Source organism: Pinus tabuliformis, chromosome 4_1 (assembly GCF_031772625.1).
Source record: "Pinus tabuliformis cultivar Carrire ecotype Pingquan chromosome 4_1, CPIR1, whole genome shotgun sequence".
In the NCBI taxonomy this organism is placed as follows: Eukaryota; Viridiplantae; Streptophyta; class Pinopsida; order Pinales; family Pinaceae; genus Pinus; species Pinus tabuliformis.
The window spans coordinates 645,881,060-646,025,238 of NC_142303.1; positions in this window are offsets into that span (position 1 = coordinate 645,881,060).

A 144,179-nucleotide genomic window follows, 5' to 3' on the forward strand; every position below is an offset into this window, starting at 1 on the left:
AGTCTCCTTCATGTTGGAGCCTGAGAATACTTCAAGGTGGTAGGGTGGTGCTAGGGAAAGTTGGTAGGGTGGTGCTAGGGAAAGTTGGAGCTTGCAAGGTGTTGGAGCATCCTTTCAGTTCGAGTTGATAAAACCCAGTGGTTGGAACTCCTTCCAGTTGGGGTTGGTAAATAAGGGTGTTGGAGCATCCTTTTAGTTGGAGTTGATAAGACCAAGGGGTTGTAACCTCCTTCCAATTTGAGCTGGTAAATCACGGTTTCGGAGCATCCTTTCAATTGGAGTTGATAAATCAGGGGGTTGGAGCCTCCTTTTAGTGGTTGCTAGAGAATTTTGGAAGTTGGAGCGTCCTATTGATGTAATCTTTATTGACCATAGCGTAAACTCCACAAGAACACATGCACCCAAAAATGTCCAACCATTGTCACCTCTTCCTTGTCACACAATCTTCCCTCTGGTCCTGCTCATTATGAGATTGAGCAAGTTACAGTGAGTTCATCTCCTTCTTGAGCTTCAAAAAGATGGTAGTGTGGGGAAGTCATACGACTTCCCTTTCCACATCACAAGGCCATTTATCCTCGTCTCTGAGAAGAATCCACTCTTTACACTCTTCAATAGTAGAAATATGGGCATCAACAACCTCGCACTCTCCAATGCAAGTCCCTACATCCCTCATCTCTAGCCTATTTGATAAAATCATAATAGCATCTGACAATGCTTTTATTAATTTCAAGTGTTGCATGAGCATGAACTCTAATCGATCCAACCTCTCATGAACCTCATATTCCAGTTGTCCTACCTCCACACAAATGGTTGTCATCCTGCATTCTCCTGCCATAGCTCCCATAGTAGGAACGGTCGTTGCCTCCCTCATTGTTGCATGAATGAACAGTTTCCCCAAGTGTGGTACTAGCACGCCGTCCTTCTTCATCATAAACTCTATGCCAAGCACAACTTCATAGTGTTAAGTTATGGTATGTTCTATGCTTAGAGCAGTTTACTTCTTTTTATTATTATTATCCACATATTAGCAATCACATGTACATTAAGTAAAGTGCAGATAGAACATTAAACGATCGACAAAAAACAAGCCAAGACAAGAGACACAAGATGTGGCGGCTAGCCAGGGACAAACCCCAATATGGGGAAACCTTTTGATCAAATCTTCCTTTATCTTCAATAATTCAGCAGAGAGAAATAGTACATAAATCTGATTTTACATCAGCAACATCAAACCCTAGATCAGTGCTAAACTAGGGTAGACAATATCTTGCAAACCGACCGTCGGATCAGCTTGATTCCTTCACCAAAAAATGCGGCCTTCTGAGGAGAGTCAGTTCCACCTACAACGCAGTTCTGAGAGAGAGTCTGATGGTCAATGCTGGTCAAACTTCCAATCTGCAGTTGTAGCCCTAAATTCTGCGTCCTTCCTTCCACATGTGTGAGAGAAGAGTCCCTTTCTGCGCAGTAGGAGAAGAGCCTCTTTTCTGCGCAGGAGAGAGAGAGAGATGTGATGAGATGTGAGTGTCCAAATGAGGAAAAGACCTCCTGTATTTATATACAAATGTTGATGATGAATAGATGCGTCTGTTGGGCTTCTAAGCCTACATGAGTTGCTGGTCAACTTGATAATTATTCCATAATCAAAATAAATTCATATCTCCATAAATACTTATCGGAATCGGATGATCTTTAGATCAATCCTACACCTCTCGACAAGAGGAATCTAGGAAAAATATTATCAGCCATGAATAAGGTGACCCACATGGAGTTTGGCCCTAGTTGCCAATTTTAACACTCCCTCTCAACTAGGGAGAACTTCATCAGCAATTCGTCTGTTTGTCACTACTATTCATCCATCAAATGCACTGCCCTGTACAGCTTGACCCCTGCTCTACTTTGCTCTGTTCTGCCTTGTGCTGATCTGCTATGTTCTGCTCTACTCAGAAGAAGAAGTGATCGAGGATGTATCATACCATCCTCCACTGACTCAAAGTCAGTCTCAGAGTGTGTACCACTGGTCTGAGACCAATTCTCAACCGACCCGAAGTCAGTGTCATAGTGGGTACAACTCCTACCACTGGTCCCAGACTGGTGTCATTGATCCCAGATCAATGAAGGTCATCCTAGTATAGGGAGTATGGTAGATACAGCGATGCATCCATCGGTACTACTATGGTCCCTATCCTCATTTCCCTGCTCATTGATCAAATGAGAAGTACTTCCCATGAGTCCCAGACTGCATGGGTAGGATGCCTCGACAGGTGAACTAATCATCCTATCCACAGGAGAGCGAATCATCCTGTCCAGTGGATGCCACAGAGAACTAATCATCCTGGCCCACAGGAGAGAGAATCATCTTGTTCCACAATCGCCATGGAGAACACATCATCCAGGCCTCACAGGAGAACTAATCATCTTGCTACACAATCATCATGGAGAACACATCATCCAGACCTCATAGGAGAACTAATCATCCTACTACATAGTCGCCACGGGGTGTCACAGGGAAAGTTTTGATTCTTTTACCCTGTACATGTGCACCACCAGGGGATGGTGAGTCACCCTGTGGTCATATGTCGCTCCAAGAAGTACCCCGCGCCCCCCGGAGCTCCAAGAGCTCCATACATCATACAGGACCCTCATCAAAGGGTTTTTGAACGACACCAAGTCATTCTCGGAAAGTCAAAAATTTGACCTTTCCTAGGGGCTTTGTTAGAATGTCAATTACCTGTTCATCTGTACCGATATGTTGGAGCCTTATAGCTCCCCGCTGCACCATATCTCAAATATAGTGGTACCTGATATCGATATGCTTGGAGCGATCATGAAATACAGGATTCTCTGATAAACGAATCCCACTCTGGTTATCACACGGGATCATGGTGGTATCCAATGTCAATCCAAACAGCGCACTGAAGAGCTTTCGTAGCCAGACTGCCTTAGCGGTGGCCATGCTAGCAGGAGTATACTTTGCCTCGGCAGTGCTCAAAGCCATCGACTTCTGCTTCCTGCTCATCCAGGATATCAAAGCAGATCCCAAGGAGAAACAGCACCGAAAGTGCTCTTACAGTCCACCACACTGCCTGCCCAATCAGCATCAGTGTATCCAAGTAGTCTCACATCTCCGGCAGTGTATCTTAACCCATAAGTAATTGTGCCACAGATATCTCAACAGATTCTTGGCACCAATCCAATGTATGTCGTGAGGTTCAACCTATGTTGACTCAACGTGTTGACTGCGAAGCATATATCTAGACGGGAGTTCACTAAGAACATTAATGCTCCGACAAGTTGACGATACTTGGTGGCATTTTGTAAAACAGATCCAGCAGCGCTACCACTTAACTTCTTAAAGGCAAGCTCCATCAGGGTAGGAACAGGCTTGCAGTCCACCATACCAAATCTTTCCAATATCTTCACGACATATTTTCCTTGAGATAGGAAAATTTCCCTTGGCTTCTGCCAGACTTCAAGTCCTAGGAAATACTGCATCAGTCCTAGGTCCTTCATTTCAAATTCAAAAGCCAACTCCCTCTTACATTTGTGAATGAGAGGCTCTGCACCTGTTAGAAAGAGGTCATCCACATACAGCACGGTATGAGAGGTTTGTCATCTTCAACCATAAAGTAAAGGTTAGGATCGGCTTCACTCCTAGTGAATCCCATCTTCATCAAGTAGCTATCGATCCTCTCATACCATGCTTGGGGTGCTTGCTTCAACCCATAGAGAGCCTTCTTCAACCTGCATACATGAGATTTTCGATCATAAATCTCAAATCCTTCAGGTTGCTCCACGTAGACCTCTTCTTTAACCGAACCATGCAAGAACACAGTCTTGACATCCATCTGATGTAGGTTCCATCCCTGTGAAGCCGCAAGGGCTATGATTGAGCAGATTGTTTGGTCAATTTAGTGTTGTCTAAATTGCTATCATAAATTGTCAACCCGGGGCTCGTAAGCTGATGAAGTGAAGTGTACAATATATACTTAAGCAGCCTTTCCTAGTTCTTTTTGTCGTTTTTAGTTCGTGTTTGACTTATCTTCCTAATGTGATGTGATGAAGTTATAAACAAGTGAGTGAATGTGTGTGTATGTGGCGATTTCTAAATGCTTCTTGAAATTTAAAGAGAAAACTTGAACAATAACTTAGAATGAAATTAAAGCTTCAAATGAAAGTAAAGCATCAAACAAAAGACCAATGGCACTAGTCCAATACCTTTACTGCTGATAAGAATGAAAATGACATCTACATTAACTCAATTGAAAGCAAGAACACTACTCTAACTCCTCTATTGAATCTAAAGCAATGCAAAGATTAACTGACAAATCACACTACTTAATTCTCCCTTAACATTCTGCCTTTAGCTAATTGATCATGTGAAAAAGAGTTAGGAGTGAATTAGCAATATGAGTCTAAAACTAAATAAACCAAGCTGCAATTAAATGATATTTTGGTCCCACGAAAGTTAGTGAATTATGATAAAAAGAACCATCAAGAGATTAGCAACTTGACAAAACCTGATAAAGTAAACTAAGCAATGAAACTAATGCAAGTCAAGGTAAAAATCAGCAGTGTAGATAAGACAACTTCAAATGCCACTAGTGATAAAAAGAAGGAAAAACACAATATCCCGGGCTCCTAACACACCTGCAAGAACAAACTGATCAGTTCTGAAAAATGTTGGGAATGTAAAGGCATAATTCAAACTGTACAATATTATACATGTCAAAAGAAATGAAAATTGCAGAAATCAAACTGTACATTAGTATACATGTGAAAATGAAAACAAAAAGAAGTGCAGGAAAATGAAATTAAAAACTACTGTACATAGGTTGTGGCAGACGGGGGCCCTCCATCTACTCAACCAGTTAAAAATCAGCTACACGGATAGGAGCAAAACAGTCTTCTTGATATTAAATCAGCATGTCACAAAATACAAAAGTGTAAACGCTGTATAAAACAGTCTTTAAAACAGAGTTTTATAAACAAAATGATTACAGCCAAAAACTAAACTTGAAGACTAACTACTAAGCGTATGCAAACGCTTTATTTATAGCAGTAGAGACAAACTGTCTTCTGCGTAAACTAAGCTAACAACCAGCTAACTAATTAACTGTGCAAAAGACACGCAGCAGCACCGTGCACTGTTTGAGGAAACGGTCATTGTGGATGATAAATCCACGGTTAGATTCTTGTCCCCTGCCGTCTTCGTGGCTCAAAGAAGATGCCAGCTGTGGTTACGTGCTTCACCTGCTCACGCAGAGCCGTGCCACCGCTTGAAACCTTGCTGTTTGACCGTGGTTACATCTGCGTTGACCGGGGGTATATATGAGCGAGTTGGCTTAGCTGATAGCACACGAACCATGTACACAGTCATACCAACTTGCCCATGTGGCCCTTTCCTTTGGAGGACACGTGGAACATAGCAAACAAGAAAATGGCTGCGGAATCTCTGATCGGCTGCGGAAACACTGTATTAGCTGCGGAATTGCAGCACTTGTACCAAAATTCTAAACCAACAGTCAATCATTAGCACAGTCAACAAATCATGTTAAAAAGACATATAATGCAATGAATTGAACAAGTTGATGGAGGAAATGATGACAAAAGAGAGAAGTGAGTAGGAAAAAGCTGTTGGGAGGATAGGTAAATGAGTGCAGGTTTGAGGCTCAACATACCCCCACTGTGAGGGTGTTGCATGTCCTCATGCAACCAAAACTTTGTCATAATCTTTCAGTCCACATGTTCAGATGCCTCTACCAAGACATCCAACCTTCTCCTTTTCCTCCTTGTTGCCAAATTTGCTCTTGGTTTCCTAACCAAGCACCTGAATTTCAAGTTAACCAAGGCCCTGCTCAATTTCTTGCATTTCCTCTTCAATTTCCTGTTCTTTCTCTGCCAAAGACCCAAATGAAGCATTGTGTTGTCGTGGACCATTTTGTCCACTTTGCTCTGTTCTCTCAATGCTTCGTTTTCCTGTTTGATATGGCGATTCAGGACTTCTAGCTCAAATACTTCTTGCTTCAGAGATTGAACCTGTTGTTCAAGGGGCAAGACAGTGCTAGGACCGGCAGCAGATTGCTCTAATGTTTCCAAATAATCATATGCCTCCTGCTGGTCAGGGTCAATGTCAGGTGTTTGTCTTGGCCTAAATTCAAATCCTTGAAAACTGCTTTCTCTCTCTTGCTGGAAAGGACTTTCCTCTCTTGGAGGACTTAGCTCAATATCTAGCCGAATTGGAGTCTTCTCAGGTGTGCCCAAATCAATGAAATGGGACTGTTTCTCTTTAGTCACACTCTTCTTCTTTATAAGTCTACTGCTTCTTCTCACTTGCATGCTAGTACTCTTTGGCTGACTGTTGTGTTTTTCTTTTTGTTTCTTTTTGGAGAGGGCAGTAGCATGGAGTTGAGCAAGTCTATCAGCTAGTGTTTGGGATTCTTCTTCAATTGAGGGCTCAGGTGAAGGGTATGACTCTTGCACAATGGCTTTCCCTTTATCCCTTTTTTGTCTTTTAGTTCTGCCTCCCTTTTTCTTTTCCTCTTGAACAATTTCTTGGACAGTTTCTTGAACAGTTTCTTCAGCAGTTTCTTGGGCAGTTTCCTCAAATTCTACATCAGTTTCTTGGGCAGTGACTTCTCTCCCTCCTCTCCTACTTCTCTTGGGTATCCTAGGAGAGCTGCTAGAGGCTTCGGCTATCTCTTGAAAATGGTTTCTAACTAGAAACTTCTCCCATGTATCATTTTTAGTTTTCAACTGCTCCTCAATTAAAATTCTAATGAGTCCATGATGAGACAAGTGGGGTTCAATGTTTCCCACGTGTTTCTGAACAGTTTCACTCATCTTCTTTAGACTAGCTAACAAGAAATAAGGTAGGTTGATAGCATGGTCATTCATAAAGTGCATCATGATTCTTGCATGGTATACATACATGACACCGAAGCGGCCTTCACATGTTAAAAATTTTTGAATAAGCAACAGTAATGAAGTCCACTCTTCCTTAATGACACGTACAGGGATTCCCTTAGTGAAAATGGAGGTATCCATACCTGGATTCTTGAGCATATTTTTCCATTCTTGATCTTCAACTTTTCTGTTTTTGAACCAGCGTTCTCCTTTTTGAGGCAAATCGGTTGCTGTGGCCAAGGTGCTCTCTGTTATGGTGAACTGCAGGTCTCCTACCTCCACGGTATTTCCATTAAATGACCGGGCAAATGCCTTTGTCACCTCTTTATTGTACCCTTTAAACTTCTAGATGAACTTCAACCATTTGGCTTTCTGCAGTGCTTCCTTTATCTGTGGGTAACCCTCTAAAAATTTCGAACCCTCCGGTTCTGCTCTTAACAATTTTCCCATTTCGGTTATCAGTTCACTTGCAGCTCTGACAGTGGTGTTTGAACGCTGGAGGAGAAAGCTTCACGGGAAAACAATGCTCAATAGTGAGAATTACGGCTATAAGAGAGTGGTCGTGATGCAATGAACTGTAAGGTCCAAGACTGGTGATCGGGGTTTTGAGTGGAGCGGTGAGGAAAATAAAACAGAGAGGTTTACGGTAAAACGAGAGTGGTGTATGGAAACGAGAGTGAAAACGGTGGAGTGAGGGAGTAGATAACAATACGAAGATGAGGTTATGCATGCGAGAAGTGGAGTTATGAGTAGAGGATACAACGGCCAAATCAATGTTTTAAGACTCTGACTCCGACTCCGACTCGGCCGAGGATCGACTCCGACTCCGACTCCGAAACGGTAATGACTCGGCCGGCTCGATTTCAATGGCTTGGTCGTTGTAAAAAATACATTAAATATTTATTTTTTTTATTAAAAAACATAAACTGCATTAAACAGGCTTGTACATCACATACATCACATTACATTACAGCATTGTACATTAGAAAAGCTTTTTACCTGAACTATTTATGTACTCTTCCAGTTCTACTAGATTGTAGATTGTGCAAACTAACTCACAACAGATCCCAGTTTCGCATCATGGAGCTACTTTTATCTCTTCAAAATTGATGCATATGGAATTCCAACGTACTGATTCTATGGGTACATCAAGATCAAGCATGATGATAGATTTTAATACATTCATCCAGACGTCATACAACTAACCATGAAAAATGTAACTGCAATCACAAACATGATACACCACCTGCATTTTACTTAAGTATTTAACTGTCAACCATTTATCTGGCAAAGGAAAGAAAAGCTGGCTCCATGTTTCCGTCCAAGTAAACTTCTTGGAGCTCTTTAGCAACTCTATTAATGGTGCTTAGTGCTATCATAAATGTGAGTAGAAGCTAGCTATCTAACGAAACATGGAACTTACAGGTGCTTTCTAATAAGAAACCAGTTTAATTTTCGTAGGATCAATGAAAAACTCTTGCTCAAAACGAGGTGGCCTAGGTATCAACTACGTTGTTGGAATGATGCAACATGTCCTTCAATTCACACATAAAAACCTCTCAACAAAACATACTCGTAGAAATAAACTGGGTTAAGACTCAAGAGCATAACATAGTAAAGAGAAGCCACAAGCTTCCCTGTCGATGACATAATTATATCAAACTCTGGGGGAGGAGTTGATGGGCCAACTCATTAAGATGCCCTCTAGAGAGGGACTCCTTTGGTAGCTTTCTTTTAAAATCCTGAATACATACTAAAGAACTATCGTTCTACACAAGTACAATCTTTGAAGTTTCTACCTTTCTCCTTTATGTCACCAACTGATCATAACACCTATCTCAATCATACGCCTAGTGCAATTGGTGGATCCACAACAACAGCTGCAGTTGTTTAACCTTAGAGACAGGCAACTTCTTATTGCAAGACAGGCAGTGTAGATATTTCAGATAAACAGAAATGAATTCAAGTAACAGCATGCACAATAGACAAGAGAAATTGGGCATAATATCAGCTCCAAATTCTCATGCAAGAAGCAAGCATGTATAACAATGATATGAACAGTGAATCCATAAACTGCAATAAACATTTGAAAAATTACCAAAAAAATGAATTTTTTTTAACTTTTTACGCTGCCCAGCCGTCCCAAGTGTGACTCGGCCGAGTCATAACGGACCCGGCCGGGTTGACCGAGTCACACATGACTCGGCCGAGTCATATGTGACTCGGTCAACCGGAACGGTTAGATGGCCGGGTCACTCCTCAGGCTAATGACTCGGTTCGACTCGACCGAGTCGATTTCGAATCGGCCGGCTTGTAAAACAGTGGGCCAAATCCCTGAACGTCGGGTGGCTGCGTACACTTGGCTGCGGAAATGATCATTTGGAGAGCCGTAGTACACCAGTACACGTCACTGAGGTACGAGTAGTTAATGGAAGAGCAGTTCGTATTAAGTTCGAATCAATAGTAATTAGGGACCATTAGGAAGGTGGTGAGGTGGATTACGCAGAATCATGGACGAGGAGTGGACGAGGATCTTGTCAATCATTACATTAAGTGCCTCCTACCATGATTTGAAAACTATACATAAATGATATCAAACTGTTGGTTAAAAATTTGGAACATACCTTCATGCATTTGCATTTGATCCCTTTGTTAATTATGGTGGCTAATCTTTGATTTGTTGCTGACTTTGTAGGTGTCCTTGCTCTTTGATGATGATACCTCTAACTGTAAATTTTCCTTTTTGAAAACAGAATTGCTTTGATTGCAGAGACAGAGTGTATGAGCTGCGGAAACTCTGTATCAGCTGCGGAAACTGCAATCAACACTTTTCTGCCTGCACAAAGATGATTAGAACAAACTTAACTGAATGGAATAGTCCTAAGAGGGACTTTATTGGTGGAAATGAGATGGAATGAATGATCTGGAAGAAAAATGAAGTGGAATGAAGATGATGAGATGGATGAAATGGCGGATGGGATGGACAAAATGGCGGATGAAATAGAAAGAGAGAGAGAGAGATTTTTTTTGGAAAATATAAAGTGTCAGATGACCCTGATTTTCACTTTATATTTTCTGCATAAGACCGCCAATCCAAGATTGGTTTTCGGGCTTATACAAGAGACCCCTTTTTTTTTTTTAATTGAAAGAAACAAAGACTAGGCTGATGGAGGAGAAGAATTCTTCTCCACCAGCCTCATTGCAGAATCTTCTTGGAACAATTTAACAAATTCCTCCTTTGAGAGTGGCTTGTGGTAGACTTTCAATCGGTGGCCATTCACAATGAGAGGAGTTTGAAACTCATCAATGGTCTTCACTCGAACTGCTCCATTGTTAAAGACTTCATCAATCTCATATGGCCCAAGCCAATGAGTTTGAAATTTTCCTTTGAAGTCCTTAAACTTGGAATCAAACAATAGTGCCCAATCTCCCTTCTGAAACTTTCTTTCTTTGATGTGTCGATCATGCCACTTAGTTCTTTGGTGCTGAACTAGATCGGTCCTTAGAATTGCATCTTGTCTTATTTCATCTAGCTCATTTAGCTGGTCCATTCTGTGTTTTTGGGCTTCTGATAGGCTCATCCCCAATTGAACTGCCATCTTGAAGGTCTTGATTTGGAACTCAATGGGGAGCAGGACTTCTTTCCCATAAACAAGTTCATAGGGAGAATGTCCTGTTGTGTTCCTCCATGTAGTTCTATAGGCTCATAAGGCTTCAGGAAGCCTTTTTGCCCAATCTCTTCTGTGAAGATGAACAGTCTTGGTGATGATGCTTTCAAGAACTTTATTTGTAGATTCCACTTGACCATTTGCTTGCGGATGGTATGGAGTAGATGTTTTGTGCTTGATTTTGTATTCCTCCATCAGCTTCTCCATCAATTTAGATGTAAATTGACTTCCCTGATCTATCACAATTTCTCTTGGGACACCAAAACGAGTAAAAATATCCTCAAAAAGAAATTGAACAACTGAATTTTCAGTGGCAGAAGGCAATGCCTTGGCTTCTACCCACTTAGTAACATAATCAGTGCAAACCAATATATACTTCTTTTGCTTAGATGGTGGATTATTAGGTCCAACGAAATCTAGAGCCCATTTCTCAAAGGGTTCGATGCATACCTGTGGCTGTAGTGGCATTTCATTTGAAGGAGTTGGTCTCCCAACTCTTTGGCAGCTGTCACACCTTCTAACATATTGCTTTGTATCTTTAAAGAGAGAAGGCCAATAATATCATAAAGAAAGGATTTTATAGGCCGTCCTCTTGTCAGCAAAGTGTCCGCCGCACGGTTCATCATGACATGCCTTAAGGATGTCAGGCATTTCATCTTCCCGAACACATCTTCTGATCATACAATCTGACCCTGTTTTGAACAATTCATTAGAAATCCAAGAATAATGTGAACTCTCCTGAATGATTTTCCTTTTCTCATTAGGAAATAAGTGTGGAGGTAGCTTCCCTGTAACTAAATAGTTAGCAATATCTGCATACCAAGGAGTTTTGGTAGTTACTGCAAACAAGTATTCATCTGGAAACTTATCCTCTACAGGAGAATCTTCGTTAGTGTTTTGGATTCTAGACAAGAAATCAGCTACTGTGTTTTGTTTCCCTGGTCTATCTAACACAGTAATGTTGAATTCTTGTAAAAGTAAAAGCCATCTTGTAACTCTGCCATTAGTAACAGGTTTGTTCATAAGATATCTAATTGCAGAATGATCAGTATGGACAAAAGTTTCATAGCCGGTTATATAATGTCTAAACTTGTTAATTGCATGAACAACGGCTAAGAATTCTTTTTCAGTCACAGTGTAATTTAACTCAGTGGGAGTCAAATTTTTACTGGTGTAGTAAATGGCATAAGGGACCAAATCCTTTTGTCCCAAGACAGCTCCTAGAGCTGTATCTGAAGCATCAGTAGAAATGTGGAAAGGGAGTTTCCAATTTGGCCCTCTCAGAATGGGTGCTTCAGATATTCTAGTCTTTAAAGTTTCAAATGCAGATTGACATTCAGGATCCCATTTGAATTCACAGTCTTTTGTAAGTAATTTGAAGAGCGAAGATGCTATTTTGGTGAAGTTTTCAATGAATCTTCTATAATATCCAGTAAACCCAAGAAAACTTCTAACATCTTTCTGACAATTTGGAATAGGTAACTTGGAGATGACTTCAACTTTTGATCTATCAACTTTAATTCCATCTCCTGAAATATGATGTCCTAAAACAATCCCTTCAGTAAACATCATAAAACATTTTTCATGACTTAATGAAAGATTTGTTTCTTTACATCTAATTAGGACTTTTTCCAAATTTTCTAATGCTTCTTCAAATGTATTACCATAAACTGTGAAATCATCCATGTAGACCTCTACACAATCATGAATTAGATCGGAAAAGATTCCTAATACTGCCCTTTGAAATGTTGCGGGTGCATTACATAATCCAAAAGGGAGTACTCGGTAAGTAAAAGTTCCCCATGGACAAGTAAATGTGGTTTTGTCCTGATCTTCAGGTGCTACCTGAATTTGATTGTAACCACTAAAACCATCCAAAAATGAGAAATACTTTTTGCCTGCTAAAGTATCTAATACTTGATCAATAAAGGGTAAAGGAAAGTGATCCTTCAAGGTTGCTTTGCTCAATTCCCTGTAATCAATGCAAACCCTCCATTTACCATTCTTTTTGGGTACTATAACCAAAGGAGAAACCCATCGGCTATCTGAAATGGGGTAAATGAAGTTTACATTAAGTAACTTTTGGAGCTCTTCTTTCACTATCTCCCTAAGATTTGGATTCATCCTTCTTTGAGGTTGTCTGATTGGTCTGCTATTTTCCTCGATGTAGATGTGATGAATACAAGTCTTAGGGTCAATACCTTTCATGTCAGTATACTCCCATGCAAATGCAGTAGAATGCTTTTGCAAGATTTTGGTTAGTTCCTCCTGTTGTGATTTTTCCAAGTTTTTATTGATATTCAACATTTTTCCTGGAAAGATCTCAATGGCAGAACTACCAAACTCTTCCATAGAGAAAAGAGACATTTGTCTAGATGATAGACACTCAATGTTAGAATCCAACTGAAATTGTGTGTGGTCATATTCTGAAGATGGTTCAAAGTTTTCTAATGTGTTCAGAATTTGACTATCTTCACTAATCTCAGAAATGGTAAAGACAAGTTGTATAGTATCTTCATCATCAACCCACTCATTATCTCCTATTTCTGTAATTGCTTTTGCTGGAGGATACAAATTGAACTTCTTTGTTGAATTACCATCAGAAATATACATATCCCCAGACCTACAACTTATGAAAGCAGCAGCTGTGGCCAGCCAAGGTCTTCCTAAAATAAGAGGATGTCCTCCTAGATTGTTCTTGGGAGTTAAAATCATAAAATCAACTGGATATTCCCAAGAGTCTAGGGAGACTGGAATGTCTTCCAATACACCATCAGGTTTAATGATTGATCGATCTGCAAGTTGCAGTAAAGTAGGTGTAAAGAGAAGGTTAGGAAGTTTTAGCTGGTCCATGGTCTGTCTACTCATAATGTTGATAGCAGCCCCTAAATCAATCAAAGTATTTGGTATTTCTACCCCATTGATATGTGTTTTGACAATTGGACTACCAGGGTCTACATATTTCTGCATAGTAATCTTTCCAATCATGATGTCTGCAATTTTCCCTACCAGGTGGATCCTTCTGGTATCTCTTGGTTTCCTTCCTGGTCTTTTAAGGCTCAACTCCTTTATTGTTTTTGCTAGAATGGGAATCTCTTTAATGGCTTGTAACAAAAGAATCTTGATACAGACATTCTTCAATTCATCTAGAAAATTATAGTCAGGCAACCAAATTTGTTTTTCCACGCCTTTGTCGATTTGTAACCTTTCAGGAAAAGGGGGTGTGGCCAAAGATGTAGGTTGTTCAACTATGGGAGTTGTGGGGGTTGATTCTTTTTCTTTTGCTTTTTGAGTGTTTGGGTTTTGAAGAGATGCTTCAGAACCCTTATTGTCTTTAAGAGACTCTTCCTCAGAAATGCTTGGCTGTTGAACATTTATAGAAGGTTGATCTAGGATTCTACCTGATCTGAGTTGTACTTCATTGAGAGGAATAATCATATAGGTAGGGAATGGTTGACCTTCCATCATGTAAGCATTTTGAGGGTTCCTATTATTGGGGTTTGGCAATGGCTGAGAAGGGAGTTGATTTGACTTCTGTTGGGATTGAAGCAAGAGTTGAGAATTTTGATTTGGTGGAGAAGGTTGTTGTTGTTGAGAGAATGGCAATGATAGTTGTTGACTTTGATTTGGAAGTTGTGGAGCTTGTTGGTTTTGAAAAGATGGAGGATATTGCTAGAATTGAGCAAATCTCCCATAAGGATTTTGCATGCTTTGCATCCATGATTGAAAAGGATTTTGAGGTTGGGACCAAGGTTGTTGCCAAGGATTCCAATTTGGTTGGGGTTGGAAATTCATAGAGTTGTTAAACCCTTGATTTTGTTGTCCTTGCCAAGGTCTCCTTGCAACAAAACAGAGAGATTCGAGTGTATTTGGATCTTCTTGAAAGACTGCTTTGAGCCCAGGGATTGAAGGACAATCCTTGGTCTCATGGTTTTCTGAGCAAATTACACATGTTTCCACAACTTGTGCTTCCAAGGGACATTCCCTTAAAGCATGTTTCTTCCTACATTTCGGGCAAAAGATGGCCAAGGCCTCGGCTTCTGCTTTCTGTTTATTGTGGATCTTAAGGGTGTCTAATTGTTCACTAAGACTCCCTAAGATGTCAGTTTTGAATTCATCAAGCATATTGCCGATCTCAGCCCTACTTACTGATCCAGTTGCAGAGTTATTTGCTCTAAGGAGAGAAGGATCTCTAGGCCCTTTTTGAGTTTTTGATTTGCCCCTTGAGAGATGGATACATAGCTCTGCTATATCATTGAGTGAAAGTTGAGATATATCTCCTTTCCCCATCATGTTCAGGATATCTATCCATTCATCTCTAATGGCTTTTAATAGGAGGGCTTTCAAGGTCTCCTCATCCAAGTTACTCATTTTTGCTCTTTTCAGGTTATATTGAAATCTTTCAAGTAAATCCTCTAGGTTCTCATCTTCTCTTTGTACCATTTTAAATACCTCATCCTTGTGATTGGTAGGCATACAATAGTCCAGGTACCTATCCAAAAATGTCTGTTTCATATCATTCCAAGACCTAATGGATTGAGTGAGTAACCCCATGAACCATTTCAAAGCTTGTCCTTTCAATGTGGAAGGGAACAATTTGAGTTTTTGAGTGTCATCCAAATAGTCATAAGTTCGACATACGACTTCAAACTCAAATAAAAATGTTTCAGGGTCCTCAGTTCTTAACCCATGGAAGTTTGGGAGGACAGATGGTGATATGTTTTTCATAGTGGCTCGGGAATCCTCATCGACGATAGGAAACCCAAATGAGTTATCCCCATCTCTATTTCCTCCAATGGGACCTCTACCTCCTCCATTGTTTCCTCCTCCTCCTCCTCTACCTCTACCTCTACCACCTCCTTCCTCTGTCATAATGGTTTCCCTAGAGACTTCAGAATCTTCCGGTTCTTCTACAAAGGGTGAATGAGAAGGAATTTCTCCCTCTTCTTCAGATGATTCTACTTCTTCAATTACAATTGGTCTTTCTGTAGAAGGAAGGAAAGGATCTCTTTCTGATTCAAATTCAATAGAAGGTGTGGGAGAGTCAATTCTTGCCTCTTGAATTCCAGGAATCCTAGGGCTAGGAGTGTCAGTTGGAGATGAGGGAGGTGTCTCTTGTCTATTCCTTGAAGTAGATGGACTTGTAAAAATTGAACTCTTGGCTCTAGCTAAAAACCTTCCCCTAGAATCTCTAGCTCTATGCATGTCATTTTTTTTTATTTTTCTTCAAGTCAGGCTAATAATTCTCTTTCTAATCTTCCAGGTCACTCTAGGTGCAAGAAGAGAGCATACTTAAGAAACTATTAAACCAATAACTTTCTCTTTTCTGATCCTCCAGATCACTCTAGGTGCAAGAGGAGAGCATACTTTGAGAGGTTATCAATTTCCCTTTCTTGAAATTTTCTTAATTTTTTTTTTTAGAAATTGGCTACCTAATTTCACTTCCCCGGCAACGGCGCCAAAATGTTTGGTCAATTTAGTGTTGTCTAAATTGCTATCATAAATTGTCAACCCGGGGCTCGTACGCTGATGAAGTGAAGTGTACAATATATACTTAAGCAGCCTTTCCTAGTTCTTTTTGTCGTTTTTAGTTCGTGTTTGACTTATCTTCCTAATGTGATGTGATGAAGTTATAAACAAGTGAGTGAATGTGTGTGTATGTGGCGATTTCTAAATGCTTCTTGAAATTTAAAGAGAAAACTTGAACAATAACTTAGAATGAAATTAAAGCTTCAAATGAAAGTAAAGCATCAAACAAAAGACCAATGGCCCTAGTCCAATACCTTTACTGCTGATAAGAATGAAAATGACATCTACATTAACTCAATTGAAAGCAAGAACACTACTCTAACTCCTCTATTGAATCTAAAGCAATGCAAAGATTAAGTGACAAATCACACTACTTAATTCTCCCTTAACATTCTGCCTTTAGCTAATTGATCATGTGAAAAAGAGTTAGGAGTGAATTAGCAATATGAGTCTAAAACTAAATAAACCAAGCTGCAATTAAATGATATTTTGGTCCCACGAAAGTTAGTGAATTATGATAAAAAGAACCATCAAGAGATTAGCAACTTGACAAAACCTGATAAAGTAAACTAAGCAATGAAACTAATGCAAGTCAAGGTAAAAATCAGCAGTTTAGATAAGACAACTTCAAATGCCACCAGTGATAAAAAGAAGGAAAAACACAATATCCCGGGCTCCTAACACACCTGCAAGAACAAACTGATCAGTTCTGAAAAATGCTGGGAATGTAAAGGCATAATTCAAACTGTACAATATTATACATGTCAAAAGAAATGAAAATTGCAGAAATCAAACTGTACATTAGTATACATGTGAAAATGAAAACAAAAAGAAGTGCAGGAAAATGAAATTAAAAACTATTGTACATAGGTTGTGGCAGACGGGGGCCCTCCATCTACTCAACCAGTTAAAAATCAGCTACACGGATAGGAGCAAAACAGTCTTCTTGATATTAAATCAGCATGTCACAAAATACAAAAGTGTAAACGCTGTATAAAACAGTCTTTAAAACAGAGTTTTATAAACAAAATGATTACAGCCAAAAACTAAACTTGAAGACTAACTACTAAGCGTATGCAAACGCTTTATTTATAGCAGCAGAGACAAACTGTCTTCTGCGTAAACTAAGCTAACAACCAGCTAACTAATTAACTGTGCAAAAGACACGCAGCAGCACCGTGCACTGTTTGAGGAAACGGTCATTGTGGATGATAAATCCATGGTTAGATTCTTGTCCCCTGCCGTCTTCGTGGCTCGAAGAAGATGCCAGCTGTGGTTACGTGCTTCACCTACTCACGCAGAGCCGTGCCACCGCTTGAAACCTTGTTGTTTGACCGTGGTTACATCTGCGTTGACCGGGGGTATATATGAGCGAGTTGGCTTAGCTGATAGCACACGAACCATGTACACAGTCATACCAACTTGCCCATGTGGCCCTTTCCTTTGGAGGACACGTGGAACATAGCAAACAAGAAAATGGCTGCGGAAACGCTGTATTAGCTGCGGAATTGCAGCACTTGTACCAAAATTCTAAACCAACAGTCAATCATTAGCACAGTCAACAAATCATGTTAAAAAGACATATAATGCAATGAATTGAACAAGTTGATGGAGGAAATGATGACAAAAGAGAGAAGTGAATAGGAAAAAGCTGTTGGGAGGATAGGTAAATGAGTGCAGGTTTGAGGCTCAACACAGATGGTGGTATATCTAGCAACATGTGCAAATATCTCGTCATAGTCTATACCTTCCTTTTGGGAGAAGCCACGAGCGACAAAACGAGCCTTATACTTTTCCATACTTCCATCTGTTGCATGCTTTATCTTCTAAAAACATTTAGAAGTGACAACTATCTTGTCCTGGGGCATTCTTCATAATAGACTCATATTCTTCGATCATAGCATCCTTCCATACTTGATGCTTGACAGCATCTGAGAATGATGAAGGCTCATTTTGTATGATCGTGCTCATGATGGTCACGTATCCCTGATACCTGTTAGGTTTCTTACTTTCACAGAAGGTTCCTCGGGGTGCAGTGTGTCCTTCAGCATCATCGAGTAGCCCCCTAAGCCAAGAGGGCCTCTTCATAGAAGAGGAAGGCTCAGGTGGATCAATAGGATCCATGGGTTCATCCACATCAGGCATTGTTACATCATCTTTTTCTTTTGGTTCCCTGGTGTCAGCTTCTTGAAAGCTCCTTAAAGTAGAAAGATTGTTCACCTTGCTGAGAGCCATATCTTCGTCAAAGGTGACATCATGACTAATCACGACTTCCCTTTGACCAGCCACATAGATTCTATAGCCCTTAGTATTTTCACCATAGCCCACAAAGATTCCTTTCTTTCCAGATGCACCCAATTTATTCCTTTTCTCTTTCGGCACATGAAAATATACAAGGCTTCCAAAAATTCTAAAATGAGATACATCGGATTTCTTACCGATGAACATTTCTTCAGGAGTCTTAGAACCCAATGCTTGATGAGGGCATCGGTTTTGTACATATACGGTGGTGCTTGCAGCTTCAGCCCATAGAAACTTCGGAAGTCTTTGATCATGGAGCATGGCACGGACAGCTTCCACAATCGTACAGTTCTTCCTTTCCACCACACCATTCTGTTCAGGAGTATATGGTGTAGTAGTCTCCCTCTTAATGCCAGCCTCTTTACAAAAGTCATGAAACTCGTTAGATTCATATTCAGTCCCATTATCAGTCCTTAAGATCTTGATCTTCTTTTCGGTTTGATTCTCGATTAAGGCTTTGAAGTGTCGAAACCAAGAGAACACTTCATCCTTCTTTTTCAAGAAGTATATCCAAGTCTTTTGAGAATAGTCATCTGTAAAAGTGAGGTAATATGAATATCCTCCCAAGGAGTTCACAGGCATCATACCAAATATGTCTGAGTGAACCAACTATAATATATCGGAGGTCTTGCTTTGGCTTGAGGGGAATGGTCCCCTTTTGAGCTTTCCTTCGGCACATCCCGGACATACACCTTCTTTCTCTACTCGAGATTCGGGCATCCTTGTCACCATTTGTCTTACATTGGGTAGAGCTTTATAATGAAGGTGGGCAAACCTCCGATGCCAAAGTTCGGACTGAAGAGATGTGTCACAAGACATGACACCTAGCGGACTTCCACGGACCTGATATAATGAATCAACTCAAAACACAAGAGTGAAGGCATCTTTAACTTTGTTTTTCCATATACGTACCTTGCCATCGCTAAAGGTCACCTTGTAGCCTTTGTCTTCCATTGCCGAGATGGACACCAGGTTCTTTTTGAGGTCAGGTACATATAATACATCCTGTAAGTGGATCGTATTACCTTGATTCAATTTAAGAGAGACATTGCCTACACCTTTCACGGGATATTTCATATTATCTCCAAGGACAATTTCCAAGTTAGTTTCTTTCTCTATCAGATTATGGAGAACTTCTTTGTAACCAGTGAAGTGCCTTGAGGCACCACTATCAATAAGCCAGATTCCCAGCGAGTCCGAAGGAGCAGAGGTAGATAGAGCAGCTGGTAGATAATATTCATCCTGCTTATTGTCAACAGTGTTAGATTCATACCTGGAATTTCTAGCCTTCTTGAATGGTTGTCCTCTTCCTTGATTTCCAGCACTCCTTTTACCTCTGCTATTAGATTTTCCATTCCTTTGATTGCCATGAGAGGGATTTTGATCATCGTCTTGGTGAGAGTTCCTTCTATCAGGGCATTCCCTTGCATAGTGACCTGCTTTATCGCAAATGTAACATTGTCCTTTTCTTCCACCCTTAGGTCCAGCCTTTCTTTTTGATTTAGGCATGGGTATTTCTTGCTCTTCTATCCTTGTTTCTTCTTGAATGCATCTTGCCATTAATTCCTCGAAACCAGGAATTACATTATTGTTGAGAAGAGTAGTCCTGAACACGTACCATTCGGATGGTAATCCTCCAAGGGTTGAGAGTGCCATTTGCCTATCAGTAATAATTTCTCCAATAGATAGGAGATCGTTCTTGATCTCGGTGATTCTTAAGAAATATGCTTGCATGCTTTCATCTTTGCCCTTCTTAATTTCTTTCAACTTATTTCTAAGAAACAAAACTTGATTTGCATCATTAACTTTAAATAAACTCACCAGTCTATCGCAGATTTCCTTGGAGGTGTTCAGATTGGAGATGTAGGCCACCAAACGTTTGTCGATAGAGTCCCAGATGATCTTCTTAGCTTTTACTTCCCCCTTGGTCCATTTGTTCCTAGCAACAGCAGATGCATTTGATGGAGGCTCAACAATTCCGCCTTTCACATGGTCCAACACTTCCTGTTCTTCTAATGTTAGATCGAGAGACATCTTCCATCCGTGGTAGTCAGACTTCTCACGGAGCTTGTCTTCAGCAGGGAAGTGTGTTGAGGACCCCATGAATTCTTTTTGGATAGCCTGCCAATCTTCTCTTCAATGATTGCTCTTGCTCTTGCTCTTGCTTGGGCTTTGTCTTCACCTCAGCTCTGATACCATGTTAAGTTATGGTATGTTCTATGCTTAGAGCAATTTACTTATTTTTATTATTATTATCCACAGATTAGCAATCACATGTACATTAAGTAAAGTGCAGATAGAACATTAAATGATCGACAAAAAACAAGCCAAGACAAGAGACACAAGATGTGGCGGCTAGCCAGGGACAAACCCCAATATGGGGAAACCTTTTGATCAAATCTTCCTTTATCTTCAATAATTCAGCAGAGAGAAATAGTACATAAATCTGATTTACATCAGCAGCAACAAACCCTAGATCAGCCCTAAACTAGGGTAGACAATATCTTGCAAACTGACCATCGGATCGGCTTGATTCCTTCACCAAAAATGCGACCTTCTGAGGAGAGTTAGTTCCACCTACAGCGCAGTTCTGAGAGAGACTCTGATGGTCAACACTGGTCAAACTTCTTATCTGCAGTTGCAACCCTAAATTCTGCGTCCTTCCTTCCACACGTGTGAGAGAGAGTCCCATTCTGCGCAGTAGGAGAAGAGCCTCTTTTTTGCGCAGGAGAGAGAGAGAGATGTGATGAGATGTGAGTGCCCAAATGAGGAAAAGACCTCTTGTATTTATATACAAATGTTGATGGTGAATAGATACATCTGCTGAGCTTCTGAGCCTACACGAGTTGTTGGTCAGCTCGATAATTATTCCATAATCAAAATAAATTCATATCTTCATAAATACTTATCGGAATCGGATGATCTTTAGATCAATCCTACACCTCTCGACGAGAGGAATCTAGGAAAAATATTATCAGCCATGAATAAGGTGACCCACATGGAGTTTGGCCCTAATTGCCAATTTTAACACATAGTCTTCAATCCTAATGATAATGAAATCTACCTTTCCTCACCAATTTCCAATCTTCACCAAAACATATTCCGCTATGCCAAGAAATTTGCTTCCTTCTGAATTCACCGCTTTAAAAGATGCATGGTTTGGAACGAACCTCAATCCCAATCTCCTAGCCACATCTTGCTTCATGAAGTTGTGAGATGCTCCACTATCCAATATATCCATCAACAAACTCCCAACTACATCCATCTTCGCGAAATTTAGCTTCTTATTTTCCAGATCATGTTTTGAGTTAGCATCCTTCATCGTAGTTGCTCCCAAAACCTGCATAACTCTTGATGCACGAGAACCTTGTTCTCTCTCTACATTTTCGACTTGCTTCAAAGCACAAGAGGTTTCTTCCCCTTTGGAAAGCCACCAAACTTCGTTACATCTTCCTTTGAAGGCTTCTTTTCACTTTATTTGCTTTCTTCCTCCTCTCACCCAGCTCCTTCCCTTTTGTCTTGCATTCACTATAATCTAGAAGCTTGTCTACAACAACGATGGCCCATGGTTGCAACCCAATCACAAAATAGAACAACCTATCCTTCTCATCCATATCTAGAAGCTTAAGCATCAGACTTGAATACTTCCTCACATGTGCTTGCAGGATACCTATTTGCTTAATGAACTTCTCCTTTGCTCTTGCACCCCAAGTCTCATCTTGTGCTCCAAAATTAGCTATCAAGGCATCCTTCATCTTTATCCCATGCGACGATGTCCTTTGTAATGTTACACAAAGCAATCTGTTTTGCTCGCCTTCTCCACCACATCTTCACATACTTTGTTAAAAATGATACAACAATTCTTCTTTATCCCCACTCCGAAGTCAACCCCAATTAGTCCAAGTACTACTCCATATCCCAAAAAAAGTTGCCTAATATCTTTTTGTTTCTCGCACCATTGTATGATTTGAATTCCCTTACTTTCACATGGACAAATTTTTTTAACAAACCCTTCCCGACAACCTTCTTCAAAACTACTAACTCATTTGTCACAGTAGTAGAGAGGTTTCCCACCAATTCCTCCAACCTACCCAATATTTCATACGCATCATGTCTCTCATCAACATCAACAACAACATCATCGAGGTCAGCACTTTTCTTATATGCTCTTAATGCTTTTGCCAATCATTCTAATCTCTCTTCTAAGGCCTCCATTCACTGACCTTGTGCTTCAAATATTCGGCTCTAGTGAGCACCATTCTCATAGAAATATCACTTCAAGCACTTCATTCAACTTTCAAATAGCTCTCAACAAGCTTTGATACCAACTATCATGCCCCCTAGGCACACCTCCGAGTATGAGCTTCTCAAGTCCCCTGAGGTGGCACCAGTGCGGTTTCTTAGTAGAATAGCCACTTCAAAACTTAACTCCAATAATAGTTTACATTAATTAACATAACTTCAACAATAATCACGTACATTCATAAAATACACAAATCATGTACAAAAATAGCATTAAATAAATGGGAGGGGGAACTCCCAAAATGATTTCCCAGCTCTTCAACTATAAAGCTTCAATACATAAAACTTCGGTTTAAAATGGACTTTGGTTCGGTTGGGCCGAACTCCAAAGAATTCACTACCACAACCCTTCACTAATACAAATATGAAATAACCAAGTTACATCCCTTTAGCTAGCAACCCACATCCAAACCCAATAAATAACCAAGTTGTGGCCCTTTGACCTGCACACAACCTCAATACAAAAATACCCCACAGCGTACAACTTGTAGCAATACTTCTTTCCACAAACTCGAACGAATTCATTCCGCGGCTTGCTTTAGAGAGTGAGCTCCTTCGTGAGACTAGGCCCACTTCCTCCATTGTGAGGCAGTTTACTTCAATTTATTTAAGTTCAACAATAATTGTATACATTCAGAAACAACACAAATCATGTAAAGAAATAATACTTCAATAAACAAGAGGGGGAGCACCCAAAACAATTTCCCAACTTCTCTTTGACTATAAAACTTCAATACCAAGTTGCAGCCCTTTGACCAACACACAACCTCAATATACAAATACCCCACGTTCTACCACCCTTAGCAATACTTCATTCCACAAGCTTGCAAAACTTCTTTTCGTAGCTTGCTTTAGAGAGCGAGCTCCTTTGTGAGACCCAACACTCTTCTTCCTTCATTGTCTCCTTTTCTTGCGATGACAGGTTGTTGATCTTCAGTCAATTGATGTTATAACTCCTCTCCTCTCATCTTATATATATGAGTCACCCTCCATGAGAAGTCGTGTCTCTTCCAAGGGGAATGTCAGTTGGGCATTTGAGTCGACCTTCCTTCGTTAGAGCCAACCATAAACTCCAAATTATGTCGCATCATTTGTCGCATACAAACTTTCCTTCAGTTCACCTTCGATCACTTCGCATCTCATCCTCAGTCGTGCACCTTCACAACTTGGGCGAGCGCGTCTCAGCCAGGGACGCTTTGTCATCAGTTTAGTGCATCTTGGTTGGTCGCGCCTTGTCTTCAATCAATTGCACATCGCCTAGGTACCCTCGTCATGCCAACTCTCCAATTTGTTCCAATCATTTCACTAAACTCATCTAAGGTGCATTCTGTGTGCACTTGTCTCACCAAGGTCTTTCCATCGAACTTGTCTCGGGTGTGCTCTTCATGCCAACCAATTAGTTCCATGGGACTCGACTCAACCTAACTTAGACATGCTCAGCTGCCTAGCCCAAGGGTTTGACATCCTCCCACACTTCAAAATGGTTGTCGTCCTCGACAACGCACCCCTCGGCAAACTTCTTAACCAAATCCTAAAGACTGTCTTCATCAAGAACAACTTTTACATCAATTGTCTTCATCAATATAGAAGAATCTCATCTCTGACATATATCCCATGTCTATGCATGTATCGCAAACTGTAAGAATGACGTGTCGGATCCCCCCGTGCAATCGACTAGTCAAGTAGCTAATCTGACCGTAACTTCAACTCCAGAAGAACACATGCACCCAAACAAGTGTAACCATTGTCACGTCTTCCTTGTCATACAATCTTTCCTCCAATTCTACTCATCATGAGGTGACATTCAATGTCATCTCAAGCTTTGAGGGGTCTCACCAACTTGAGAAAGTGACAATAAGCCCAACTCCTTAAGGAGCTTCAAAGAGATGGTGGTGTGGAGAAGTCATACGACTTCCCTTTCCACATCACAAGGCCATCTCTCCTTGTTTACGAGAAGAATACACCCATACTTGGTATAAACTCTCCATACTTCTTTGCAATATACTCCTCCTCTTCACGTTGATCCTCGGTCGTGTGCCTTCGCAAATCGAACGAGCGCGTCCCAGTTGGGCACACCATGTATTTGGCTGGGTGCAGCTTGTCTTTGATCGAGCATGCCTTGGATCGGTACCCTTGTCGTGCTGAGTCGCCAAGTTGTTCCAATTGTTCCATCGAACTCATATTGGACGCACTCTTCGTGTGCCTGTCTCACCAAAGTCGTTCTACAGAACTCATCTTAGGCACACTCTCTGTGTCATGCAAGTCGTCCCACCAAACTTGACTCAGCCTAACTCAAGCATGTTCGAGTGCCTAAGCCCGAGGGCTTGACGGTGGGAGGTCCACACGCATCAAGTGAAAAAGTTCAAATAGTTTGAAATCTCCTCCAAAATAGCTCATAAGTCCAAGGAGAGGTTTCAAAAGTAAGAATATATCCTAAAATCATTCAAGTGACCTCCAAAAATTATTAGATGACCCTCTCTGAGTCAAAAATTATGAAGCCACGTGTTTGCAAATAGCAAGTAGATGTGTCCGCAAAGGGTTTGGAGCTCAATTCCAATGCAGAATAGCTATAAAGATCATGAAATAGGATGGCGTTCAAGCATATTCAACATGGAATGTCAATAGGATGCCCATGCATGCAAAATTTAACTAAATGGGCCTTGAATGATGCGACGAATGTCGTGGCCTACGTGTACTACCATGTCAACTATGAAATTGCCCCATGAAATGTGACGCCACATGAAAAATCATGGAATCATCTCCCATTGTCCCAATATATAAAATGGAGCCATGCTTTACAAGCTAGATAAGAGTATTGTTAAGTAAGAAGCATAAATGAAATGCAAAAACCAAGGAAGAATAGTTACAATTACAATACCTATAATTCACTGAAAGAAAAAGAGAATTCTTGATGTTGTAGCTCGTTGAAGGATGTAAAAGATGTGAGCATGATAATCTCAATATCAAAATAAGTTACAATCCTACAGTGATCATGTTATAGTTTTACATCTAGGAGAGAAGGTGATACCAACTACTTAACAAGGACACGAGGTGAAAATCAAGAGGAAAAAACAAGGGAGGTATTGACCTACTTGAGCACTTGACATGTCAAGAGGAATCCCTTGCATGAAAGAGTTGCCCAAATGTGCCTTGAAAAATGTGTACAATGCCTTGGGATATGTGTACGACAACGAGAACTATGAAAAGTCCTTACAAAATGTGACACCACAAGAACAATCATAGTGTCATCCCCAAGAGCCCCTACCCAAAATGTGTTGAATACATAAGACGGGTGTCTACGCTTAACAAGATAGATATGAATGCCAACGCCTTGAGATATGTGTACTATCATGTCAATGATGAAATTTCCCCATGAAATGTGATTCCACGTGAACAATCATTGAATCATCTACAAGATTCTCAACAAAAAACATGTTGAATACATAAAAGGGGGTTCCATGTTGAACAAGCTAGATAAGAGTAGTGTTAAGCAAGAAGCATAAATGAAATGCAAAAATCCAAGGAAGAATAGTTATAATTGCAATAATTATAATTCACTGAACAAAACAAATGTCTTGATTTTGGAGCTTGTTGAAGGATGTGAAAGATGTGAACATAGTAATCTCAATACCAAAATAAGATACAATCCAGCAATGATTATGTTATACTTTTACCTCTAGGAAAGAAGGTGACATCAACTACTTAGATGGGACAAGAGATGAACAAAATCAAGACAAAAAACAAGGGAGGTATTGGCACTGGTTGAGCACTTGACATGTAAGGAGGATGCACATGCATGCAAAAGTTGCCAAATGTACCTCTAATAATGTGACCAATGCCTTGGGATATGTGTACTACCACCTATGAAATTGCCTTACAAAATGTGATACCACATGGACAATCATAGAGTCATCCCAAAGAGTCCTTGGCCAAAATGTGTTGAATCCATAAGAGGGGGTCCACGCTTAACAAAAGAGATAGGAATGGTGTTAAGAAGCAAGCATAGGTGAAATGCATAAAAACCAAAGAAGAATAGTTAGAAATATTATACTTATATTTAACAAAAGACGTGTCTTCATGCTTCAGCTTGTTGAAGGATGCGAAAGATGTGAGAATGGTAACATCATTACCAAAATATGTTATTAACCTACAATGGTCATGTTAGAGATATACCTTTAGGAGGGTAGAAGGTGACACTGTCTCTCTAGCTAGGACACAAGGTGAACAAAATCAAGACAATAAAACAAGGGACACATTGACATTATTTTAGCACCATAAAAAATAAAAGGCAAAAATTTCTATATTAAAAAATAAACAACATATAAAGGGGAAAAGTTATTGAAATAGCTATGAACCTAAGAGGTAGCTATCCCCACATGTAGCTACCTAGGGTGCAAAAGATACGAAGACTAGTGAAGCACCAAAGGCATGGTATAAGCCCCAAAACAAGGTAAGGTTGTTCTCGAAGGAATAAATACCCTCAACCAAGCCAATGTATGGCCCTAGAAGTTCAGATGTCCACATGTGTGAAGTGAAAAGGGGCTAAATAGGTGGACAACTCCTAAAGAAGTGTTCATAACTCCAAGAGGGGTTTCCAAGGTAATAATATATCCTCACAATCATCTGAGCGACCTCAAATGCAACCTACAAAAACTCATATTTATCCTAGAGCATCCATCCATATCTAGCCTAGGAAAATTACAAGAAAATGACTTGACATCCACAAGGTAAAGGAGACTAAGACAATATCCAAGGTATGCCAAATGTGTAAAAAAACATCAAAGATAGCAAGTCATTCCCAAAAATATGAAGTTGTTTAGAATCAAGAGGCTCAATGTCCCTATAGAAGGCACAACATATGCCTCAAAACATAGTGAGGTCACCCTCCTAAAAATAACGTAGCTCAAGAAAGCCAATGTCTAGCCTCAAAATGTGGGAGGTCCACACACGTCAAGTCAAAAGGGCCAAATAGGTTGAAATGTCCTCCAAAACAACTCATAAGTCCAAGGAGAGCTTTCGAACGTATGAATATATCCTCAAAATCATGCAAGTGACCACCACAAATGATGAAAGGATCCTATCCAAGTCAAAAATAATGAAGCCACATGTTCTTAAATAACAAGTAGATGTGTCCTCCAAAGGGTTTGGAGCTCTATTTCAATGCAAAAAAGTTAGAAAGATGGTGAAATTGGAAGGCGTTCAAGGATATTCAATCTGGAATGACAAGAGGATGTGCACACATGAAAAAGTTACCCAAATGGGCCTTGAATGATGTAACCAACGCCTTCAGAATGTGTACTATCATGTCAAATATGAAATTGCCCCATGAAATGTGATGCCCCGTGAACAATCATAGAACCATCTCCAAGATTCCCAAGACAAAATGTGTCGAATACATAAAAGGGGGTTCATTGTTGAACAAGCTACATAAAAGTTGTGTTAAGCAAGAAGCATAAATGAAATGCAAAATACTAATGAAGGATACTTATAATTAGGATACTTATAATTCACTGAACAAAACAGATGTCTTGATGTTAGAGCGTGTTGAAGGATATGAAATATGTGAACATGGTAATATCAATACCAAAAGAAGTTACAATCTTGAAATGACTATGTTATAGTTTGACCTCTAGGAGAGAAGGTGGCATGGGCTAATTACCAAGGATAGTAGGAGAACAAAATCAAGACGAAAAAACAAGGTATTGACACTAGTTGAGCACCTGGCATGTAAGGAGGATGCCCATGCATGCAAAAGTTTCCCAAATGTGCCTCGAATAATGTGACCAATGCCTTGGGATATGTGGACTACCACCTATGAAATTGCCTTATGAAATGTGACACCACATGAATTATCGTAGAGTCATCCCAAAGAGTCCTTGGCCAAAATGTGTTAAATCCATAAGAGGGGGTCTATGCTTAACAAAATAAATAGGAATTGCGTTAAAAATAAATCATAATTGAAATGCATAAAACCCAATAATGAATAGTTAGAAATATGATACTTATATTTAAGAAAAGATGTGTCTTTACGTTGCAGTTTGTTGAAGGATGTGAAAGATGTGAGAATGGTAACATCGCTACCAAAATAGGTTATAATCCTACAATGGTCATGTTAGAGTTTCACCTTTAGGAAAACTCTCCAAGGCGTTAGCCTCCCCATCCCCTCGTCCACACCTTGGGTCAAGCCTAAAATGATGCCCCAGAGGTTGATGCAGCTAAAAGAAAAATAAAAAGCATAATTTGGCCACTCTCAACAAGAAATGTAAAAGATGGCTAGGACATACACATTTAGCACATGGGCAAAAGCCAAACATGATATCTACCCATATCATTATGGCCATCACCCTTAGGGTCTCTCATATTGACCCCTTTCATTATTAAGGAACCAATTTTGTCCCAACCCCTAGTAGGCAATGAAATTCCCCACCTTAAAGGGGGTATCCACTGTCATATTTTACACATCATGATGTCATCCCCTGGAGCCCCGACCAGTTATGAAGAAAAATCAATCAAAAGCAGAAGGCATATGAAGAAGTGTGGAAAAAAAGGCCAAGGTAACTCATGTACCATGATTTCTCCCTCGTGCACTCATATATCCAAGTGTGGGCTTCCCCTATTATAGCTACCATTGTACTATGGCATGTTGCTTGGAGCCTTCCCCTGATTCCCACTCCATTCCATCATTATATCACATGCCACCTACCACTTAATGGATGTACCATGGACATGTCACCCCCTTTAGAGGTAGAAACCACTTATTAGGGTCCTTGGTTAACCCCCTTTTTGAGCTTGGAGACACCTGTAGATGCTAAAGCCCATTGTGGAAGGGCAAGCCACTATGAAGTGTCCACATGATTCCATGATTTGTAAGCTCTTTTACTCGATTACTCTAAGGATTTGTTGTACTGGAAGGTGAAGGGGTGCATTGGATCTTACATAGGATTGCAAGTGGGTCTCCATTTGGGGTTTGTTCTCCCTGTGTGGGATCCAAGCCTTCCATATGGTCATATTGGCACTTGTAGGGTCAGCGTTGAGAGCCATGGGCCTCCACCATAACAGAGAGCAGTTTGCCACTTCATGGATCCCTCAACACCATTCATTGATTGCTCGTGTTTCACCTTTTGGAAGAAGATGATGCACCTAGACCACCTTGCCCAGTCGGCTTCACACTTGCACCACACACTTGGTAGATGTTCCAATGCCCATAGGAGACAAAGGGAGGGCTTATGTCGTCATTCTAGGCCTTGCAGATTGTATACAAGCATTATCAATCCACTTGGAGACCCATTAGGATGTCATTGTGCCCCCTCACCACTTGGGGGCACCACATTTGATTTACTTGGATATCAAGGGGCCACCCTCTAAACCCCTATGTTTGGAGTCTATTCTCTCACCTTGGCACACTTTGGACTCCACTAGGCCTCTTCAATGTGTTGAAGCATGTAACTAGTGTCGATCTTCATAATTATATTTGAAATGTATTTGTTAAAAGAAAGAAAAATAAATTGCCTTATTAAATAAATTGGCTTATTAAAACATGGGTTTCATGCTTGGGTCAATTGTTTTTAGGTCAAAGTCTCCATTGAAGACTTCTAGGGTTTATGTCAAGTGTCCTTGTCCATGTCACAATGTAAAGAACCCTTCTTGGGAATTATTTGTCAAGAAAGAAAATTATTTTAATGTAAATTAGGTCAATTAGGCCTCCTCCACCAAGTCGGCCTCAAGGAAGGACAAGTCGGCCTCATTAGAAGAATTTGATCACCTAAGATGACTATATATAAGCAGCAACTCGACTCATTTGGAGGACATCTCACACAAGTTCGAATTGCAGTAGTTGGGAAGCAGAAAAAGTGTGAAGTTCAAGAAGGAAGCTGGAATTGAAGTTTTTGGGTCTCTCTCTCTCTCATGTGCAACGAAATTCTGAAATTGTTGCATCAAGGTCGAAGTTGTGAAGTTGTTGCATCAAGTTCTAAGTTGTGACGTTGTTGCATCAAGGTCGAAGCGGTGAAGCTGTTGCATCAAGGTCGAAGTTGTGAAGCTGTTGGAGAAGCCGAAATTCTGTAATTGTTGGGGAGGACAAAATTCTGAGGTTGCTATTGAAGTTGGGCTAAAATTTCTAGGTTGATGCTAGGTTGAAGTTGTTAGACAAGAAGAGACTATTAAAGGTTGTTATATCTCATTGAAAGGCTGCCTCGGTGGAGGAGAAAGGCCGATTGGTTAAGGTCTTGGTTGTCTCACTATCATATGAATCTACTGAAGGAAGAGTTATTGACTAGGTTTTTCCCCTATGTAGGGGTTTTGCCTTGGTTGTGCGCCTACATCTGGTATCCTTGATCTTCGTGTTTTGGTTTTGGTAATTGCTTGATGAACTAAGATCAAAGAAGAACATAAGAAAAACAATAATAACTCAAAGAAATCACAAGTAATTATCAACAAGAGAAAATCTTTTTGCCTTTCCAATTTTCCAACATGGTATCAGAGATAAGGTGAAGAAGAAGAAAAAGGCAGCCTGAAGATATATTGAAGGAAAAAGGAGATTGAAGAAAGATCAATAAATGGATCATATAAGGGGATAAACCTACTATCTAAAAGAACTGTCTAACTCAATGAAGGGAGAAAAACAAACTAGAAGGAGCCTCCAACTATAGGGCATGGAAAAAGAGGATAGATCTCATCCTCGAGAAGAATAAAGTTTTGGATTTAGTTCGAGGAAAATTCAACAAGCCTACAGATGAATCAAAGGAAGCAGAGAAAGCAAAGTTCGTAGAAACCGAAATATTGGCCATGACCCTGATAGTGGATAGAGTAAAGGACAACCTCATTCCATATATATCCAACATAGATTACGCTCAAGAAATGTACGAGGTTATATCCAAATTATTCACAATCAAGAATGTTGGTCAAATTGCAAGCCTCAAGAATGAATTAAGAACTATTAAGATGACGAAGGATGATATTGTGGCATCCTTCTTTCTAAGGATATCTAGAATCAAAGACAAACTTCAAGCAATAGATGAAATTGTACCAAAAAAAGAGCTCGTGATTACTGCCCTTCTAGGACTACCAACATCGTGGAGTGCCTTTGCATCAGGGATCAACAATTGGAATGATACTCCAACATTTGAATAAATGTGGAATCCATGTAGTCAAGAAGAAGCCAGAATATTCTTAGTAAGCAACAAAGAGAAGGATGAAGAAGAGAACATCTCAAATGCATATTCTGCTCATCACAAGAAAAAGGGAACCTTCAAGAAGTGCAAAGGACCAAAGAAGAAAGTAGATCTATCAAAGATCAAATGTTACAATTGTCACAAGATGGGTCACTACAAAAGTCATTGTCTAGAGAGTCCAAGTAATAAAAAGAGAGATAGGGATCAAGCAAATATTGTCGATGAAGTTCCACCAAAGATGAACAAGATGGAAGAATCTGAATGTCAAAGACTTATTGGCTAGGGACTCTTAGGGACCCTATCCCATACATATCCTTCTATTCTAAGTTTTGAATTGTTTTCATTTACATTTTGATTTCTATAACTTGTATGTCTAACATGTCTTGTTAGAACACCTTTTATTTTTAGTTGTAGGTTTCCCTCAAGATTGGATTAAGAGGGAGCCTCCACCAATTTACCAAAAGATAAGTATTATGTTCTTTGTTTCATCTTTTCATGTTTGGTTTCCTCCTCACATCAAGACTTGTTTGAATTATATGCTAATAATCTTTTATATTTTTTGTGTTAGGAAAGCTTGTTGAATACTCAAGGGTTATGGACAAGACTTCAAAGGATAGACTTGAAGCATGGAAGAAGTTCTGCCCTTCAAGAATTGATGCCATACAAGGTTTGTTGAGGAACAACTCGAGCTTACTGAATACTCAAGGGTTATGGAGGAGACTTCAAAGGATAGACTTGAAGCATGGAAGAATTTATGCCCTTCAAGAATTGATGTCATACAAGGTTTGTTAAGGAATAACTCGAGGTATGTCTTAAACTATAAGTTTCGTTATAAAGTTCTCTTCATGCAAAAGGTACGGTCATTCTTTCTTTTAAAATTTTACTTTGCATTACTAACATCATTATGTCTAGGGTTTTGAATCACAAAGATTCTTGTTAGGGTGATTAATCATTAGATTGAATCTACCCTCATTATATTATTATTCTTGAGTAACCCTAAAAGGGTTCACCGTAAAACCATAACCTAACGGTATGTCGATGCTAATATGGAAACCCTAGTCTACTTAGGGTTATTAATGAAATCTAGAATTCTTATTCATTTGATGTTTTGATGTTGTTATGATAAAATCCCTAGTCCTTTAGGGTTTTCTATCTAAATTTATGTATTGAATCCCTAGATCTTTAGTGTTTGATGAATAAGGGTTTATGAGTAAAACCCTTGTAATATCTATAGTAAGATCCCAGGAGTGAAGCCCTAGGTGTATGTTCATTTGTCTGATCGAAACCCTACCCTGATAAAAAATTGTTGTATGTCTAACTTTAATGTATTGATATTTTGATCTTGGCTTTACCTAGTAGATATTGTTGTATGTTTGTGCATGATTATGAGATTCTAGATATGTATATATGCTAACCTAATTGTTGATGCTCATTGTTTGTAAATTCTAGGGTTTGTAACAAAGCCCTAGTAGAAGTTTGATATTCTAGTATATGATGATAATGTTTTAGATATGATGATTAAATCTAGGGTTTGCAACAAACCCTAGTAGAGTCTAAAATGTATAGTAGAATTGTTATTTAATTGAATTGTTGATATCTAAGGATTTGTGTCTCTAATATGGAATCTAGGGTTTGTAATGGATCATATTAGAATCTGTCATATATCTCTGAAAATAATATTGAATCCCTAGATAGAACGAGACTGATTTAAGTTGCTTTAATTTGAAGTCTAGGGCTTGTAACAAAACCCTAGCAAGAAGTTGAATTTTAGAAGTATGTGTCTCTTGCTGATTATGAAACTAACTAGGTTTAGGTGTTTGATGTCTAAAGTATTTGATTGTTTTGATGCTTCCATTATATTGACATAACTTTGATATTGTTAACTTCATGCTTTGATATATATATTTGGTGGTACTTGCTATTAAACTTTTGCAGGTACACATGATGTTCGTATAAGCATGATGAAGAAAGCTACAAGATCAAGATGGCCTTGATGAAGTCATGAAAGGTTGAAGCTTCTTTGATGTTATATAAGAAGAAAGTAGTTGATCTCCTTAAGTTAAGAGGTAGCCTAGATAGAAAAAGGGTATATCTCCCCGATTGAGAGGGGGGGCACATTATGACAGTGAATACTTTGAATTAAAGAACTACAAATGAATGTTCAATAAAAATACCTGAGAAGTACTGAGAATGTGTTTGTTGTTGTTGAAGAAATGAAAGAAGAAGAAGAAAATTTCTGAATAGTTACATATGAATAACTTGATATAAGTGGCATCAGGATGATTGAAGACCCCGAAGGTTTGTATTTACTTGTATGTATATTTGAAATTTTATTACTAATTGGGGTTTGTGCTTGTCTCTCCATAAACAAGTTAATCACCCTTGGAGCATGCTTGGACAAATGGATATATCTAGCTTATTAGGGAGAGATGAAACATCTAATGGTGGATGCTTAGTACGACATCTAGTTGGCCTATGTGTGTTTGATGTCTAGATCCCGAAGAGGGAGGGTGGCGTTGGTCTTAGAGCTCTGACCTTGGATATGCACCTAGATACCTAGGTTGATGGTTAGTTAGTAAGTTCGATGGTACCTAGACTAGCTAAAAGCTTTAATCCATCTTAGTCCCCCCCGGATAGATTACCCTGGTCAAGAATCTAGTCTAAGGCATTCAGTGTGCCAGAACTCTTCGTAGTTCATTTTGAAGATCTTCCATGTACCTCTATAGATATAGGTAATTATGAATACCTCCCTAGTTAAGAGGGAGTGTTGAAGAATGTAGCTAGTGTCGATCTTCGTAATGAAATTTGAAATGTGTTTGTTAAAAGAAAGAAAGAAAAAAATATTATTATTAAATAAATTGACTAGCATGAGTCAATTGTTTTTACTTAAAAGTCTCGATTGAAGACTTTTAGGGTTTATGTCAAGTGTCCTTGTCCATGTCACAATGTCAAGAACCCTTCTTGGGAATTATTTGTCAAGAAAGAAAAAAAATTAATGTAAATTAGGTCAATTAAGCCTCCTCCACCAAGTCGTCCTCAAGGAAGGACAAGTCGACCTCATTAGAAGAATTCGATCACCTAAGATGACTATATATAAGCAACAACTTGACTCACTTGGAGGACATCTCACACAAGTTCAAATCGCAGTAGCTGGGAAGCAGAAAAAGTTCGAAGTTCAAGAAGGAAGTTGTAAACGAAGTTTTTGGGTCTCTCTCTCTTTCTCATGTGCAACAAAATTTCGAATTTGCTTCATCAAGGTCAAAGTTGTGAAGTTGTTGCATCAAGGTCGATTTGTGAAGTTGTTGCATCAAGGTCGAAGTTGTGAAGCTGCTAGAGGGGTCGAAATTCTGCAGTTGTTGGGGAGGCCGAATTCTAAAGTTGTTGGTGAAGTTGCACTAAAATTTTTGGGTTGATGCTAGGATGAAGTTGTTGGAAAAGAAGAGACTATTAAAGGTTATTGTATCTCATTGAAAGGCTGATTTGGTGGAGGAGGAAGGTTTGTTGGTTAAGGTCTTGGTTGTCTCACTGTCATATGAATCTACTGAAGGAAGAGTTTTTAACTGGGTTTTTGCCCTATATAGGGGTTTTGCCCTAGTTGTGAGCCTGCATCTGGTGTCTTTGATCTTCGTGTTTTGGTTTTGGTAATTGCTTGATGAACTAAGATAAAAGAAGAACATAACAAAAACAATAATAACTTAAAGCAATCACAAGTATTGGTTTGTAGATTTCTGTGGAGTGGTTTCTGAGAGACTGAATTCGGATATTCCATAGTGTTCATCTTTTCATTTGTCGAAAACACTGTGGAATATCCAAATTCAGTCTCTCAGAAATCACAAGTAATTATCAACAAGAGAATATCTTTCTGCCTTTCCGATTTTTCAACACAATGGCCCAACAACTCATTGTATCTATTATTTTTCCCTATTAAGAGGCTTATCTTTGTATTATGGAGCTATCTTGGTGGGCTTGTCACCAAGTTATGTCATTATTGTACATTATTTTATTATTAAGGGGCATTATTAGGCTAATAAGATATTCAAATCCCCTTATGGATTGTATAAATAGATGAGAGGCTCATTCATTTCTCTCATCACATTTTTGGATTGGACTATCTCTTCTTGAAAATTTCGGCTAGCCTCTTTAATGGATGAATTGGAAGTCTAATGCATTTCGATGTTTGAAAAAACTTATATATTGTATTGGAGCTTCGATATTTTTGCAAATTGGTGATTGGCGAATTTTTCTTATACTTGTAAGTGTCATTTTCATGCTTTACTTTACAGGTATTATCACTTGTGTAATGTATGAACGTTTTTGGTCATGAAATTGGTGTAGCTACCTTTAAGAAATGTGAATTTTTCAATACTTGTCTTTGTGAGGGATTTTTATATGTTTCATGTTCAAGTATGATGAATAAATGTCCTAGAGGTAAATGATTTTCATTATAACCTTGAAAATCCATCAATTGCAGCACCAACGAAGTATAAACTTTCCTAGTAACCTTAGTTGTTGCTTCTAGGCCATGCGAAGTTGCTAGGAGACTCCTTGATTGGGTATAAGTTATCTCTAAACATTGGATTACATTGACTCCATTCTCCCAATAGGTTAGGCACTCGTCTAGTCCGAAGTGATCACCAAATGAATATGTTTTACACCTCCTTTTCCTCTTTCCTAAGCCCTAACCTATAAGGCCATCTAGGGTATCACAAGAAATGGTGAATCTCGAGGTATCCCAAGCCCTAGCTAGGAAACCATTTCCCTAGTTTGCTTTTGGTAAGGGACTTTAAGTTAGGGGCTTCATTAAGGATCATTGCATTCACATTTCAAGATAAACCAATTCCTTTGATCCTCTTCTTCTCCCTTACTTGGTCAAGTCCATTAGTGTGTTGATCAACCCCAAACCCTTGACCTTGTTTGGGCCCACTAGGGCTTCTTTGTGGTCCTGCAACCTTGCAACTCCAATTCCATAGGGACCGCTTAGAAACGTTATCTTCCTAGGATTCTTGGGTTTAGAGCACCTCATATCAAGAAAATACCTCTCAACCCTAGATCTAGGCATCCTCTTAGCCTTTCTAAGAGAGCCAATCACCTTGCTTTCAAAGCAAATAAACCAATTATCTGAGCCTCTCTTGTGAATAGGATTTAGGAATCACTCCACATCCTATTATTGATCTATATATCCTCATGATTCCTCTCATATTGGGACTCCCCCCCCACTTCAAAATGGTTGTCGTTCTCCACAACACACCCCTCTGCGAACTTCTTAACCAAATCTGGGGGTCCATCCTCATCATGAACCCTAGGTCTAGGCATCCTCTTAGCCCTTCTAAGAGATCCAATCACCTTGCTTTCAAAGCAATTAAACCAATTATCTGAGCCTCTCTTGTGAATAGGATTTAGGAATCACTCCAAATCTTATTATTGATCTATATATCCTCGTGATTCCTCTCATATTGGGACTCCTCCCCCACCTCAAAATCCTTGTCGTCCTCCACAACACACCCCTCCGCAAACTTCTTAACCAAATTTGGCAATCCATCCTCATCATGAAAATCCTTCACATCGAATGTCTTCATCAATACAAAAGAATCTCGTCTCTGACATATATCCCATGTCTATTCATGTATCGCAACCTATAAGAATGACGTATTGGATCCACTCAGTGATGCGGGGGAGCGCCCCCCCCCCCTACGAACCCGCTCCCGAAGCGCGCTCCGGGCGGGAGCGGCTCGGGAGCGGGTCGGGAGCGCGCTCCCCAAATCGCTCCCGGACGGAAGCGATTTTCGGGAGCGCGCTCCCGTAAAAAAATTTGCGCTCCCTGGTCTGTGAGGGAGCGCTTCAGGGAGCGATCGCTCCCGCGCTCCCGGAGCGCTTTTTAATGCCCGGGAGCGATCGGGGAGCGATCGCTCCCGGGCATTAAAAAACGCTCCGGGAGCGAATTTTAAATTTCCGGGAGCGATTCGGCGGAAAAAAATTCCGCGGACCCGAAAAAAACAAAAAATTAAACTAATTTTTTTGGATTTATAAGCCCAATGGGCCAAAACAAAATCATTTCAATGAGATTGAGGTTGAGTTTGAGAGCAAAGGAGCAAGGAGCAAGAGCTGAGGAGCAAGGAGCCAGAGCTGAGGAGCGAGGAGCAAGTGCCAAGGAGCGAGGAGCAAGCTTGCAGAGGTAAGTAACTTAATCATTTAGTTAGTTTAGCTGGTTAGGTAGTTAATTTGGTTAGTTTCATTTACCTGTTTGAGTTTAAAGATCATTAATTTAAATTAAATTAATAAATTAAATGAATTAATCCCAATAAACTAAATTAATTTGCAGATTCAAGACTCAAACCCTACAAACATCAAACACGATGGACCTGAGCATTTTTATTGGCATTTTCCTCTTCCTGGTCCCCTTTCTGGTTATTATGGTGGTGGAGAGTAGGAAACGGAGGGGGCCTGAAACTGAAGAGGTGGATGAAGAAGCCGGAGGAAGTCAAATAGGTGAAAACCCCAGTGAGGAGGATGTGGAGGGTGAACATGAGGGTCAAAAAACTAAACAAGACCAAACTCCATTGTGGAAATATGTTCAGAGGCCTGAAACAAGGAGAGGGGGTGGAACCACTAAATTTCATTGCCCCCATTGCAACAGTGATTTCACAGGCTCATACACCCGTTTGAGAAGACACCTTTGCGGGAAAAGGGCATGGGATGGAGAGAAACAAATAGGAATCAGAACTTGCGACGCGGTGTCAATAGTTGATAGAGCCAAATACATAAAGGAAGAGGAGGACGCCCAATACAAAGCAAAAAGATCAAGGGGTTTCTTTGAACCAAGCTCACAAAGAACTCCTTCAGCATCCTCCCAAGGCAGTGGATATGGACATGGAGGCTCAGGGTCATCATCTTTACGCCGTAGAACCATATCAGATTTCCTTGATGAGGGGTGTAGGAATGATGTGGATTCAAAAATTTACAGGTTCCTCTATGCAAATGGGATACCATTCAATGTTCTACGCTCACCTTATTGGCACGAAATGGTTTCTGCCATAAATGATGCCCCTAAAGGATACAAGAGCCCTGGGTATGACAAGGCAAGAACAGTTGGCCTTGATCATGAAAAAGCAAAAATATCACATTCTTTGAATAAAATGACAAGTTCTTGGACTGACAATGGGGTGTCCATTGTATCTGATGGATGGACAAATGTAAAAGGCAAGCCATTGATAAGTGTTCTTGCTGTGTCCCGAAGTGGTCCCATTTTTCTAGCTGCACATGATTACTCAGACAAGTTCAAGACCGCTATCAACATTGCAGAAGCATTGCTTGAAACAATTGAGCGTATTGGCCCATACAATGTCATCCAAGTCATCACTGATAATGCTCCTAATTGTAAGGCAGCGGGAGCAATTATTGAGGATAGATACCCGAACATATTTTGGTCTGGATGTTTGGTTCACACATTGAACCTTCTGTTGCATGATATTGTCAAAAACAAAAATGAACAATACCAATGGATTGGGGATTTGTACAAGAGAGGAAAAAAAATGATAAAATTTATTACAAATCATAGCAATACCCATGGCCTTTTCCGCAGTCACTCGAGATTGGAGTTGCTGAAGATTGCGAGGACTAGATTTGGTAGCTATTACCTCACCTTCAGGCGCCTTTTGAAGGTAAGAGAGGGTTTAGCTAGCATGGTATCAAGTCCAAATTGGCAGGTGTTAAAGGAAAGGGCTACAAATGTAGCTGACATTGCAGGTTTTGAAACGGTGGAGGAGGCCGCTCTTGATGGGCAGTTTTGGACAGCTGTGAGACAGGTATTGGATTTCACCAAGCCAATTTATAACATGATTCGGTTTGCAGATACAGACAAACCAATGATTGGCGAGGTGTATGAGCAAATGGATACCATGTTGGGGGAAATAAAAGACATTGTTAATAACAGAGATCCCGACTTGTACAATCTGATTCACGATTGTGTGTGTGAACGGTGGAAAAAGCTTAACCTTCCACTACATTGCTTGGCGTATATCCTTACGCCAAAATACTACTCAGATTCTTGGTTGGGCAAACCTGCAGCAGGGGGTGGTGTTAGGACCAAACCCCATTTAGATCGAGAGGTAACTAAAGGATATCTGGATGCATTAGAAAAGTTGGTGCCTGACAGGGAGGAATGTGCAGCTGTGCGCCTTGAAATAGGCAGATACTTCACTGGCAGTGGTTTGTATGGTAACTTCCATGCAATGGACGACAAAGATAAATTTGATTCTCTCACATAGTGGGAAACATATGGCGGCGACGGACTTTTGCGAAAATTGGCATTGAAAGTTCTTGCACAGGTTGTAAATTCTTCTTCTGCAGAGAGGTGTTGGAGCACCTACAGTTATATACATAATGTGAAAAGAAACAGGCTCAACGAAAACCGAGCAGAAAGCTTGGTTTATGTGCACTACAATTTGAGGTTGTTGAGCCATTACTGTGATCGGGCTAATGAAGATCCCACATATAAAATTTGGGACAATCACCCTGAGGACGACAATTTAGAGGATGGCATTGTACATATGGAAGAACTAGAAGATGAGCTTGTACGGGATGAAGCTGAAGCAGCTGCAGCAGCCATGCCACCTCCACCTCCACCATCCAGTAGCAGTTCTCGGGGCCCGAGTCTTGTTCCATTGCTGTCGCCACCTCCATCGACACCCTCGCGTGGAGGCTCTAGTTCTGGTCGTCGGTCTGGGCGGGAGACTCCTAGAAGACCGCCAAGACCTACTTATACTCCTGGAGACTCTCGTGGCAAGGGCCACTTGTAGATTTACAGTTTACTTGTCTTTTTTAGTTTCTATTAGACTTGTCACTTTAGTTTTCATAACTGTTCAGTGTTGAGTTTTGAGTCCTTGACTCTTGACTCTTGACTCTTTCATATCATTATGACATTATGATATTTTTTGTAAACATTATATCACTGTGACAATGAAAATTTGAAGTTTGAAGTTGGGCCTTGGCAATTATAACTCATTGGTAATGATTGTGAATTATGAATATGATGCTTTGTGAAAGACTAAAGTTGTTTCATTTCATCTCATTATTCATGTTTCATTTTATAAATTTTTAACATTTCATATCATGTTAACAGTTACAAGTTAGGACTTAAAAATATCTTCGATATTACTTCTTGTAATGGTTAAACTTGGCTTACAAGTACAACTTGTTACTTTGGTGATCAATGATGATAAATGTTATTGAATTGAATGTTATTTTAATTTATTATTTTACTAAGGTTGATGACGATTATAATTTCTAGATGATTGATGTGATATGGTTCAATGATCAATTTATGTTTTTTTATGTTTTTTATGTCTATTTCATCATTCTACATGTTTTTGTTGACATATATGTATCAAAAATTAAAAAATATAAAAAATATATATATTTTTAAAAAATCGCTCCGGGATTCGCTCCCAAACCGGGAGCTTCTGAAAATGGTCGCTCCCGCTCCCGCTTCCGCTCCCGCTCCCCGCTCCCGCTCCCGCTCCCAAGTAACACTGGATCCACTTGTGCAATCGGATAGTCAAATAGCTAATCTGACCGTAGTGTCAACTACTCAAGAACACATGCACCTAAACATGTGCAACCATCGTCACCTCTTCCATGTCACACAATCTTTCCTCCAATTCTGCTCATCATGAGGCTCCATTCAATTGCATCTCAAGCTCCCAGGGGTTTCACCATCTCGAGCAAGTGACAGTAAGCTCATCTCCTTCATGAGCATAAAAAATATGGTGGTGTGGGGAAGTCATAAGACTTCCCTTTCCACATCACAAAGCCATCTCTGCTCATCTCCGAGAAGAATCCTTCCATAACTGGTATGAAGCCTACATACTTCTCAGCAATATACTCCTCTTCACGTTGATCCTCAATCCTATGCCTTTGCAAATCAAACGAGTGTGTCTCGACTGTGCGAACCTTGTCTTCAGTTGGGCGCGCCTCATCTTTGATCGAGCATGCCTCGGCTAGGTACCCTTGTCGTCTCGACTCACCAAGTAGTTCCAATTGTTCCACCGAACTCATTTTGGGCGCACTCTTCATGTGCTTGTCTCACCAAAGTCATTCCACCAAACTCGACTCGGGCGCACTCTTTGTGTCATCCAAGTCATTCGAACAAACTTGACTCGACCTAACTTGAGCATGTTCAATGGTGCGAGGTCCACACACATCAAGTAAAAATGGCCAAATAGGTTGAAAGCTCCTCCAAAATAGCTCAGAAGTCAAACGAGAGGTTTCGAACGTAAGAATATTTCCTAAAACAAATTCAAGCAACCTCCAAAAATTATGAAATAACTCTCTCCAAGTCGAATAATGAAGCCACATGTTTGCAAATAGCAAGTAGATGTGTCTGCAAAGGATTTGGAGCTCTATTCCAATGCAAAATAGCTAGAAAGATGATGAAATAGGACGGTGTTCAAAGATATTCAACATGGAATGTCAAAAGGAATCCCATGCGTGCAAAATTTGCCTAAATGGGCATTGAATGATGTGACCAATGCCGTAGAATATGTGTACTACCATGTCAATATGATGCCACATGAACAATCATAGAATCATCTCCCGTTGCCCCATGCCAAAACATGTTGAATACATAAAATGGGGTAAGAATAGTGTTAAGAAAGAAGCATAAAGGAAATGCAAAAAGCAAAGGAAGAATAGTTAGAATTACTTACTTATAATTCACTATAAAAAAAAGAGATGTCTTGATGTTGGAGCTTGTTGAAGGATGTAAAAGATATGAACATGATAATCTCAATACCAAAATAAGTTACAACCCTGCAATGATCATGTTATAGTTTCACATCTAGGAGAGAAGGCGATACCAACTATTTAACAAGGACACGAGTTGAACAAAATCAAGAGGAAAAAACATGGGAGGTATTGTCACTAATTGAAAACTTTACATGTCAAGAGGAAGCCCATGCATGAAAAAGTTGCCCAAATGTGCCTCGAAAAATCTGACCACTGCCTTGGGATGTGTGTACTACAACAAGAACTATGAAAGTGCCTTACGAAATGTGACACCACAGGAACAATCATAGTGTCATCCCCAAGAGTCCCTACCCAAAACATGTTGAATACATAAGAGGGGTGTCTACGCTTAACAAGATGGATAGGAATGCCAACGCCTTGGGATATGTGTACTATCATGTCAACTATGAAATTGCCCCATGAAATGTGATGCCACGTGAAAAATCATTGAATCCTCTACAAGATTCCCAAGAAAAAATGTGTTGAATAAATAAAAGGGGATTCCATAAGGCACAAGCTAGATAAGATTAGTGTTAAGCATGAAGGATAAATGAAATGCAAAAAGCCAAGGAAGAATAGTCATAACTATGATAATTATAATTCATTGAGCAAAATAGGTATCTTGATGTTGGAGCTTGTTTAAGGGTATGAAAGATGTGAACATGGTAATCTCAATACCAAAATAAGATACAATCCTGCAATGACTATGTTATAGTTTTACCTCTAGGAGAGAAGGTGACATCGGCTAATTAGCAATGACAGGGGGTGAACAAAATCAAGACAAAAAGACAACGGAGGTATTGACACTAATTGAACACATTTCATGTAAGGAGGATGCCAATACTTGCAAAAGTTGCCCGAATGTGCCTGGAATAATGTGACCAATGCCTTGGGATATGTGTACTACCTATGAAATTACTTTACAAACTGTGACACCAAATGAACAATCATAGTCATCCCAAAGAGTCCTTGGCAAAAACGTGTTGAATCCATAAGAGGGTCGTCCATGCATAACAAAATAGATATGAATGGTGTTAAGAAGCAAGCATAAGTGAAATGGATAAAAACCAAGGAAGAATAGTTAGAAATATTATACTTATATTTAAGAAAAAAGGTGTCTTCATGTTGCAGCTTGTTGAAGGATGTGACAGATGTGAGAATGGTAACATCACTACCAAAATAGGTTATTATCCTACTATGGTTATGTTAGAGTTTTACCTTTAGGAGGGTAGAAGGTCACACAAACTCCCTAGCAAGGTCACGAGGTGAACAAAATTGAGACGAGAAAACAAGGGACGTATTGACACTGCTTTAGCACCATCAAAAATAAAATGCAGAAATTTCCACATTAAAAAAAAGGGCATATAAAGTGGAAAAGTTGATGAAATAGCTATGACGCTAAGAGGTAGCTATGCCCACATGTAGCTAACTAGGGTGCAAGAGATACGAAGACTAGTGAAGTGCCAAAGGCAAGATGTAAGCCCCAAAACATTGCAAGGTTGTTCTCGTAGAAATCAATTCCCTCAACCAAGCCAATGTTTGACCTTGGAAGTTAAGACGTCCACATGTGTGAAGTGAAAAGGGGGTAAATAAGTGGACAACTCCAAAATTGTTCATAAGTCAAAGACAAGGTTTACAAGGTAAGAACATATCCTCACAATGATCCAAGCAACCTCATCAATTGCAAAGTCGATGGAACTGAAAGGCACCTATATTGGCAAAGTTCATGAAATAGCTACGAAACTACGAGATAGTTATGCCCACGTCTAGCTACCTAGGGTGTAAGAGATACGAAGACTGGTGGCGCACCAATGAAGGCAAGATTTGGAAATACAATCACCATGGTACCTCTATCATGAGAAGAAGTGACTTTCAAGAGGCAAAAGAAAAGGATACATGAGACAATGCTAGCACAAAACAAGCAAAGGTGTGCGTTGTGGTGAGATAGTGACATCTCAGTGAAGACAAAAATATCTAACATGAGTACGTAAATGTTGAGAGAATGAGAAAATGTGAATGAAAACAATAGAAAAATGTAGATATAGAACGAGAGAAAATGGGTTACGACACTAGGGTTGTACTAGCTAAGTTAAGGAGCAAAAGATTAAAGGATGTGTTGGATAAATAATTAAGCAATCGAATCGCTACAGTCTACATGATGCAACAACCAAAACCAACGTTCCAAGGAAGTAACAACGAAGGAGGAGCATGGTGACTAGAACCATCTAGGAAGAAGTATCTCAAGTTGGGCACTACTCATGACAATGACTTAGAGGGAATCAATCACTAATGAGGTGACCAAAAATAGATTCGACAAAATGAGAAAATATAGAAGAGAGACAAAACAAAAAAAATGGAAAAGACTAATTCTCACCATTACCATGAATGATTCAATAGTGGGAGACTACTATTACATGATAAAAATTCAAACATGGTAATCTCATTGTCCAAGCAAGCTATATAACTCCATTGATAAAAAATTTGGGTTGGCTCAAGTAGAGGCAACGGCAACACCAACTCCTTAGCCCAAAAAAATTACAAGAAAGTCACTTGTCATCCACAATGTAAAGGAGACTAAGACAACAAGAAAGGTACGCCAAATGTAAACAAAACCATCAAGGATAGAGGGTCGTCATCTAAAGAATGAAGTCTTTCAGGACCAAGAGGCTCAATATCCCTCCCAAAGGCATGGTATAAGCCTCAAAACATGGTGAGGTTTCCCAAGTCCCCTCAAAATGTCTAGCCTCAAAATGTGGGTGTCATGCCCGAGGGCACACCTCTGTGCTATGAGCTTCTGGAATCCCTTGAGGTGTGCGACACCAACGTACTTTCTCCTCAATGGAAAAACCAACTTGAGTTTACTAATGCTTGTACTATGCCTCTAGCCCATGTACCTTGTAGCGAGACCGATATATTATACTTGCAAACTTAGTGTTCAATCAAATCTAAGTACAATAATCACTTCAAAATTTAACTTCAAATATAGTTTACTTCAATTAACTTAACTTCAACAATAATCACATTCATTCATAAACAACATGAATCATGTACAGAAATAACACTTCAATAAACGGGAGGGGGAACTTCCAAAACAATTTTCCAACGACTCTTTGATTATCAAACTTCAATATACAAAACTTCGCTTTATAATGGACTTCGGTTTCATTGGGCCAAACTCTAAACAATTCCCTACCACAACCGTTCACTAATACAAATATACAATAAACGAGTTACAACATACAACCAAACCCAATAAATAACCATGTTGCACCCCTTCGACCTGCACACAACTGCAATACAGAAATACCTGATGGCATACCAACCTCAACAAGAATTCGCTCCACAAGTTCGCAAAATTTCCTTCCACAACTTGCTTTAGAGAGCGAGCTCCTTCGTGAGACCCAACTCTCTTCTTCCTTCACTGTCTCCTTGTCTTGCGATGAGAGGTTATTGATCTTCGGTTTATTGATGTTCTACCTCCTCTCCTCTCATCTTATATATATGAGTCACCCTCCATGAACAGTCGTGTCTCTTCCAAGGGACGTTTCGGTTGGGGATTAGAGTCAACCATAAGCCCCAATTATGTTCCATACAAAATTTCATTTGGTTCACCTTCAATCATGTGTCTTCACGTCTCATCCATCGTTGTGTACCTTTGCAACTCGACTAGCCGCATCTCAGTTCGGCACGCCTTAATGTCAGGCGAGCACATCCCGGTCGAGCGTGCCTTGTCTTCGGTCCGGTGCGCCTCTACTAGGCACCCTTGTTGTGTTGACTCTCCAATTTGTTCCAAGCCTTCCATCGAACTCATCTAAGATGTGTTCTTCATGCGCTCATCTTACAAAATTCCTTCGAAGGAACATGTCTCAAGTGTGCTCTTCATGTTGTCCAAGTCATTCCACTGAACTCGACTCGGCCTAACTCAAGCTTGATCGAGTGCCTAGCCTAAGGACTTGACATTTTGCCCCTTTTCAAAATGGTTATCATCCTCAACAACACACCGCTCAACAAACTTCTTAACCAATGCCTGAAGATTGTCCTCATCATGAACAAACATCGCATCAACTGTCTTCATCAATACAAAAGAATCTCGTCTTCGACATATATCCCACATCTATGCACATATCGCAACCTGTAAGAATGACATGTGTTGGATCCCCTCGTGCGATTGACTAGTCAGGTAGCTAATCATAGCGTCAACTCCACAAGAACACATGCACCCAAACATGTGCAACCATTATCACCTCTTCCCTCTCACACAATCTTTCCTCTGGTTCTACTCATCATTAGGTGCCATTTAATGTCATCTCAAGCGCCAGGGGTTTCACCATCTCGAGCAAGTTGCAGTGAGCTTGTCTCTTTCATGAGCTTAAAAAATATGGTGTTGTGGGGAAGCCATACAACTTCCCTTTCCACATCACAACGCCATCTCTCTTCTTCTTCGAGAAGTGTTGGCTCACTAAAATGTCTTTTTACAGGCAATCTTAATCCCTACATTAGTTTGTCAACCCGAGGTAAGTCTTTCTATTTCAAGAGTGCCAACACAGTATGTGCAATGAAGCTAGAGGTTATCTAATGATGAATCGTTGCAATCATTAAAGGCTAATTCTTCAGTTCAATTCACAGAACTCTACAAAAAACTATTTATGAAACGAATGCTCACAAAACACTATGTAATTCCATACAACTTGTTCTGAAACCAATTGGAACTGAATGCAAATGAGAATTACACTGAGAATCATTCAAATAAGCTTGAGACTAATCACACTTAATCAAGTAAAGCAACTACAATTATTGAACAACACTACCAACCTATAACAACCCAAATCAATCTGCATTACTCAATTGAACAGAAATAGTAAATGAACAACAATCAACAATCTGTTAATTGAACAGCGATCGATAAGTGAACAACAATAATGATAAACCTTCTCTAAAACAAAATTATGCATACAGAGCTCACAAAGGAGGCGTTGAACCTTCTCATCGTGTTCTCTGAAACACTTAATAAAATCAGGGGTGGTTTTAATTTCTGTTGGCTTACCAGCCTTAACTGCCTTAACTTTTAACAAGAGATATTTCTCCATAAGAAATAAAGCATAATTGGTGGCAGGAGCTCGACAAGATAGAGTGTCTGAATAGAGAGAACAGACAGTCTCCATTTGTTCTCTGGCTTTCTGCAATTGTCCCTCTAAATTTTCAACCTTCTTTTTCTCAGCCTTGTATTGAGAAAAAGTCTCGTCTTCCGTCCTGGTAAGTGCCTCGAACTTCTTCTTTAGCCCTTGGTGTTCATGAAAAGGGACCACCTTTTCCTTGTGCTGAGCTAGTTCTTGTTGAACTGTTAAAAGCTCATTCTTTAATTTTCTAATAACGGCTTCTCTAACCAAGGGGTGTAAAGAGGCGTTTCATCTATTTGGACTTCTGCATCTTGGGTCTCCTCAGGGTCAATCTGCATAACAGCTTTAGCTGCTTCCGAAATTACAATTTGAACATTTTCTTCAATATCAATCTAGACAGCAATGTCCACAGTGAGGTAGGCCATTTGAGTTCCCTGTGAAAAGATACAGGGCTCCTCAGTTTGTATGGCAGTATCTTCTCTGATAGCTGGCTCAGTCTGGGTTTCTTTTGGGCAAACCTCAAGAAACTTTGTCTGAGTCTCAGCATCCTTCGCAGAACATTGTTCTGTTTGTGTCCCTGCATTTTCCATTTCTGCTTTCAATTTCCTCGTTCTGGTTGCTTCTTTTAGCCAATATTTCAACTGCCTGATTACCTGCTTCTGTTTTCTGTATTTTCTAAGCACCTTTTTAAGCTTAGCTTTGTAGGGCTCTTCTACTCTAGGGTTGTGTTACCTTCTGCTACTTGTACAGGTTGCACTATGTCATCATCAGGAATGTTCCCAATTGGAACTGTGTTTTCTGGTGGGATTTCTCCTTCCAACTCATAATTATTATTCATTTCGTGTTCAGGAGATCCCAATGCAATGGTATCTCTTGAACAGTCATCATTCTCGTGGTCTTCTTCTTGGTAGGCCTCGTCCACAGGGGACTTTGAAAAGGGAATATCACTTGGTTGATTGGCATCCCTCAAGTTTTCACCTTCAGGGTTTCTTTCTGCTGGGGGGTCCACTAGACCGGTGCCTACGGCTTGAGTTTCCTTTCTGTTGGTCATTTCTTCGTGTTCCTTGGCTTCGAGGGGTGTTTCCATATCAGGAATTGACTCTCTCTGCTCCTCCATGGCATCAGTGCATGGCTGGGTTTGTTCATGACCGAAATTGTCAGCAGGGACCGACTGATCAGGGGTACAGTTCTGTTCTTCAGTGTTCCCTGGTTGTTCCCTGCCTTCAATAAACACTCCCATGCTTCCCAAAACCCTTGCCACTTCCTCCTCATAGTCTTGCAAAGGAGGGTCTTGAGGACTAAGAGGAGGTGTGCGGGATGGTCCGACTTCTTCTGCTTGGATTGGAATGCGCTGCTGGGATTTTACTCTCACCGAGCATCTATGCTTAGCTGATTCTAGGGGTGCAGTGGGGCTCTTTCGTTTTAATATTTTCTTTGGGCCTAGGGTTCTTGGCCCTTGTTGCTCTGTTTCCTCATTTTCCGAGGGTGGAGCCAAGGTAGGATTTATGATACTGTCCCATGTTAATTGTTGTTGTGCCAATCTATTTGTGATGATTAACTTAATTAACCCATGATGGCTGACTACACTATGTGGGTCCTTGGCTGTCCTTACCCGTCGGGCAACATCGTGTAACAGGGAATTTAGATAAAATGGTAAATTAACTGAAATTCTTTGCTTTAAAATGGCTAGGAGTTTCAGTTTTCGAGGCTTTACCACGTCATGCCGGCCGTCGCAAGTGATATATCTTTGGACAATGACCACCAGCTCTTGCCACGGTTGCTGCAACGCCGAAGGATGAATTCCTTTCCCCGTTCGTACCAACCGCTCGCCTGGGTCTTGGAAGGCTTCAATTGCGTTGTATAAAAGGACGCGTTTGTCTACCCATTTCACCCCTTCTGCCGGAAGTCAGGTGACTTCGACTAGGATTTCTTCTGAAACCACCATGCTTATGCCTTTGACCACTGTACTACCATTCTGCAGATTTTGCAGAAATTCCAGCGTTAGCTCTTCATGGAATCCCTGCAGTCTGTTTAAATACTGTAACCAGCCAGCGCGTTCAAGGATTTCGCGGGCTTGATCCGACACCATCAGTACTGGAGGCTCACTCCGAATTGCTCTTCCACCCATAGCTACTGCAATTGAGTCTGGTTCTTCTGTATACAACTGTGTTTTTCCCCTGTAATGCAACACAGCAGCAATGTATATCACAACAACTATAAAGGAAATGACGCTACTTGGATAATTATTATCGATTTTAGTTAAGTCATTCATCCTGTCAGCCATACTTAACGCAAAATCATATGTTCGCATGCCTGCCATAATGGTTTCCATTCTTCAACCAATCAAAATTTTCTGCTAATTATTACACATTCCTGCACATCATGCAATTCGTACTCCGGAGGTAATCCGAATGATTGTCACACAGTTATCCATAACTGGAATACATGTCATCCATATGCAGGCCATCCCCCCCTCTGACGAGAAAAGGGCGTCCACGTCCTTTCAACACGCGGAAAACAAGCAAATAAACCAATGCGAAATAAATGTTGGCAACCAATCTAAAAAATGCAGCACGCAAATCAGTAAAGCATTTAAGCGATATCCACCATCAAACATGAATTGGCCAAATCAAAATAAAAACAGCAATATTAAGTCATTATGTCAAAGATTGTACCATGAGCAGAATTAATCACATTAGCATAATCAGTGGTTTATGTTTAATGACTGTCATTTAATGCTCGGACGTATGGAATATGATAAATATAGATTAAAATTACCATGCTATGCGGCTTGTAAAAGTGCTCCCAAATGGAATTTTTTGTTAGAAATACAGTCATAGGTGATAAGAGGTAGATGTCATATGGAAATATAAGATAATACTTCAATACCATAGCAGAGCCACTGCTGCCAGCAAGCATTCATAGCCTCGACAGGGTTGCTTTTTAACCCTCCCAAATGAGCCAGAGTCCTTTCTACAGTTTAATTTTTCTTTCTTGCTGGCATGGTGACCAGATAACCATAGTGCCACTCACCAAAGTGTAACAAGGATGATCAGGCTGGCTCGTGATGAGACCCCTTGTTCTTCTGACAAATTAATTATCAAGAAGGTCATTACCTTGGTTTGGTAGCCAAATTGGAATGTCACCTATTACATTCTTATGAGCATGGTAGGTTGGCTCGTGATGAGACCCCCTATCCTCTTTGGACAATGTTTTAAGCATTTTGCTATTTTATTTTGCTTTTGAAATCTTTCTTGTAGAAAAAGGGAGGCTCATTTGCTCCTTAAGAGTCAGGGATGGTGTAAGAAGTAAGAAAATGCCAATGGAAGTATTATACTCTTATCCCCTTAACATTATATCAATGAGTTTTATCCATTGGGAAGTATAAACATAAGCCAACACGGATTAAAGGTAATGAATCATTTCATGATATGTCCAAAAGAAAAGATGTTCAGACAACCATTATAAAGATACACCGTATTAGCTTGATGAATAAAGATAACCAACAAAAGGGTTTTAGAAGTCATAATGACATTGTTATTACCATTTTTCTTTAAAAGAGGCACAAATGCAAATGATGCTTATTTGCAATACAAAAGAAGAAGAAAATGGCATAATGATCAAGAGAAAAATTCACAATTAAGCGCTTAAAATGTTGGCTCAATCGGAAAAATTAAAAAAAAATACAAGGTGTTATTCAATTGATTGAATGACAATTGTTCAATCATTTGCACAGCGAAATCAATCAAAAACAAAATTGTTGTTCAATCAATTGAACGGCAGTCGTCCAGTTGTTCGAACAGCGAAATCGAAATAAAAACGAAATGTGTTGTTCAATCAATTGAACGGCAGTCGTTCAATGGTTTGAACAGTGAAAAACATCAAGGAAAGTATGTTGTTCAATCAATTGAACGGCAATTGTTCAATAACTTGAACAACGAAAACCAATCAACGGAAAATGTGTTGTTCAATCAATTGAACGACAAACGTTCGATTGCTTGAACAACGAGAACGCAAAGGAAAATGTGTTGTTCAATCAATTGAACGGCAAGTGTTCAATTGTTTGAACAGTGAAAAATGAAAAGAAAAATGTGTTGTTCAATCAATTGAATGGAAAGAGTTTGCTTGTTTTGAACAGCGAAAACAACAAAGAAAAATGTGTTGTTCAACCGACTAAACAACAAACGTTCAATTGTTTGAACAGCGAAAAGAATAAAGAAAAATGTGTTGTTCAATCAATTGAACAGCAAATGTTCAATTGTTTGAACAGCGAAAAGAAAAATGTGTTGTTCAATCAATTGAACGGCAAACGTTCAATTGTTTGAACAACGAGAACAACAAATAAAAAATGTGTTGTTCAATCAATTGAACAGCAAACGTTCAATTGTTTGAACAGAGAAAAAAAAGTGTTGTTCAATCAATTGAACGACAAACATTCGCTTGTTTGAACAGTGAAAACAACAAAGAAAAAAATGTGATGTTCAATCAATTGAATAATAACTGTTCAGTTGCTTGAACAACAAAATACGACAAAATAAAACTACGTTGTTCAATCAATTGAACGACAGGCGTTCAATTGTTTGAACAACAAAAACAAAGAAGAGAAAAAAAATATCCATATTTACATGGTAATGCCTACAAAGGTATGTACATTATTTACAATTTTTCAAGCAATTTCATTTTTTTAAAGAAAAAGTTGTTGGGTTATCATTCCCTGCAGCTAGAATTTGCATGGAGGGGTCCTCATGTACCTGCTCGCAGAAAGACTCCTTGGTAAGCGGTTGATGATAGAGGCGCACTCGATGCCCGTTTACTTTAAAGGAATGGCCGGATCCGTCTATGGTAGTCAAGGTAAGAGTACCATTGTTATGTACTTCTAGAATCTCATAAGGGCCGAGCCATCTTGTTTGCAACTTGCCTGGGAAGTCTTGGAACCTTGAATCATACAGAAGTGCCCAATCCCCTTTTTGAAACATTTTCTTCTTGATAACGTTGTCATACCATTTTGCACTTTGCTACTGTATTATTGCAGTTCGTTGGAAAGCAAGCAATCGAGCTTCATCTAGTTCGTTAATCTGCTGAAGACGATTGGTTTGAGCTTTTGTTAAATCTAGACCCACTTCCTGGGCCGTCCTTAGAGTCTTTATTTCAAATTCGATTAGAAAAATTGGTTTGTTACCGAATGCAAGCTGGTAGGGGGAGTATCCAATAGTATTCCTCCAAGTCGTATGATAGGCCCACAAGGCCTCTGGCAATCTGGCAGCCCAATCTCGCCAGTGCGTTGAGACTGTTTTGGTCAGAATTTCTTCTATAACCTTGTTGGTGCTTTCGATCTGCCCGTTCGCCTGCGGGTGATACAGAGAAGTGATCCTGTTCGTGATATGATGGTTTCTGAGAGTGGCAGCAATCTTGTTCACTGTGAATTGTTTTGCCCAATGTTACTTGGGAGCGGGAGCGGAAGCGGGGAGCGGGAGCGGAAGCGGGAGCGGGAGCGACCATTTTCAGAAGCTCCCGGTTTGGGAGCGAATCCCGGAGCGATTTTTTAAAAATATATATATTTTTTATATTTTTTAATTTTTGATACATATATGTCAACAAAAACATGTAGAATGATGAATTAGATATAAAAAACATAAAAAAGCATAGATTGAACCATATAACAACAATCATCTAGAAGTTATAATCTTCATCAACCACGTCCGCAAGTTAGTAACATAGTAACATACAACATATTGAGTCTCATGATTCATCAATCTTAAAGTTTCAAGCTTTCAAAATTCAATATATAACATTTATCATCATTGATCACCAAAGTTGTACTTGTAAGCTAAGTGTAACCATTACAACAAATAATATCTAACATGAAATGAAATGTTATAAAATGAAACGAAATGAAACAACTTTCAACTTTCATGAAGCATCATATTCATAATTCATTACTAATGAGTTATAATTGCCAACTTCAAACTTAAATTGTCATATATTGTTTAAAAAAATATCATAATAAATATGAAAGAGTCAATAGTTATAAAAGCTACTAGAAACTAGAGAAGAGAAGTAAATCTATTATCTATTTCTTATGCTTGGGCCTCTTGCCACCACGAGAAATGTCTAATTTTTTAGTCTTGTTGCAAAATCAGGATCTTTGTCATTAATATCACCCTCCAAGCATTAATATCCAGAGGTATCTTTGTCATTACCTTTGTATCTGTATAGGGATCTTTGTCATTAATATCACCCTCTAAGCATTAACATAAGATAGAAAAATCATAGCATGTCAAGTCAAGATTTTGTTTGAGTGATGCGTACATTTTTAGAAGGGTCATGATAGAGGAGTTCGACAACCAATGTCACTAACATCAAGGTACATAGAGGTATTGGTACTCTTGATTAAATATGAGTTCCATACCCTAATACATGACAAAATTCAATGGAAACATTGCAATCCCCCAATCCTGAAATCCTGAAAAACTGATAAGTCTGCTGGATTTTGAATGAAATCTAAAATTCTACTTTCTCCATATGAAATCCAATGAGGACGAAACCACTCTCAAACATCCTGAGTCATTTCATGGTAATGTTAAAAATTTAAGTAAAAGGATGAAAATGAAAATTAAAGAAAATGTCACTTTTACTTTAAGAATTTAACATTACCATGAATAGCATATCAATACTAGGGCCTAGACTTGATCATTAAGTTGCCCCACTCAAAAACTATTTGTTTCTTTCAAAAAAAATTGCATTTCGAACATTACTACAAAAAAAAAAATGCAAAAAAGGCAAAACGCTCCCGAAAAGGCAGGGAGCGAAATTTTTTTTTGGGAGCGCGCTCCCGACCCGCTCCCGCCCGGAGCGCGGATCGGGAGCGGGAGCGAGGGGGGGGGGGGGCTCCCCCGCAACACTGGTTTTGCCCCATCTGTGATCACTTCTCACGGTAATCCATACTGCACAAATAGCCCAAAAAGAAAGTTAATCACTGCTTCCTCTGTGGCTCTCGGTAAATCTACTATTTCCACCCATTTTGTCACATAACCTGTGGCTACTAGTACGTAGGCCTTCTGATTGGAGAGCAGATGGAATTGACCTACGAAGTCTAATGCCCAACACTCGAAGGGTTCTATGACAAATTGTGGCTGCAAGGGCATTTCATCAGATTGACCAGGTCGGCCCATCCTTTGGCAACTATTGCAGGCCTGGGCATATTTTTTAGCATCCTTAAAAATAGTGGGCCAATAATAGCCCATTTGTAATACTTTATGTCATGTCCTTCAGTCTGTGAAATGTCCTCCACAAGGTTCGTCATGGAAAGCCTTCAGAATGTCATGGATCTCATCCTCGCAGATACATCTGCGTATACACATGTCGGCCCCTGTATGAAAAAGATATCCACCTATCCAAGAGAACCGAGCACTGCGTTGAACAATCAATTTTCTTTCTCTTGTTGTTAAATGTTTAGGTAGCTTCCCCATTGCCAGATAATTTGCCACATCTGCATACCATGGCGTCTTAACTGCCACAACAAACAGGTGCTCATCCGGGAATTGGTCATCTACCGCTAGTGGATCATTAACCTTCGGGATTCGAGATAGAAAATCAGCAACGGGATTTTCCTTTCCTGGACGATCTTTAATAGTAATGTCGAACTCCTGCAAAAGCAATAACCATCATGTTACTCGACCATTTGTGATTGGTTTATTAGCTAGATATCTAATGGCAGAGTGATCAGTGTACACAAAGACTTGGTAGCCAGTTATATAGTGTCTAAATTTGTTTATTGCATAAATAACTGCTAAGAATTCTTTTTCTGTCACTATGTAATTGAGTTCTGCAGGGGTGAGATTTTTGCTAATGTAATATATAGCATAAGGTTTCTTGTCCTCCTCCTGGCTGAGGAAAGCGCCTATGGCTACATCTGATGCATCCGTGGAAATGTGGAAAGGCAGCTCCCAGTTTGGTCCACATAATACTGGTGCTGTTGAGACTAGTTTCTTTAATCCTGCAAAAGCTATGTCACACTTATCAGACCAACTGAAATCAACATTTCCAGTTAGAGCGTATAAGGGTGCCGCAATCTGTGAAAAATTCTTGATAAATCTGCGATAATAACCTGCATATCCTAAGAAACTACGTACCTCTGTTTGGGTGCAGGGGGTAGGCAGTAAAAGAATTACTTGTATTTTTGCTGGATCTACCTGTATTCCTGCTGCAGAGATGTAATGTCCCAGGATCACGCCCTCGGTCATCATCATGTGACACTTGACATTGCTTAAACATAACCTGGTAGCGATGCATCGTTCTAAGACCTTTTCTAGTGTTTGTAATGCTTGATCAAAATCATCCCCATATGGAGTAAAGTCATCCATATATACCTCCAGTCCTTCATTTATTAGATCCGCAAAGATGCTTAGTATAGCTCTCTGAAACGTGGCTAGGGCATTGCACAAGCCAAATGGTAATACCCTATATGCGAATGTGCCCCAGGGACAGGTGAAGGTCGTTTTGTCCTGGTCTTTAGGGGCAATTTGAATTTGATTATACCCACTGAGGCTGTCTAGAAAGGAGAAAAAATGCTTCCCTACCAACGTATCAAGGACCTGATCAATGAATGGGTGGGGAAAGTGATCTTTTTGTGTTGCCTTGTTTAGCTCTCAATAATCTACACAAATATGTCACTTCCTGTTTTTCTTGGGGACGATCATCAATGAAGAGACCCATTTACTGTCCGAGATAGGATAAATAAAGTTTACAGCTAGTAGCTTCTGCAATTCCTCTTTCACGATATCCTTGAGGTGAGGGTTCAACCTCCACTGACGCTGCCAGATGGGTCGCGCATCATTCTCTATATAAATGTGGTGTGTACATAGTTGTGGATCTATCCCTTTCATATCAGGATAATCCCAGGCAAAAGCCCCTTTATTTTTCTGCAATACCTGGATAAGGTTTTTCTATTGTTCGCTATCCAGATCAGTGTTGATATTTAGAACTTTGCCTGGTTCGATCTCAACTGATTTGCTGTTATGAACAACAGTTGTCTGAATATGCTAGTCGTTTGTATCCTTCAGGGGATCTTCCATGGCTTTGTTATCAAGGATTGCTTTCAACATCTGACACTATACATTACTCCCATTAGCTGGCTGATTTATAAAATTGTTGATCACATCATCTTTAGTTTGATCTTTAAATTCTAGTGCTTCCGCTACTGTGAGTGGTGAACGGATGCTCTCTTCCAGGTACGCTGGTCGCTGCTTACATATTTTTACAATGAGCAAACTTGGCCTGGCAGGAGGGTATAAGTTATAACACCATATTTTTACAGCATGTCCCTTTGTAATAGTCATGCTGCCTTCTTGGCAGCCAATATATGCATCAGCTGTTGCTAGCCAAGGTCGACCCAGAATCAAAGGATGCCCATCCAACCTACTCCTTGGGTTTATAACCAGGAAATCTACTGGATATTCCCATGAGTCAACAAAAACTGTAATATCTTGTAAGGTCCCCTCTGGTCTTACCACCGACCGGTCAACAAGTTCTAATAAAGTGGTGGTTGGTTCTAAGGCTGTAATACCAAGTGCTTGACAAGTTTCTGTTGTTAATATGTTAATGGCAGCTCCTAGATCAACTAGTGTATTTGGAAAAGAGCGGCCATATATCTGAACTGTTACTATGGGGTTTCCAGGATCTTCATACTTTATTGGAGTTTCCTCTCCCAAGAGTAGATCAGATAAAGTTCCTACAACATGGATAGTGGGTGAGGGTTTTACCTTCCTCGCAGGCTTCTTTACACATAATTATTTGATGGTTTTAGCATAGATGGGGATGTATTGAATAGCCTGGAGGAGAGGAATCTTAATACACAAACTTTTTAGTTCCCCTACAAGATCGAAATCAGGGTAGGTGATCGGTTTAGGTATCGCTAGCCTTTCAGGGAATGGAGGAGAAGTGACTATAGGTTTTTCAGGGTCATCATGTTGATCTATTTCTTCCCCTTGCTTTGATTCAGTATTATTTACAAGTGATGGAATATGTATAGGTGGAGTTACACTTTCAATTGAAGGTTGGTCCCTATTTTCCTCAGGGGTGATGACACGACCTGACCTCAATCTGAGCTCATTACATTCTTTCTGCTCAATCTCATATTCTAGATTCTCAATAATCTGTACCAACTGGACTGGTCTGTTATTAGGATTTGGGTTCGGCTGAGCTAGTAACTGTGGCCGCAGAAGAGGTTGAGAATTCTATTGTAATGTATAAGGAGCTGACAGTGTGGTTTGAGGTTGGGGGCCTGTCCCCATAGGTACATTAGATATCCCCAGAGGTCGCTACCAGTTTGTAGACCAATTCAGATTTTGAGAGGTGGAGGCAGGCCACTGGGATTGATAGGGATTGCCTTGCCAGACAGGAGTAAAAGGAGAATTTGGCCAGCCATTTCTTGGAAAAGATTGTGTTGGCCAGGATGTCATAGGGAATGGCGGACTTTGCCAGGCTGCCCCAAGGTTCTGTTGTTGATTAAACTGCGAGTTAGGAAAGAATTGGGATGCATCTTGTGACATACCTGTAGGTTTAGCTTGCCATTGTCGACGTTGGTTCATCAAATATACCGGTTTTGTTTCCTCCTTTGCTTCTTTGAATATGGATTTCAACCCGGGTAATGATGGACACTGTTCAGTGTCGTGATCTCCTGTACAAATGGCGCATGTCTGGACCATGTCTAACAGGCATTCTCGTTGGTTGTGCTTCTTTCGACAACATGGGGAAAAGATGGCCAAATTTTGTTCTGCTAAAGCTTGTTTTTGATTGGCTTGTAGGACGTCCAGATGTGTTGTAAGAGTGCCCAGGATATTCGTCTTAAAATCTTCCAAGAGGTTGTTGATCTCCATCCGTGTTACACCTCCACTATGTGGTTTGCTTCCTTTGCTCATTGGATCTCGGCTAGCCGCTCTTGTACGTCTGCTTCCTCGTGAACCCCTGATACACAAACGAATAATTCCATCATACTCTTCCTGAGAAATATCCCCTTTTCCCATTAAGTTTAGAGTTTCTACCCATTCCTCTTTCATTCATTTAATCAATATAACTCTTAGGACTTCTTTTGGTAGGGTAGTGTGTGGAGATCTCTGCAAATTATAATTAAATCGTTCTACATATTCTTCTAGCGTTTCATTATCTTTTGCAATCATCTTGAAAATTTCATCTTTCAGTTCCCTAGTTTTACAAAAGCCTTGATATTTTCTGAAGGAAGGACGTTTTCATTTTGTCCCAAGAATTGATTGTTCGCCCACCTAGACCCATAAACCATCTTAAAGCTACCCCTTTCAGAGTGGAAGGGAACAATTTCAGTTTTTGGGGGTCGGTGGTATAGTCATACCCTCTACAGAGGACATCAAACTCAAACAGGAAAGCATCACGATCCTCTGCAATCATCCCATGGAAGGTTGAGATGTTCTGTAGAGGAATAGCCTTCATAGGGGCATTGGCCACTTCGTCGACTATGGGGTACTCTAATGTCGAGGTTTGACCTTGGGGTGGTTGATCTGCCATTTGATCAAAGATATGCCAATAATCTTCAGGGATTTCAAGGGGTGCTTCCATAATAAATAGAGAGTTAGCAACTCGAGCTGGCTTTACAACACTCCCTAGGTCTGGAATCTCAGGAGATCCTTGTTCAGACAGCTGTGGTTCTGCTTTAGCAGCCCCACTAGTTTCTCCTTTTCCTTCTTGTAAGTTACAGGATTTTCCCTCTTGTAGAGGATTAGAGTGTAAGATTATTGTAGCTTGAAAACTATATTCCGATCCTCCTACTTGGCTTTGAATCTCAGCATGAGTTGCAGATGGTGAGTCTACTGCTTGAGGGATAGCAGTAGAACTTTTTCCAGGTATAGCCTGGAATCCTACTGATGCTTGAGACTTTGCTCTTCTTATGATTTCGTCTATAAAGGTCATTCTCCCAAGGTTCACCGATCCTTTGGGTTTTGTAGGTTTTGGTGGAGGATTCTACTCTTTTTCTATCTTTTTATTTCTAGTCATTCATAAAACAAATTCCTATTTAACCTCTAAGATTTTGTTGTAAAGCGGGCAAGTAAGCAAGCACTTTACTTGCTAGGTACGCAGGTTCTTACCTTCCGTTTTTAAAACCTAGTTCTCCTACAGCAAAGAAATAAAATCAATCACTTTAAACACTCTCCCCGGCAATGGCGCCAAAATGTTGGCTCACTAAGATGTCTTTTTACAGGCAATCTTAATCCCTACATTAGTTTGTCAACCCGAGGTAAGTCTTTCTATTTCAAGAGTGCCAACACAGTATGTGCAGTGAAGCTAGAGGTTATCTAATGATGAATCGTTGCAATCATTAAAGGCTAATTCTTCAATTCAATTCACACAACTTTGCAAAGAACTATTTATGAAAGGAATGCTCACAACCAATGTTTTAAGACCCCGACTCCGACTCCGACTCGGCCGAGGATCGACTCCGACTCCGACTCCGACTCCGAAACGGTAATGACTCGGCCGGCTCGATTTCAATGGCTCGGTCGTTGTAAAAAATACATTAAATATTTATTTTTTTTATTAAAAAACATAAACTGCATTAAACAGGCTTGTACATCACATACATCACATTACATTACAGCATTGTACATTAGAAAAGCTTTTTACCTGAACTATTTATGTACTCTTCCAGTTCTACTAGATTGTAGATTGTGCAAACTAACTCACAACAGATCCCAGTTTCGCATCATGGAGCTACTTTTATCTCTTCAAAATTGATGCATATGGAATTCCAACGTACTGATTCTACGGGTACATCAAGATCAAGCATGATGATAGATTTTAATACATTCATCCAGACGTCATACAACCAACCATGAAAAATGTAACTGCAATCACAAACATGATACACCACCTGCATTTTACTTAAGTATTTAACTGTCAACCATTTATCTGGCAAAGGAAAGAAAAGCTGGCTCCATGTTTCCGTCCAAGTAAACTTCTTGGAGCTCTTTAGCAACTCTATTAATGGTGCTTAGTGCTATCATAAATGTGAGTAGAAGCTAGCTATCTAACGAAACATGGAACTTACAGGTGCTTTCTAATAAGAAACCAGTTTAATTTTCGTAGGATCAATGAAAAACTCTTGCTCAAAACGGGGTGGCCTAGGTATCAACTACGTTGTTGGAATGATGCAACATGTCCTTCAATTCACACATAAAAACCTCTCAACAAAACATACTCGTAGAAATAAACTGGGTTAAGACTCAAGAGCATAACATAGTAAAGAGAAGCCACAAGCTTCCCTGTCGATGACATAATTATATCAAACTCTGGGGGAGGAGTTGATGGGCCAACTCATTAAGATGCCCTCTAGAGAGGGACTCCTTTGGTAGCTTTCTTTTAAAATCCTGAATACATACTAAAGAACTATCGTTCTACACAAGTACAATCTTTGAAGTTTCTACCTTTCTCCTTTATGTCACCAACTGATCATAACACCTATCTCAATCATACGCCTAGTGCAATTGGTGGATCCACAACAACAGCTGCAGTTCTTTAACCTTAGAGACAGGCAACTTCTTATTGCAAGACAGGCAGTGTAGATATTTCAGATAAACAGAAATGAATTCAAGTAACAGCATGCACAATAGACAAGAGAAATTGAGCATAATATCAACTCCAAATTCTCATGCAAGAAGCAAGCATGTATAACAATGATATGAACAGTGAATCCATAAACTGCAATAAACATTTGAAAAATTACCAAAAAAATGAATTTTTTTTAACTTTTTACGCTGCCCAGCCATCCCAAGTGTGACTCGGCCGAGTCATAACGGACCCGGCCGGGTTGACCGAGAAACACATGACTCGGCCGAGTCATATGTGACTCGGTCAACCGGACCGGTTAGGTGGTCGGGTCACTCCTCAGGCTAATGACTCAGTTCGACTCGGCCGAGTCGGTTTCGAATCGGCCGGCTTGTAAAACAGTGCTCACAACACACTATGTAATTCCATACAACTTGTTTCGAAACCAATTGGAACTGAATGCAAATGAAAATTACACTGAGAATCACTCAAATAAGCTTGAGATTAATCACACTTAATCAAGTAAAGCAACTACGATTATCGAACAACACTACCAACCTATAACAACCCAAATCAATTTGCATTACTCAATTGAACAACAATAGTAAATGAACAACAATCAACAATCTGTTAATTGAACAACAATTGATAAGTGAACAGCAACAACAATAAAGGATTCCTAAATGGTAAACATTCTATGTTGCAATCCATAGAAGTTAATCAGTCTTTTCTATCAAGATCTATGATAACATCTATTCAATTGAACAGCAATCAAACACGCATTCACTCATTCTAATCAAGGCGCTACTTAAGTATATCTCACAGCTTCAATATAAATCTAAGTGAACAACAGTATAAATCAATATCACAAATCTTCAAGATAATTGAAATAACTAAACATTAAATCAATTGCAAAGACTGAATGTAAAACTATAACACAAAGGAGTAGTGGAACTTCTTGTGACTGGGCCCAGAGTCGCCAGAAGCCTCTGCTTAATAAAAACTCAAAATACAGAGATGTATCAAACGCAACCTTCTTTCATTAACTTCAAAGTAACAACTGACAGAGTCACTGAATTAACAACATTTTTGCTTCAAAAAGAATAATTACACATTAAAAGTCTAAACTTGTATCTAGTTGCCTTTCGGCCCTATATAACATAAAAGAGAAACTTGGATAGAAGCGAATCCTCGGGATCAGGAGATCCTGAGGATTTCGCAATATAAAATCTAATCATATGATAAAACAAGAGTATTCAAACTGATCTTCCGCTTCCTTGTCTGCACCAGACATCGTGGATTTTCCCCTTTATGGCCTCATGCTATCCTGCCAACTGAATAGCGTTTGCCTAATCGCATCTCTGCATACAAAGATAGCAAAGAATCAATTTTTCGTACTAAATTTGCCTATTCTATCACCAAATAGTTTCTTCCAACTTCAACTGATATTTTCCTCATTTTATTCTAGAAATGGAGATAATCTTATAAGGATGAATGATAAATGAAGCATTAAATGAAGAGAAATCATACACTTTTCCTATCCCAACAAGAAGAATCCACCCATAGCTGGTATGAACCCTCCAGACTTCTCTACAATATACTTTATCAAAGGTGGATATGAACGCCTACCCATACTCTCTTCAATCGACTTCACTGAAACTGGATCATTATGGCCTAGTATAATCGTCTTCACGATTCCATCCCCGTCCACGGACATCCCTCCATCTTCATCCTCTTCTCGGTATTGTTCCTGCTCTAAACTCTCAATCCATCTATGAACATCTTCTTCCTCCAAATCGACATACTCCTCTGCACGTTGATCCTCGTCCCCTCTACACTCTTCAAAAGTAGAAGTTTGGGCACCAACAACCTCGCACTTTCGAGTGCAAATCCCTGCATCCATCATCTCTAGCCTATCTGATAAATTCATAATACCATCTAACAATATTGCTATCAATTTCAAGTGCTCCATGAGCATGGACTCCACCCGACCAACCTCTCATGAACCTCATATTCCAGTTGTCCTACCTACACACGAATGGTTGTCATCCTACATTCTCCTGCCGTAGTTCCCACGACAGAAACGATCATTGGCTCCTTCATTCCTACATGAATGAACAGTTTCCCCAAGTGCGATATTGACACATCCCACTGCTCAATCATAAACTCTATGCTAAACACAACTTCATAGTCACCCACCCTAATGATAGTGAAGTCCACCTTTCATTTCCAACTTCCAATCTTCATCGGAACATCTGTTGCTATCCCAAGCAATATGCTTTCTTCCTAATTCACAACATCATCGCATCCTTTGTTAACAATGATACAATAGTTCTTATTTCACCACCCCCCCCTACGAAGTCACCCCTAATCAGTCCAAGTACTACTCCATATCCCAAACAAAGTTGCCTAATATCTTTGTGTTCCTCGCACCATCATATGACTCCAGTTCCTTTACTTTAACATGGACAGAATTGATGAATGAACCCTTCCCAACAACCTTCCCAAACAAAGTTGCCTAACGTCTTTGTGTTCCTCGCAGCATCATGTTATTTCAGTTCCCTTTACTTTCACATGGATAAAATTGTTGAATAAACTCTTCCCAACCTTTTTCAAAACTGCTAATTCATTCGTAATGGTAGTAGAGAGGTCTCCCAACAATTCCTCCAACTTACCCAACCTTTGATACGCATCATACCTCTAATCATCTTCTGAAGCGACATCATTGAGCTCATCAACCTCTTGTAGAAACATCCCACTCATGCAATTGACATCTCCCTTTGTCTTATCGGCCCTTTCCTTAAATGCTCTTACTTCTTTTGTCAATCATTCTAATTTCTCTTCCAAGGCCTCCATTCACTGACCTTGTGCTTCACATATTAAGCTCTGGTGAGGACCATTCTCACAAAAGTCTCAATTCGGGCACTTCGTTCCACTTTCAAACAGCTCTCAACAAGCTTTGATAACAATTGTCATGCCCTAAGGGCGCACCTCTGACCTATGAGCTTCCTAAGTCCCCTGAGGTGAGCGACACCGACACAGTATTTCCTAAATGTCGAAACAAACTTGAGCTTACTAACACTCGGACTACGTCTCTAGCCTATGTATCCAGTGGCAAGATCAATATATTATACTTGCAAAATTACTATTCAATCAAATGTCAATACAATAGCCCCTTCAAAACTTAGCTCCTTACAATTTACTTTAATTAACTTAACGTTAGAAATATTCAAAATCATTCATAAACAACACGAATCATGTACAAAAATAACAATTCAATAAATTGGAGGGAGAACTCCCAAAACGATTTCCCAACTGCTCGGTTTACAATGGACTTCAATTCGGTTGGGCCGAACTCCAAACAGTTCACTACCACAACCCTTTTCACTAATACAAATATGCAATAACCAAGTTACATCCCCTCAAATAGAAACCCACAACCAAACCTAATAAATAACCAAGTTGTGTCCCTTCAACCTGCACACAACCTCAATACAAAAATACCCCATGGTGTACCACTCGCAACAATACTTCATTCCACAAGCTCACACGAATTCATTTAGCAACTTCCTTTAGAGAGAAACCTCCTTCGTGAGACTAGGCCCTCTTCTTCTTTCTATCTCCTTCGTGTCTTGCAAAGAGAGGTTGTTGATCTTCGGTTGTTTGCTATTCTAACTCGTCTCCTCCTCATCTTATATATACAAGTCAACCTCTGTCATGAACGGTCGCTGCTCTTCCAAGGAAGGTACCAGTTCGGTGTTCGACCCGACCATGATTTATTTTCGCTGACCATAAACACCAAATTACGTCGCATTGTTTGTCACATAACTTGTTTTTGATTCACCTTCGGTCATGTGCCTTCGTGTCTCATCCTCAGTCGTATGCCTTCATAAATCAAGCGAGTGCATCTCCACTAGGCACACCTTGTCCTCAGCTGGTCGTGCCTTGTCTTCGGTCGAGCCGACCTTGGCTGGGTGACCTTATCATGCCGACTCGCCAAGTCGTTCCAGTCGTTCCACTGAACTCATCTCGGGCGCACTCTTCGTGTCAACCAAGTCGTTCCACCGAAGTCGACTTGGCCTAACTCGAGCGCCTAAGCCTGAGGGCTTGACAGTGGGAGGTACACATGCATCAACTGAAATCGGCCTAATAGGTTGAAAGCTCCTCCAAAATAGCTCATAAGTCCAAGGAGAGGATTCAAATGTAAGAATATATCCTAAAAATTGTGCAAGTGACCTCCAAAAATTATGAAATGATCCTCTCCAAGTCAAAAATAATGAAGCCACATGTTTGCAAATAGCAAGTAGATGTGTTTGTAACGCATTTGGTGTTGATTTGTGTAGCTTGGGAGGTACTCCAAGCCCTAATGTTCGAGGGTTGGAAGTCAAAGCGCCACAAGTAGGCTTGTGGGCTTAGAACCCAAGCCTAGGGTTTTGCACCCATAGATGTTTGGACCAAAACCATGACGTGCTTTCGACCTGTGATGGATGAGGATGATAGCTCTGAGTGAGACGATTCTAACGCAACGAGAATCATCCAATTCTGAGTTGTCGTTGAGGAGTTATGAATTTTTGAAAGCTATGTTGGGTTTTGGCACATGATGGTCTAGGTCGGCCTAAGGTTAGGAAGACCTAATGGCAGTGGTTCAAGCCCCTAGAACATGACATTTTGGAGCCCCTCTTGTTAGTAAAAATAGAGGGTGGATATGAGAGCATTAGATCATCCATTGTGTGCAGCATTCTTCTTGGAGGAGAGTTCGTTGGAGAGATTATCTTTGTGCCCTAGCCGCAGCAAAGAAAGGGTGGACACCAGCAAAGGTAAGGGTCTGTGTCAAGGGTTTTTGCAGGTAACCGAGAGTTGGTTGGAAGCCAAGTCTTGTTGGAGGAAGGGCGAGGCCCTGTGCTAGTAGGCCGCACCAAAAGACTAGACAACGAGGTGAAAAGAGGGTTGTTTCAGGGCTAGTTTTGGAGGCCAAGATTGCAGGAAGGGAGCCAAGGGAAAAGGTAAGGTCTGTTGTTGTTTGAGGGTTGCGTTGAGGGTTGGAACCTCTGTTTTGAGGGCCGAGGAGGATAACAGCTAGGTTGAGTTCATGAGGGGAAAGGACATTGTTGTTAGAGGTTGTTTGGGGCATTGTTAGAGGACTGTCTCATGATTTTAGGGTTGTTGTGCTAGGTCGTAGGCCATAACACACAACTAGGGCTGCGTAAGGGGTGTTTAAGGGGATATACCCACCCTAGAGTGTAGCGTGGCAAGGGAGAAGGCCTACTAAGGTGTGTCGCAACCCTTTAAGGGCCTTGTTTGGTGATTGTTGGAGGATTTAGGGCTGCAGCAAGTGCCCTAACCAGGTGTCACGAACAACAAGGTACAAACACATGTGCAACAATGTTTTTGGAGGGATGTTGGGTCAAAGATGTTGACCAGAGCGTGGATCAGTTGATGGGCAGCTTGAGGAGGCCTTAGGAGTTGTTTGGAGGAGCCCACGTGGACTGTTGGGTAGCCTACCAAGCAGCCAAGGTGACAGCAGGCACATCAGATTGGAAGGCAAGAGGACAACAACAAGGAGTGTTGCAGATGTTCACTTGATGACAGATGGATAGATGTCCTAGAAGAGGACATGATTGGTGCCCAAATTTGCGCAATAGCTTCTCTATTGCAAAACAAAGGAAAGATTGGTGAAGTCTATGGGTAGCCATGTGTAAGGGTCTTCTAGGTGTAGGGATGCCCTAACTAGGAGCAGATGCTACAGCGTGGACTTGGTCTCTCGTGGATTGTTCGAGGGTAGCATAAAAGAAGAACAAGTGTGGACGAGATTGGGCACTTATGGTTCGCTAGAGGACAGCGTGATTGTGTCCAAGTTGGAGCCCGGTGAACAACACCTTGATGGACAAAGGTAGTTGCGAGAGATGCAGTTGTTGAGCTCAAGGGTCTGATCAACCAGGAGAAATTTGTGGACCCCGAGACTTGTGTGTGGAGAAGGACATCTACAGCAGAAGATGGGTAGTCCTCCAAACCCATGTTCATTGTGGGAGATGGACATCTTGTAGTGATAGGTGGTAACGCTCTATGCCATATGTTGGTCTTCATCATAGTAGCGCAAGATGACCATAGTGGGCTGAAGTCCCTTAGTAGCTGAGGAGCGGCAGTGGACAGATTAAGAGTTGTTCACAAGTGGAGTTGTGAACAACTCAATAGGAGTCTTGATGTGTTGTGCCCTTGATGGACGAAGGGAAAACTAGAGAGCATATTGGATAGCCAAGATTCAGTGGTCAGATGGACTTGGAACATTGATAGAGGCGGGAGCTGTAGATCGGGAGCCGAAGGACAGGGCAGGTACAGGGTACGACTGAGAGGAGTTGAGAGAGCATGCTACAACCAGATGGCCAGAGTATCTTGTTTTGTGTCTTGTACTAGTGGATGATTGAGGGCCATTATCCCAAGTACGGGAGCCCTAGACTATTATATTATATTAGTTGGATTAATATAACAAAGTTGGGTTGAATAATTGAAAGGTTGTCTATATTCTGTGCATGTGTGATTTACTGCTATTTTATTCTGTTGTGCAAACTATTTTATGGTGAGATTCTTGGTTTGGTAGTGTTAGTGATTTTAAGACTCTAACCTAGACCCAAGGTCGTGGAAATTCAACATGGTATCAGAGCGTATCTAAGCTACTTTGAGGGACAATGAATCAAAGTGTGCACAGCGAAGCAACTCAGAGGGAGTTGTGGGTGTCTAGATCATGGAGCAGAGGGTTCAGCTGAAGACATGGAGATGTGGTCTCGATAGACTACATGATGAGATGGGCTGGGAGTTCTAGTGGATCGGTGGTGAACCTGGTGCACTTCAGTATGTTGTGTGGCGGTTTGTAGATCGTGGACTTCCTATGTCTTGTCATGGATGGTTGGGACAGCTCGAGGGTTTCTTTGGCATGGACGAGATCAGGTTGATCGAGATGGCTTCATGTGATGGACTACAGATTGGCAGGCTAGAGTCTTCATCGGATCGTGATGTTGCATATTCGAGATTGGAAGGATTTGCACGAGTGGTATTTGATCTAGGAGGATGACTACTTGTAGGACTGAACTAGTGGAGATCGTGTAGGCTCAGAGGGAGAAGCCCTATGGAGGTTTGGGATCTTCAGGTTCGAATATGATGAGGCAGAGGCACTACCGAGATTGTCAGATTCATTCTACAAGGTATGCTGCAATGATGGATGCCAGATGGGCTAGTATCGTCGTTGAATGATGATGGTTACTTCCTAGTCTTGGAAGTACCTCCCTCACTAAGAGGGAGTGTTGATTTGTGTAGCTTGGGAGGTACTCCAAGCCCTAGTGTTCGAGGGTTGGAGGTCAAAGCGCCACAAGTAGGCTTGTGAGCTTAGAACCCAAGCTTGGGGTTTTGCACCCATAAATGTTTAAGCCAAAATCGTGACGCATTTTCGACATGTGATGGATGAGGATGATAGCTCTCAGCGAGACGATTCTAACGCAACGAGAATCATCCAATTCCGAGTTTTCGTTAAGGAGTTATGAATTTTTGAAGGTTATGTTAGGTTTTGGCACATGATGGTCTAGGTCAGCCTAAGGTTAGGTAGACCTAATGACAATTGTTCAAGCCCCTAGAACATGACGTTTTGGAGCCCCTCTTTAGTATAAATGGAGGTTCAATATGAGAGAATTAGATCATCCATTGTGTGCAACATTCTTCCTGGAGGAGAGCTCTTTGGAGAGATTATCTTTGTGCCCTAGCCACAGCAAAGAAAGGGTGGACACCAGCAAAGGCAAGGGTCTGTGTCAAGGGTTTTCGCAAGTGACCGAGATCTGGTTGGAAGCCAAGTCTTGTTGGAGGAAGGGCCGAGGCCCTGTGCTAGTAGGCCGCACCAAAAGATTTGACAATGAGGTGAAAGGAGGGTTGTTTCAGGACTAGTTTTGGAGGTCAAGATTACAGGAAGGGAGCCGAGGGCAGAGGTAAGATTTGTTGTTGTTTGAGGGCTGCGTTGAGGGTTGGACACAAGGTGAACAAAATCAAGAGGAAAAAACAAGGTAGGTATTGACACTACTTAAGCACTTGATATGTCAAGAGGAAGCCCATGCATGAAAATGTTTCCCAAATGTGCCTTGAAAAATGTGACCAATGCCTTGGGATATGTGTACAACAACGAGAAGAATTAAAATGCCTTACAAAATGTCCACGTTTAACAAGATCTACCGTCATCTAGGGCAAATACTCTGCCCTCATTTAGTGCCTTGCACCAGATCTACCCTCACCTAGGGCAAATACTACCCTCATCTACGTAGATATAGAAAGAGAGAAAATTGGTTACGACACTAGGGTGGTACTAGCTAAGTCAAGAAGCAAAATATTAGAGAAAGGATGTTTTGGATAAATGATTAAGAAATCCCATAGCCGCAGTCTACAGGATTAAAGAACCTACACCAACGTTCCAAGGAAGTAACAAGGAGGAAGGAGCATGCTGACTAGAACCATCTATGAAGAAGAATCTCAAGTTGGGCCTTACTCGTGACAATGACTTAGGGGGAATCAATCACTAGTGAGGTGACCAATAATAGAGCTGACAAAACAATAAAATATAGAGAGAGGTAAAAAGAAAAAAATGGAAAAGACTAATTCCCACCATTGCCATGAATAATTCACAAGTGGGAGACTACTATTGCATGTTAAAAATTCAAACATTGTAATCACATTGTCCATTGATAACATTTTTGGGTTGGCTCAAGTAGAGATAAAGGCAACACTAACTGCTTAGCCTAGAAAAATTGCAAGAAAGTCACTTGCCATCCACAAGGTAAAGGAGACTAAGATAATGAGCAAGTTATTTCAAATGTAAACAAAATCATCAGAGATAGAGGTTGTCCCCCAAATGATGATGTCTTTTAGGATCAAGAGGCTCAATATCCCCACCGAAGTCATGGTATAGGCCTCAAAACATGGTGGGGTTTCCCTCCTACAAATAACTTCCCTCTAGCAACCCAAAGTCTATCCTCAAAATGTGGGTGTGATGCCTCCTAGGCGCGCCTCTGAGCTATGAGCTTCCCGAGTCCACTAAGGTGTATGTCATTGGCACGCACTTTATCCTCAAAGGAGAAACCAACTTGAGTTTACTAATGCTCGTACTATTCCTCTAGCACATGTACCCTATACCGAGATCGATATCTTATACTTGGGAAATTAATGTTCAATCAAATCAAACTACCATAGCCACTTCAAAACTTAACTTCAATTACAATTTACTTCAATTACTTGAAGTTTAGCAATAATCACATTATTCATAAATGATACGAATCATGTATAGAAATAACACTTCAAGAAATGAGAGGGGGAGCTCACAAAACAATTTCCCAACTTCTCTTTGACTATAAAACTTCAATACACAAAAATTTGGTTTATAATGGACTTCGGTTCTATTGGGCGGAACTCCAAATAGTTCGTTGCCACAACCCTTCACTAAGAGAAGTAACCCTTCAACTAGCAACCCACAACTAAACCCAATAAGTAAACAAGTTGCGTCCCTTCAACCAATACACTAGCTCAATACACAAATATCCCACAGTGTACGACCCTCAGGAATACTTTGTTCCAAAAACTTGCACAACCTCCTTCCGTAGGTTGCTTCAGAGAGAGAGAGCTCCTTCGTGAGACCCAATTCTCCTTTTCCTTCGTTCTCTCCTTTTCTTGCGATGACAGGATGTTGATCTTCAGTTGATTGATGTTCTAACTCCTCTCCTCTCATCTTATATATATTAGTCAACCTCCATGAACAAACGTGTCTCTTCGTCAGTTGGGCGTCCGAGTCGACCTTCCTTCCTAGGAGCCGACCATAAATTCCAAATTATGTCGTATCATTTTTCGAATACAAACTTTCCTTTAGTTACCCTTCGGTTGTGTGCCTTCGCGTCTCATCCTCGGTCGAGCACGTTCGCAACTTAGGGCAGGGACGTCTCAATTGGGCATGCCTTGTCTTCAGTGGGTTGCATCTCGGTTGGGTGCGCCTTGTCATCAGTTGATCAGGAGCTCAGTACCAAGTGTCGTAAAATGGTCAAAAATGAAAGTGCTTAGAACTAGTTCAAAGTTGAATGACTGGAAAGTGATCGTCTTCCCGATTCCGGCGCCGCAAACGGTTCGAAACACGGTCGCCGTATGAGTTAGTAATGGCAAAAAGAAGAATTTGTCCATAACATTAGAAATTTTAATTTTTCAAAAAAAAATTAAAAAAGGAATATTCCGCCTGGCACGAAATCCGAGGCAACCGCCAAACATTAAATGTAACTGCAGTTAAGTTGGCGGAATTTTGGCAAGAGCGCCAAATTTGGCAGACCCGCCATAATTGGCGGAGCTAACTAGAGTTAACTAAAGTTAGCTGGAGTTTTTCTAGGGAAAAACTGGGGAAACTTTAAATGGCCATAACTTTGGCTAGGAAAGTCGGTTTTGGACGAATTTTTTTTTTATTTTGGGTATTTTCGACCTTCTAAAGCCATTGGTGCAGGTTTCACAGCCATCTGAGGTCATTTTCAGGTGTTTTTGCTTCGTGAAAGTTCCAAGAGCCACTAGGGCCAAATCAGTTTGGGCGCTGCATTGGGAATTGTGCAGCCAGTGAATGTGGAACGAAGGTCATTCCTGAAGGTTTTCAGCATTTTGAATCCATTTCTACAGCTCGTTTTGCCTTCTGAGGCATTCTTCTCACTGTTTAGCTTCAGGGAAGCTTTCAGGGCCACCAGGGCCATTTCAGGGATTGAGCTGTTTGGGGGCTCTGTTCATCCGATTTTGGTGATTCAAAAGCCTATGTCTGCTATTTTCGACCTCCTGAGTCTAATGGCAGAGGTTTCAGAACCAATTGAGGTCATCTTCACCTCGAAATTCTCCATGCAAGTTTAAAGGGCCACCAGGGCCAATTGGGGAAAGTACTGTATAAGGTACAAAATTCACTGTTTAGTGTTTGGGAAAGAGCATGTTTAGCTAATTCCTATCTTCTGATTTTGTATTTACAGTCAGATCTATCCTTTGAGACACCCATATTCTTGTATTAGCCTTTGTAGCAATTTTAATACAAGAGGACAAGCCTAGTTGGAGAGGTTTGGTCCAGCAGATGTAGCCCAGAGGGGGGGTGAACTGCTTTATCATTTTGATGTCTTTATTTGCTGAAGATGATATGCTAAAAAACTGATATAAAGTATTAAACAGCAAATAAATATAACTTGCATACACACATAATCACTTATTCAGCTACAGAAAGTTACTTGTCTTATTCCGCAAGACCTTAACCTTCAAGTATGTGTATGTCAAAGACTTCTCAGTGTTTACTTTGTTATTTCTTTAGGCAGACCCTGTAGAGGGCCAGGTAGCCTCTAGAACTCATCCTCTTTTTAGAGGTGACATGTCCGGTGAATGCCCCTACAGTCTATCTCTGTATAAGACATAAGAAGTTTACACATTTTTAGAGGTCATTTGGAGTGTCTAGCTCACAGTTGAAATTATTGGAAATGGATACCTTGCACCCTTAAACAAGTACATTCCATTTTCAGATCAGATGGTATCAGAGCACTAGGTTTGCTTGACTGACATCACTAGCTTGATTGTGTAGCTTGAAAGGTGTCTTAAGCAGTGTTGAAGATTGACTGCTTTACTACTTGTTGTTTGAGTTTGCTGAAGCTCTTTTGTTCATTTGTATAATGACAATTTCCATAAGTGAGTTCTCAAAATCGTCCTCCTTCACAAGATTCTTTGATGAAGGCTTGAAGCAAGAATTTTTCATCATGATGAATATGGTGAGAGAAATGTATGAGGATGAAAGAAAGAGCTCTAGACTTCAAGAACAGTTGAATTCCATGAGGGAAGAGAATCAGTTGCTTTCTAACCAATTGCAGGAAATGGAAGGCCAACTTCATATTGCAAACATGAAGCTGGAAAGGATGTACGAGTTGGAGACACAACTTCTTGTTGCCAAAGAAGCCTTAGCCAAGTATCAGCTTGAAGAAGAGGTAAACAATTCTAGTTTGTCTTCAAATTCGCATAAGAATGTTTATGTTGGTTCTTTTGAGAAACATACCAGAGGCATAGGGTCCAGGTTGATGTCCAAAATGGGATATGAAGGAAAAGGATTGGGCAAACATGCACAGGGTATAGTTGAGCCAATAATGGTTGAGGTAAGGCCTAAGAATTTGGGTCTGGGCTATGGACAATCTTATGGAGAAAGTTCCAAAGCAGCCATGAAGGCAATTGAAACAGTTCCTAGAAGGAGTTTCATTTCAGGTTCTCTATCTCAAGGTTGTAAAGGTTGTATCCTTGAGGAATGCAATAGTTTGAAACATACCTTGCAAGAAGAAGGTGTGCATAAGCATGCACTTGAACAAGAGAATTGTGAAAGCTCTAAAACCATTGAAGGGATTCATGGTGTTCCAAAAGGAGCTTCTTCTTCATTTGATTCATCTCCTCATGAAGGTAATGAAGGTGAAAGACAAAGGTATAAATTTGATTTCAATCATAGTTCCTTTGATCATGTAAAGCATGGAAAATTTCCACACAAGCATTGGAAAAGAATTGCATGTTCTTTTTGTGGTTTGTTTAACCATAGTGTTTCTAGATGTTGGAAAAGAATGGCAACATGCAGGAAACTTTTGAAGGAAAGGAGGCAAGAAGCCAAAGTTCCATTGAACAATGCAAATCATGCTGTCAAGAAGATGAACATGTGTTGCACTTATTGCCATAAGCAAGGACATACTGTTGAAAGGTGTTGGACTCTGAATCCAACAATGCTTCCACGAAAATTGAAGAAATGGGAGAAAGAGTATGGCAAGAATGGGAAGGAAGTTTCCATCATTGATATGTGTCAGGATGATACACATGTTGAAATCGATGTGCAGTTAAAGGAAGCACCTTTGAAATGGATTGGTAAGAAATGGTTAGAATTCTTATCCAATTAAAGTTGCATGTCTTTGATTGAATGCATTTCTTTGTTAAGGGAATGCAAGTTGCAGGATGGAAAAACTGAGTATGAGATTCACTCTATCACAGCGAAAGTTATATTCATCTCAGCTTTGAAAGTACATGTACATGTGATTGAGGATCTTGTACTTATGATTGTACTTAAGGGAAAATTGAAGGATAAACTGCATGCATGAGAATGATATGCATGAGCACAGGGATCATGATGACTTCCTTGTTTTTTTAAAACATGTCTGTGTGATTAACTTGAAGGGTTGATTACTTTGTTTTTAACCATGCATGTAATGTAATATTGACTTGGAAAAAGTTAATTTGATCTCCAAGATTGTAAAGAGGAGAAATGATGAAGTGTTTCATCTTTGTAAAAGCCTTCTCATTTGGGAGGCAGCTCTTCTTCTGGAGCGGAGGTGCCATGGATGGGCATCGTGACAGCTAGCAAGCCCACATGTTCAGGAGAATATTTCAGCTCATATATCAGCAAGTTTCATTGCTGATTTCTGCAAACTTTCAGTTTGTTTGGCGAACAAGCTTGGTCGGGATTCGACGAGTACTTGGTTTATGCAGCAACATTCGCCATGACGACAGTTGATAAGGCAGGACATTTTGGCATCAGTATGCTCTTTTGGCTGAATGGAAGAGGATATTTCTGTTCCTCAAGTGTTGTACAGTTCAGTTCAGAGATTCAGTGAGCTTTTGGGGACCAAAAGCCTTCTCATTTGGGAGGTGTGATCAGGAGCTCAGTACCAAGTGTCGTAAAATGGTCAAAAATGAAAGTGCTTAGAACTAGTTCAAAGTTGAATGACTGGAAAGTGCTCGTCTTCCCGATTCCGGCGCCGCAAACGGTTCGAAAAACGATCGCCGTATGAGGAAGTTATGGCAAAAAGAAAAATTTGTCCATAACATTAGAAATTTTAATTTTTCAAAAAAAATTAAAAAAGGAATATTCCGCCTGGCACGAAATCCGAGGCAACCACCAAACATTAAATGTAACTGCAGTTAAGTTGGCGAAATTTTGGCAGGAGCACCAAATTTGGTGGACCCGCCATAATTGGCGGAGCTAACTGGAGTTAACTAAAGTTAGCTGGAGTTTTTCTAGGGAAAAACTGGAGAAACTTTAAATGGCCATAACTTTGGCTAGGAAAGTCGGTTTTGGACGAATGTTTTTTTGATTTTGGGTATTTTCGACCTTCTGAAGCCATTGGTGCAAGTTTCACAGCGATCTGAGGTCATTTGCAAGTGTTTATGCTTCGTGAAAGTTCCAAGAGCCACTAGGGCCAAATCAGTTTGGGAGCTGCATTGGGAATTGTGCAGCCAGTGAATGTGGAACGAAGGTCATTCCTGAAGGTTTTCAGCATTCTGAATCCATTTCTACAGCTCGTTTTGCCTTCTGAGGCATTCTTCTCACTGTTTAGCTTCAGGGAAGCTTTCAGGGCCACCAGGGCCATTTCAGGGATTGAGCTGTTTGGGGGCTCTGTTCATCCGATTTTGGTGATTCAAAAGCCTATGTCTGCTATTTTCGACCTCCTGAGTCTAATGGAAGAGGTTTCAGAACCAATTGAGGTCATCTTCACCTCGAAATTCTCCATGCAGGTTTAAAGGGCCACCAGGGCCAATTGGGGAAAGTACTGTATAAGGTACAAAATTCACTGTTTAGTGTTTGAGAAAGAGCATGTTTAGCTAATTCCTATCTTTTGATTCTGTATTTACAGTCAGATCTATCCTTTGAGACACCCATATTCTTGTATTAGCCTTTGTAGCAATTTTAATACAAGAGGACAAGCCTAGTTGGAGAGGTTTGGTCCAGCAGATGTAGCCCAGAGGGGGGGTGAACTGCTTTATCATTTTGATGTCTTTATTTGCTGAAGATGATATGCTAAAAAACTGATATAAAGTATTAAACAGCAAATAAATATCACTTGCATACACACATAATCACTTATTCAGCTACAGAAAGTTACTTGTCTTATTCCGCAAGACCTTAACCTTCAAGTATGTGTATGTCAAAGACTTCTAAGTGTTTACTTTGTTATTTCTTTAGGCAGACCCTGTAGAGGGCCAGGTAGCCTCTGGAACTCATCCTCTTTTTAGAGGTGACATGTCCGGTGAATGCCCCTACAGTCTATCTCTGTATAAGAAATAAGAAGTTTACACATTTTTAGAGGTCATTTGGAGTGTCTAGCTCACAGTTGAAATTATTGGAAATGGATACCTTGCACCCTTAAACAAGTACATTCCATTTTCAGATCATCAGTCAAGTCCGCCTCACCTAGGCACCCTCGTCATGCTGACTCTCCAATTTGTTCCAATCATTCCACTAAACTCATCTCAGGTGCATCCTTCATGAGATCGTCTCACCAAAGTCTTTTCATCGAACTTGTCTCGAGCGCACTCTTCAAGCTCGGACAACTTTGTTCTGCAGCTTGCTTTAGAGAGCGACCTCCTTTGTGAGACCCAACTCTCTTCATCCTTTGTTGTCTCCTTGTCTTGCGATGAGAGGTTGTTGATCTTTAGTAGTGAAGCACCACCCGGATTAAACCCACGGGTAAGGAGGGGTCTATGAATGGGTTGGTCACCTGCATAGAACCTGCGGTCTAGACCCGGACCCATCGAGTTTTCCATAAGACCTGGCTACCCATATCAAACCTATGGGTAGCCCACTAGACCCTTATCGAACCCGTATAGGACCTGTCAGGCATGAAAAGGCACAAATTGTCCAAAATTTTGATTTTTTTTTTTTGGAAATGAGGTGGAGGGAAAGGGAAATTGGAGGGAAAAAAATGCTTTATAAGCACCTCGCTCCCTTCCATTTCTCATTCACTTGTCATTAGAGTGTTTGTCTAATTTGTGTGTGTGTGTTGAAAAGAAGCTAAAGGAGCCTGAAGGAGCTGTTGGAGGAGGCTAAAGGAGACTAAAGGAGGCTTCATCGAATCAGACTAAGCTTCAGGTAGGCTTCATGAACCTAGTTAGAATGTTTTCCATGTATTCATTTTTGTTTTCTTTTTTGTTTTAATTTTTTTTATGTTTTTAAAAACCAAAAAAAAAAAAAAAAATCTCCATGCCACCAAAGGGTTTTAGACAGACTCGTGATCCAGCATGGGCACATGGTCAACGAATAATTTCCAGTAATGACCATAATATCAAGTGCAATTATTGCATTGCCACAATGCATGCAGGCATAAACAGGCTGAAATACCACCTAGCCAAAATTCCTGGGAATGGTGTGGAATGTTACCCAAGTTGCCTTGATGAAGTCACTACTGAAATGGTAGCTGCTTTGGAATCCATTAAAGAAGCAAGTTCTAAAAGGGAAAGAAGGAAGGATGAGATTGTTGGGATAGGTAGATCTTCATCTCAGAGTGAAACACAATTTCAAAGTCCAGGTATTGGTAACTCCTCTTCAAATGTTGTGGCAAACATGAATATAACCTCTTCTTTCTTCAACCCTCATACAACTACAGGATCTCAACCAACCTTGGACAGTTTCAATGAAAAGAAGAGGAAGGAAGCAGATATGGCAGTGAGGAGGTTTTGGTACCATAACAGTCTTTCATTCAACTATGCAAAGTCTTATTTTTATCAGCCCATGGTGGATGCCATTGCAAATGCTGGCCCTGGATACAAAGCCCCATCTTATAATGCACTTAGGGGGAAAGAGCTAGAAGAGGAGCTTGAGTGTGTCAAGGAACAATTGGAGAGCATTAAAAGCTCATGGAAATTTACAGGTTGTACAATTACGTCTGATGGGTGGACAGATCAAAGGGGTAGAACAATAATAAATTTTGTTGTAGCTTGCCCTAAAGGAACCATGTTCCTAAAATCCACTGATGCATCTTCAAATGTAAAAGATGCACATTTGATTTTTTCATTGTTCGTTGATGTGGTGGAGGAAGTTGGGGTTGCAAATGTTGTCCAAGTAATCACGGACAATGTAGCAAATTATGTGGCAGCTGGAAGGTTGCTTTGTGCCAAATATCCCACCTTTTTTTGGACTCCATGCGCTACCCATTGCATAGACTCGATGCTAGAAGACAATGGGAAGTTGGAGTGGGTGCAAGATGTTGTGCAAGAATGCAAGGAAATTACCAAGTATATTTATAATCATGCTTGGGTGTTGAACCTTATGAGGAAATTCACACAGGGTGAGCTTAGTCGCCCAGCTGTCACACAGTTTGCTACAAACTTTCTTTCACTCCAAAGCCTTTTGTATGAGTACCAAGCTTTGACAAGAATGTTTTGTAGCCAGCAATGGGTATTTTGGAAAGATAGAACAAAATCAAAAGTAATGTCTCTGAAAACATTTGTCTTTGCTGATGGTTTGTGGGACAAAGTCACTGAGATTGTTAGCTTCACTGAGCCCCTTGTGAAAGTCTTGAAATTGATGGATGGAGAGAAACCTGCAATGGGATATATTTATGAGGGCATGGAAAGGGCTAAAGAGGTCATCAAGACTTTCTATAAGGGAAATGAATCTAAATATCTCCCTATATGGCAAATTATTGATTCCAAGTGGGACAGGAAACTACATTCATCATTGCATGCAGCAGGAGCATATCTCAATCCGAGCTTATTCTATAATGAGGGGTCTGGCATTCAAATAGATCCCGACAAGCATCTGGCATGTTTGGATTCAGCTCAAGCCAATGTCTCAAGGACAAGAAAATGCCTTGTAAGTGCAAATTGTTAGAACTTAGCTTGTAATTTTGCTAGTTCTCTTTTATATGTTTGGCATTGCAAACTGATAATCCTTGTTGTTATTTTTTTACAGCTCATTGGTGGATAGATTGTGGCACTAAGGCACCACAATTACAAGAATTTGCCATCAGAGTTCTGAGTCAACCCTGCAGTTCTTCTTCTTGTGAGCGCAATTGGTCAGTGTTTGAGCACATCCACAGCAACAAGAGAAATAGGTTGGGGCATGAGAGGTTGGAGAAGTTGGTTTTCATCTACTACAACCTTCGAATGCTCACAAAACAAGTGCAACCAAAGGATACAAATTCAATTTTATTGGATACTATTGTTTTAGAATCTGATTGGGTTGTGGAAGAGGAGGCCCTTGATTTGAGTTGGCTTGATGAAGAGACTAAGGATCTCTCTAGTTTTCCATCTCAAATGGAAACTCCAAATACACTTGCCTCACAGTTGCCTCAACTTCCAATGTTACCACTAGCTCCAGCAGGGCTTATTTTAGGCGTGGTCGTCCATGAGTGATGAGACTCAAGATTGTTATGAGACAATCATTTATCATTAATGACATGTATTTGAATTTTGAACTTGCTGACATTTTTTATTTTAATTATGGAATCATGAGTCCTTTTCTTATTCAGTATCTAAATGTTTTGCTTACAAAAATCGAATATGTTATGTTGTACTTTTATAGATATGAGATGGTGTTATGAATTATTGCATATATTGTGGTTTTTATAACTTATAAGGATTGGAATGGTCATTAGTTTCTTTTTTGTGCTTAAAATTTACCATATTTTAAGTTTTTTTGTATTTTGACGAGTCTTATACGAGTCTTATAAGGGTCATTCCCCAATCTTATACAAGTCGACGAGTCAATACCGTGACAGGTCTTATACGAGTACGAGTCGTGCAACATTAACCTTTGGTTGATTGATGTTCAATATCCTCTCCTCTCATATTATATATGAGTCACCCTCCATGAACAATTGTGTCTCTTCCAAGGGACGTGTCAGTTGGGCATTCAAGTCGCCATTAAACCCCAAATTATGTCGCATCATTTGTCACATACAAACTTTCGTTTCATTCATCATTGGCCATGTGCCTTCACGTCTCATCCTCGATCGTGTACCTTTGCAACTCGAGCAAGTGTGTCTCAGTTGGGCACACCTTATCGATAGTTGAGTGAATCTCAGTTGCGTGCACATTGTATTCATTCAATTGGGCCTCGGCTATGCACCCTCGTTGTGTTGAATCTCCAATTTGTTCTAATCATTCCACCGAACTCATCTCGGGTGCATTCTTAGTGTGCTTGTCTCACCAAAGTCTTTCCATCGAACACGTCTTAGACGCACTCTCCGCGCAGACCAAGTTGTTCGACTGAACTTGACTCCGCCTAACTCAGGCATGCTTGGGTGCCTAGCCTAAGGGCTTGACATCCTCCCCACTTCAATATGGTGGTCGTCCTCGACAAACTTCTTAACCAAATCTTGAAGATTTTCCTCATCGTGAACAACCTTCACATTAACTGTCTTCATCAATATAGAAGAATCTCATCTTCAACATATATCTCATGTCTATGCATGTATCGCACCCTGTAAGAATGACATGTGTTGGATCCCCTCGTGCAATTGACTAGTCAAATAGCTAATCTGACCATAGTGTCAACTCCACAAGAACACATTCACCCAAACATGTGCAACAATTGTCACCTCTTCCCTGTCACACAATCTTTCCTCCGATTCTATTCATCATGACGTGCCATTCAATGGCATCTCAAGCTCCCACGGGTCACCATCTCAAGCAAGTTATAGTGAGCCCATCTCCTTCATGAGCTTGAAAAATATGGTGGTGTGCGGAAGTCATACGACTTCCCTTTCCACATTACAAGACCACCTCTAAATCCACCCATACCTAGTATGAACCCTCCATACTTCTCTAAAATATATTTTATCAAAGGTGGATAGGAACACCTACCCATACTCTCTTCCATCAACTTCATTGAAACTAGATCATTATGGCCTAGTATCTCTATCTTCACGGTTCCATCCTGGTCCACGAACACACATCCATCTTCATCCTCTACTCGGTCTGGTTCTTGCTCAAAACTCTCAATCCATCTATCAACATCTTCTTCCTCCAAATCGACATACTCCTTCTCTTGATATTGATCCTCATCCCCTCTACACTCTTCAATTTTAGAAGTTTGGGCACAAACATCCTCGCACTCTCTACTGCAAGTCCTCGCATCCATCATCTTTGTCCTATCCGATAAACTCATAATACCATTTAACAATGCTACTATCAATTTCGAGTGTTCCAGGAGCATGGACTCCACCAAATCCAACCTCTCATGAACCTCATATTCCAATTGTCCTACCTCCACACAAATGGTTGTCATCCTGCATTCTCCTGCCATAGGTCCCACGATAGGAATGATTGTTGGCTCCTTCATTCCTGCACGAGTGAGCAGCGTCCCCAAGTACGATACTAGCACAAAATCCTCCTCAATCATAAACTCTATGCCAAGTACAAATTCATAATCATCCATCCTAATGATAGTGAAGTCCACCTTTCCTTGCCAACTTTCAATCTTCATCAAAACATTTATCTCTATCCTAAGGACTTTGTTTCCTTCTGAATTCACCAGTTTAAAGGATGCATGGGTTGGAACGAACCTCAATCCCAACCTCTTAGCCACATCTTCCTTCATGAAGTTGTAAGATGCTCCACTATCCAACATAGCAATCAACGGACTCCCAACTACATCCATCTTCATGAAATTTAGCTTCCTCCTTTCCAGATCATGTTTCAAGGTAACTTCCTTCACTATAGCCGCTCCTACAACCTGTATAACCCCCGATGCATGAGAACCTTGTTTTCTCTCTTCCTTCTCAACTTGTTGCAAAGTTGTCAACTTTTTCATTAATGGAAAATGCTTGTTCATGTGCTCTTCACTGCACAAACAACATATAAAAGGTTTCTTCCCCTTCAAAAAGCCACGTGACTTTGATCCATCTTCCTTTGAAGGGGTCTATTTCCCTTTATCTGCTTTCTTCCTCCTCTCACCCTGCTCCTTCCCTTTTGTCTTGCATTCACAGTCATCTAGAAGCCTGTCAGCAGCAGTGATGGCTTCTTTAAGATACTAAACCTTCTGCCTCTTTACTTCAACTTGAGCCCATGTTTGAAACCCAATCAAAAATTGAATAACCTATCCTTCACAGTCATATCTAGAAGCTCCAACATCAGTCTTGAATTATCCTACTCAAATGTGCTTGCAAGCTCCCTATTTTTTGAATGAACTTCATCTTCGCTCTCGCACCCCAACTCTCATCTTCTGGTCCAAAATGAGCTATGAAGGTTTCCTTCATCTTCTCTCATATGGTGATGTCCTCCATCATGTTACCCAAAGCAATCTGTTCTACTCGCCCAATCCACCACATCTTTGCATCCTTTGCTAACAATGATACAACAGTTCTTATTCCCTCCCCTCTGAAGTCACACCCAATCAGTCCAAGTACTGCTCCATATCCCAAACAAAGTTGCCTAATATCTTTGTGTTCCTCCCACCATCGTATGATTCTAGTTCCTTTACTTTCACATGGATAAATTGTTGAATGAAGTCGTCCCAACGTCCTTCTTGAAAACTGCTAACTCATATGTCACCATAACAGAGAGTTTTCCCACCAATTCCTGCAACTTACCCAAACCTTACATACACATCGTATCTCTGACGAACATTATAAGCAACATCATCGAGCTCATCAGCCCCTTTTAGAAACATACCACTCATGGAATTGACATATCCCTTTGTCTTATCAACCCTTTCCTTATATGCTCTTACTTCTTTTGCCAATCATTCTAATTGCTCTTCCAAGGCCTCAATTCACTAACCTTGTGCCTCATATATTCAACTCTAGTGAGGACCATTCTCATAGAAGTCTCACTTCAGGCACTTCATTCAACTTTCAAACAGCTCTCAATCAACTTTGATACCCACTGTCATGCCCTAAGGGCGCACCTCCGAGCTATGAGCTTCTCGAGTCCCCTGAGGTGTGCGGAACCGACGCGGTTTTTCCTCAATGTCGAAACCAACTTGAGCTTACTAAGGTTCACACTACGTCTCTAGCCTATGTATCCAAAAGCGAGACCGTTACTTCAAAACTTTGCTCCAATTATAGTTTACTTCAATTAACTTAATGTCATCCATAATCACATCCATTCGTAAACAACACAAATCATGTATAAAAATAACACTTCAATAAACGAGGGGGGACTCCCAAAATGATTTCCCAACTACTCTTCGAGTATAAAACTTCAGTACACAAAACTTCGGTTTAAAATGGACATTGGTTTGATTTGGCTGAACTCCAAACAGTTTGCTACCACAACCTTTCACTAATACAAATATGCAATAACCAAGTTACATCCCTTCAGCTAGCAACCCACAACAAAACCTAATAAATAACCAAGTCACGACCCTTCGACTTGCACACAACCTCAATACAGAAATACCCCATGACATACCACCCACAGCAATACTTTGTTGCACAAGTTCACACGACTTCATTTCGCAGCTTGCTTTAGAGAGCGAGCTCCTTCATGAGACAACGCCCTCTTCTTCCTTATATCTCCTTCTTGTCTTGCAAGGAGAGGTTGTTGATCTTAGGTTGATAGATGTTCTAACTCATCTCCTCCTCATCTTATATATAAGATTCAACCTCCATCATGAACGGTCGCTTATCTTCCAAGGAATGCATCAGTTCAACATTTAAGCCAACCTTGCTTCATTTGGGCTGATCATAAACCCCAAATTTTGTCGCATTATTTGTCAAAAAACTAGTTTTTGGTTCACCTTTGAGTGTGTGCCTTTGCTTCTCGTCCTCAATCATGTGCCTTCGCAAATTGGGCAAGCACGTCTTGACTAGGCGCACCTTGTTCTCAATTGGGCATGCCTTGTATTTGGCTAGACGTGCCTTGTGTTAGTTTGTGTAGCATCGGATGTGTTCTAGTCACGAAATTTGGTGGAGAGGCTAGAATATATGAGATCTCCAAAACCCATAATTCATTTTTGGAAATTCCACCTAGAGATGGCTTAATTAGATTATTAGCCAATTTTTAAATATTTCCTAAGTCTAAACTTAGGAAATATGGTTAATTAATCAGAATTAATTAAGTCAAGGTGAGAATTCTCTAGAAACTCATACAAATCAGCTACAAGATGATCCTAGCCGTTGATTAAGTTTTAATCTTGGTCGTTGGTGCTCCAACAAAGGATTATAAGAAGTCGTCGATGGGCACTTGGAGAAAACACCAGAGACACTTAGAGAATTTGATTTTCCAGAGTAGCAGCAGTCAGTTGCCTGAGAGTTCAAGCTTCAGTGAGGAAGCAAAGTTAGTGCGGGGCAGGGAGAGTGATCCAGAGGAAGTTTTCCAGATCCAGAGAGGCAGCAACAAGAAGCCAAGTTATTCCTAGTGAGGCAGCGTAGAGGACTACGCAGTTGCTTCAGAAGAGCAATTTGATTTGGCTGAAGGAAAATTTGATTCAGTTTCCAGAGGTTGGGAAAGTCTTCGAGAGGACCAGAGAACAAGTTTCCTCAACAGAGACAGGCATAACGACTTGATGAGAGGTAGTTTCGGGCTAGACATCCAACGATCTGCACAAGCACTTCATAGAAGCTGAAGCAAAGGGTCTAAGAGGACGAGTTTTCTGAGGTAGAGTTGTGTCGAGGTTTCTTGTGGAGGAAGGGAAATTCTCTTAGATAATTTTGGCCAGATTTACTTGTTGTTTGGATCTCCAGTTGTGCATCCACATATTGTACTTAGATTTCACTGTTGCTTAATAATATAAAGCCCCTAAGTTGTTGCACCGGTTTTCCTAAGTTGGGTTTTTCCTGCAGCATTTGTCCAAAAACAATTGTTTTAATTTATTATGTGCGCTAGATTTTCTCAGTTTCTAGCGCTATTTTCTTCCGCAGTTTATTTGTGAAGGTTGAAGTGTGATTTATCTGGTATTTGCCATAGCAGATAAATTTTTAAATTAATTAGCAATTAGAAAAAGAAATTCTAGTTGTTGCAATAGGATTTCAGTTTTGAAATTTTCGCATGGTATCAGAGCGTGAGTGATCAATCGGAAAGCTCAAAAGCGGAGGTGAGAATTTTGTTGGTCAGAGGAGCAACAGGCCAAAATTAAATTCTCAGAGGTTGCGCAGTACCTAGACAGGCAGGTCGAATCGTTGGTGCAGTAGTTCGATTTTCAGTTGCAAGGTTGCAGAAAAGTCGATTTCCCCAGGATAGTGATTCCAGCACTCAGAGGGAGCAGCAGCAACTCACATTTTCGCTAAGCAGATTTTTGGTTGGACGCAGAGGGTTTTGCAACAGCAAAATCAGTGTTAAGTGGAAGAGAAATTACACAGAGGGAGATTTCTCTAAGGGGGTTTCTAGCCAAGAAATCTGATTTTCCCAATTGCAGATTGGCGGTAACAGCTAGCAGAACTGCACATTCCAAGTGGGAGTGCAAGTAGCAGAACAATAGCCGAGCAGAGGAAGAGGGAGTTTCCAAACCAGATCAGAGATGGCCACAACTGAGCTCAGGGACCAAGACAGATTGGAGGGTGCCTCCAACTATGTCATCTGGAAGGCAAGGATGCTATTCCTTCTGGATGAATATGGTTTGAAGACCTATGCAGAGAGTGTGGTAGCAATACCCCAAGATGTCGATCAACAGTACAAGAAGGAAATGGCGAAGGCCAAGAGGTTGATTTTGGATGGAGTCCGAGATCATCTCGTCTCACATGTGGCAGAGAAGGGAATGACCAAGGAGATGTGGAATGCCTTGTCTGAGCTGTTTCAGAGTTCTTGGAGCAACGGAAGATGTATCTCCAGGAGAAGCTGAGCAACATGAGGATGCAGAAGGGCGAGAGCATAAATTCCTTTCTCACTCAGATTCAAGAAGTCAGAGATTAGTTGTCAATTGTTGGGTCAGCACCTCAACCCATGGAGCTTGTACGATTGGCACTGAACAATGTCTCAAAAGATTGGCAGGTATTTTTCCAGAGTATCTTGGGGAGAGATACCTTGCCAAGGTGGGATAGGATGTGATATGATCTGCAACAGGAAGAGTCGAGGTGGGCTCTGTTGAAAAGAACCATCAGTAGCAACAACGGTAAGGGCATGAAGAGTGAGGAGGAGAATGTGGCCCTTTCATCTAAGGGTCCAAGTCAAGCACAGGGGGAGCAGAAGAAAAAGAAGGACTTGTCTATTGTCAAGTGCTTCAAGAGTGGTGAATCTGATCACTACAACACACAATGTCCTCTCAAGAAGAAGGACAAGCAGGAGAAGCAGGATCAACAGGCACCATTTGCGGAAATAGACAAGCTTTCCTCTAGGCTAAAGGAAGAGTTTCTTTTTAGTTCGCAGATATACCTCTAGGAGTGAGGTGGGGTGATTTAGTGTTGTAGCCCCAAAGAGCTACAGTGATGGGTAGGGTCCTTGAGGAGTCCACCTCATGGATCATTACCTAGCTATGGGGGCCCACGATATTCAATAGCAAGATGGATCAATGGCAGTTGATACAGTCAGAATTCCAGAGTGACAATTGTAGACTAGTAGCAGTCAGGTGTTGGGAAGCGCAGTGTAGAGTTGGCAACAGTGCAGAGTGGCACAGTACAGAGTCAGCAGCAACGTAGATTCTTCAGTGACAGTGTAGAGGCTAGTAGCAGTCAAGACTCGAGAGACAGATGCATGATACTTAACACAGTTGATTCAGTATTTCAGATGCTTCTCAGTTGCAATAGTTGCAGTTTTAGCAACAATAGATGAGAGGGAGTTGCAGTGCAGATGCAGAGTTGGCAACGATATGGCAGTGTTAGCAACAGCACAGATGCAACATCAAAGTTGCGCAGCGGTTGGTGTGTAGTATGTCCAGACATCAGCAATGTGACAAGAGATGATATAGAGGCATGGTGTTGTGACAGGATGTGTAGCACTAGAACACAGTCCTCGCTAAGAGGGAGTGTTAGTTTGTGTAGCATCAGGTGTGTTCTGGTCACGAAATTTGGTGGAGAGGATATAATACATGAGATCTACAAAACCCATAAATCGTTTCTGGAAATTCCACCTAGAGATGGCTTAATTAGATTATTATTCGATTTTTAAATATTTCCTAAGTCTAAACTTAGGGAAAATGTTAATTAATTCAAGGTGAGAATTCTCTAGAAACTCACAAGGATCGACTCTGAGATGATCCTAGCACTTGGATCAGTTTTAATCTTGGTCGTTGGTGCTCCAACAGAGGATTATAAGAAGTTGATGAGCACTTGGAGATGACACAAGAGACACTTGGAGAATTCGATTTTCCAAAGTAGCAGCAGTGAGTTGTCGAAGAGTTGGAGCTTCAGTGGGGAAGCAGAGTCAGTGAGGGGTAGGGACAGTGATCAGGAGGAAGATTTCCAGATCTGTAGAGGCGAAAGCAAGAGGTCGAGTTATTCCTGATGAGGCAGTGCAGAGGACTGTGCAGTTGCTTTAGAAGAGCAATTCGATTTGGCTAAAGGAAAATTCAATTCAACTTTCAAAGGCCGGGAAAGTCTTCTAGAGGGCCAGAGAATCAGTTTCCTCCGCAGAGACAAGCAAAATGACTTGATCAGAGACAATTTTGGGCTAGACGTCCAAGGTCTTGTGCACGCACTGCGAAGAAGCTGACACAAAGGGTCCAGGAGGACAAGTTTTTTGAGGTAGAGTTGTGTCGAGGTTGCTTGTGGAGCAAGGGAAATTTCCTTAGATAATTTTCGCTAGATTTACTTCTTGTTTGGATTGCCAGTTGGGCATCCATAGATTGTACTCAGATTTCACTGTTGCTTAATAATATAAAACCCTCAGTTGTTGCACCGGTTTTCCCAAGTTGGGTTTTTCTGGGGACATTTGTCCAAAAACAACTATGTTAATTTTTTGAGTGCGCTAGATTTTCTCAGTTTCCAACGTTATTTTCTTCTGTAGTTTATTTGTGAAGGTTGCAATGTGATTTATTGGTGTTTTCAACAGCAGATAAATTTTTAAATTAATTAACAATTAGAAAAATAAATTCCAATTGCTACAATAGGATTTCAGTTTTGAAATTTTCACACCTTGTCTTCAATCGCGCGCACCTTGGCTGGGTGCCCTTATCATGTCGACTCGCCAAGTCATTCCAATCGTTCCACCGAAGTCATCTCGGGTGTGCTCTTTGTGTGCCTGTCTCACCAAATTCGTTCCATCGAACTCGTCTCGAGTGCACTTTTCGTGCCAACCAAATTGTTCCATAGAACTCAACTTGGTCTAACTCGAGCACGTTCAAACGCCTTAGCCTGAGGGCTTGACAGTGGGAGGTACACATGCATCAAGTGAAAATGACCCAGTAGGTTGGAAGCCCCTCAAAAATAGCTCATAAGTCCAAGGAGAGGTTTTGAATGTAAGAACATATCATATAAATCGTGCAAGTGACCTCCAAAAATTACGAAATGGCCCTCTCCAAGTCAAAAATAATAAAGCGACATGTTCGCAATAGCAAGTAGATGTGTCAGCAAAGCGTTTGGACCTCTATTCCAGTGTAAAATAGCTAGAAAGATGATGAAATAGGAGGGCGTTCAAGGATATTCAACATGGAATGTCAGGAGGATGCCCATGCATGCAAAATTTGCCTAAATGGGCCTTGAATGATGTCACCAATGTCATTGAATTTGTGTACTACCATGACAACAATCATAGAATTATCTCCCATTGTCCCAAGCCAAAACAAGGTCCATGCTTAACAAGCTGTATAAGAGTAGTGTTAAGCAAGAAGCATAAATGAGATGCAAAAAGATAAGGAAGAATAGTTAGAATTACGATACTTATAATTCATTGAAAAAAAGAGATGTCTTGATGTTGGAGCTTGTTAAAGGATGTAAAATATGTGAACCTAACTAACCGGATTCGTTATAAAGGGGCCACGTGTCCGAATCTTGCGAATCGAACATGATTCGCTGGGGATTCGAATCCCAAAAGGGGACACGTCGTGTCCTAACGGGATTCATACGAATCCCGTTAGGACACAACGTGTACCGATTTTATGAATCCCGTTAGGACACGACGTGTCCCGATTTGGGATTCGAAACCCCTAAACTGAAACCCGCATGCATAAGAAAGGCGTTGTTCCTTATGTTTTTTACCATATTTCTCTTTCAGTTTTGCATACTTTGAGCTGTGGGCAAGGAGCTAAGGGTTTGGGATGTCTTTCCTGATGATATGGGTCTGGAGAGTAGTGTTGAGTTGGCATTGGCCAACATGGATCTCAATGATCCAGGGCTAGAGCCTGTTAGATTTGATGACGGTGATATTTTAGAGGAGTCATCCTCCACACCAGCAGATGCAGAGATGACTATGGATACATGGGAGGAGGAGGATGCAGAGGAGAACAGTGGTGACCATGATGATGAGGACATTGATGCTGATTCTGATGATGACTCTGAGGATTGATGACTCATGAGTCATGGGCTACCTATTGCCTTGAGGCTTGTATACTTGTAGTTGTTTTATATTTTCTATTTCTATTTGCCATTGGCATTGCACCAACACTACCTATGTAACACATTTTGATTTGATGACTTAATGAGAAAACTACAGGTGTCAATGTCTTTATCTTACTATCTTGTAGTTGTAAGTTATATTTCATTTATGAATCATGATTTATCATTTTATGTGACCACTGACATGTATTTGAATTTTGTATGTACTATGCATGCTATAGATGAAGATCTATGTTTGAAATCAATGAATTTGTATATTAATTAGAATTTGTGTAAGAAATATCTAATTTTTGATATATATATATATATATATTTTAATAAAATAATATATAACGAATCCTACATGTCCTGTTCCGGGGGGTCAACATGTCCGAATCCGACAATCGAATACCCGTATCCTACGAATCCCGAATCCCCGTGTCAGATGACTTAGATGTGAACATTGTAATCTCAATACCAAAATAAGTTACACTATTGTAATGATCTTGTAAGGTAACACTGAATACTTAACAAGGACACGAGGTGAAAAGGATCAAGAGGAAAAAACAAGTGAGGTATCGACACTACTTGAGCACTTGATATGTCAAGAAAAGCCCATGCATGAAAAATTTGCCCAAATGTGCCTCGAAAAATGTGACCAATGGCTTGGTATATGTGTACTACAACAAGAACTATGAAAATGCCTTACAAAATGTGACACCACAAGAGCAATCATAGTGTCATCCCAAGGAGTCCATACCCAAAATGTGTTGAATACATAAGAGGGGTGTCCACACTTAACAAGATAGATAGGAATGATGTTATGCCACAAGCATAAGAGAAATGCAAAAGTACCAAGGAAGAATAGTTAGAAATATGATACTTAACTCAACAAAAGAGATGTCTTGATGTTGGAGCTTATTTAAGGATGTGAAAGATGTGAGAATGGTAGCATCACTACCAAAATAGGTTCTTCTCGTAGAAATAAATTCCATCAACCAAGCCAATGTCTGGCCCTAGAAGTCCAGACATCCACATGTGAAGTGAAAAGGGGCTAAATAGGTGGACAACTCCTCCAAAAGTGTTCATAAGTCCAAGAGAGGGATTTCCAAGGTAAGAATATATCCTCATAATCATCCAAGCGACTTCATCAATTGCAAAATAAATGGGAGTAAAGGGCATATAAAATGGCAAAGCTCATGAAATAGCTATAAAACTATGGGATAGTTATGCCCACATGTAGCTACCTAGGGTACAAGAGATACAAAGACTGGTGAAGCATCAATGAAGGCAAGATTTGGAAATATGATCACCATGGCAACTCTAGCATGAGAAAAAGTGACTTTCGAGAGGCAAAAGCAAAGGTGTGAGTTTGATGAGATAGTGACATACTAGTGAAGACAAAAATATCTAACACGAGTATGTAGAAGTTGAGAGAAACAGAAAGAAGAATGAAAATAATAGAAAAAGGTAGATATAGAAAGAGATCAAATTGGTTACAACACTAGGCCAGTACTAGCTAAGTCAAGGAGAAAAAGATTAAAGGAAGGGTGTGTTGGATAAATGATTAAGCAATCCCATAGCAGCAGTCTACAAGATGCAACAACAAAAACTAAAGTTCCAAAGAAGTAACAAGGAGGAAGGAGCATGATGACTAAAACCATCTCGGAAGAAGTGTCTCAAGTTGGGCCCAACTCATGACAATGACTTAAAGGGAATCAATCACTAGTGAGGTGACCAAAAAGAGTTGAAAAAAAGAAAGAATATAGAGAGGCACAAAAGGAAAAAAATGGAAAAGACTAATTCCAACCATTTCCGTGAATGTATCACAAGTGGGAGACTACTATTGCATGCTAAAAATTCAAACATTGTAAACTCATTGTTCAAGCAAGCTATACACCTCCACTGATAATATTTTTGGCTTGGCTCAAGTAGAGGCAAATGAAACACCAACCCCTTAGCCTAGACAAACTACAATAAAGTCACTTGTCATGCACAAGGTACACGAGACTACGACAATAAGAAAGATATGCCAAATGTAAACAAAACCATTGAAGATAGAGTGTCATCCCCCAAAGGATTAAGTCTTTTAGGATCAAGAGGCTCAATATCACTCCCAAAGCCATGGTATAAGCCTCAAAATGTGGGTGTCATACCCCCAGGGCGCACCTTTAAGCTATGAGATTCTTGAGTTCCCTAAGGTGTGCGGCACCAACGCGCTTTCTCCTCAATGGCAAAACCAACTTGAGTTTACTAATGCGAGACTGATATCTTATACTTGCAAAATTAGTGTTCAACCAAATCTCAAAAACAATAGCAACTTCAAAACTTAGCTTCAATTAACTTAACTTCAACATTAATCACATTCATTCATAAGCAACATGAATCATGTACATAAAAAACACTTCAATAAACGGGGGGGGAACTCCCAAAACGATTTCCCAACAGCTCATTGACTATAAAACATCAATATACAAAACTTCGGTTTATAATGGACTTCGATTCAGTTGGGCCAAACTCCAAATAGTTCGCTGCCACAACCCCTCACTAATACAAATATACAGTAACTGAGTTACAACCCTTCAACTAGCAACCCACAACCAAATCCAATAAATAACCAAGTTGTGACCCTTCGACCGACACACAACCAAAATATAAAAATACCCCATGGTGTACCACCCTCAGCAATACTTCATTCCACAAGCTCGCACAACTTGCTTCCACAGCTTGCTTTAGAGAGCAGGCTCCTTCAGTGACTAAACTCTCTTTTTCCTTCGTTGTCTCCTTGTCTTGCGATAAAAGGTTGTTGATCTTCGGTTGATTGATGTTTTAAATCCTCTCCTCTCATCATATATATATGAGTCACCCTCCATAAACAATCGTGTCTCTTCCAAAGGACGTGTCAGTTAGGTGTTCAAGTAGACCTTCCTTCATTCAAGCCGACCATAAACCCCAAATTATGTGGCATCATTTGTCGCATACAAACGTTCCTTCGGTTCACCTTCAGTCGTGTGCCTTCGCGCCTCATCCTTGGTCATGTACCTCTGCAACTCAAGTGGGCGCTTCACAGCTAGGCATACCTTGTCTTCAACTGGGCGCGCCTTGTCCCTAGTTGAGTGCGCCGCAGCTAGGCACTGTTCTCGTGTCGACTCTCCAATTTGTTCCAATCATTACACCAAACTCATATCGAGTGCATTGTTTGAGTGCTCATTTCACCAAATTCAATCCATCGAACTCGTCTCCCGTGCGGTCTTCGTGGCGACCAAGTCGTTCCACTAAACTCTGCTCAACCTAACTCAGGCATGCTCAAGTGCCTACCCTAAGGGCTTGACATCCTCCCCCACTTCAAAATAGTTGTCGTCCTTAACAACACAACACTCGGAAAACTTCTTAACCAAAGCCTGAAGACTGCCCTCATCACAAATAACCTTCGCATCAACTGTCTTCATCAATACAAGACAAGTGACAAAAGAAACCAAAAGAAGCAGTTATTTCATTGAAGCATCAACGAAGGAAAGAAGCAGCAATGCTAGCAGGGGCATAAAATGGGCAAGGGAGACTCGATGTTACAAAAACTCCCACAAAGATAATAGGAGGTAACACTAACATACCTTGCACACCTCGGAAATAGATATAAGCTGAAGCTATTACAGCACGTGTAAGTGATGAGAGAACAAATGGAGGCAAAGGAAAATAAACTATAAGAAGAAAATATGTACGTCAATTTGTGAATAATGGGAGAGGAGGCGAACAAGTTTAACGACTACAATATTAATACATCAATTAAACTATCATATGTGAGTATAGAAATAGGACAAGTGCAGCAAGCCTAAGTGGCAAGGAGATAGAATCCTAGCTAGCTTATGAAACATAACATAAGATGAACATCATAAGAGAATTTCCATCACACAATCTTACACTTGAATGCAAAGCCCTCACAAAGGTACAAGTACGAGTCTAAGACTGAAATGTTACCATTCTCAACTAAGGAACCACTGCCCTTTTTTAATGAAGGAGAAGTCCAACATAAAGGAGTTTTACTAGGTAGAATATAGGATTCCATGGGCAAGCCAAACAAGATCTACACTCACCTATGTTACTAGTACTACCCAAATGACCATCATGATGTGTGTGCTATGAATTATGATCGTCAATCAAATTAAATTTGGATTTAAGTTCGATACTTTTTTGAAGTTATTTTAGATAGTTCATTACATGATTATCCAATGAGAAATTATTCCAAAACAATTATGATCTTAAATATGCTAAATCATGTTGTAAAACTTCCTTTAAAAAAAACAATTGTAGCAATAAAAAAGTAAAAAACAACAGCGTGTTTTAGCAACTTAAAAAAAATAATTGGGTGATTTCTAGGGTTTAAGGCACAAGTAAATGTAGAATTAATGGAAAGTGTACTTTCTGAAACATTTAGATTAGAATACATATGTTAGAATCCAAATGTAAGATAGCTTTTACAAGCAAAACGATTTTCCAAGTCAAAACCCCTCCAAACAACCAAGAAGTTGTTGAGATTGCAACAAGATGATGGAGCTTAGTGAAAAGAGTCGCCTTCACTAAGTGGGCCCGCAGGCTATTTTTGGCGCAAGTCTATTTTTAGACTATGTCTATTTTTAGACATATGGATCATGTCTATGGATTGCAGGTTGCTGTTTATGGATGATTGGTCAAGTTGGGAAAAATAGATGGATTTCTATTTTTGATCAAAGTGTGAGTGATCACAGTGTGAGTGATCAAAGTCTATTTTTAGACTGGCTGTCAAAAATAGAAAAGTCAAATATTATTGTCTCATAATAATATTTGGACTATAAACTTGATCTTATTCTCTTGGAGCACTTCAGTTTGAGCTACAGAGGTGGCACATGCAGCTGTCAGAAGGAAATACGCTTTTCTTATGAGTCAGTTGAGTTGTTGCATGCATGACTTCAGTTAGAACTCAATCAGTTGAGTTTGGTGGAGTTGATTGTGGAGTTGATGGAGTTGTGTTCAGTTTGACTTGGTTAAACTAGCTGTAATTAGTCTAACTGCAAATAGACTAATGATGAGTTGTTAAACTAATTATTAACTCATGATGCAACTAATGAATACATCAGTTAACTCAGTTGCATGTCAGTGCATGTTCAGTTCAACAGGGACAGGTGGTAGAGAATCAGATTGCTATCAGTTGTGACTATAGTTGTGCACCAGATCTTGCACAATCAAGGGATTGAGTATGCCAATGAGTTTGCTCACGTATTTACCCAGTATTGTAGCCTTTGCTCACGTCCAACAAAGTGTGAGTGATTATTTTGAGGTGAAATACGAGTTTGGTAAGCCATTCTCATCAATTCTTGAGCAGGTATTGAGCAGTGGAGGCAGGCAAGCAGTGGAATAGATTTGGAGATCAGATCTGAGCTGTATTGTGTGTAACAGGTGGAGCTGGTACTGGATTGCTTGTGATAAGCATTGTACTTTGTAATGTTACATGGTCTCAATCATTAATATACAGATAGTTGGGGTTTTCAGCGAGATGCTTTCCCCGGTTTACATACTGTGTTAATGTGTGAATGCTCTTGATGTTTTATTGTTATTGATGCTGCTATATTGATGATCAACGTAGAGGAGCTTATGTATTGTGTATGTATTCCGCAATAGTACATGATCAGGATAATCTCTGTTGAATATGTGTTAAATTATTCAAAATTTCTACATGGTATCAGAGCGAGCTAGATAATTGTAGAAAAATTTCTACATGGTATCGGAGTTGCTTGATTTGTAGAAGAGATTTTTACAGGATATCAAGCGAGGATTGATCATCAGATCTACTATTCAGGAAGTGTTTACATTCTATTTCTTCAGGCAGAGTCTGTAATCGGGCCAGGTAGCCTCTGGATTCATCCTTCCTTTGGAAGGTGAGATATCCGGTGAATGCCCATACAGTCAATCTCTGTACGAGAAATATTGTGTTCTCACGAATCTTAGATCCGAGGCAGTTGAGTTGGTTGCTGGTGGAATTCGAATTTGCAGCAGTGTTGTTGAAATGTCTTTCAACGAATTGCAAATGTTATTCCAAAGCAAGAGCGACCTGGTGCTCAAGGATAAACTCAGTAACAATAAAGGTGAGAATGGATCTTCATCAAAGGTATCTGATGAAGAGAATTGTGCTTTGGCTGCCAAAGCAAAGAAAGGGAAGAGCAAGAAAGCTTCTCAGTCTGGTGCGAAAGGCAAGAAGCAGGATATGTCCAAGGTGAAGTGTTTTCACTGTCACCAGCACGGACACTATGCTATTAATTGTCCGCAGAAGAAGAAGAACAAGCAGGCTGCTGGATCTTCAGCAGGAGAGGCTCTAGCCTCACAGTTTGAGCTTGATTTTTCATTGATTGCATGCTTGGTTTCAAGTGTGATGGGATCAGTGTGGTTCTTGGACAGTGGTGCGTCTTTTCACATGACGGGAGATAGAGATTTGTTCTCTGATCTGGAGGACAAAGATCTTGGAGTGCACATCGAGATGGGCGATGATGGTAGATACAGTGCGACCGGTATCGGTACCATTTCCTTTGAGAGGGAGTCTGGTAAACTCTTCATATTGAAGGAAGTCATGCATGTTCCAGGATTGAAGAAGAATCTTATCTCAGTGGCGATGTTAGAAGACAAGGGGTATGATGTTGTTTTCAGTGAGGGAAAGGCTTTCCTGCGCAGCAAGACAACTGGTGAGACCCGGAAGATAGGGGTTCGAGTGAGGAACCTTTATCAGTTGTATGTAGATGGATGCGAAGTAATGGCAGGCAAGGCAGAAGGATTGGTGAGCCGGGATGATGGCGAGTTGTGGCACAGGAGATTGGGTCACCTTCACCATGGAGCCTTGAAGATACTGCAGCAGATCACTACAGGGCTTCCTAAAGGCACACTTGCGCAGTCATATCAGTGCAAGGGGTGTACTTTGGGGAAGTTTGTGAAAGCCACCTTTCACGAGAAGGATAGTCGCGCCACGACGATCCTTGAGAGAATTCACACAGACGTGTGTGGACCTTTCTCAGTTGCTTCGACAGCAAAACACAGGTATTATGTGATTTTTGTTGATGATTTCTCTCGTAAGTGCTGGATCTTCTTCATGCAGAAGAAGAGCGAGACATATTCAAAGTTCTATGAATTCAAAGCACTGGTCGAGAAGGAATCGGGGAAGAAGGTGAAGGCTCTTAGGAGCGATAATGGTGGTGAATACATCTCGGACGAGTTCAAGGATTTCTACAAGGCAGAAGGGATTCGTAGAGAGCTCATAGCTCCCCATAACCCACAGCAGAACGGGGTAGCTGAGCGGAAGAACAGAACGATCGTGGGTGCTGCACGGGCAATGTTGCATGATCAGGGCCTACCCCTTCACTTGTGGGCGGAAGCATGCAATACAACAGTTTATGTGCAGAACCGTTGTCCTCATAGGATACTTGGCATGAGTACACCCGAGGAGGCTTATTCTGGTAAGAAGCCTGATCTTTCTCATTTGAGGATTTTTGGTGCTAACGTTTACATGCATGTGACGAAGGATGCCAAAAAGAAGTTGGAGCCGACCGCAGAGGTTGGGATATTTGTGGGGTACACTGATACGCCCCACAACTATCGTGTGTATTTGCCAAACAGTGGTAAAACTGTTGTGCGACGGGATATAAAATTTCAGGAGGAGAAAGCCATGAAGTGTTCGCTTGAGAGGGAGTTACACTTGCATGCAGATGAGGAGCTATTAGTTCCTAAGGATGAACTTCAGCATGTGGATCAGCCACAGGATGAGGTTCATGGAGTGGACGAGTCCACTCATGCAGCGCCAACCATCAGAGGGCGAAAGCGCTTGACAGAAGCTGAGCGACTGGCTCAAGATGCAGAGAAAGTTGTAGGACCAACTACAGCCCAACGCAGGCAGAGACAGTCACCTGATCGGTACACTGGATACATGGCTCTGATGAGCAAGTGTGTTGTGACTGAGCCATCCTCTTTCGAGGAAGCTGTGGAGGATCCCGCATGGGTAGACGCCATGGTGGAAGAGTATGATTCTATTGTCAGAAACAGTGCATGGGAGATTGTTCCTAGACCGGAAGGGAAATCAGTGGTGGGTTCGAGATGGATCTACAAAGTTAAGCAGACAGCTGACGGGAGTGTGGAGAAGTACAAGGCAAGATTTGTTGCCCGAGGCTTTTCACAGATAGAGGGGATCGATTATGAGGAGACCTTTGCACCTGTCGCAAGGTATTCTTCCATACGGACGATTCTTGCTCTCTCAGCGCAGATGGGATGGCACATTCATCAGATGGATGTGAAGACTGCGTTCCTCAACGGAGTCATTGAGGAGGAGGTGTACATTGAGCAACCCGAAGGCTTTGAGGTCTTCAGCAGCGAGTCGCATGTGTGCAGGCTCAAGAGAGCGTTGTATGGGTTGAAGCAAGCACCACGTGCTTGGTACACACGGATAGACAGCTATTTCACAAGACTTGGATTCTCCAAGAGCGAGGCGGATCCTAACCTATACCAGATTGTGGTGGAAGGTAAGTTGCTTATCATTGTACTGTATGTTGATGATTTGATTCTAACGGGTGATGAGTTGTTGATACTGTCATGCAAGAAGGATCTTGCTACAGAGTTTGAGATGAAGGACTTGGGCCTCCTTCACTATTTCCTAGGATTGGAAATATGGCAGCGTAGTGGTGGACTGTTTGTTTCTCAGGGCAAGTATGCTCGGGAGATACTGGAGAAGTTCAACATGCATGGCTGCAAGCCTGTTAATACTCCTCTTCCTAGAGGTTGGAGGAAGGAGGATGCCACTTCGGGAGAAGAAGTGGATGCCACTGTTTATCGACAGTTGGTGGGGTCGCTGATGTATTTGGTCAATACACGACCCGATATATGCTATGCAGTTAACCAGCTTTCACAAGCTATGGTTAAGCCTACCAAGCTCTTCTGGAAGGCAGGCAAGCATGTATTGCGCTACTTGAGAGGCACATCGGGATATGGTTTGTGGTACAGACAGGAGGATGAGGTGAAGCTATGTGGCTTCACGGATGCAGATTGGGCAGGGAGCCCAACGGACAGAAAGAGCACATTAGGAGGGGTCTTCAGTATCGGATCGACAGCAGTTTCTTGGTACAGCAGGAAGCAGAGATCCGCGGCACTCAGTTCAGCGGAGGCCGAGTATATGGCAGCAAGTTTGGCTGCATGCGAGGCTATATGGATGAGGAAGATCCTGGTTGGTTTGTTCGGTTCTCATTTGGATCCTACTGTGATTTACTGTGATAACCAGAGTTGCATTAAACTCTCAGCTAATCCTGTATTTCATGATAGATCTAAACATATTGACATCAGGTACCATCATATCAGAGATTGTGTGCAGCGGAGGATCAGGTTGCTTTCATACATTCCAACGGAGGATCAGGATGCTGATATTTTGACGAAGGCTCTCACCAGGAGCAAATTCGAGTACCACCGAGGCAGGATAGGGGTTGCTGATAATCCATATCTTGTCGAGAGGGAGTGTTGAGATTGCAACAAGATGATGGAGCTTAGTGAAAAGAGTCGCCTTCACTAAGTGGGCCCGCAGGCTATTTTTGGCGCAAGTCATTTTTAGACTATGTCTATTTTTAGACATATGGATCATGTCTATGGATTGCAGGTTGCTGTTTATGGATGATTGGTCAAGTTGGGAAAAATAGATGGATTTCTATTTTTTATCAAAGTGTGAGTGATCACAGTGTGAGTGATTAAAGTCTATTTTTAGACTGGCTGTCAAAAATAGAAAAGTCAAATATTATTGTCTCATAATAATATTTGGACTATAAACTTGATCTTATTCTCTTGGAGCACTTCAGTTTGAGCTACAGAGGTGGCACATGCAGCTGTCAGAAGGAAATACGCTTTTCTTATGAATCAGTTGAGTTGTTGCATGCATGACTTCAGTTAGAACTCAATTAGTTGAGTTTGGTGGAGTTGATTGTGGAGTTGATGGAGTTGTGTTCAGTTTGACTTGGTTAAACTAGTTGTAATTAGTCTAACTGCAAATAGACTAATGATGAGTTGTTAAACTAATTATTAACTCATGATGCAACTAATGAATACATCAATTAACTCAGTTGCATGTCAGTGCATGTTCAGTTCAACAGGGACAGGTGGTAGAGAATCAGATTGCTATCAGTTGTGACTATAGTTGTGCACCAGATCTTGCACAATCAAGGGATTGAGTATGCCAATGAGTTTGCTCACGTATTTACCCAGTATTGTAGCCTTTGCTCACATCCAACAAAGTGTGAGTGATTATTTTGAGGTGAAATACGAGTTTGGTAAGCCATTCTCATCAGTTCTTGAGCAGGTATTGAGCAGTGGAGGCAGGCAAGCAGTGGAATAGATTTGGAGATCAGATCTAAGCTGTATTGTGTGTAACACGTGGAGCTGGTACTAGATTGCTTGTGATAAGCATTGTACTTTGTAATGTTACATGGTCTCAATCATTAATATACAGATAGTTGGGGTTTTTAGCGAGATGCTTTCCCCGGGTTACATACTGTGTTAATGTGTGAATGCTCTTGATGTTTTATTGTTATTGATGCTGCTATATTGATGATCAACGTAGAGGAGCTTATGTATTGTGTATGTATTCCGCAATAGTACATGATCAGGATAATCTCTGTTGAATATGTGTTAAATTATTCAAAATTTCTACAGAAGTATAGGGTTTCTAAGGCAGGAAACTCAAATGCGACTTACAAAAACTCATATTTATCCTAAAGCATCCTCCTAGATCTAGCCTAGAAAAAATCCAAGAAGGTGACTTGTCATCCACAAGGTAAAGGAGACTAAGACAACATGCAAGGTATTCCAAATGTGTAAAAAACCATTCCCCAAAAGATGAAGTTGTTTAGAATCAAGAGGCTCAATGTAATTATCGAAAGCATGGTATAAGCCTCAAAATATGGTGAGGTTTCCCTCCTAAACATAAATTACCTCAACAAAACCAATGTCTGGCCTCAAAATCTGGGAGGTCCACACGTGTGAAAGTCAAATGGGCCAAATAGGTTGAAATCTCCTCCAAAACAACTCATAAGTCCAAGAAGAGGTTTCGAACATAAGAATATATCCTCAAAATCATGCAAGTGACCTCCACAAATGATGAAGAAGTATCTGAATTTGGGCCCTATTCATGATAATGACTTGGAGGGAATCAACCACTAGTGAGGTCACGAAAAACAGAGTTGACAAAACGAGAAAAAATAGAGAGAAGCAAAAAGAAAAAAATGGAAAAGACTAATTCCCGTCATTGCCACGAATAATTCACAAGTGGGAGACTATTATTGCATGCTAAAATTTCAAACATGGTACTCTCACTGTCCAAGCAAGCCATATACCTCAACTAATAATATTTTTGGGTTGGCTCAAGTAAAGGCAAAGGCAAAACCAACTCCTTAGCCTAGAAAAATTACAAGAAATTCACTTGCCATCCACAAGGTAAAGGAGACTAAGACAATAAACAAGGTATGCCAAATGTAAACAAAACCATTGAATATAGAGGGTCGTCCCCAAAAAGATGAAGTCTTTTAGGATTAAGAGGAACAATATCCCTACCGAAGGCATGGTATAAGCCTCAAAACATGGTGAGGTTTCCCTCCTAGAAATAACTTCCCTCAAGCAAGCCAATGTCTAGCCTCAAAATGTGGGTGTCATGCCCCCTAGGGACACCTCGGAGCTATGAGCTTACTGAATCCCTTGAGGTGTGCATCACCAACGCGCTTTCTCCTCAATGGAGAAACCATCTTGAGTTTACTATTTCCCGTACCATGCCTCTAGCCCATGTACTGTATACCGAGATCAATATCTTATACTTAAAAAATTAATGTTCAATCAATTCTCACTACAATAGCCACTTTAAAATTGAACTTCAATTACAGTTTACTTCAATTAACTTAAGTTCAGCAATAACCACAATCATTCACAAACAGCACGAATCATGTACAAAAATAACACTTCAATAAACAAGAGGGGGAGCTCCCAAAATAATTTCCCAACTGCTCTTTTACTATAAAACTTCAATATACAAAATGTTGGTTTATAATGAACTTTGGTTATGTTAGGCCGAACTCTAAACAATTTGTTGCCACAACCCTTCACTAATACAAATACACAATAACCGAATTACAACTCTTCAACTAGCAACAAACAACTAAACCCAATAAATAACCAAGTTATGGCCCTTTGACCAGCACACAACCTCAATACGCAAACACACCACGATGTACCACCCTCAGCAATACTCTGTTCCACAAGATTGTACAACTTCCTTATGCATCTTGCTTTAGAGAGCGAGCACCTTCCTGAAACCCACCTCTCTTCTTCCTTCATTATCTCCTTTTCTTGCGTTAACGAGTTGTTGATCTTCAATTGATTGACGTTCTAACTCCTCTCTTCTCATCTTATATACACAAGTCACCCTCCATGAAAAGGCGTGTCTCTTCCAAGGGACGTGTTGGTTGGGCGTTTAAGTTGACCTTCCTTCGTTGGAGCTAACCATAAACTCCAAATTATATCGCATCATTTGTCGCATACAAACTTTCCTTCAGTTCACCTTTGGTCGTGTGCCTTTGCTTCTCACCCTCAGTCGTGCACCTTCGCAACTTGGGTGGGTGCGTCTCAACTGGGCACACCTTGTCTTCAGTCGGGCACATCTCGATTAGGTGTGCCTTGTCTTCAATCGTGTGCACCTTGCTTAGGCACCCTCGCCGTGTCGACTCTCAAATTTGTTCCAATCATTCCACTGAACTAATCTCAGGGGCATTCTTCGAGCACTCATCTCACCAAAGTCTTTCCAACGAACTTGTATTAAGCACGCTCTTCATGCCAACCAAGTCGTTCTACAGAACTCGACTTGGCTTAACTCAGGCGTGCTCGGGTGTATAGCTTATGGGCTTGACATCCTCCCCCACTTCAAAATGCTTGTGTCCTCGACAACATACCCCTCAGCAAACTTCTTAACCAAATCCCAAAGACTATCCTCATCAAGAACAACCTTGAAACCTTCACATCAACTGTCTTCATCAATATAGAAAAATCTTGTCTATAACATATATCCCATGTCTATGCATGTAACGCAACCTGTAAGAATGACATGTGTCAAATCCCCTAGTGCAATCGATTAGTCAGGTAGCTAATCTGACCGTAGCGTCAACTCCACAAGAACACATGCACCCAAACATGTGCAACCATTGTCACCTCTTCCATATCACACAATCTTTCCTCCAATTATGCTCATCATGAGGCGACATTCAATGGCATCTCAAGCTCCCAGGGGTCTCACCATCTCGAGCAAGTGCCAGTAAGCCCATCTCCTTTATCAGCTTCGAAGAGTTGGTGGTGTGAAGTCAAACAACTTCCCTTTCCACATAACAAGGCCATCTCTCCTCGTCTCCAAGAAGAATCCACCCATACCTAGTATGAACCCTCCATACTTCCTTGTTGTTGGAAATACTGAGAGGGGGATGAACGAGTGTTTCTTTTCAATTGTTATTTTTACCAGTTAGATCATTTATAATTAAAACACAAAATGAACAATAAGAATAAATATTTTATTAATCATAGGTAACGAAGACTCCAATCATCTTCTTTACAATGAATCAAGTATAATAATAATTAGGCTACAACCCTAGATGAAGACACGAATCTTCAATCCACCAAGCTCCAACCTTGTCAGTTTGAGGAACCAACCTCTAGGGCTCCAACCCTATCTCTGATACAGGCTCCAACCTAGTCCCTTGAGGACTCCTATCCTCTAGGGCTCCAACTCTGTCTTCCAAGGCACCAACCTTGTCTCTATGAGACTCCTACCTCTAGAGCTCCAACCCTCAGCTTCAATTATTCAAGATAAGTTTAGTAATTGTTCACGGCTCCAAATGTCTTCTTCAACGAGCCTTGTCTATCTTCAGCAATGCCTCCTCCAAATTACTTCATCAATGAAAACCTTGTCTTCTTAGAAGGTGTCACCACTGCTCTTCATGTCACCCAAACAAATATCTCCAAAGTCACCTCATGATTTCTTCAACGCATCATTGTCTCCAATAATATCTCCAAGAACTTCAAGATGTCTTAAGTAGGTAGCCCAATTTTTGCACCTGCTCTAAGCCTCTTCAAGGGCTTCTTCAAGAACTCTCCAAGGAAGTCTTCACAATGCTTCAACAACAAGATGTTTCTAAATGCTACTACTGTAATCTGAGTTTCTTAAAAGAAACATGTCCGAGCCTTCTTTCAAGACGACTGTCTTGAGTTAACTCCAAAGGATGTCTATCTGAGCCTTTCAAAGTTCGAACTTCCACAGATAATTGTCTCCTGGTGCTATAGGTATTTCCTCTCCACAGATAGTCTGAATATTTCTTCAACCTTTTTATCACTAAGCTTCCTCCGGTAGTCTTAAGAGATCACAGTGCTTCAAATTTTTAGATTAAGATCTAGGCTCCAACAAGACTGCACTACCCACGAATCCGCACTCCACCGACACTGAAATGTTCCCAAATCTGAGCCACAGGTCTTCTACAGATCCGATTTCCAAGCTCTAGAACAGATATCCCCAAACAATTTAATTCTTCAATTCCTTCTCGGTGTTCCTAGTTCACGATTTGTGAACTATAATATATCTCTATAATAGATCTTCACCGAATTGATACTTGAAATGAAGTATTTGACTTGTGTTTATACGAGTTTTGCCAATAAACGAAAAGACATGTTCATTAGAGGAGAGGTTGATTTGTGCATGAGGTGGCACATTGAAAATATATTGAATAGCTATCGGAAGGGATCTTGGTTAGTAATCGACCAAATATAACATAGTTTCATTATTACGGAAATCATATTATAATAGAAAGATAGGAGGGGCCATAGCTTTTAATCAAACGAATACATTTAAACAATGCGAAACCATATTATAATGGATATCAGGAGGTCCCCACATGCCACATCATCACTTTATTCTCGTACGTCAGCCCCACATGACATGACCTACAAGACTTGCGATATAGAAAAGTTCCGACGAGGCAAACGCGATATTATATTAGAACCATTGTAATAAAACCAATCGGGTTCGCAATCATATCGGTGATCGACAATCGAAGGATCTTATCGAAGGTGCCATTCAAAAGTTCCGATAAAGGGCAGATGTGATTTAATGATTAAATTGTTATCTTAAATCCAGTCGGGTCCGCATATCGGAGGTCCATATCACATATTGGAGATTAGCGCTCCATATCACATCGGAGGTCCATATCGCACATCGGAGATCGAAGGTCCATATCGCACATTGAAGATCGGAGGTCCATATCGCATATCGGAGATCGGAGGTCCATATCGCACATCGGAGATTGAAGGTCCATATCAAATATTGGAGATCGAAGGTCCATATCACACATCGGAGATCGGAGTCGGAGATCAAGTCTTATCGGAGTTGTGAGCGGTGACATACAATAAAAAAAGCCGATATGATATTTGTCCAATAGGGTTCTTCTTTGGCTTTCTTCCGAAATATCGTTTCTCTTTGCTCCTCCGATATCACTGCTTTTTCCTTTTGGCTCTTTCTTTTGGGCATATGCAGTCTTCTCTTGGATTTTCTCCTCCTTGGCTTGTCTTGGGTCCCGACGGCTTTCCTCCTCACAATGATTCTACTTCTCTTCACGTTGATCCTCAGTCATGTGCCATCACAAATCAGACGAGTGTGTCTCTGTTGAGCACACCTTGTCTTCGGCTGGCTATGGCTTGCCTTTGATCGAGCATGCCTTAGTTGGGTACCCTTGTCATGTCGACTCACCAAGTCATTCCAATTGTTCCATCGAACTCATCTTGGGCCCACTCTTTATGTGCCCCTCTCACTAAAGTCATTCCACCGAACTCGTCTCAGGCGCATTCTTCATGTCATCCATTGTTGTTCCACCAAACTTGTCTCATCGTAACTCGAGCATGTTCGACCACCTAAGCCTGAGGGCTTGACGGTGGGAGGTCCACATGTGTCAAGTGAAAAGGGCCAAATACATTGAAATTTCCTCCAAAATAGCTCATAAGTCCAAGGAGAGCTTTCAAACGTAAGAATATATCCTAAAATCATGCAAGTGACCTCCGAAAATTATGAAATGACCCTCTCGAAGTCAAAACTAATGAAGTCACATATTCACAAATAGCAAGTAGATGTGTCCACAAAGGGTTTGGAGGTATATTCTAGTGCAAAATAGCTAGAAAGATAATGAAATAAGAGGGCGTTCAAGGATATTCAACATGGAATGTCAAGAGGATGCCCATGCATGCCAAACTTGCCAAATGGGCCTTGAATGATGTGACCAATGTATAGCATATGTGTACTACCATGTCAACTATGAAATTTCCCCATGAAATGTGATGCCAGACGAACAATCATATAATCATCTCCCATTGTCCCAAGCCAAAATGTGTCCAATACATAAAATTGGGTTCATGCTTAACAAGCTAGATAAGAGTAGTGTTAAGTAAAATGCATAAACCAAAATGCAAAAAGCCAAGGAAGAATAGTTAGAATTATGATAACTATAATTGACTGAATAAAAGATATGTCTTGATGTTGGAGCTTGATGAAGGATGTAAAAGATGTGAACATGATAATCTCAAAACCAAAATAAGTCACAATCCTGCAATGTTCATGTTATAGTTTTACAACTAGGAGGAGAAGGTGATACCAACTACTTAACAAGGACACGGGGTGAACAAAATTTAGAAGAAAGAACAAGGGATGTATTGACACTACTTGAGCACTTGACATGTCAAAGGGAATCCTGTGCATGAAAAAGTTGCCCACATGTGCCTAAAAAAATGTGACCAATGCCTTGGGATATGTGTACTACAATGACAACTATGAAAATGCCTTACTAAATGTGACACCACAGGAACAATCACAGTGTCATCTACAATCTTGCAATCTTGCAATGACTATATAGGAGAGAAGGTGACATCGGCTACTTAGCAAGGACAGAAGGTGAAAAAAATCAAGACAAAAAAATAAGGGAATATTGACACTAGTTGAGCACCTGGCATGTAAGGAGGATGCACATGAATGCAAAATTTGTCCAAATTTACCTTAAATAATGTGACCAATGCCTTGGGATATGTGTACTACCACCTGTGAAATTTCCTTACGTAATGTGACACCACATGAACAATCATAGAGTCATCCCAAAGAGTCCTTGGCCAAAACTTGTTGAATCCATAATAGTGGGGTCCATGCTTAATAAAATAGATAAGAATGGTGTTAAGAAGCAAGAATAAGTGAAATGCATAAAAACCAAGTAAGAATAGTTAGAAATGTTACACTTATACTTAAAAAAAGAGGTGTCTTCATGTTGCGGCTTTGAAGGATGCGAAAGATGTGAGAATGGTAACATCGCTACTAAAATAGGTTATTATTATACAATGGTCATGTTAGAGATTTACCTTTAGGAGGGTAGAAGGTGGCACTGACTCCCTGGCAAGGACACAAGGTGAACAAAATCAAGACGAGAAAACGAGGGACATATTGACACTATTTTAGCACCATCAAAAATAAAAGGCAAAAATTTCCATATTAAAAGATAAAGGGCTTATAAAGCGGCAAAGTTGATGAAATAGCTATGAAGCTAACAGGTAGCTATGTCCACATGTAGCTACCTAGGGTGCAAAAGTTACACAGACCAGTGAAGCATCAAAGGCAAGTTATAAGCCCCAAAACATAATAAGGTTGTTCTCGAAGAAATAAATTTCCTCAACCAAGCCAATGTCTGGCCCTAGAAGTTCAAACGTCCACATGTGTGAAGTGAAATGGGGCTAAATAGGTGGAAAACACCTCCAAAAGTGTTCATAAGTCCAAGAGCATGGTTTCCAAGGTAATAATATATCCTCACAATCATCCAAGTGACCTCGTCAATTACAAATTAGATGGAAATAAAAGGCATCTAAAGTGGCAAACTTCATGAAATAGTTATGAAATTACAAGATAGCTATGCCAACATTTAGCTACCTACAGTGCAAGAGATACAAAGACTGCTGAAGCACCAACGTAGGCAAGATTTGGAAATACGAACACCATAGTAGCTCTAGCAAGAGAAGAAATGACTTTCGAGAGGCAAAATCAAAGGCTACATCAGACAATGCTAGCACAAAACAAGCAAAGGTGTAAGTTGTGATGACCTAGTGACATACTAGTGAAGAAAAAAATATCTAACATTAGTATGTAGATGTTGAGAGAATTAGAAAAGAAGAATGAAAACAATAGAAAAAGGTAGATATAGAAACAGAGAAAATTGGTTATGACACTAGGGTTGTACTAGCTAAGTAAAGCAACAAAATATTAGAGGAAGGATGTGTTGGATAAATGATTAAGCAATCCAATAGTTGCAGTCTACAAAATGCAACAACCAAAAGTTCCAAGGACTTATCAAGGAGGAAGGAGCATGGTAAATAGAATTATCTAGGAAGAAGTATCTCAAGTAGGGCCCTACTCATGACAATGACTTAGAGGGAATCAATCACTAGTGAGGTGACCAAAAACAAAGTTGACAAAACGAGAAAATATAGAGAGAGACGCAACAAGAAAAAAAATGGAAAAGACTAATTCTCGCCATTGCCATGAATGGTTCAGAAGTCAAAGACTACTATTACATGGTAAAAATTCAAACATGGTATTCTCATTCTCCAAGCAAGTTATATCCCTCCACTTACAATATTTTTGGGTTGGCTCAAGTAGAGGCAAAGGAAACACCAACTCCTTAGCCCCAAAAAAATTACAAGAAAGTCACTTGTCATCCACAAGGTAAATGAGACTAACACAATGAGCAAGGTATGCCAAATGTAAACAAAATCATTGAAGATAGAGATTTCTTAAGTCCCCTCAAAATGTTTAGCCTCAAAATGTGGGTGTCATGCCCCAAGACGCGCCTCTGAGCTATGAGTTTCTCAAGTCCCTCTAAGGTGTGCAGCACCGACGCGCTTTCTCCTCAATCGCAAAACCAACTTGAGTTTACTAATGCTCATACTATGCCTCTAGCCCATGTACCCTATAGCTAGACCGATATCTTATACTTGCGAAATTAGTGCTCAATCAAATCTCAGTACAATAGCCACTTCAATTACAGTTTACTTCAATTAACTTGAGTAGTAATAACATTCATTCATAAACAACACGAATCATGTACAAAAATAACACTTCAATAAATGGGAGGGGGAACTCCCAAAATAATTTCCCAACTGCTCTTTGATTATAATACTTCAATATACAAAACTTCAGTTTATAATGGACTTCGGTTCGGTTGGGCCAAACTCCAAATAGTTCCCTAGCACAACCCTTCACTAATACAAATATACAATAATTGAGTTAACACCCTTCCACTAGCAACCCACAACCAAACCAAACAAATAACAAAGTTGCAACCCTTCAACCTGCACACAACCTCAATACAAAAATACCCCATGGCATACCACACTCAATAATACTTCATTCCACAAGCTCGCACAACTTCCTTTCGTGGCTTGCTTTAGAGAGTGAGCTTCATGAGACCCAACTCTCTTCTTCCTTCGTTGTCTCCTTCATTTCTTGCGATGAGAGGGTGGTTATCTTTGGTTGATTGATCTTCTAACTCCTCTCCTCTCATCTTATATATATGAGTCACCCTTCATGAACAATCGAGTCACTTCCAAGGGACATGTCAGTTAGGCGTTCAAGCCAACCTTCCTTCACTCGAGCAACCCATATGTAGGAATTTACAGGGTAAGTTCCTCAGAAAGAATACCAAAAGGACACCGCTCACAACCAGATCTCAAATCAATACACCAGTATTTTTGACGTGGTTAAAACCCTCAGAGTGCAAGGAGGGAAACAGTCCACGGCCTGTCCCAACGTGGGTACTACAGGCAATTTATTAATCAAAGAATGAAAATTTACATAAGCTTCTCTCATGCACGGATTACCCGAACAATGACCCTCCATGCGCTTTAAATAGAACTCATGGACCAATCGGGTGTCAAGCCACGGATCAAGTGTCGGTAATACCGAGGTGAGAGTGAACCGTCGGATCACTACATATCGTGACCGTCGGATTGTAAGTTACAATATGTACAACGGTAAAGAAACACACTTTACCTAACTCTATACCTAACTCTAAACTAGACCAAGTTGAACTTAACTATATCCTATGTGTCGGAATATCCTAACATCCCCCCTTAAGAACAACTTGGGATAGGATTGAAGGATTTACAAATATGACACAATAGGAGAAGGAAGGAGGCACTAGAGCCTATCCCCCCTTAGTGACAACTTCCTGAACTCCAAGCATATATCGAAGTTTAGTGAACTTCGCCTCTGTGAGAGCCTTTGTGAAGATGTCTGCAACCTGATCATCTGTTGGACAATATTGCACTTCAAGAACATGGTCATGAATGAGCTTTCTGATGAAGTGCATGTGTAGTTCAATGTGTTTGCTGCGCTGATGCTGGACTGGATCTTTGCATAGCTGAATGGCACTTTGATTATCACACCAAAGTGTGGTTGGATGCTGCTGCTCAAAGCCAAACTCTGATAGGATCTGACGAAGCCACAAGGCTTCCTTACTAGCTTCCACGGCACCACGATACTCTGCTTCTGCTGACGAAAGAGAAATGGCAGCCTGTTTCTTACAAGCCCATGTAATAGGTCCTGAACCAAGAGTGAAGACATAACCGGCAGTAGACTTCCGATCATCAGGGTCACCAGCCCAATCAGAATCAGTGAAACCAACTAACAGAGGAGCTGCTTTGGCACTGTAATGAATCCCAAACTGTACTGTACCTCGAACATAACGAAGTATTCTTTTAGCTGCTTTCCAATGACTTTCACGGGGGTTTTGCATAAAACGAGCAACAAGGCCAACAGCAAAGGAAAGATCAGGACGAGTATGGGTTAAGTACAAGAGTTTTCCTACAAGTTGACGGTATAAGGTAGCATCAACTTCAGGAGAAGTACAAGAGACTGAAAGTTTGACTCCAGACTGAAAGGGAGAAGGGGCTGGCTTACAGTCTTCCATGTGAAAATGACGAAGAATATCACAAGCATACTTGGACTGGGAAAGGGAAATACCCTCCTTGGATTGCAAGACTTGAAGACCGAGAAAATAGTGTAAGTGTCCTAAGTCTGTCATTTCAAATTTCTTTTTAAGGATAGACTTCACATGGTTTATAAGGTTGGGATCACTACCAGTAAGGATAAGATCATCAACATAAAGAACAAGGATGATAAGAGAGTCACCCACTTTCTTGGTGTAGACAGTATTGTCAGAATGACACCTAGAAAAGCCAGATTCTAAAAGAAAGCTATCCATTTTGGCATACCAAGCCCGAGGAGCTTGCTTGAGACCATAAAGGGATTTCTTAAGTCGACACACAAGGCTGGAGTCTGTTTGTATGAAGCCAATGGGTTGTTCCATATAGATTTCTTCCTGCAAGTCCCCATGCAAGAAGGCAGATTTAACATCCATCTGATGGACTTCCCATTTTAAAGAGGCAGCAAGGGAAAGAACAAGGCGGATAGAGTTCATTTTGGCAACAGGGGAGAAGGTTTCAGTGTAGTCAATGCCTTCAACCTGTGAAAAGCCCTTAGCAACAAGACGAGCTTTATGTTTATCAATTTTCCCATCTGGTCCATACTTGGTTCTGTAAACCCATTTACATCTAACAAGTTTCGTCCCTTTGGTAGAGGAACAAGATCCCATGTATCATTTGTCATCAATGAATGATATTCTTCATTCATAGCTGCTTCCCAATGTGGATGGCCTGAAGCTTCTGCAAAAGTGTCAGGATCATGATTTACTGGAGCTTGAGCCAGTAAAGAAGAGGCTCTTTCAAACTGAGAACGTGTACGTCGCTGATCTGTAGGATCACCGGCAAGATCACCTGCTGCATCCCGAGTAGCACGGACCCATCTTGGAAGTTGAGGATCCTGAGAAGGTGGGGGAGGATTGTCATCCTCACTTTCATCATCTGAAGAAGAAATGTTTTCAAAAGTAGAAGAGATAGGAAGAGGTGGCACATCCGCCGGACTAGGCTCGCAGGCCGATTTATTTTCATCAAATTTTACATCTCTTCTAATGATAACATTTTTGGACTTAAATGGAATAAGTCTATAACCTTTTACATCTTCAGAATATCCAACAAAAGTACATTTCTCACTCTTAGGTTCTAAAGCTTTATGCTTTTCATCTGGAATATGGGCCCATGCTTCACTTCCAAACACACGAAAGTGACTTACATCTGGTTTAATGGAACTCCAAGCTTCTTCTGGAGTGATATTCTCTAGAACCTTAGTAGGAGTGCGATTGATTATATAATTTGCACAATTAATTGCTTCGGCCCAAAAACTAAGACTGAGTCCTTTAGATTGCAGCATACAATTAGCCATTTCCTTTAAGGTGCGATTTTTCCTTTCAGCTACACCATTTTGTTGTGGAGTGTATGGAACAGTATGTTGCATTTGAATTCCATTTTCGGTGCAAAAGTTGATGAATGTGTTTTTAACATATTCTCCACCATTATCAGTTCTTAGCTTAAGAATTTGATGTCCAGATTGTTTTTCAACAAAGGCTTTGAAGGCCAAAAAAGTGTTAAATACTTCGCTCTTGAGTTTTAAGAAGTATACCCAAGTGCGTCTGGAGAAATCATCAATGAAAGTTAAGAAGTACTTGCAGCCAGAGAATGAAGCAACAGGAAGAGGACCACATAAATCACTGTGCACAAGCTGTAAAGGGGCTGAGGCGTGCCAAGAGGCACGTTTGTCAAAACTGTCCCGATGATGTTTTCCGAGTACACATCCGGAACAAACACCATCTCTGCAAGATACCATAGGAAGACCTGTCACCATATTTTCTTTACATAGATGCTGAAGGGAGCGATAGTTTAAGTGACCAAATCGCTCATGCCAAAGTTTGCTCACTTCATCATTATGAGCAACAAATACTGAGGGAAGATTTGATGACCCAAAGTTGTGAAACTTATACAACCTTTTGGAATCATCAGCAAGACCAGTAGCTAGAATCTGTTTAGGATCTTTTAGATCCTTGATTACAACATCATGAGGTGAAAATTCAACAATTTTACCTTCACCTGAATGAGTTATCTGATAGACAGATAGAAGGTTGCAGGATAAGGTTGGAACACATAATACATCATTAAACTGACCATTGTCTAGATGAACAGTTCCAGTCCCTACAACATTAAGAGATCTATCATCACCAATATATATATTTTTGGTGTTACAATCATTTAAAGAAGAAAACATGGCTTGGTTTTTGGCCATGTGACAAGAGGCTCCAGAATCAATGAGCCACTCATGAGAATGAGAAGAAGAAGAAGATACATTTAATGCATAACCAGACTGAGATGATTGACAATGACATGCAGAAAGTGCCATTCCGGAAGTTGAAGTTGAAGTAGGCTCCACATGGATGTTATGTTTCTTCATTGCGGCTTCCAAGGCTTCCATCTTCTTAAAGCATTTAGATTCTAAGTGGCCATCTCGATTACAAAAGTTACAATGTCTATCAGTCTTCTTCCATTTGTTTTTATTGGTCTTATCATTTTGCTGAAATGATCTTTCATCTTGAGGCTGAGTTGGTTTAGGACCATTCTTTTGAGGATATGACTTCTTAGGATTCTTTGAATTTGGTTGCTGCTGGGCGGCTAACGCTTTCGAGGAAGATTTTCCAAGATTAAGAAGACCAAGATGTAAGAGTTTTTCTTGTTCTCTTATTAAGGAATCACAAAAGGAGTCAAAGGAAGGGGGCTTGTAGTCTTTACCTTGACAAATGAAAGCTTCCCTTGTAGAATGGAAAGTGGAAACAAATACAGAGTAGGCTGGTCCCAACTTAGTAAGGATGGAATAAATAAGGTTACCATCTTCTTTCTTAACTTTAACACCTTCCAAGAGATATCTAAGGGTCTTGAATTTGGACAAGAAATCTTCAATGCAAGAAAAATTATTAGGATCCAAAGTAAGCAACTCATTCTCAAGTTGATGGGCTCTAATTTCATTTTTAATCCCAAAAACTTTAGCGAGTTTTTCTAATGCTTCATGAGGAGTTTCAAGTTCTGCAATATGGAATCTAAGATCAGGAGAAATAGACATTCCTATCAAACCACGTGCTTGATCTTTTCTATTTTCCCATTTTTCAGCCTTGTCTTCATCTTTTGGTTTCTTCTCTTGGTCTGTGGCTATTCTGAAGAGACCTTTACTTCTAAGTAAATCTCCCATGTAGGCTACCCATTGGAAGTAGTTAGTGCTGTCAAGAATGACTTGGCATGGACTTTCCATTTTTTGAAAAAAAACTGAAGCTGAAGATGCTGAAAGTAAGTGGTCCAATGGATAGATCTCGAAAAAATAGGCGGTTTTAAAAAAAACGGCTCTGAAAAAGGCTTCCGGATGAAGAAGTTATGGCTTTTTGAAAAAAAATTGTTGACGTTGCCGGCAAAGTGCGCGAATGTGCGGGAATGAAAAAATCCGCCCCCACAAAATGGAGACTTGAACCCAAGACCTCTACTCTCTTAAAATAGCTTTGAACCAATTGATCTATACAAAAAATTTGAGAGAGAGAGAGAGAGAGAGAGGGGGGGGGGGGGGGGGGCCTTGATTTGCGTGCTTGCCTTGAGAAAGCTCTTTTTCCCTACAAAACACAAAACACAAAACCCAACACGAATATGCAAAGAAAAACGAACCTTGCGGCTCGAAGTTAGCTTTAGCCAAAAAACTAGAAATTTTAAAAAAAATCTCAAAGTTAGCTTTAGCCGAAAAACTAAATATTTTTCTCAATGTTTCTGATTTTCCGAGATCACACTAAGGTGCAGGGAAAAGAGCATACGCATGAGAAAAATCCTTCCTTTCTGTTTCTGATTTGCCCAGATCGCACAGAGTCGCAGGGCAAAGAGCATACGCAAAAATGAAAGGTATAGATCCGGTTAAAAAAAAAGGCTAAATAAACCGAAACCGAAATAAGCAGAGAGAAAATAACAGTAAACTGCAAAAAACACTGTATACCTCCCGATCTGAAAAATGACGCAGCTAGGGCTACCGGAAACCTTTTCGCGTGAAACGAAAGGGCTTCCTCACTGAAACAGATGCTCCGAACGCAACAGAGCAGTCCTCTTGGCCCGAAAGCAGTCAGAAACAGCAGATCTAGGAAACAACAGCCGCATGCAGTTCTACCGGCTTCAGATTTGGATCACCAACGGACGCGGCCCTCAAATAGCTCTGATACCATGTAGGAATTTACAGGGTAAGTTCCTCAGAAAGAATACCAAAAGGACACCGCTCACAACCAGATCTCAAATCAATACACCAGTATTTTTGACGTGGTTAAAACCCTCAGAGTGCAAGGAGGGAAACAGTCCACGGCCTGTCCCAACGTGGGTACTACAGGCAATTTATTAATCAAAGAATGAAAATTTACATAAGCTTCTCTCATGCACGGATTACCCGAACAATGACCCTCCATGCGCTTTAAATAGAACTCATGGACCAATCGGGTGTCAAGCCACGGATCAAGTGTCGGTAATACCGAGGTGAGAGTGAACCGTCGGATCACTACATATCGTGACCGTCGGATTGTAAGTTACAATATGTACAACGGTAAAGAAACACACTTTACCTAACTCTATACCTAACTCTAAACTAGACCAAGTTGAACTTAACTATATCCTATGTGTCGGAATATCCTAACACCATAAACCCCAAATTATGTCGCATCGTTTTTCGCATACAAACTTTCCTTTGGTTCGCCTTCAATCATGTGCCTTCACATCTCATCCTTGGTCGTGTACCTTCGCAACTTGGGCGGGCGCATCACAACTAGGCACACCTTGTCGTCGGTCCGGCGCACCTTGGCTAGGCGCCCCTTGTCTTGAGTCGAGTGCGCCTCGGCAAGGCACCCTGGCCATACTGACTCTCCAATTTGTTCCAAACATTATGCCGAACTAATCTCGGTTGTGTTCTTTGTGCACTCGTCTCACCAAAGTCTTTCCATTGAACTCTTCTCCAGCGCACTATTCGTGACGACTAATTCATTCCATTAAACTTGACTCTGCCTAACTTAGGCATGCTCAGATGCCTAGCCTAAGCGCCTGACATTCTCCCCCACGTCAAAATGGTTGTCGTCCTCAACAACACACCCCTTGACAAACTTCTTAACCAAAGCCTGAAGACTGTCCTCATCACGAACAACCTTCGCATCAATTGTATTCATCAATACAGAAGAATCTCGTCTCCGACATATATCCCATATCTATTCATGTATCAAAACCTGAAAGAATGACATGTGTTGGATCCCCTCGTGCAATCGATTAGTCAGGTAGCTAATCTGACCATAGCATCAACTCGACAAGAACACATGCACCCAAACATGGGCAACCATTGTCACCTCTTCCTTGTCACACAATCTTTCCACTAGTTTTTCTCATCATGAGGTGCCATTCAATGGCATCTCAAGCTCCCAGCAGTCTCACCATCTCGAGCTAGTTAGAATAAGTGCATCTCCTTCTCACCAAAGTTGTTCCACCGAACTCATCTCAGGCGCGCTCTTTGTGCACTACTCTCACCAAAGTTGTTTCACCGAACCCATCTTGCGCGTGCTCTTTGTGTCAACTAAGTCGTTCCACCGAACTCATCTTGGACGTGCTCTTTGTGTCAACCAAGTCGTTCCACCAAACTCAACTAGACCTAGCTCATGCATCTAAGCTTGACGGCTTGATAGCGGAAGGTCCACACACGTCAAGTGAAAAGGGCCAAATAGCTTGAAAGCTCCTCCAAAATAGCCCATAGGTCCAAGGAGAGGTTTCAAATATAAGAATATATCCTCAAAATCACACAAGTGATCTCCAAAAATGATGAAATGACCCTCTCCAAGTCAAAAATATGAAGCCAATTGTTCACAGATAACAAGTAATGTGTCCAACAAAGGGTTTGGAGCTCTATTCCAGTGCAAAATAGCTAGAAATAGGATGAAATAGGACATTCAAGAATATTCAACATGGAATGTAAAGAGGGTGCCCATGCATTCAAGAATTGCCTATCCTTGAATGATGTGAACAATGTCGTGGCATATTTGTCCTACCATGTCAATTATGAAATTGCCCCATGAAATGTGATGCCACATGAACAATCATAGAATCATCTCCCATCGTCCCAAGCCAAAAAGTGTTGAATACATAAAAGGGGGCTCCATCCTTAACAAGCTAGATAAGAGTAGTGTTAAGAAAGAAGCATAAATGAAATGCAAAAAGCCAAGGAAGAATAGTTAGAATTACAATACTTATAATTCATTGAACAAAAGAGATGTCTTGATGTTGGAACTTGATGAAGGATGTAAAATATGTGAACATGGTAATCTCAATACCAAAATAAGTTACAATCCAAGAATGATAATGTTATAGTTTTACATCTAGGAGAGAAAGTGACACCAACTACTTAACAAGGACACAAGGTATACAAAATCAAGAGTAAAAAACAAGGGATTTATTGACACTACTTGAGCTATTCACATGTTAAGAGTAAGCCCATACATGAAAAAATTTCCTGAGTTGTGCCTCGAATAATGTGACCAATGCCTTGGGATATGTGTACTACCACAAGAACTATGAAATTGCCTTACAAAATGTGACACCATATGAACAATCTTAGAGTCATCCCCAAGAGTCCTTAGCCAAAACGCGTTGAATACATGAGAGGGGGGTCCATGCTTGACAAGATAGATAGGAAAGGTGTTAAGCCACAAGCATAAGACGAATGCAAAAGAACCAAGGAAGAATAGTTACAAATATGATACTTATGCTTAACAAAAGAGATGTCTTGATGTTGCAACTTGTTGAAGGATGTGAAAGACATGAGAATGTTAACATCACTACCAAAATAGGATATAACCATACAATGGTTACGTTAGAGTTTTTCCTTTAGGAGGGTAGAAGGTGACACCACTCCCTAGAAAGTACACGAGGTGAACAAAATCAAGAGGAAAAAACAAGGGAGGTATTGACATTAATTGAGCACCATCAAAAACAAAAGGTAGAAATTTCCATGTAAAAAAAAAGGGAATCTAAAGTGGCAAAGCTCATGAAATAGCTATGAAGCTGACAGGTAGCTATACTCACATCACCTAATGTGCAAGAGATGCGAATACTAGAGAAGAACCAATGAAGGCGAGATGTAGAAATACTATAACCATGGTATCTCCAACATGAGAAGCAGTGAAATAAGATTGGAAAAACCAAAGGCTACATGAGACAATGCTAGCACAAAACAAGCAAAGGTGTAAGTTGTGATGACCTACTGACATACTAGTGAATACAAAAATACCTTACATGAGTATGTAGATGTGGGAAAATGAGAAAACAAGATTGAAAACAAGAAAAAAAATCAGATATAGAAAGAGAGAAAACTTGTTACGATAATATGGTAGTACTAGCTAAGTCGTGGAGCAAATGATTAGAGGATGGGTTGGGTAAATTATTAATCAATCCAATAGTGGCAGTCTACGAGATGCAACAACCAAAACCAACCTTCTGAGGAAGTGACAAGGAGGAGGTAGCATGGTGACTAGAACCATCTAGGAAGAAGTATCTCAAATTGGGCCCAACTTAAGACAATGACCTAGAGGGAATCAATCACTAGTGTGGTGACTGAAAAAAGAGGAGATAAAATGAGAATAACAGAGAGAGAGAGAGAATGAAAGAGAGACAAAAGAAATTAAAAATACTAATTCCTACCATTTCCATAAATGATACACAAGTCGAAGACTAGTATTGCATACTAAAACTCGAACATGGTAATCTCCTTGTCTAAGAAAACTATATACCTCCACTGATAATACTTTTGGGTTGGCTAAAGTAGAGGCAAAGGCATCACAAGCTCCATATAAAGGACAAGTTACAGAAGGTGACGGAAGAAACCAAAAGAGGCAGCGATTATGTTGAGTCACCAATGAAGGAAAGAAGCAACAACGCAAGGGACATTCAATGTTATAGAAACTCCCACAAAGGTAACAAGTGTTAACACTAACACACCTTGCACACCTCCATAATCAATATAAGCCGAAGCTATTAGAGCATGTGTAAGTGATGAGATAACAAATAGAGGCAAAGAAAAATAAACTATAAGAAGAAAATATGTATGTCAAGTTGTGAATAATGGGAGTGCAGACAAACAAGTATAATGACTACAATATTAAGACATTAATTAAACTATCATATGTGAGTATTGAAATCAGACAAAAGCAGCAAGCCTAAGTAGCATGAAGATAAAATAATAGCTAGTTTATGAGACATGAGATAAGATGTACATCGTAAGAGAATTGTTATCGCACTATCTTACCACTGAATGCAAAGCCCTCACAAAGGTTCAAGTATGAGTCTAACACTGAAATGTTACCATTCTCACCTAAGGAACTACTTCCCTCTTTTTAATGAACAAGAAGTCCAACATAAAGGTGTTTTCCTACGTAGAATGTAGGATTCCATAGGAAAGCCAAACAAAATCTATGGTCACCTATGTTACTACCCAAATGACAATTATTTATTATGATATGTGTGCTATGATTATGGTCATTACTCAATTAAATCTAGACTTAAGTTAGATGCTTTCTTGGAGTTATTTTAGATGGTTCATTACATGATTTATCCAATGAGAAATTATTCCAAAACAGTTATGATCTTAAATCTGCTAAATCCTGTCATGAAACTTCCTTAAAAAAAATATGGCAATAAAAATATAAAAAAATGGCAGCCTGTTTTAGCTACTTAAACAGATTTTTGCGGGTGCTTTCTATGGTTGAAGGCACAAGTAAATGTATAATTAATGTAACATGTACTTTCATAAACTTTAATAACAGAATACAACTATTAAACAGATTTTTGCGGGTGCTTTCTATGGTTGAAGGCACAAGTAAATGTATAATTAATGTAACATGTACTTTCATAAACTTTAATAACAGAATACAACTAATAGAATCCAAACGTAAGATAGCATTTACAAACGAAATGATTTTCCAAGTCAAAACCCCTGCAAACCACCAAGGTGTCTAGGGTTTCTATGGTGGGAAACTCAAATGCAACCTACAAAAGCTCATATTTATCCTAAAGCATCCTCCTAGATCTAGCATATAAAAACTACAAGAAAGTGACAGAAGGTGACAGAAGAACACAAAAGAAGCAGCTACTTTGTTGAGGCACCATCAAAGAAAAGAAGGAGCAATGCTAGCATGGAGCTAGAAAGGGAAAAGGGGACTCAATGTTAAAGAAAATCCCACAAAGATAACAAGTGTTAATGCCAACACACCTTGCACATATAGATAATCGATATAATTTGAAGCTACTAGAACATATGTAAGTGAATAGATAACAAATAGTGGCAAAGAAAAATAAACTAGAAGAGGCAAACATGTAAGTCAAGAAATGAATGATGGGAGATGAGACAAACAAAGTTTAACAATAACTATATTAAGACATCAACCAAACTATCACATGTGAGTATAGATATAGGACAAGAAGCAACAGGGCTAAGTAGCCTCAAGATAGAATACAACTTAATTATCAAAACATAATGTAAGATACAAATCATAATATAATCGTTATCACACAATATTGCACTTGAAAGCAATGTCCTCACAAAGGTACAAGACAAGTCTAACACCGAAATGTTACCATTCTCACCTAGGGAGCTACTTCCCTCTTTTTAATGAAGGAGAAGTCCAACACAGAGGAGTTTTATTGGGTAGAGTGCAGGATTCCAACGGGAGGCCAAACAAATTCTACAGTCACATATGTTACTACCAAAATGACCATCAATTCATTAAGATGTGTGCAATGAATTAAAATGGCTATTAAAATTAAATCCATATTTGAGTTAGATACTTTTTGGAAGCTATTTTAGATGATTATCCAATGAGAAATTATCCCAAAACAATCATGATTTTAAATCTACTAAATCCTATCATAAAAGCTTGCATTTAAAAAGAAGAAACTAGAGAAATAAACAAGTAATAAACAACAACATGTTTTAGCCACTTAAACATATTTTTATGAATTATTTCTAGTGCTGAAGGCATAAGTAAATCTAAAATTAAAGTAACTCGCTAATTTTGAATTTGTAGAACAAAACACAACCAATGGAATCAATGTTTTACACTATGGATACAGAAATATAAACTAGCAAGGCAACTTTTACAAGCTAGATGATTTTCCAAATCAAAACACGTGTAAACAACCAGAAAGTCTAGAGTTTCTATTGCGAGAAACTCAAATGCAACCTACAATCCCAGATTGACCCTAAAACAAAAGTTAAAGAATAGGATTTTGAGTTTATGAATAAATAGACAAAAATAGACAGTTGCCTACTATTTTTTGGGGGGCACGTGGGGTCAACTAGGGATCCTCTTGATAAAATATAAATGAACCTAGGATGATAGTTATAGCTTTCCACTACAAACCATATCAAATCCTCCTAGTTGCATACAAACTTCAAGAGGATTCAAGGAGAAGATCCTCCACTGAAACTCTTCTATTGGCTTTGAATAAAGGACAAGTCAAAAGAAAAGGAATAGGGAGTACAACCAACACTAGACAAGAAGAACTAGAGTTACATCAATTCAAAATAAAATATGAAAAAATTTCAATTAGACCACTAACTGATCAAGTTGATTCATGCAAAATCATTAATCCAAAAATATCCATCAATTTTCAAGCACCCAAAAGGCATGTTCCAAGAGAGCGCCCTAGCTAGCCATCCATAAAGTACACGAGTTTTCTTCAAAAATCTCTAGCCATAAATAACAGTGAGAGGCACTTCCCCTTTTATTGAGAAGGAGGGTCTACCACATATCTCAATATAAAAATATTATCCTCCGAGATCTAGCCTATAAAAATTACAAGAAAGTGACAAAGACAATATGCAAGCCTCAAGGTATGCCCAATGTACACAAAACCGTCAAAGGGAGGGGATCATTCCCTATATGATGAAGCCGTTTAGAATCAAGAAGCTCAATTTCCCTACTAAAGGCATGGTATAAGCCTCAAAAACATGGTAAGGTTTCCCTCCTAGAAAGAACTTCCCTCGAGCAAGCCAATCTCTAGCCTCAAAAGTTGGGAGGTCCATACGCATGAAGTGAAAACGGCCAAATATGTTGAAAGATCCTAAAAAACAACTCATAATTCTGAGGTGAGGTTTCAAATGTTAGAATATATCCGCACAATCATGCAAGTGACCTCCAAAAATGATGAAATGACCCTCTCCAAGTTAAAATGATGCCACATGTTCTCAAATAGCAAGTAGATGTGTCCTCTAAGAGAGCATGTTCCAAGAGAGCGCCTTAGCTAGCCATCCATAGCAATATCCATAAAGTACACGAGTATTCTACAAAAAGCTCTAGCAATAAATGACAGTGAGAGGAACTTCCCCTTTTATTGAGGAGGAGAGTCTACCTCCTATCTCAATATAAAAATATTATCCTCCTAGATCTAGCCTATAAAATTACAAGAAAGTGCCAAAGACAATATGCAAGCCTCCAGGTATGCACAATGTACACAAAATCGTCAAAAAGAGGGGATCATTCCCTATAAGATGAAGTCATTTAGAATCAAGAAGCTCAATTTCCCTCCTGAAGGCATGGTATAAGCCTCAAAACATGGTCAAGTTGCCCTCCTAGAAAGAACTTCCCTCGAGCAAGCCACTGTCTAGCCTCAAAAGGTGGGAGGTCCATACACATGAAGTGAAAAGGGCCAAATAGGTTGAAAGATCCTACAAAACAACTCATAAGTTCAAGGAGAGGTTTCAAATGTTAGAATATAACCTCACAATCATGCAAGTGACCTCCAAAAATGATGAAATGATCCTCTCCAAGTTGAAATGATGCCACGTGTTCTCAAATAGAAAGTAGATGTGTCCTCCAAAGGTTTTGGCCCTCTATTCCAATGCAAAATAGCTCGAAATATGATGAAATAGGAGGATTTTCAAGCATATTCAGCGTGGAAAGTCAAGCAGATGCCCATGGATGAAAAAGTTTCCCAAATGGGCCTTGAATGATTTGACCAATTTCTTGGGATATGTGTACTACCATGTCAACTATGAAATTTACCCATGAAATCTGATGCCACATGAACAATCATAGAATCATCTCCAAGATTCCCAAGCCAAAAAGTGTCAACTACATATAAGGGGGGTCCATGCTTAACAAGCTAGATAAGAGTACTATTAAGCAAGAAGCAAGAAAGAAACGCAAAAAGCCAAGGAAGAATAGTTAGAATTACAATACTTAAAATTCACTGAGCAAAAGAGATGTCGTGATGATGAAGTTTGTTGAAGGATGTGAAAGATCTGAACATGGTGATAGAAATATTGAAATAAGTTACAATCTTGCAAAGATCATGTTATAGCTTTACCTCTAAGAGAGAAGGTAAGGGGGTGAGTGGTGATGATACTAATGACGTTGAAATCAAGAAAAATATATCTAAAATGAGTATGTAGCTAGTGAGAAAATGAGAAAAGAAGAACGAAAAGAAGGAAAAAGGTTAGATATAGAAAAAGGAAAAACAATGGTTATGGCACTAACGTAGAAAAAGATTAGATATAGAAAAAGGAAAAAAAAATGGTTACGACACTAGGGTACTACTAGCTAAGTAAGGAAGTGAAAAGGTCAGAAGACGGATATGTTCGATAGATGATTAATTAATCTCATAGTTGTAGTCTCCAAGATGCAACAACACGGACCAACATTCCAAAGAAGTGACAAGGAGGAAGGAGCACAATGACTAGTTGCATCTAGAAAGAAGTATCTCAAGTCGGGTCCTGGTAAGGACAATGACCTAGTGGGAATCAATTAGGTGAACAAAAATAGAGGAGACAAAAGGAGAAAAGATAGAGTGAGAGAGAGAAAGGAAAAAGGAAAAAGTTGGAAAAGACTAATTCCCACAATTTCCATGACTAATTCACAAGTGGGAAGCTACTAATGCATGCAAAAATATGTGAACATGGTAATCTCATTCTCTAAGCGAGCAATATACTTACAATGATAATATTTTTGGCTTGACTCAAGCAGTGGCAAAGGAAACACCAACTCCACAGAAAGGGAAAGAAGTGACTAAAGGTGAGAGAGTAAATCATACGAAGCTACTTTGATGAGTCACCAACGAAGGCAAAAAGTAGCAATGCCAACGTAGAACTAAAAAGGGAAAGGGGTAATCAATGTTATAAAAGCACCCACAAAGGTAACAAATGGCAACACTAACACACCTTGCACACCCTGATAATTGTTATAAGTCAAAACTACTAGAGTATTTGTAAGCGATAAGATAACAAACAGAGGCAAGGAAAATGGAAGAAGCAAATATATACGTCAAGTTGAGAACAATGGGAGAGGAGACAAACAAGTTTGACGACTACAATATTAAATGATCAACTAAACTATCATATGTGAGTATAGAAATAAGATAAGAAGCAACAAGACTAAGTAGCATGGAGAAAGAATATTCGCTATTTTATGAATATTAATGTTCAAATTTAATATAATATGGATATTGTAAGATAATTGCTATCACACAATTTTGCACCGTGTTACCCACCAAAAGCGGGTGACCCCATGGGAGAAATTTTTCTTGTACCATCTCTTCCAACCAATAGCCTACAACCCCTGACAGCCACTAGCATTTGATAATTATGTGCCATTCATATCTCTATCGCCTGCATCAATCATATGTCTCCTCATTCATTTGGCAATCACACCCGTTGGAAGGTGGGCTTATGATCAAAAGGTGCTTTATTCATTTTGCAATCGAGTGCTTATGCTTGTTTGTATTTTGGGAATTTGGCATGGATTATGGGTTAACCTCAAAGAAAGAGGGGTTTTGAGTCTTGACCGTTATTTTTTTCCCTCACATTAAGTGGGAGGTTAATCTTTCATGTTAGTCCAATGGGAACTCCCCTAATGGCCCTGTTGACCACTACCGGTCAACTACCCACGCAGTACATCCCCCTTCTCTTTGCAAAAAGGGGTAGCACCTGATCGACGTGTCCGTGCCATCCTGCAGTCATCAGCAGCGTAATCATTTTAATTGTAAACCCAGTCTGCATGTATGAATTGTAAATAATCTTAGCAGATATGAGTCATGTATGTAAATTTGCCTAGGTGGACTAACTTTCTAATGGTAATCTACGTCCCGGAAGGTTTTTCGTCTCACCGATCCATGATTGGCAGAGTTTTCCTTCAGCCTGACCCCAAAGCCGGGATGCATTTTGTCATTAGAATTTTAGGAGAATCCTAGTGTGTTAATCTGCTAGATTATAGTTGTGTCGCAGAAACTGGGTGATTTATGAGGGTCTGTATTAAGTGGGTTTGTCCCCTTGAGATGTAAATTGTAAAAGTCATGATGTAATGTGTCTTGAGGGTTAGAAAATGTTTTAATCCCCTCATGAGTCCTAAGTCCTAGGTCCTGGGAGATTTTTCCAAAGGCTTAGTTCGATGATCCATTTAAGAAAATAAATATTAAAAAAATTAAAAAAATTAAAAAATTAAAAATAAATAAAAAATAATAAAAAAATTATAAAATAAAGCAAAAACCCTAACTAATAAAATAATAATATTTTAAGTGAATACATGCAAAATATTATTTTTTAATAATTCGACGGATGAGATTAAGAGATGTCTTGATCTTCATCGACGGTCGAGATCATTTCGACATGGATCACTCGAACTAGCCGTTGGAGTCATTTCCTTTAAGTAGGGTGCTAGGGGTCAGTTCAGATCAATTGGATCTGTGAGTCGTGTACTAAAGAAGCTCTCTTGTAATCTCTTTCTGGTTAATAAAAGAAGACTTTGGAGTCCAAATCTTGCTGGTGTTACTCTCTGGAAGTGCTGTGAGCTAATTTAGTTTCTGCATATTTTATGTTTCAGCCATTAATAATAGCTTATTGTAGAGTATTGTGAGCACAGGTATCTTGTTCACTTGCTAGGGTTTGAGTGTTGTTAGGGTTTCTGAAGTAATGGCAGGTATCTCCATTACTTTTTGAGACCTAGCAGCATTTTTGCCCTCTTTACTGATGGTTGTTCTAAGCTGTGCAGAGAACCCTTGCTGAAAAATATTGGTGGGCGTTTGGGGAAGTTCTCGGCTGAACCAGCCAACTCCCGCAAGCATTTTTTTTGCTGAGCCCAGTTGGATTTGATCTTGGGTCTATCATTCGGTTTATTTTTCCTAATTTGCATGAGAGATTTTCTGAAGTTCTTCACAGTGAAAATCTGAAATTTTTGTTTCTTTAAAATATTTCTGTTCTTATTGCTGAATCTGGCTGTAAAAGGGCCAAAATCTGTAAATTAGTCAAGTTGATCTAGGGTTTCAAATTTTTTGCTTTATACAGTTTTCATTAGGGTTTTGTCTCTTTGCAATTACAGGAACAGGGTCTCTCCAGAAGTATCCTCAAATAGCTTCCTGCCATCAACAGAGGTAGAGGAAGGTCCTCTCTGCGTATGCACGAGGAATCATTCCCATCTGCCACCAAACGAAACTGCTGAATGCGTATCTATCTGTTTCACCACGTGAGGGCATTGATTTATATTGATCGAATCCTTTGATGTTTTGAAATCACATGAGCGGTGGGCATTTTTTCGTGGGATTTCAGAAATGCTGAGCCGTCAACAGTGAGAGTTTCTCTCTGCGTACGCAGCAAGGGTCACTCTCGGTTTTATTAAATCTGATCACGATTTGGCTCAGATATGTGGTATGGTGAGTAGCCGTCGGAATTTCCATTTGTCGCAGAGAATCAAATCGATTTCAGGAAAGCCGACAAGTTACGTGCTGGGGGGCATTGCGGCTGTGCGTTGACTGTATAAAAAGGAGAAGCGTTTAACCTATCTACCCCTGTGCGTTCTCACGTAGAAGCTTTCGGAAAGCGTTCAAGTTATCTGCCATTTTCAAACATCGGGTTAGCATATGCATCTGCGTAGAGATTCGATTTAGAAAGTCGATCTAAACTCGCTGCTGTCAAGGGTATCCGCGGACAGAGTTGCTCAGTCCTCAGCGTGAGTAAGTTCCGGGTTTATGTTGCGTTCGGAGTCAGGTAAAGCTCAATCCAAATCGCCAGGGTTACGGTACGTTTTTTTTCCATTGACTATGATCTTTCAACGCATTACTGTTCCATTCGCAAACCCTCAGGTAAGTTTTTTTTGAAATGATCCGTGTTTTTATCTGCCATCACATCGATGCTCCTGTATGCTTCCAGTTTTCAATGGTTACGATTCTTGTTTTAGTCACCAAAGTATATCGTTTGATGAATGCGCATTGGATTTCCTCATTGATATTCGCGTGACCAGGTCGTAGTTCTTTAGGGTTAGTTTTTTTTGGGCATGTTTTAAAATCGCATTTTTTTGATTGATTAATTTCTTTTTTTTAGATTTTTATTAATCATAAAATCCAAGAAATTGTAAAGGTTTTGATCTAGGACAAAAATTTTAATTTATTGATGATTTTAGTTACATTTAGAATAGATTTAAATTTTGATTTTCGTTATAAAATTTTTTCCAATTTTAAAATTTTGCTTAGTTTAGATTTTTAGTTTTAATATTTTAAATATAAAAAATAAAAAATAAAAAATAAAAATAAATAAATAAATAAAAATTTGAAAAGCATCAAAAGCATCGTGGGAATTTTTGCCAGATCCAGTTGTTTTCGAAAAAATATCATTCTGAGATTCAAAATTACTGATGTGGAATAAATGTTTATTATCTGTACATGAATGATCATCTTAAAGATTAGCTGCATGTGGTACCTGGTTAATGATTTATGATTTGCATGACTGTTTAAAGCATCTATTGAAAATTTTCTTAAATTACTGGATATTGCAAGAACGTTATTGTTTCAACTGATATCTTGTGTCGTTCTAGCTTTCATGATAAATGCTTGCTCTACATGGTTATTGTTGCAGCATCTAACAATTAAGCGATTAAATATTCATTCCAAAAGGCACTGGTCTTTTAAATTTCTAAATCCATCTAGTGCTTATCATATCTTGTTTCGTGTCTCCCAGCCCAACTGTTTGGCAGTTGGTCTTCATCTTCATCATAGGGTCTACCCCCCTTAGCCGCGGGAAACAGGCTTAAACGGAGGGATCGGGGATCAGAGTGACAGCCCCCGGTCTGAGGGTTGTCGTGTCAATCTGCGCGACAACAGGCCCAATGCGTATAGGATGCGCGCTACTTGGGAAACCCCAATTGAGATAGCGTAGTCCCATCTTTCCCTATTCCATACTTACCTCTTCCCATCTTATATTACAAGCCTCATGTTCCACCTCCCTTCTTCGAGTTCAACTAACCATTAGTTCTCTGGGGTTCAGCACCATACATCCTCATCTGTGGGTAAGGCCGAAAACTTGACCCTGGGAGGTTTATGCAACTAAAGGAACAAAAAGAGCATATGACGACCACAAGAAAAAAAAAGAAGATCAAAATGCAAAAGATGGTCAAGACATACACATTAGCACGTGAGCAAAAGCCTAGCATGAGCTCTACTTCACCCATTATGGCCATCACCTGATTCCTAAGCACACGTTGCTCTTCATATTATGAGAAAGAACCCTTGCATGTCCCATCCCTTGGTGGGTGATGAGCTGCCTCACTATTAAGGGGTTAATAACTATTATGCATCATATAAAGCAAGCTCTAACTACTAGCAGTAATACAAAGAAAAATCAAGAAAAAGTAAAAGGTGCAAAAGAAGGGTGGAAAAACAAAGGCCGAGTTGGTAACTCATGCATTCACGACTGCCCCCTCCCCACATCTATATGCTCAGGATAAGGAGCCCATCATAGCTAGTCCGTTTGACCATGGCACTTAGTCATAAAGTCTTCTCCCCTTTGTTCCATCATTATTCACATGACACATACTGATTGAAGGGTGGACTAAGAACATGTCATTTCCCCTTTAAGGGCTGGAAACACCTAACAGGCAATCTATTAGCCACTACTACCTAGGTAGGTAACACTATTTCGAGTTCAAAGCCTTAATTTTGGATGGGAAGCCTTGTTTGAAGCATAGTTTTAAAACTCCGACTCCGACTCCGACTCGGCCGAGGATCGACTCCGACTCCGAAACGGTAATGACTCGGCCGGCTCGATTTCAATGACTCGGTCGTTGTAAAAAATACATTAAATATTTATTTTTTTTATAAAAAAACATAATTTTAAAGATTTTAAACATAATTTTAAAGATTTTCATTCATGTTTCCAAACACACAGCATTATAATATAGATGGAAGACAACATATGATCAAAGTAGGCTCATGAACCAATCCATTATATCAAAATGGTACCCAATGGCAATACATAGTCCACTGTCATACATGATCAAAGACTCAAAACAAAAAACACATAACCAAGGAGGCTAGAAATGGCCTCTACAACAAAAGTAAACTGTGACCAGACTCCAGTACTAGTACTACAGCTACTAGCTAGTAGCTATTGCCAGAGTAGCCAAGAACATGTCGATCAATCTATGGATCATCATCAGAGTCAGACAGGGGGCCCCATGGCTCGTCATCATCATCATCATCTCCAACTATAGCTATAGAAGTGGTACCACTAGCAGGCTGTGCAACTGCAGCAGATGCAAGCTGAGATAGAGTAGATATGCGGCTATGCTTCTGTCATGGCTGAGCAGAGGAAGCACCTACAACTGGAGTCCTTGATGGCTGTGAGACTGAGGCTGGTGGATTGGGATCTGCATTCAACTGAACAGCATGTTCAAGTTCAACTGATGTCTCGATATCTAAATCTAAATCAAGATCCTCATTAGGATCAAACTCTGTTGGACAACTCTCCACTACCCAATCTGATGTTGGATCAATGTCTTCCAACACAATGGGATCTGAATCAGGTCTTTTGTTCAGCAAATGGTTTCTTCTGAGCCGGAGGTTGTATTGGACATAAACTAGATCATTTAACCGTTTTTTATCCAAATGGTTTCTCTTCTTTGTGTTACTTGGGAGCAGGAGCGAAAACGGGAGCGGGAGCGACATTTTTAGAAGCTCCTGGTTTGGGAGCGAATCCCAGAGGAGTTCGACAACCAACGTCACTAACATCAAGGTACATAGAGGGATTGGTGCTCTTGATTAAATACGAGTTCCATACCCTAATACATGACAAAATTCAATGGAAACATTGCAATCCTCCAATCCTGAAATCCTGAAAAACTGATAAGTCTGCTGGATTTTGAATGAAATCTAAAATTCTACTTTCTCCATATGAAATCCAATGAGGCCGAAACCACTCTCAAACATCCTGAGTCATTTCATGGTAATGTTAAAAATTTAAGTAAAAGGATGAAAATGAAGATTAAGGAGAATGTCACGTTTACTTTAAGAATTTAACATTACCATGAAATTTGAATAGCATATCAATAGTAGAGAGCATTTGAGTGTGTTAAATAGGGTTTGGGAGGGGGAAATGGACCCCAAATAACATTTAGCTAATTCATAAAACACCTTGAAGTCCAAACCAATCAGCAAACCCCTTAAAATTTCATTAAAATAATGTTAAATCGTTGTTTTAGTGGGTTACGGGCCGCTGTTTGTGACTCGGCCGAGTCAGTACGGGAAACGGCCGAGTTGGCCGAGTCATCGCTGACTCGGCCAACCGAGCCGTTTTTTGTACCGAGTCACTCCGGAGGGCAATGGAACGGACCAACTCGGCCGTTTCCGTTTCGAAACGGCCGTTTTTTAAAACTATGGTTTGAAGCAATGTTGTGAAAATCGCGATCGGGATTAAATCAACGCGGGGAACAAATCGGAAAAAAATTGGAAAAAATCGGGAAAAAATCGTTTGGTACAAAAATATTCAATTTTTTTCAATTTTTTTAATATCTAAACCATCTACAACATAAAATAAATACATTGACACATAAATATGATAAAAAAAACTAATATATAAGATGTTTAATATCATTTCTAGCGCTAAAATCACACATAAAATTGAATCATGTCTTGAATAGTAAGTCCTGACTCCTGAGTCCCAACTCAGCCTCAAAATATCAACAAAAAATATGATAATGTATCTCATCATGTCATAATGTCATATACAATAAAATGAAAGTCTAATCCTATTAATTTCCTTTGCCCCTCTTGCAAGAAAATGCCACAACTTTCCCTTGCCCTCTAGATGTAGATGCTGGTGCCTGTGCTGGTGGAGATGGCAGTGGAGTCTGATGTGCTCTAGAAGCTAAAGAACTAGAAGTAGGAGCTATAGGAGGTAGACCACGTCCTCTACTGGTGGCAGGGGTAGCCCGGGCAGGTGGTGTCACCTGGAAACATTACAATCTCCCAATCTTGAAATCCTGAAAAACTGATAAGTCTGCTGGATTTTAAATGAAATCTAAAATTCTACTTTCTCCATATGAAATCTAATGAGGCTAGAACCACTCTCAAACATCCTGAGTCATTTCATGGTAATGTTAAAAATTTAAGTAAAAGGATGAAAATGAAGATTAAGGAGAATGTCACTTTTACTTTAAGAATTTAACATTACCATGAATAGCATATCCATACGAGGCCTAGACTTGATCATTACGCTGCCCCACTCAAAAATTATTTGTTTCTTTCAAAAAAAATTGCATGAAAAAACCCAAAAAAAGTTATAAAACTATGTTGTCGCGACCCCCAGCGATTTTTTAAGTTTTTATCGCGATTTTTTTCGTTTTTATCGCGATTTTTTCAGTAAAAATCGGCAAAAAAAATACCGGCGATTTTTTCGTATAAAAATTGCGATTTGATCGGCAGAAGGAAAAAATCGCGATTTTCACAACACTGGTTTGAGGTGTCAAATTGCCCATTACTTTCAAGCTCGATTCACTTAGATGCAAAAATGATTAAACATACCTAATGATGTAGATGCTAGCACTGGTTATTGTTTGTAATTGTTAGGCAGTTCCACAGCCATGGCTTGGGCAACTTAATTGGGGCCTAAGTCGCTTAAAGGAGCATATTGACACCCACAAGTGAGGCATTGAGAGTCCTGGGTCTCCGAGCAACAACAGAGCATCACACATAGACATGGGCACCTTCAACACCCATAATATTCCAGCACATTACCCTACAATAATGACTTTTATGGGATGATGCACCTGGACCAAGCATGCCCCTAGCCAACTTAGCACTTCAAGAGGGATTGGCAGCTAATCCAAGGCCTAAAGGAGGGTGGTCTCACATCTTCAAACATGGGAGGGCTAGCACCATCTTAAGAGCCCTCATCGTAGGAACAGAGACCAACATTTTGACCACTTGGAGACCCATGAGATCACTTTTTGTGCTCCAAAATCGAAATCGGGGTCCACAAAGGGAGTGTTGGACGCAGATTGTCATTGATGTCAATATGGCAATATTCAAGAGGAGGAGACAGAGCATATCGGAGCCAAGAGGAGCAGACCAAGCCAGAGGAGCCACATTGGAGCAAAGAGGAGCTATAGGAGGAGCCACATATATATATGCCATATATATGCCAAGAGGAGCAGAACTCATATAGATATGTTATCGGGCTTGTAAAACCCATGTATGCATGCTTTAACATTATCGGCGGTTAAAAATCTTATATATATGCATTCACAACTATCGGCGGGCACATATTACAAACACACTATTGGCGGAGAAGTTTATATATAAAGGCATATATATATATATATATATATCGGCGACATCGCTAATCGGCGGTTCAGCTATGTGCCACCACTGAAACCTCCGATTGCGATAATAATGCGGACCCGATGCAGAATTATGTTATGGTTGAATGCTATATCGCATCCGCCCATCGCAACAACACACAAAGGCATGACACTCTCCCGATCGCCGATTGCGATAAGGCTGCGGACCCGACGGGAATATAGACTGTGGCTTAATATCATATCGCATCCGCAGTGATCGCAAGTCATAAGGGATGGCGCTATAATCTGCCGATTGCGATAGAGGCATGGACCCGATGGACTTATTAAAAACAGTCTATAATATATCGCATCCAGAATGTCAGAACTGTTCAAGGTGCAAGCTCCGAAATCCGGAGCCGAAACTATTATCAAGTGAAGTGTAAAACCATATCGGGTCCGCAGAACTCTTGTATCGCATCGGAGCAGCGGAGGTAGCGATCGCCGAAATCATCCGGAGCCGAAATCATATTAGAGAGCAGCCTAAAGGGAGATCGGGTCCGCTAAACCTTCGCGTTACAAATCCGCCGAAGCAAACCTGCCGATATCCCGGACCCGAATTCAATATAGAGACGAGAGTATAAGAAGGTGTCGGGTCCGCGTTCCGTCAGAGGATCGGGACTATTGTTTACAGCGAGTGCCGATATACATCGGACTCGAAACCAGTATAGAAGGGAGTCTAAAAGAGCATCGGGTCCGCTCCTCATCGGAGGTCAGGCCTTAAGAGTTTTTGTTATGGTTGCGAAATCCGGACCCGCCGATAATTGTAAAGGCGGGTGCATAATAATTGAAGTCCGGCATTTGAATTAGAGCGGGGGTTTATAATGTTTTCCGTGTATTATATGATACATGGCCGTGGGGTTAAGATATATATTAAAGCCTGTGTGATGGTTGATTAATGGCTCGGGTGGTGGCTTCCGATGGTTGATTATTGATAGAAAGCGCCGAATAAAAGGTGGCTTCCGATGGTCGATTAAAGCGCTCGGTGATGGTTGATTAAAGCGCTCGGTGATGGTTGATTAAAGGCTTGGTTGGTGGCTTCCGATGGTTGATTAAAATGCTCGGGTGGTGGCTTCCGATGGTTGATTAAAATGCTCGGGTGGTGGCTTCCGATGGGTGATTAAACGCCTCCGATAAAGCCTGTAAGGTATTAACCACAGGTCAAGGGCCGAGTTTTATTTAAGAAAGGGGAGTTTGGGTTTGTTCTACTCAGATTTTGGAACACGTGTATAGACAGAAGAAGCAAAGGAATGAAAGCCGAAGTGTCAAAGCGATCAAGTGAGGAGGAAGCCAAAGAGCCAACATGTAAGAGGAAACGAATGGACAGGGGCATGGAGCATATAAAAGCAGCAAAAACAGAGAACTGCAGAGTCGTTGGTGGATGGCATAACTTGAGCATGAGATAGTGGAAGCAGCAGAAGAAAAGGGGGCAGCAGAAGCAGTGGAAGCTGAAAAGAGCGCAGCAGCACACCAGTGTATACCAAAGAGATTGGAGCCTCAGAATTGAAAAGGATTGAAGTCCTTGGGAGTTGGTGCTCCTAAATCCAAGATTGGTGTCTTGGCAAAATAGAGTTGGTGCTCAGGAGGTTGGAGCCTCACCAAAGTCCAAGTTGGAGCTTGGCAACCAATTGTGACATTCTATTTATTGTATTTATTTTACTGCACAGTTATATTAATAAAAGCATTTATTCCTGCTGTTCATTTTGTGTTCTGAACATATATGATTTAACTAGTAAAACAATAGTGAGAAAAAGAAATACTGATTCACCCCCCTCTCAGTATTTCCAACAATTGGTATCAGAGCAGGCTTCTTCATTCTAGCCTAACAGCTTGAAGAAGGATCAGCAACCATGATGAGAAATCATGAAGCATCAGGAAAACCTCCTCTGTTCGATGGCACTAACTTTGGTTTTTGGAAGAAAAGAATGACTTACTATTTAATGTCCCTTGGACCTGAAGTCTGGCATTTTTGTCAAACTGAATACCAAGCGACTTCCACTCTTCCAACAGACCAAGACGAGAGGAAAGCCTACATTGCAAATGCAAAGGCCATGAACTCCATCACTAGTGGAATCACTGATTCCGAGTTTACAAAAATCATGCACTGTAACTCTGCCAAAGAAATGTGGGAGAAGCTAGTTAGTTTGTACGATGGAGACTCAAAATTCAAAAAGGCAAAGCTTCAAACTCACAGAAGACAATTTGAAAGTTTGAAGATGGAAGAGGAAGAAGATATTGCAGCATACCTCCTCCGAGTAGCTGAAGTGATAAATTCCCTGAAAGGATTGGACGAAAAGGTTGAAGAAAGTACTATTGTACAAAAGGTATTAAGGTCCCTTCCAGACAGATTTGACTCCAAAATAAGTGCTATAGAAGAATCAAAGGATCTTGACACCCTCAAAATGGATGAACTCCATGGAATTCTCACTGCCTATGAAATGAGGAAAGGTGGACCTAGCTCCAAAGATGCAGCATTCAAGGCCTCAAAGTCAAAGAAAGGGAAAGAAAGGAATGACTGTAGTGATGAGTCAGATGTGGAATCCGAATTGGCTCAATATGTACGAAAGCTGAAGAGAGGATCTAAGCTTAAAGGCAAGTATCCTCTTATCTGTTTTAAATGTGGTAAAATAGGTCATTATGCAGCAAAATGTCCTCATAAACATGACAGTGATGATGAAAGAAATTCTAAAAGAATGACATACAAAATGAAAGGGTTCAATAAGAAAAACCTTCTCTCCAAGCAAGATGAGTCTGATGAGGATGAGTTTATGGTCATCAAAAAGAAATCAGATGAGGAAAGCGATCATGATGAAAGCCAAGAAGCATTATTCATGGCACTCACAGATGATGATGACTCGGAGCAAGAAGGAAATGTGGATGAACTGTTAATAAGTGCCATTGAAGAGAACGAGAAACTACGGAACAAAATTATCTCTCTCAAAGTGGAAAACGAGGAAATAAGAAGGAGAGAAGATCTCTTGGAAACAAAGCTTAAGGAAAAAGAAGAGACTTGTGAAGAACGTGAGGCCGAAGTAGTATCTCTGAGAAAGGAGTTGGAACAAATTAAAAAGGGCTGTAAAAGCTCTCAAATACTTGATACTATTCTGAAAAATCAAAAACCTCAACATGATAAGTCTGGAATAGGTTTCAAGGGAGAATCCTCAAGCACTAAGAATAGTGCGAAAAGCTATGCCGATGCACTTTCCTGCAACCCAAAAGATGAAAAAGTATCTTATCAAAAGTGCATCCCAGATTCCAAGAATCAAGAAAGAGTTATTCCAAAGAAGAATGTGGAGTCGAATCATGGACACTACAGCAAATACAAACCTGTACTTCATCAAGGGCCCATCAAAAATCCAAAGGACGAGGGAGGAGTAATTCTCAGAAAGGAAGGCGAATTAAACCGTGGTTGCTTCAAAACCATATTTCTTGGACACTGTTTTCACTGTAAAAACTTCGGTCACCAAGCTAGACACTGCATGTCTCGCAGAAGTGAAAAGACAACGCAAAAGGACCAAGTAATCAACTCATATGCTCCCAAAAGACAGGGACAAATCAAAACCTTCAATTCATTCGATCCCTTGACTAAATTTGATCTGACTTGCTCTTTTTGCTACAATAATGGACACTATGAACAAAACTGCCCACTCAAAGGAAGAAAGACGAGTAGCAAGATCTCTTCAATGGACAAATGCGGCCTGGCTCTATTTGCGCAAAATAATGGAAACCAGTGGTTTGTGGATAGTGGGTGCTCCAGACACATGACAGGAGACAGAAGGAAATTTATCTCACTGAGCAAAAAGGAAGGGAATGTGTCCTTTGGAAGCGGAACTGGCAAAATTGCAGGAAGAGGAACAGTTACTCTGATCAATGGAAAAGGAAAAGCTCGAGATGCTCTGCTGGTTGACGGACTCAAACACAACCTTCTGAGTGTCAGCCAAATTTGTGATCAAGGACATAAGGTTGTCTTCAGCACCAAAGACTGTGAAATAAGGAACTCTGTCTCTAGAAAACTTGTGGCAAAAGGAGTAAGAACACCAGACAATATTTACGTTCTGAACAAGATTCAGGAGAACAAATGCTACTTGAGTCAGGCAGATGAGAGTTGGTTGTGGCACAAGAGACTTGGACATACCAGCTTCGAAAATCTGGTCAATATCAGCAAAATCAAAGATGTACAAGACATTCCAAGGCTGTCCAAACCAAATCAAGCAGTGTGTGGTCCATGTCAACATGGAAAACAGACGAGAACCAGCGACAAGACAAAGGAACACTATACATCAAAGCCCTTGGAAATCATACATGTTGATGTGTGTGGGCCAACTAGAAATCAAGCACTCCAAGGAGAAAGGTACTTTCTATTATTTGTTGATGATTATACTAGAATGATGTGGATATATTTCATAAAGTATAAATCTGAAACTTTTGAGTGTTTTAAGAATCTAAAAGCCCTTGTAGAAAATGAAAAAGATTCAAAAATTAAGTGTCTCAGAACAGACAGAGGAGAATTCACATCAAACGAGTTCAGAGAGTTCTGCAATATTCATGGAATTAAAAGGGAATACTCGGTTTCCAGAACACCTCAGCAAAATGGGGTAGTTGAAAGACGAAACCGAACTGTCCAAGAAATGGCAAGAACCATGCTGTTAGCAACAGATCTACAACCTAAATTCTGGAGGGAAGCAGTAGGGACAGCTGTCTATACATTGAATCGGACTCAATTGAGACCAAATTGTGACAAAACTCCTTATGAGCTATGGAAAGGGAGACCTGCTTCGGTGAAGTATTTCAAAATATTTGGAAGCAAGTGCTTCATAAAAATAAATGATGGTTCACCTGGAAAATTTGATTCTCGGGTTGATGAGGGGATATTTCTTGGATATTCACCACGGAGCAAGGCTTACAAGTGCTACAATTTTCGACTGAAGAAAATAGTGGAAAGCATCGATGCAAAGGTTGATGAAGATCTTCCAGAAAAGGAAATTGAAGAACAAGAAGATGACTTTCTCATTGAAGAAGAAGAACCTAAAGAAGAAGAGATAGATGATGAAGAAGAAGAAGAGGAAAGAGAACCACCTCATACCCCTTCAAAGATGAAGTATGTAGAAAGATATCATCCAGAAGAACAAATCATTGGCGATAAAGATGAAGGTGTGCAGGACAGAAGAAGGATAACCACCTCACCCAAGAGAAAAGCCATTGCCCTCCTATCTATGATAGAACCAGAAACATTCACAGAAGCAAGGATCCTCATTGGATAAAAGCAATGGAAGAAGAAATGTCCCAAATTGAGAAGAACAAAACATGGGAGCTGGTACCTCGTCCAAAGGACAAAAACATAATAGGAACCAAATGGGTGTTCAAAAATAAAATGAATGAGGAAGGACAGGTTATCAGAAACAAGGCAAGACTTGTCTGCAAAGGCTATTCACAAATTGAAGGAGTTGACTTTAAAGAGACATTTGCACCAGTAGCCCGTATGGAAGCTATCAGGATGTTCTTAGCATTTGCTTGCTCGAAAGGATTCAAAATCTATCAAATGGACGTGAAATCAGCATTTCTAAATGGCGAACTCAAGGAGGAAGTCTACATGGAGCAGCCAGAAGGTTTTGATCTGACAGCAGGAAAGGACCTAGTCTGTAAGTTGAAAAAGGCTTTGTATGGGCTTAAACAAGCCCCTAGAGATTGGTATGCAAGACTGGATAACTATCTCCAACAACAAGGCTTCAAAAAGGGAGTGACTGGAAGCAATCTATACATAAAGACAAATCAAGGTAAGTTACTAGTTGCTCTTGTTTATGTCGATGATCTGATTTTTGCTAGTAATAATGATGAAATGAGCCATGAATTTTCTCAAAGCATGGCAAAAGAATTTGAGATGTCGATGATAGGAGAACTGTCCCACTTCCTTGGACTTCAAGTATCTCAAACCAGAGCAGGATTGTATATATCTCAAGCCAAATATCTAAAAGACATGCTCAAAAAATATGGAATGGAAGATTGTGCACCCATGAGCACCCCCATGACCACAAACTACAAACTGAGCAAAGATGATGACTTCCCTCTAGTAGATGCAACTCATTACAGGTCAATGATTGGAGCCCTCCTATACTTAACAGCTACACGACCTGACATAATGCAAGCAGTAGGAATGGTGGGAAGATTTCAATCGGCTCCCAAACAATCCCATTTATTAGCCGTAAAAAGAATCCTCAGATATCTGAAGGGAACTTCAGATTTCGGTCTTTGGTACCCAAGGAGCTCAACACTGACTGTAACTGCATACACCGATGCTGATTAGGCTGGAAATATAGATGATCGGAAAAGTACTAGTGGAAATGCATTCTTCCTAGGAGACTGTTTGGTATCCTGGCTCAGCAAAAAACAGTCATCCATATCATTATCAACAACCGAAGCCGAGTATATTGCTGCAGCAGACTGTTGTACTCAGATACTATGGATGAAGGAAGCGCTAAAGGATGTCAACATATGTACAGATCAACCAATTACTGTTTATTGTGACAACACTAGTGCTATCAGTCTCAGTAAAAATCCAATGATGCACTCAAGAACCAAACATATACCAATCAAGTATCATTTCCTCCGTGAACAAGTAGCTGAACAAAACATCGCTCTGGAATATATAAGTACTAAGGAGCAGATAGTTGATATTTTCACTAAACCTCTTCCTCGGGAAGCATTCGAACACCTGCGACAAAAGATGGGGGTTATTCCTTTATCATCACTCAAGTCTATTCATAAAGATGCAGCAGGACAGGGGGAGCAACTTGACAGGGGGAGTTCGTATGCATTCCTTTGCCATTGATGTCAAAGGGGGAGAGAGCAGAAGAATATTGCCATCAATAACAAAGGGGGAGATTGTTGGACACAGATTGTCATTGATGTCAATATGGCAATATTCAAGAGGAGGAGACAGAGCATATCGGAGCCAAGAGGAGCAAATGGAGCCAAGAGGAGCAAACCAAGCCAGAGGAGCCACATTGGAGCAAAGAGGAGCTATAGGAGGAGCCACATATATATATGCCATATATATGCCAAGAGGAGCCACATTGGAGCAAAGAGGAGCTATAGGAGGAGCCACATATATATATGCCATATATATGCCAAGAGGAGCAGAACTCATATAGATATGTTATCGGGCTTGTAAAACCCATGTATGCATGCCTTAACATTATCGGCGGTTAAAAATCTTATATATATGCATTCACAACTATCGGCGGGCACATATTACAAACACACTATCGGCGGAGAAGTTTATATATAAAGGCATATATATATATATATATATATATATATATATCGGCGACATCGCTAATCGGCGGTTCAACTATGTGCCACCACTGAAACCTCCAATTGCGATAATAATGCGGACCCGATGCAGAATTATGTTATGGTTGAATGCTATATCGCATCTGCCCATCGCAACAACACACAAAGGCATGACACTCTCCCGATCGCCGATTGCGATAAGGCTGCGGACCCGACGAGAATATAGACTGTGGCTTAATATCATATCGCATCCGCAGTGATCGCAAGTCATAAGGGATGGCGCTATAATCTGCCGATTGCGATAGAGGCATGGACCCGATGGACTTATTAAAAACAGTCTATAATATATCGCATCCAGAATGTCGGAACTGTTCAAGGTGCAAGCTCCGAAATCCGGAGCCGAAACTATTATCAAGTGAAGTGTAAAACCATATCGGGTCCGCAGAACTCTTGTATCGCATCGGAGCAGCGGAGGTAGCGATCGCCGAAATCATATTAGAGAGCAGCCTAAAGGGAGATCGGGTCCGCTAAACCTTCGCGTTACAAATCCGCCGAAGCGAACCTGCCGATATCCCGGACCCGAATTCAATATAGAGACGGGAGTATAAGAAGGTGTCGGGTCCGCGTTCCGTCGGAGGATCGGGACTATTGTTTACAGCGAGTGCCGATATACATCGGACCCGAAACCAGTATAGAAGGGAGTCTAAAAGAGCATCGGGTCCGCTCCTCATCAGAGGTCAGGCCTTAAGAGTTTTTGTTATGGTTGCGAAATCCGGACCCGCCGATAATTGTAAAGGCGGGTGCATAATAATTGAAGTCCGGCATTTGAATTAGAGCGGGGGTTTATAATGTTTTCCGTGTATTATATGATACATGGCCACGGGGTTAAGATATATATTAAAGCCTGTGTGATGGTTGATTAATGGCTCGGGTGGTGGCTTCCGATGGTTGATTATTGATAAAAAGCGCCGAATAAAAGGTGGCTTCCGATGGTCGATTAAAGCGCTCGGTGATGGTTGATTAAAGCGCTCGGTGATGGTTGATTAAAGGCTCGGTTGGTGGCTTCCGATGGTTGATTAAAACGCTCGGGTGGTGGCTTCCGATGGGTGATTAAACGCCTCCGATAAAGCCTGTAAGGTATTAACCACAGGTCAAGGGCCGAGTTTTATTTAAGAAAGGGGAGTTTGGGTTTGTTCTACTCAGATTTTGGAACACGTGTATAGACAGAAGAAGCAAAGGAATGAAAGCCGAAGTGTCAAAGCGATCAAGTGAGGAGGAAGCCAAAGAGCCAGCATGTAAGAGGAAACGAATGGACAGGGGCATGGAGCATATAAAAGCAGCAAAAACAGAGAACTGCAGAGTCGTTGGTGGATGGCATAACTTGAGCATGAGATAGTGGAAGCAGCAGAAGAAAAGGGGGCAGCAGAAGCAGTGGAAGTTGAAAAGAGCGCAGCAGCACACCAGTGTATACCAAAGAGGTTGGAGCCTCAGAATTGAAAAGGATTGAAGTCCTTGGGAGTTGGTGCTCCTAAATCCAAGATTGGTGTCTTGGCAAAATAGAGTTGGTGCTCAGGAGGTTGGAGCCTCACCAAAGTCCAAGTTGGAGCTTGGCAACCAATTGTGACATTCTATTTATTGTATTTATTTTACTGCACAGTTATATTAATAAAAGCATTTATTCCTGCTGTTCATTTTGTGTTCTGAACATATATGATTTAACTAGTAAAACAATAGTGAGAAAAAGAAATACTGATTCACCCCCCTCTCAGTATTTCCAACAGGGAGATTGGCATAGACCTAGGGTCCAACCAATAGGAGGTGATTTTAGAGGGCCTCTACTCACATCTTGGCACCTTGAGCCCTTAATGCTTTCCCTAAGCAAACCCACACATACATGACGCCAGAACTTCTTCCCTTGTAGCTCACACATGTGGGAGGAATTTTATGTTTTCGCATAGGCTACTAGGTCAGCTTGTGCCCTAGATTATTCTTTGCACAATTTTATAATTGTAGGCGTGCCTTGTCTTCAGTCAGGTGCACCTCGGCTAAGCACCCTCATCATGTCGACTCTCCAATTTGTTCCAATCATTCTGTCGAACTCATCTCGGGTGCGTTATTTGTGCATTTGTCTCACCAAAGTCTTTTCATTGAACACATATCGAGCGCACTATTCGTGTCAACCAAGTCGTTCCACCGAACTCAATTCGGCCTAACTCAAGCGTGCTCAGGTGCCTATCCTAAGGGCTTGGCATCCTCCCCTACTTCAAAATGCTTGTCATCCTCGACAATACACCCCTCTAAAAACTTCTTAACCAAAGCCTGAAGATTGTCCTCATCATGAACAACCTTCAAATCAAATATTTTCATCAATACAAAAGAATCTCGTCTCCGACATATATCCCATGTCTAGGCATGTATCACAACTTGTAAGAATGACATGTGTTGGATCCCCTCGTGCAATCAACTAGTCAGGTGGCTAATCTGACCGTAGCGTCAACTCCACAAGAACACATGCACCCAAACATGTGCAACCATTGTTACCTCTTCCCTGTCATACAATCTTTCCTCTGGTTTTTTCTCATCATGAGGTGCCATTCAATGGCATCTCAAGCTCCCAGGGGTCTCACCATCTCGAGCTAGTTACAATGAGCACATCTCCTTCTCACCAAAGTTGTTCCACCGAACTTGTCTCGGATGCACTCTTCATGCACCCCTCTCACCAAAATTGTTCCACCGAACTCGTCTTGGGCGTGCTCTTTGTGCCGACCAAGTTGTTCCATGAAACTCGACTAGAGCTAACTCGAGAACACTTGGAGGCCTAAGCTTGACGGCTTGATAGCAAAAGGTCCACACACGTCAAGTGAAAAGCGATAAATAGGTTGAAAGCTCCTCCAAAATAGCTCATAGGTCCAAGGAGAGGTTTCAAACATAAGAATATATCCTCAAAATCACTCAAGTGACCTCCAAAAATGATGAAATGGCCCTCTTTAAATCAAAAATATGAAGCCACGTGTTCACAAATAGCAAGTAATGTGTCTGCCAAAGAGTTTGGAGCTTTATTCCAGTGCAAAATAGCTAGAAAGATGATGAAATAGGACATTCAAGGATATTCAACATGGAATGTAAAGAGGATGCCCATGCATGCAAGAGTTGCCTAAACGGTCCTTGAATGATGTGAACAATGTCATGGCATATTTCCCCTACCATATCAATTATGAAACTTCCTCACGAAATGTGATGCCACATGAACAATCATAGAATCATCTCCCCATTGTCCCAAGCCAAAACGTGTGACTACATAAAAGGGGGCTCCATGCTTAACAAGCTAGATAAAAGTAGTGTTATGAAAGAAGCATAAATGAAATGCAAAAAGCCAAGGAAGAATAGTTAGAATTACAATACTTATAATTCATTGATCAAAAGAGATGTCTTGATGTTGTAGCTTGATGAAGGACGTAAAAGATATGAACATGGTAATATCAATACCAAAATAAGTTACAATCCTAGAACGATCATGTTATAGTTTTACATCTAGGATAGAAAGTGGCACCAACTACTTAACAAAGACACAAGGTGAACAAAATCAAGAAGAAAAAACAAGGGAGTTATTGACACTACTTGAGCACTTGACATGTTAAGAGGATGCCCATACATGAAAAAGTTTCCCCAGTTGTGCCTTGAATAATGTGACCAATGCCTTGGGATATGTGTACTACCACGAGAACTATGAAATTGCCTTACGAAATGCGACACCACATGAACAATCATAGAGTCATCCCCAAGAGTCCTTAGCCAAAACGTGTTGAATACATAAGAGGGGTGTCCATGCTTGACAAGATACGTAGGAATGGTGTTAAGCCACAAGCATAAGAGGAATGCAAAAGAACCAAGGAAGAATAGTTAGAAATATGATACTTATGCTTAACACAAGAGATGTCTTGATGTTGAAGCTTGTTGAAGGATGTGAAAAACGTGAGAATGGTAACATCACTACCAAAATAGGTTATAACCCTACAATGGAGTTTTTCCTTTAGGAGGGTAGAAGGTGACACCACTCCTTAGCAAGTACACGAGGTGAACAAAATAAAGAGGAGGAAACAAGGGAGGTATTGACAGTACTTGAGCACCATCAAAGACAAAAGGTAGAAATGTCCATGTAAAGAAAAAAAAGGGAATATAAAGTGGCAAAGCTCATGAAATAGCTATGAAGCTAAGAGGTAGCTATATTCACATGTAGCTACCTAACATGCAAGAAATACGAAGAATGGATAAGCACCAATGAAGGAAAGAACTAGAAATAGTATAATCATGGTAGCTCCAACATGAGAAACAATGACTTAAGACAGGAAAAATCAAAGGCTACCTAAGACAATGCTAGCACAAAACAAGCAAAGGTGTAATTTGTCTTGAGCTAGTGACATACTAGTGAAGACAGAAATATTTGACATGAGTATGTGGATGTTGGGAAAATGAGAAAACAAGAATGAAAACAAGAAACAAAACCAAATATAGAAAGAGAGAAAACTCGTTACGACACTAAGGTGGTACTACCTAACTCATGGAGCAAATGATTAAAGGTTGTATTGGATAAATGATTAAGGAATCCCATAGCTGTAGTCTACGGGGTGCAACAACCAAAACCAACCTTCTAAGGAAG